Source organism: Macrotis lagotis, chromosome X, assembly GCF_037893015.1.
Source record: "Macrotis lagotis isolate mMagLag1 chromosome X, bilby.v1.9.chrom.fasta, whole genome shotgun sequence".
In the NCBI taxonomy this organism is placed as follows: Eukaryota; Metazoa; Chordata; class Mammalia; order Peramelemorphia; family Peramelidae; genus Macrotis; species Macrotis lagotis.
The window spans coordinates 440,706,491-440,850,669 of record NC_133666.1 but is presented as its reverse complement, the minus strand read 5'-3'; the positions used below and the strand labels follow the sequence as shown (position 1 = coordinate 440,850,669).

The window sequence follows — 144,179 nt, the reverse complement described above, 5'->3', positions numbered from 1 at the left end:
AGGGAGAGAGAGAGAGAGAGGTAGTAAAATGTGGAACCCAGAAGTTTACAGAAAATAAATTTTGAAAACTATCTTCACACATTATTGGGAAAAAACTAAAATAAAAAAAGGCAAAAAAATATATATATTCTCCATCCAACAGCTCTCTTCTAACACCCTGGCCTCCCAGTTCTCCAATCTCTTTACCTCCTATGACCTCTTTTTCCTACGATAATGGAAACTTGCCTAGGCATAACTGGATCTCCCAAATGGAGGTTCCCTTAATCACCTATCATATTTAATTGAAATAAGATGCTTTGTTTAATGCTGGTCAGGCTGAGAGAATAGCTCTCTTTCTGGCTCATGTGCTTCCCTGTACTTCTTTCCTACTGTATTCAATAGGAGAAGATCACAGTTCAGAGTGCACTGAGGAAACTGTGAACTGAAATAAGAGAGTAGAAGGATCCCCCCCTCTGCCCCACCACTCCTTTTTACCCCCAGTCTAAGATATAGGCTGGGCTATAAGTATTGTTCAGATTCAGATGCCAACAGTGATCCTCAGTGGATACAAAAGCTTGAGTTGTGATGACCTTGACAGGATTCCAGACAGTTTGGTGTAGCCAGCAGGGAAGTCTGGAGAAGCCGGGTACCTCCAATAGAAGCCCAAAGAGGGTTTTGAGCTTCAAAAAGGAATTTTGCTTTATAGGAATTGAGTTAATCTATGAACCTAATCCCCTTGCTCTCCCCAGGGAGTGAAATGGTGCAGAGGAGGAAGAGGAGCAAGATTATGCCTCACATTTCTCTGAGAAGTAAATTTTTATATTTGTTAAGTAATTATTTCTGTGTAAAGGATAATTGATAGTGGCTAATGCAACTGAGGTTTAGGAAACCATCTCTACAATTGAGGGAACACCATCATGGGAGATGGAACCAATGGGAGAGAAGCTAAATATTACTTACCTGGTCAATGCAGTCACTAGTACAATTACATTATACAAAGGAATAGTCATATCTATCCCACCAGCTGAATTTTAACCAGTGCCAAAATTCCCTGTTGCATCTCTTCAGTAAGGCAATGGGCAAGTCTCTGAAATCTTAAAGCAAAGGCTAGATGAGGATTGTGAGGCATATTGTAGAGAAGAATCCTTTTCAGGTATGGGTTGGATTTAGATGTCCCCTGTCCTTCCTGATTCTACTGTATTTGGAGGATCTAGTCCCTAGAGCAACTAAGTGGCATAGTAGATAGAACCCAGGCTCAGAGGTGGGATTCAGCTGGTTTTCACCAATTCAGCAGAACCAATACCTAATTTTATGATGAGTTTAGCAAACCAGTTGCTAAATGGCATTTGTAATCAGGGTTCTTTCTAAGGAGGGTGCCTGGGCAGTCACTCAATATGGAAATCACAAATTATATTCCTTATTCTTCTTTAACATTCATCTGAGCAACAGCACTTTCTAAGCACCTATAGTAATGTTCATTCTGTTCATAGGTGAAAAAAATTGATGGAACTATGCTTGTAATATTTATTTATTCATTTTTAAAACTCATTATACCTTTGATGAAATTATTCATTTTAATTTTCTTCTTTTTATTACTTCAGTAAACCAATATATAATGTAAAGACAAAAAGTGCCCAACAAGCAAGGAGAGAAAAACTGTCATTTATTTCTGCCTTGTGTTATGCCCAAAATTCCCCCGAGATATTATGAGTGCACTGGTGTCCCCTGAATGGTGAAACCAATAGGAAGCTGGAACACAATGAACCATTAGAAATATAGTTTTCAAGGGTTAACTTATCATCCATTTTGGAAGCAATAGAAACAGAAGGAAAAAAGAGTAAGAATAAGTAGAATAGTTTTGTTTCTGCATATGTTCCAACATTAGCTATTGCGGTCACGTGGCTGCATTTGCTCCATAAAGATACTTTTGCTTACTGTGAGTAAGCAAATCTAGTTTTGTGTACCTCTTTTATAATTCTTATTTGAGTATTAAATGCATGAAATATTAAACTATCTTTTGGTATATGTTTTTGCATACTTAAAACAATTATTAGGGCAAAGAAGTGATTGTTAATGTATTTGAATCCCACCATCTTCCAATTCAGCCTTAGACACATACTGGTTGTATGATCCTGGACAAATCATATAAATCTGCTTGCCTCAGTTTCCTCATCTGTAAAATGAGCTGGAGAAGGAAATGGTAAACCAATCCAGTATCTTTGCCAAGAAAATTCAAAAGGAGGTCACCAAGAGTGGGACAGGACTGAACAGCAGGTTCAGACTTAACCTGCATGCCGTGTTACATAGAGCATGCACAGCTATACCCTGCCAGATTTCAATAGACTTGGTGAACCTTCTTCTAGGCAGGAGTAACTGAGGGGTTGGTTCTCTGCAATGATGAAGAGCCAGAAGGACTGGTGACTCATCAGCTGCCAAACTGGAAATATGTATGTATACAAGACTTCTCACTTGACTCTTTTTTTTCTTTCTGGCCGGTGAGACAAAACTGGGGAGCAACAAGAAGCTATATTTCCCAATCCAGTCCCAGGTAGCCATGAGAGTCTCAGTTTCTTTTGAGTTTGCTTTTCCCTATCCTTAAAGCAAATGGTGCCTGGACCCTCCACTCTTTGGAATGCTCATTTCTTGGGCAATCCAGGTCAGTAGTAGTCACTCAGCCTGATGGTGGCAGGAAACAGAAGAGCTGACTGCAGATTAATAAGAATTATTAATAAGATTGAAACTCAACAGAACTGGAAACTCATTCATCCTCAAAGTTCTCCCTAGATCCTTGAAGGAAGAAGTAGTCAACTGTCCTCTGGAGACCCAACTAACTACCATTATGAGTGGGAGTTGGAAGAATGAGCCCTCAGGGAGTGATTCTGATTCTATATGATTCATTCCTGTGAGAAATTAAAAGTAGGCGGATCAGACAGATGAGTCCAGACAGGTGTAAAATATTAATTATATTCACCTATTAACATAGGTGAAAATAGGTTTTGCCTGGCACAGAAAACTAGAATGGGGGGGGGGGGTGCAAGAGGAAGTAGGATTTTAGTATTAGTTCTTAGATGAATCAATCATTCAAGTTAGTTTTTTTCTGATTTTCCTAGTTGCTAATGTAATTACTTTATACTTATTCAGATATGTGTGATATTCAATTAAAAGAAAATCTTTGTTCAGGTCTTGCTCTCAACATTGAAGCAAAGTCAGAGAAAGTTAAAAGGAGTTTATTAAGCATCCTTAGTGGACAGTGCTGTAGTCAGGAAAACTCATTTTTCTGAGCTCAAACCTCAGACACTGGCTGTGTGAACCTGGGCAAGTCATTTAATCCTGTTTGCTTCAGCCCCTTCTCACCTATAAAATGAGTTGGAGAAGGATAGGGCAAATCATTACAGCATCTTTGCAAAGAAAACTCCATAGGGTCAAGAAGAGTCTGACATGAAGAAAAAGGATTGAACAACAGGGAGTTGAGAGGAGCTGGGCAACATTCCAAACCCTCACTCTTCTCTAATGGCCCAAACAGTAGGAAAACAAGATAACAGATAAAGGGATTGGGATGAAAGGGAATGTGACTAAGTGCCCAAGAATAGGTAAAACTAAGGACTAAGGGATGAACCTAAGCATGGGCTAGTTTTCCCTACATTTATCCCAAATGTAATTTATCCCTGGTCAACCCCAAAGATAGGCAAGACCAAAAACTTTGGAGTCACCTGGACTGACAGCACAGATTTTAACACCTTCAACAGAATGTAATCATTTTGATGGCATGGATTACTTTGTTGTTTGGGGAGGGTTTTAGATTGCTTTGTTTTTGTCTTTTTGTCATGACAATAATAAACCTTAATTTTTTTTGTATGTCTAAATTGAATTTTAAAACTTTTAAATGATGAAATCATTTAGAATCAAGAGGTATAAAACTACTTAGGAGAGGTGAAGTGCTATTTATAAAAGAAATTAACTTTTACCTTAAAAAGTCTTAATATGTAATCATGTTAAATACAAATGTATATGTGTAATTTTTACTAGACTGTTCACTATAGAGGGGAGGGGAGAGGGTGGGAAAGGAGAATGGTAGAAAAATTAATCCCTCAATCACTTCAGACTAAGTTTCATTTATAACAAATATAATTTATAACAAATTTATGACATTTATAACAAATATAATACTATTACACCATATTAAATGATGAAAGAACTGGTTTCAGAGACTGTTGGGTAATATGCAATGATGCAGAGTGAAGAACCAAAAGAATAATTAATATAAAGGTAACACTGTAAAGAAAAACATTTAAAAAGACCTAAGATCTCTGGTCAAAATTATTAACTAACCATATTTTCAGAAGAGTTTATTGTCCACCTCCTGACAGAAAAGTGATGGATACAGAAATGTTTTGGCAATTGGTCACTGTGTACATTCATTTTACTTGACTATATTTATTTGTTACAAGGATTGTTCCCCCCCCTTTCTTACTCTGTAATAATTGGGGGATTAATAATCAGGAGGAGATTAGCAATAGTAAATTCCCCAAAAGAGGGCTATTTTCCAAAATGGATAGAATGAGAACAGAAGGAAGTTCAGGAGGAAGCCCAGGAAAGCAGACCAGTTTTTAAAATAATGTGTATATGAAGCCTATATATTAGATTGCTTTCTATTGGGGGAGGAGAGAAAGAAGGGAGAGAGGGAGAAAAATGTAAAACTCAAAACCTTGCAAAAAAAAAAAGAGTTGAAAACTACTGTTGCATGTAGTTGGAAAGATAAATAAATAAAATATTCAAAATTTAAAATGTAAAAAAACTAAATAATGTATAGCATTTATAACTATACTTTTTTAAAAAAGAAAAATCAAATAGACCAGAACTAGGAGCTTGTTGGGGGGTTGGGGATTGCTTTGTTTTTGTCTTTTTGTCTAATGCTTTGACAATAATAAACCTTAATAATTGAATTTTAAAACCTTTAAATGATGAAATCATTTAGAATCGAGAGGCATAAAACTACAGTAACAGCAAAGTTTGTGATTCTCAACCATGGTAGAATTAGCTCTTCCCAGCAAAACTGTAATCAAAGACAATTCTGAAAGACTTGTGATGGAAAATACTATCCACGTCCAGAGAAAGAATTATGGAGTCTGAATGCAGATCAAAGAGTACTATTTTCATTTTTAATTTGTTTTTTGTTTTTTCTTTCTCATGATTTTCCCTTTTGTTCTAATTCATCTTTCATAATATGGAAATACGTTTAACATGATTGTACATGTATAATCTAAATCAGACTGCTGTCTTAGGGAATGAGAGGAGAGGGAAGGGAGGGAAGGAGAAAAATTTGGAACTCAAAACTTTACAAAAATGAATGTTAAACACTATGCTTTACATATAATTAGGAATATATAATTGAGATTAAAAAGAAAAAAGAAAAAGCAAAAAAGGAGATTTATAGTTTCACATAGAATCGACTTTATGAATTTTTCTATGAACATGGGAATATACTTTTTGATGTCTGAGTTCAGAATAAAAAAATTTAAAAGCAACTCAACATTGTTTTTGTACATTGTTTTATTTTACTTTTTTGTTTTTTTGTTTTTTGCAAGGCAATGGGGTTAAGTGACTTGCCCAAGGCCACACAGCTAAGTAATTATTAAGTGTCTGAGACCCAATTTGAACCCAGGTACTCCTGACTCCAGGGCAGGTGCTTTATCCACTGCACCACCTAGCAGCCCCTTGTTTAATTTTTAGTAAAACTTTTAAATGCCAGCCAGACCTGAAATGAATTCAATCTAATTTGACAAATATTTATTAATATTGCCTAATACATACAAGGTGCTTTGAGTCTTTCTGTGTTTGCTTTGGTTTTTTCAATTTCATTTTATTTCACCTCCAAATTCTTTCTCTCTGACCTCCCTTCCCTCACTGAGAAAGCTAGAAAACAAAATCTATTACATACATATATAATTAAAGCAGATTCCCATATACCTCTATCTACATCCTGAGGTCATTGCCTCTATCTGGAAATGGACAGCATGCTTTGTCATATATCCTCTGGAATTGTTCTGTGTATTGATCAGAGTTCTTAAATCTTTCAAAGTTGTTTGCCTTTCTGATATCATTATTATATAAATTGTTCACCTGTTTCTTCTCCCTTCCCTTTGCATCTTTTCATATAATTCTTCTCAGGTTTCTCTGAAACCATTCCCTTGGGCATTTCTTACACACAATAGCATTCCATCATATTTATATACAAAAACTTATTCAGCCATTCCACAACTGGGGGCCACTCCCTCAGGTTTCAAAAGTTAATAAGCTTTAAATTTATATTTCTGAATTGGAAATTCTGATTGGAAATTCTCCTACTTCATAAAACTTCCTTTTGATAAAATTAGGGAACAGAGAGGAGTGATTGAGGTCCATTCAGAGATACCAAAGCACCTCCTGGTAATTAAGACAATTAGCATTTGAAAAGGCACTTAGAGATGACTTCCCTCAGTAAAACAAAATAAAGAATTTGCCTCTAGTTCTACTCTTCCCCCACCCCAATCTTCCTCACTTTGTTTCTATCTCATCCTTTGTTTAGCTGACTGAATCAGAGATGACATTTCAGTGGTATTTAAATCAAGAGTAGAAGTCAATCATGGGTTGGGAGGACTAGTCCAGTTCTCAGACTGGACCCCCAACCCTCTCTGCCAGGCAGGCTATCTGAAGGTAGAGACAGCATAATATCAACAAATGTATTTGTAATCTAATTCAGTTTTGCTCTTCCTTAAGTTCAAAACCTCCTTACTTTTGGGAAAACAATAGTTTCCTTAGATTTCATGACATTTGAGTTTTAAAGGGAGCTAGTGATGTTAAGAGGCAATGATAAAGGAAAAGTGATGGAGGCAAAACTTTCCAGGTATGAGAGACATTCAGAACAAAAACAGAGTGACAATAGAAGGGAGGGCTTATATGGAAATAAGGAGATCCATACACACATACACATAGTAGGTGATAAGGAGAATTGTGAAATCAGGCCTAGAAAAGAGGGGTTAGAGTCTTTTGAAATAAGGAAAGAGATCTTTCACATTCCAGACTTAGTCAAGGTAACTTTAAAATTCCCTTAGGGATTTGGGTAGGTTTGTAGGATTGGGAGAAAGAGAAATAAGAAAATTATTGAGCTTGGGTTGCTGCTGTAAAAGTTATTCCTGGCCTTCTAGAGAATTTTGGTTTTGTTTTTATTTTTCCAGAGATTGATCTATTTCCAAATGAAAAATAAGGTTTCATCTTAGGAAGAGTAGGCATACTTCAATTGTTTGGGAACCTTGGGACAATGGATCTACCCTATAAGGTAACTGGTGAAATCTACCCATTAGAAAAATGTGAGTAGAAAAAGAAACTAAGTTTTGGGTCACCTGGCAAGAGCAAGAGATAACTAGAGGATAATCTGTGTACTCCACTGAAGGATAAACTTCTGGGTAGACATTCACAGTATGGATAGACAAAAATGGATTGCATAGTAGGTGAGGATCAGATGGATAAGAACATAGATCCATTGATTTGAGAGATTTTTCTTTACTGCTTTTGCTCAGAATCCTTATTAAAATACAAACGCCCTCAAGTCTGAGAAACATCTTAAACTAGCATTCTACTAACTATTGAGCTGACAATTTGCCCTTTCGAAAGGCAAATGCCCTTCAGACTTGTCCTAAAATAGGGGGAGAGAGACAAATTAATCTGAAATCAAGAGCCCAGGCACAAAAAAAGGAAGGTGGGCAAAACAATTTGACAAACTAATGCTAAGAGACTTCACTTGGAAAGCTAACCAGTGAACAATTTATAACATAACAATTTTAAGGATAATCAATTTTGAAAGACTTAAGAACTTTGACCCATACAATGACCAATCTCAATCTGAAGGATTTGGGATGAAACATGTTCTCCACCTCCAGATAAAGAAATGATGAACTCAAGGTGAAGATCAAATTATATTTTCTTTTTTCTTCCTTCCTTCGTACCTTCTTTCCTTCTCCTCTCTTTTCATCTTTCCTTTCTCTTTCCTTCCTTTCTCTTTTTTCTCATGATTAAGGAGGTAATTTGTTTGGCATATTGTGGGGGTCCAGCCTCCGAGGATGTCCTTGGAGCCTGACAGGAGGGATAGAGTCGTCGAAATGAGTTGAGTCAACAAGTGGGTATAGGCAGGAGCAGGTTGACTGTCAGCTGTTTAGATTTATTTTTATAGTCTCAGAATCATATGAAACAAGCAAACTAAAATCATTTCCTTGGTTACAAAAGTGTACAATTTTCATCATTAATCATATAGTTCATATGGTTACAAGTTTGATCATGTAGTGGTTACAAGTGTGATTATCAATCATGTAGTTAATTTTCTTGTCCCTGCTCAGACCGTGATGACCTCAACCTGCCTGTTGCCTAGTTTGTTGCTGCATAGTAAAGTTATTAATTAAACAGAACTTTCCTTATAATAATCTTTGATATAATTTGTTTAATGGAATGCTTTTATGTTTTTGTGCCACATATGTAATGTTTTTCCATATGCTCCCTTGACAACCTATAGTGAGGGTAGTTATGTTTGTCTACCCGTCTGTTGACTCCTTCAATAACCAATTTTCCTTTTAGCTCTTGCTGGTAGACACTACAGTTTCTATGATTTTTTATTCTTTCCCAAATAAACTAAGGCTGTTAGAGTTCACATATTGGTTACCTATACTAACTATTCTTTCACCATCTTTATCATATATTCCTGTGTATAAGGGCGGCAAAACTGTTAATTTCCCTGGAATTCTATCTGACCCATCTTGTATCTGGTTTCCCTGTATATATTCTAACATCTCCCTGGAACTCCCAGTGCTGTATCTTCCAGAGATTTCATAATGTTGAAGCCTTTTGTATGTCTCAGGGAGAGGCAGTCCTGTTAGACAGAGTTCACAATCTGTTTTATTCAAGGAATTTCTCTGAAATCTTTCCTTTATAGTCATTCCACTATTAGGATGATTAAGTTAAGGGGTGGCTAGGTTATGCCCCCCCCTTTTCCCCTCTCAAAGGATTTATAAAAAAAAATTTTCCTTCTCTTAGATTCTTTCTTGAGTTAAGGAGATTATAACTCAATAGTTTAAACACTATAATTTAATTCAATTATTTTTTAAAAAATAATTTATTGAGTTACTACATATAAGGCAATGGAGATACAAAGACAAAAATAAAACAGTCCTTGTCCTGAAGAAGCTTACCTTCTACCAGAAAGATATAACTATTCCCAGATCTGAGGCCCAACAAACAGGTTGTGTCTGAGCTTGGTGTTAAAATAATCTTTTGGCCTCTGGATGATATCATCCTCTTGGCAAAGCATATTGCTTGAACCAGCACCAGGTGTTCACGAGGGATTTAGCTCCCCCTATTTTCCAGAGTCATCTATCACACCTCCTGACACCTGTGCCTATTTAACTGCCAAGGATTCTGAAGCAGCTACTGCACTCCTGTTTCTGCCATGCTACAATTTAAAGACTGTTCCCATAGGACCCAAGAATGGCTGTATTGTCCCAAGAAGTGCAAACCACACAAAGTGTCTCAAGACCTAAGAATGATTGTGTTACAATCCAATCCCATATAAATATATACATGTATGTATGTATGTATAAAGCGGCCCCAGCATTAAGCTTTCCGTGAGGGTTGGGAAGTTGGGGGCGGGGAATGTTTCTTCCTACAAGCAGCATTTTCTTCACTTTGAAATTAATTAAATTTCTACTTGTGACCTGACTTTCCTGTCTCTAGCCTGCTTTGTGTGTCTCTGGTCTCCCACTGGTTAGAGGCTGATTCCAGTCCAGTTGACCCAATAAATACAGGAGTATAACCCAATCATATCAGCTTCTTATCAGGTCCCTTTAGGGGACCGATGAGGCTCTGGAACATCCCCAAGTTGGAAACCAGAAGTCTTCTCTTTAGCTTTCACCAACCCCATCCCTCAGGTAGGGATGAAACATTTGAGTAATTAATCTCCACAAATGGGTCCCATACAAATGAGCTTTGAGGCAGAGACAGGAGGACCTGAATTCAAATCCAGCCTCAGAAACTTCATACTAATTAGCTGTGTGGTCTTGGGCAAGTCACGCAACCCTGATCGCCTCCTATCCAGGGACAGGTCCAGTCATCCTGCTTCTTACCTTGCCCCGGTCTTCCTAGTTTCCAAGTTCAGCTCCATGTAGAATAATATTGATGATAATAGTCATGAGGAGGAGGAGGAAGATGAGAAAAGAAGGAAGAAGCGGAGGAGGAAAAGAAGAAGAAAGAAGGGGGAGGAGGAAGAGGTCTTGGGGTTCCTTCTAACAAGAAGGACTTGTCTTGGCTCGTTAGACTCTAGGTTTCTTCAGTACATAAGCCTTATTTAAACTGGCCCTTCTTCCTCATTACCTATCACAGCACTCCTCTAAGGGATCTGACTGAACAAAATTTGTTTGCCTCTTGGCCTCCCGCATATTCCTGGGAAATGCAAACGGCTTAAACTTTGCTTGACCTGGGTTCTGAAGCAGAAAGGCGCAGGTTGCGGGGCTCCCCTCGCGGCTCTGTCCGGCTGCGCGAGGGAGCCCTCCCAGGGGCGCTCGGGGTTTCGGGTTTCTCGCCTGCGGGGCCCCGAGGACGCGGCAGGCCTCGGCGCGCTCCCCCAGCCCGGGCAGCGGGGGAGCATCGCTCCTGCCTGGCGGAGGTACCGGCGAGCTCTCCCCTGGGAAGGCTGCAAGGGGCGGAGGCTGGCTCGGGGGAGCGGGGCCGCGGGGGCAGGAGGCGGTGATCCCAGCTGGGCCGGGACTTCCTTCCTGAGCTGCAGGACCACAAAACAATTGAACCGGAGGCACCGGCTCGGCTGCGGCTGTCCGGGCGAGGGAGGCGGAAGGCGATGGGTTCGGCGCTGAGCTGTGACAGCGGCCGAGCAGCCTCGGCCCCCAGGGCCGCCCCGTCGGCCCTGCCCCGCGGGAGCGAGGTGGAGCTGCCCGTCACCTCCTTTGACTGTTCCGTCTGCCTCGAAGTGCTGCATCACCCCATCCGGACCCGCTGCGGCCACGTGTGAGTGACCGGGGCGGGGGGGGGTGCTCCCGTTGGGGGTGCGGTTCGGGCCGGGGGGCGGCTGAGCTCCACCGGGGGCTGGAGGTGTGGCACTGGGCTGGGGGAACGCCTGGCCCGGAGGCGGCACAAGGATGGGGGGACCCGCGTGAGCCAGGTCTGAGCACCTGGGCTCCGTCGGCGGTCGGCGGCTAAGTGGCCGGCTTGGCCCCGCCGGACGGGGCTCCGGGGCTAGCTAGGATGCTCGCCCTGGCTAGGTAGCCCGGCTCCGGGCCGCCCCGGTTCTGGGCCCGCGTGGAGCGTCGCTGCCAAAGGCTCAGCCCAAGGAGACCTTGCGAATAGGAAGTGGAGGGCTGCGCCCGGAGCGGCTCACTGAGTCCGCAGAGCCGGGCGGGCGCCGAGCCTCCCCGGGCCCCCAGTCCCAGACGGGCCGGGCCGGGCCGGGCCGCCTTTAGTTGGGGCCGCGCGCGTGTCCCGAAACGCCCCCCGCGTTTCCTCCTCTGGCGAAAACAACGGAGCGGGCCTCCCTCCCCCGCCCCTCCCCCGCCGGGAAAGTGACCGGCCGCAGCCTCGGGGCTCCTGCCCGCTACTTTGTTACAAGTCCGCCCGAAGTGTGCCCGGGGCTTGACGCCTTAAACAAAACGCCTCCTGCCCTTTCTGAAGTGAAACCCACCGAACCGTCAAGATCTAACATTAAAGAGGGGAAAACGTATTCTATAGAACGTAGGGATTACGGAGTTTCTTTTTCAAACCGAGCTTTTATAGGTCTCCGTGCTAAGTGATTTCTGACTCCTTCACGGCTTAACTAAGTGAAGAGCATATAGTTTACTGAGAGCTTTACAGACCCCCCCCCCCATTAGCTTCATAACCACCGTGGGACCTACGGGCTATTATTATTTTTTATTTATTTAGGGTTTTTTTTTTTAGGATTTTTGCAAGGCAAATGGGGTTAAGTGGCTTGCCCAAGGCCACACAGCTAGGTAATCATTAACTGTCTGAGGTCGGATGGATTTGAACTCAGGTACTCCCGACTCCAGGGTGCTCTATCCACTACGCCGTCTAGCCGCCCCACGGACTATTATTATTATTATTATTATCATGCCCCATTTTTATCGATAAGGAAGCTGAGACCGATGAGGTTGTTTCTTGGCCCAGGGTCACAGCATTTGACTTCGGGTCTTCCTGACTCCAGGCTCAGAGCTCTAGCACCGCACCACCTAGCGGCCAATGTCAGAAATGCAGCTGCTTAGAATTTCTTCACTGTTCAGCGGTAAGTGGGTGGCTAGAGGATGCAGTGGACAAAGCACAAAGCCTGCAGTCAGGAAGACTCGCTCTTCCTGAATTCAAATCCGCCTTCAGATAGTTTCTAGTAACTCTGCAGAAGTCACTTATCCATGTTTCCACCTCAGTTTCCGCAAAATGGGCCAACAAGGAAATACTAATCCTCTCAACTATCTTAGCTAAAACAAACCAAAAAAAAAATGAACAAATGCTAGGAACAAGTGGCAAGCGCATTCAGTTTGGATGGAGTGTGCTTCACATCCTGCCCCTCTGCAACCTTGAACACATCACTTAATCTCTCGGATTCTTCATCTGTAAAAGGGGGGGGGGGGACTGGGCTATATGACCTAAATCTATGATGCCTACTAATGCTTAGATAAATAAAGCTCAGCAATTTTGCTTAGTATACTACTTGATTCCACTACTGAAAATCCATTATCACAATCAATTTGAAAGCATTAATTTAAGGACTTAACTTTGTTCTAAACACTTTGCTAAGCCCTGGGAATACAAAGAATAAAAATGTGCTTTCCATGTGTTTTAGCTAGAGGAGGATATACAGCCAACTGATTTTACCATTTAAAGGTCTTCAGATTGGAGGCTTTCAGTCAGGGGTACCATGCCTACCAAGTTTCTTCCCTTCAACAAGCAAGCCTTTGCTTAAAACTTAGTGAGGAAAAGCCCCAGTCCATTTTGGGATAATTCCAATAGTTAGGAAGTCTTAACATGTCAAGCCCCATTAGGAGTTTCTTTGTCATTCCTACCCATTGCTTCAATTATGATTGTATGATTTTTTTTTTTTAGGTTTTTGCAAGGCAATGGGGTTAAGTGGCTTGCCCAAGGCCACACAGCTAGGTAATTATTAAGTGTCTGAGATCAGATTTGAACCCAGGTATTTCTGACTCCAGGGCAGGTGCTTTATCCACTGCGCCACCTAGCCGCCCCGATTGTATGAGTTTTAAAAAACTGAATCTAATTCCTCTTTTTTTTGTAATGACTTTATAAGTAGACACAAAGCTAGTTGAAGTCTAGAGGGGGAAAGGGAGGAAAGTAGCTTACTATTTAAAGATCTACTACTATTACTACTATTATCTACCTACCTAAAGATCAAGGAAGCCTTCATGGACTAGCTGGCATTTCAATTGAACTTTAGACAGTGGATAGCAATTCAAAAGAGACTGGAAAACAGAGCCCAAAAAACATGTGTGAAGATGGAAAAAAATTGAAGATTGTTAGGGAAGACAAAGTGATCTAATTTGTACAATTGTTGAACTGGTAATATCTAAGAAAAGCTATGATAGCATGTAAAATTAAATTACTTTTAAAAGTAATACTCCATAGAGTACTTTATTTGTAAACACTGAAATTTTTGAGTTCTGTGCTTCCTTTTCCCTTCTCCCTCCCCCAACTTTTATAAATAGACTGAAAAGTTTTCCAGGGTATGTGACCTGTATGATGCAGTAAGAAGCTTTTACATCTTTGAATACTGTGTCCTGGACATGACTTCTTTTTTTTGCAAGGTAATGGAATTAAGTGACTTGCCAAAGGTCACACATAGCCAAGTAAGTATTTAGTGTCTGAGACTAGATTTGAACTCAGGTGTTCCTGACTCCAGTGCCAGTGCTCTCTCTTCTGTACTAGCTAGCTGCCCCTTGGGCATGTATTCTTAAGAAATACATACTAAAAATCAAAAGCTTTTTGCTTGACATGAAGTGGGATGGGGATGGGGATGGGGGTAGGGGAATGGTTAAAAGTTGTATAGTATAGTGAAAGTAGGTTTATAGTGAAATACCAGCTTTAACCATAATTGAGGTATGACTAAGTATTTCCTGATGCCAGTATTCTATTTGTGATAGGGAATTCTTTGATATGCAGAGTGTGAAATTAATTTAGAAATCTTAAGAGAATTACCTGGGGCTCTGAGACCCTCAAGTGATTTAACCAAGGTAATATCACAGGTATTCTCTAAGTTCTTTATAATTATAGCTAGCATTTATGTGATCCTTTATGATTTGCAAAGAATTTTACAGATACTTTACTTTATCCTCATGTTAAAGGTAGTTGCTTTTATTATTGCTATTTTCAAGATGAGAAAACTGAGGAAGCTGAGGTTGAGTGAATTACCCAGGGTCATGCAGCTTATCAATATAAATATAAATATAAACACTATACCATCTTGAAGCCACAGGTATTATTCATTTCATGTGTTCTTGGGCAAATTTATGTATAGTAAAGATAATTTTTAAAAAAGTCTAGGTTTGTTTTTTAATACTCTAAAATGTATTTGAGTGGATCCTGTCAAGATGGCAGAGTAGGTCAGAAAACTCCAGACTTCCTCCACAAATAAATCAAAATAAATCACCAAATAGAGTGGAAAAAAATAAACAAAAATTTTAGAGTTGGACCAGAACAGTGATTCTCCTGAGAATCAGAGAAGATTCAAGGATTCCCCAGGCTGAGCAAAGTATGAACAACTCCAGACTAGTTCCCTGAAATAGCAGGGCGGGGGGGTGGGGGGGTGGGGGGGTGGGGGGGGCAGTCAAGCTGGGGATTGTCTTGGCCTTGGGCACAGAATTTTCACCTCCTGAACTGTGTAGGATGGAGAAATGGAGTGTCTGAGGAGGGGGAGAGAGGGAACCGTGTAATATTTCCAGACTCAGTTCTGCTGCTAAGATTTGGTCCTGAGCAAGAAGGAATTAGCATCCACTCAGTTGGCTATGGAGACTTACAGGAGAGCTGGTTCTTGGTCTTGGTTCCTGGTCAGAGAGGAGAACAGAAGGTTATAGCCATTGGAGAGTTCTCAGGGAGTAAGACCATTTCCAGCACAAAGTGTGGAGAGGCCCTAGTTGAGGCTTAGAGAGGGAAAGGAGTGCAGTAGCTCAGTCCAGGGCATCCTCCCACAACATAGGACTAGAGGTGAAAATAACTATAAATTGTTAAAAAAAATTTTTTTAAATGGGCAGGAAAAGGAGAAAGAATCCAAACATAGACAATTACTATGGGAGTAGAGAAGACCTGGGTTCATCTTCAGAGGAAGACAAGGACCAAGCGAAATATAAAGCAAACCACAAAGACTAATTTCAATAAGGATAAATTGTTTACTATCTATATATGAGAATGTAAACCATATGTCTAAGATTATTATTAGTAATTGGGTAGTTTGAAGGAAAGATTGGGGTAAAACTAAGTAGGATGAGATTCTTATGGAAAAGATAAAAAAAGTAATCATCTTAGATAAATGAGATGAGAAAGAATTGATACAGAGGAATTAGTTGGGGAAGTAAAGCAAATAGTTGTTGATACCTACTGAAGGAACTCGTGTGTGTGTGTGTGTGTGTGTGTGTGTGTAGAAGAAAGAAGAAGAAATAGGGAGAGTACTAAGTTAGAGAGTGAGAGAATAGGATAAGAGGATATAAAAAAGGGTTTGGAGGAGAGGTATAGATGGATGTATAATGCAAGGATTCTTTGAAAGGTGGTAGGTTAAGGAATTGGAGAGCAAAGTCATGAGTAGAAATAAAGCAGAGGAGTGAGGAGGGGTTGTTTTCAGGAAATGTTATAAAAATGAGAGATGCAAACAAACTAATATAGACATCTATGAATATGTATATATGTATATGTTTGGGTATGTATATATATATATATATATATATGTGACTGTGTATGATGTGTGTATGGAAATATGTATGGGTGCTTGTGTATGTATATATAGCTATCCATGCTTAGTTGTAGCCATCCTGGGCGGAGGGGAGAGTAAACAGAGCACAGAAGAAAACTACAAGGAGACATAGGGTAGTGCAATATGTAGTATTGATTACATAAGTTTTCTTGAAATGGAAAGTTATTTCTTTTTTTTGCAAGGCAGTGGGGTTAAGTAACTTGCTGAAGGTCACATGGCTAGGTAATTATTAAGTGTCTGAGGTTAGATTTGAACTCGGGTCCTCCTGACTCCAGGACCAGTGCTCTGTCCACTGCACCACCTAGCTACCTGAAATTATTGCTTTTAAAAAAAAATACTCATATACAAATATGCCATCTAGGCTTGGAGGTCACCTTTTTGGACTGGACTGAATAACTTGAGGTAAATAGATGTCTATCATTATGCTGGTTTTTTGGATGATTGGATTGTCTAAAGTTTACCTTTAGTAATATTTCTCTTTTGTTGGTGGTTTCTCAGTTGAAAGAGACTTTTAAGGGGCAGCTAGGTGGTGTAATGGATAGAGCACCGACCCTGGAATGAGGAGGACCTAAGTTCACATCTGGCCTCAGACACTTAATAATTGCCTAGCTGTGTGACCTTGGGCAAGTCACTTAACCCTGTTGCCTTAAATAAATAAAAAAATTTTAAATATACAAAAAGAAGAGACTTTCAGATTGCTAGGTTCTTGGTGGTTCTTTTGCAAAATTTTAATCCTTTTGTTTAGTTTTTCTCCTTGTTCTGTTCTGTTTGGGAGAAAGCCAAACAATTGGGGAAAAGTCATGAAACTATTACCACCAGCACAATTTTCCTTCCCTCAACTTTCCCATTCTTTGTTTTGACAAATCTGTACTCATTGTTCTGGTTGTGAACAGAATTTCCATCCGTATCCCTCTCCTTTTGGCAAACGTATTTGGTTCCCTTCCATATTCAAAATTTTTTCACAAGAATGAACAACTGCTTGTACCACCTAAATTAGGTATAAATTTAGTTAAAATACTACCTAAATTTTTTGTTGATGTTTTTGGATTTTTTGTGATCTTTTGAATTTAAATTAAAACAGAAAGTGGAGAAGTGCAAATGAGACTTTTCCCTGTCTGTTGTAAATCTTTTCTTTTGTTATCCATTCAAATCTGGTCAAAATTGGCTATTCCTCACTTAGGGGTTCAGAGAGGAAATGAATGCTAAATTATTGATGGTGAATCACAAAGATGGCATTTCAATAAAGAGAAGATAAAGCCATGAGAACATTGAGATATATCTCTTTAGATGAGTTAAGAGCATAAGATCATTTCTTAAGGAAATGGATTAAGGGTGGAAATTAATACAGATATGAGAAAATACCTCTCCCCTTTTGTAGAGATTGGAGATCCAAGGATGTGGAGCATTGCTTATATTTGCAGATTTTTTTTTATGTTGATTAGTTTTGTTAAAAAATTTTTATTCTTCTTTTTAAAAAAAGCACTTATATAGAATGACTCTCCAGGAGCAAGGAAGGGGAAGGATTCTGTGAGAAATTTAGGTGATGTAAAACCAAAGGTATCAATGCCATTAAAGTTTAAAAATATAGAGGATAAAATTAAATATTGCCTTCTTAATTTTCTAAAGTGAGGTATTTACTCATTTAAAGAAAGTCTTCTTTTTCCTCATTCTCTGAAGCCTCTGACCCAATCTTCTCCATTCAGAAAGGATATTGGTATTCACTTATGTGATTCTGTTTACAGAAAGTTTTCTTCCAACATTTGAGATCCAGTAAGAAATGGAATAGTGACAATTAGTAGACAACTATTCTGAAATGATAACCTAACCCCCCCCAAACTGTATTTTAACATTGTGATTTTTCTTCTATAAAATTTCTATTAAAATTGCTTCAGCCTCTCTTGTTAGGAGAAATTTTTACAAAAACAACTCTTTTTTTCCCCCTGAGCTAGAAATGCTTAGATATTAAAATATTGCTTAATTATACAGATCTGTTTCCTAACAAACTTGTGCCTAAAATGCACAGCATGATATCAATGTTTTCTTCTTTGACTATTAGGATGTCCAGATCTCTGGAAGGTGAGAGACTTGGAGACATTTAAGTGATGTTAAAAAAAAATTAGCATAAGCCAAGTTCATCCTTCTAACCTGTTGAGATACTTTTGGATACAAATTTGTTATCCCATGTGTTAGCTACCCTATTCATTCTCATGTTATTTACACATTTTATGAGCACATTTGTTCTTTCATTCAAATCATTAAACATATTGAGCAACACAGGTCCAGGAAGAGATGATTCAGGTACCTACCTAAAGCTAGGACTCTGGCTTAATATTGATCTATTAATCATTATTCTTTGGGTCTTGTCATTCCCATTAATTAGCAAGCAATTATTGAAAGCCCATTGTGGGGGCAGCTAGGTGACACAGTGGGTAGAGCACCAGCCCTGGAGTCAGGAGGACCTAAGTTCAAATGTGGTCTCAGACACTTACTAATTACCTAGCTATGTGACTTTTTTTTTTTTTAGGTTTTTGCAAGGCAAATGGGGTTAAGTGGCTTGCCCAAGGCCACACAGCTAAGTAATTAGTAAGTGTCTGAGACTGGATTTGAACCCAGGTACTACTGACTCCAGGGCTGGTGCTCTATCCACTGCGCCACCTAGCTGCCCCCCTAACTGTGTGACTTTGGGCAAGTCACTTAACCCCATTTGTCTTGCAAAAACCTAAAAAAAGAAAAAAGCCTATTGTGTACCAGGCATTATGCTAAGCAGCCTAGACATAAATATAAAAATGAAACAGAGGATTACAGTCTAGTGAAGAGAGACAAGAATAGGTATTTACAAAATAGATACCAAGTAATTTTGGAGTAATCAGCAAAAACTTAATGTAAAGGGTAGCATTTGAGTTAAGCCTTGAAGTTGAAACCTTGAAGGATAAACTGAGCTAGAGTCTAAGAGGTTCTGCATCTTCAGTGAATGGGGAGCTTTATAGGTATGAAGGGATAGCCAGTTTTGAGGGTAAAGAGGTGCAATAAAGTATCTTGTATGATGAAGGATAAAAATGTCAGTTTGGCTGGAAGATTGTGTGTGAAGGGAAATTTTGGGGAACAGGGCTGGGAAAATAGGATGGGCCAGCGTCTATAAGGGTTTAAATATCAAGAGAATAAGTTGATAATTGACCTTAAAGGTAATAGAAAATCATTTTGTAGGGGCAGCTAAGTGGCGCAGTGGATAGAGCACCAGCCCTGGAGTCAGGAGTACCTGAGTTCAAATCCGGCCTCAGACATTTAATAATTACCTAGCTGTGTGGCCTTGGCCAAGCCACTTAACCCCATCGCCTTACAAAAAAAAAATCATTTTGTGGTTTTTCTGTGGAGGATGGATCTGAAACTTGACTCAGAGAGACCTATTAGGAGGCTATTGTAAGAGCACAGATGAGAAGCAACATCTGAACTAGGGCCATGGCTATGTGAGCAGAAAGAAGTGAAGAGATAGAGAGATGTTCTGGAAGTACATAAGACAAGATTTGGAAACCCAGTGGTTATAGGAGTTGGATGATATGTGGTATCAATCTTAATGTCTGGACTTGGTGAGTTGGAATAACAATCATCCCTTCTATTTCTAAGTACTTATGAACCAGCCCTTTAATAATATATTCTAGAATTTTGCCAGGAACTTTGTGTCAAGTTCTTTCGATCTCAGTTCAAAGAATCTACCCTGCTATTTTTGAAAATTCAGGCACCAAGGAAATAGAACTTTTAAAATATCCATGTTGTGACTAATATGGAAATATGTTAAACATGATTGTATATAAGATTGTTTGCTACCATGAGGAAGGGGAGAGAAAGGAGAGTATAAAATGACATAAAAATGTGGAGCTCAAAAGGATGAATGTAGAAAAACTACCTTTGCTTGTAATTAGAAAAATAAATAAATAAAATTTAAAAAAGCTATAAGTTGGATTTCCATTGTCAAATTAACATAGTATATACTTTTTTTTTTTATTTAGGTTTGTTTGGTTTTTTGCAAGGCAAATGGGGTTAAGTGACTTGCCCAAGGCCACACAGCTAGGCAATTACCAAGTGTCTGAGACCGGACCTGAACCCAGGTACTCCTGACTCCAGGGCCGATGATTCATCCACTGTGCCACCTAGCCGCCCCCATAATATATACTTTCTTTTTTTTTTAAAACTTATTTTTATTAAAGATGTTATTTGAGTTTTACAATTTTCCCCCATCTTACTTCCCTCCCCCCACCCCCCAAACAGAAAGCAATCTGTCAGTCTTTACTTTGTTTCCATGTTGTACCTTGATCCAAATTGGGTGTGATGAGAGAGAAATCATATCCTTGAAGAAGAGACAAGAAGTCTAGGAGATAACAAGATCAGACAATAAGATATCCGTTTTTTTCTAAATTAAAGGGAATAGTCCTTGAACTTTGTTCAAACTCCACAGCTCCTTATCTGGATACAGATGGCACTCTCCTTTGCAGACAGCCCCAAATTGTTCCTGATTGTTGCACTGATGGGATGAGCAAGTCCTTCAAGGTTGAACATCACTCCCATGTTGCTGTTAGGGTGTACAGTGTTTTTCTGGTTCTGCTCATTTCACTCAGCATCAGTTCATGCAAATCCCTCCAGGCTTTCCTGAAATCCCGTCCCTCCTGGTTTCTAATAGAACAATAGTGTTCCATGACATACATATACCACAGTTTACTAAGCCATTCCCCAATTGAAGGACATTTACTTGATTTCCAATTCTTTGCCACCACAAACAGGGCTGCTATAAATATTTTTGTACAAGTGATGTTTTTACCCTTTTTCATCATCTCTTCAGGATATAGACCCAGTAGTTTTATTGCTGGGTCAAAGGGTATGCACATTTTCGTTGCCCTTTGGGTGTAATTCCAAATTTCTCTCCAGAAGGGTTGGATGAGTTCACAGCTCCACCAATAGTGTAATAGTGTCCCAGATTTCCCACAACTCTTCCAACAATGATCATTATCCTTTCTGGTCATATTGGCCAATCTGAGAGCTGTGAGGTGGTACCTCAGAAAAGCTTTAATTTGCATTTCTCTAATAATTAATGATTTAGAGCATTTTTTCATATGGCTATGGATTGCTTTGATCTCCTCATCTATAAATTGCCTTTGCATATCCTTTGACCATTTGTCAATTGGGGAATGGCTTTTTGTTTTAAAAATATGATTCAGTTTTCTATATATTTTAGAAATGAGTCCTTTGTCAGAATCATTAGTTGTAAAGATTGTTTCCCAATTTACTACATTTCTTTTGATTTTGGTTACATTGGTTTTTATCTGTGCAAAAGCTTTTTAATTTAATGTAATCGAAATCATCTAATTGGTTTTTGGTGATGTTCTCCAATTCTTTCCTAATCATAAACTGCTCCTCTTTCCATAGATCTGACAGGTAAACTAGTCCTTGATCTTCTAATTTGCTTATAGTATTGTTTTTTATGTCTAAGTCCTGTAATCATTTGGATCTTATCTTGGTAAAGGGTGTTAGGTGTTGGTCTAATCTAAGTTTCTTCCATACTAACTTCCAATTATCCCAGAAGTTTTTATCAAAGAGGGAGTTTTTATCCCAATAGCTGGACTCTTTGGGTTTATCAAGCAGCAGATTACTATAATCATTTCCTGCTAATGCACCTAGTCTATTCCACTGGTCCACCACTCTGTTTCTTAGCCAGTACCAAAGAGTTTTGATAACTGATGCTTTATAATATAATTTTAGATCAGGTAGGGTTAAGCCACCTTCTTTTGCTCTGTACAGGATAGTTTAAGATACATCATGTTATGAATTCTAAATTATATATCTAGTATATTAAAAAAGAGAGTGGAGGGGGCTAGACTTTGAATAAGGAGAGACATAAATTCAGATCTGATTTCTTAGGATTACCATTTGTGATTATGAGCATATCACCTAACTTCTCTAAACATTCATCTCTTTGTCATAAAATGGGGGTGCTGATATTTTCACATGATTGCTAAAAAGAAATATATAGGGGCGGCTAGGTGGCGTAGTGGATAAAGCACCGGCCTTGGAGTCAGGAGTACCTGGGTTCAAATCCGGTCTCAGACACTTAATAATTACCTAGCTGTGTGGCTTTGGGCAAGCCACTTAACCCCATTCCCTTGCAAAAACTAAAAAAAAAAAAAAAACAAAAAAAAACCCAATATTGTTTTAAAAAAGTATTTCCATTAGATTATTTTATGATTCGGCATACAACTAATTACAAAAATTGTCTATGTTTCAGTCAAATCTGTCAGTAAGCATTCAATAAACACTTACTATGTGCCAAATACTGGAAATCCAAATAAAAGCAAAAAAGATGAGTTATGCCCTTTAGAGACCTATATTCCAATGGGGAAATTTTATTTATTTATTTATTATAGTGTTATTGGTATTAGGGGGTTACATTTTCTCAGAACTAAAATAAGAGCTCACCATGTGAGAAGAGGGAAAAGTTCCACTACAGTGAAATAGCTTTGGTATTGAAGCTCTCCGTTTGGCTGTATTTCTTTTTTTGATCCCAGTGGGCATCTACTTTTGTCTTTTCGTTCAAATTATACTTACAGTGGAGTCTAAGGTGATGTCATATGTCCTCCGTTAAACAGAGCTGTTGAGAATTTTTTCCCTTAGGAGTCTAAAATGTAACATGAAGCTTTTAATTTATGAGTCTAAGTTTTTGTACTTTGAAAACTTTGCCAGACCTTTTGACGAAATTGATATGTTTTGGTTTGTTTGGGAGTAGATTCTGCCGTTCCTGTATTTCTACAAGCCTAAGGAACAGTAAGTGGACGTGTCCTTATTGCCGGACATATCTTCCTTCAGAAGGAGTTCCAGCAACTGATATAATGAAGAAAATGAAAGCAATCTACCAAAACTGCACAGAGTGTAACACTCAGGTATGTATCACTGAGTAACACCTTAGGCCCTTGTATAACTCATTATGGTTCCCCAGATCTCACTAACCTCCTTGGTTCTGTTGAAGACATGACCATTCTTCCAGTTTTCCAAGCATATCTTACCTCTTCCTCCTAACCTAGGTCCAGTAATCTCCAGGTCTTCTTAATTCTACCTCTATAATCCACCTGTATCTCTGTCACATAGCCGCAATTTCAGTTCCCACCCTCATTGTCTCTTGCTTGGACTATTGCCATTGTCTAATGATGGCTCTACTTTTGATCTCTCCTATCCCTAATCCATCCTTTGTACAACTGGAAATCATAGTATCACTCCCCTCATCAAAAAACGTCAATAGCTTCTTTTTTGTCTTTAAGAAATAAGACACACTCCTCTGTGTGACAGTGTCACACTTTTCTAGCTTGATCTTATCTTTCCAGGCTGTTTGCCCATTACTCCCCTTCATTCACTCTAACCTTTTAGTCAAATCAACCCCAAAATGAATTCAGTCTCCCGCATTTACATCGACTGTTCCCAGGCTGGGAATGAATGTTTTACTTACTTCTGATGATTAGCCTTCCTTCAAAGTTTAACTCATGTCACCTTCTACCATAGACCTTTCCTGAGTCTCTCATTAGTTAGAGCTTTCCCCCATCTTTCCCCCAACACCATTTTTGCTAAAAACATAAACACATGCATAAGTATATGTATATGTGTTACACACACAGACACAGACACATATTTGCCTTTATCAATCTATGTGTTATTTATTCAAGTTGAATGTAAACTCATTGAGATTATGGACTATTTGACTTTGTGTCACAGTGCTAGACACATAATATTTGTTTGATGAGTATAAATTGAATTGAATCCTCAGTGCCATGTGAATTAAAAATGAAATCCCCTAGGTCAGATGAACTACCTTCTTAGGTACTGATGTGATTGCCAAGCTAATGCCAGGGATAAAAGATCTCAGAAAATGAGAAAAAATTGTAAGAAAGAGCAAATGCCCCCCCCCCAAAAAAAGATAGAGGAGTGTGCAGTCTATAAATCGGTAACTCTGACTGATAGTTTGGGGTACAATTAGAAAAAGAAACAATGACATAAAAAAACAAGCATGGCTTTGTCAAGAACAGATCATGCCAGACAAACCTTATTTCCGTTTTTGAAAGGCTTATTAATTTGGTAGATCAGGAGTATACTGTAGATACTGTTTATCTTGATTTTAGCAAAGCATTTGGTTAAGTATCCTTTTTTTTCTTATGGAAAAGATGGAATGATATGGGCTAGACCACAGATACCAAGCTTGTGGTCCTTCTGTACCCAGGACCAGATTAAAGTGCTACTGGGAAATTTTTAGTAAAATAAATAAAAATACAATATGTTAATTTGTGGTTTTCTAAATCAATATGCAACCCCTCAGATGGTTGTATCTGTTTGAGTTTGGCAACACCAGGCTAGATAATTGTGATATCAGATAGATTTGGTATTGATTGAATAGATAGATTCAAAAAGTAGATATTAATGAGGGTAAGTAGGTCTTCAAAGGAGAGCTTTACCCTTTAGTATTTAACATTTTTATCAATAGTTTGGATAAAGACTCAAATGGCATACTTAAAAAATTTACAGATGACATAAAGTTGGGAGGAATAGTTAACATACTAGAAAATAGCCAAGATTCAAAAAGATATTGTCAAGCTAGAGCACTGAGCTGAATCTATTAAGATGAAATTCAATAAGATGAATTGAAAACCTTATGCTTGGGTTCAAAACATAAACTTTACAAGTATAAAATAGAAGAAGCATAATTAGGCCACAGTTTGAAAACATCCAGGATTTTTTAATGGATTGTAAGTTGCTATGAGTCAGTAGTGTGATATCCTCACCAAAAAAAAAATTTAATGAGATCTTTTAGGCTACCTTTTGAAAGACATAGCCTCCAGAAATAAGAAGGTGCTGGTCCTGCTATTTCTGCCTTAGTAGACATATAGTGTCTGGTATTGTGCCCAGATTTGGACACCATATTTAGGAAGGCCACTGATAAGCTGGAGAACATCTGGAGACTAGATGCCAAAGACCCTTGAGTCCTTAGTTGAAGGAGTTAAAATTAATTGTATGTTTCCTCTAGAATCAAATACAAATCCTTCATTTTGACTTTTTTACACCCATTACAACCTAATCTCATCCTTATGTGTGTCTTCATTCTATAATACAGCCTAACTTGTTCGTCACAAAAAGCACATCTCCAGCTTCCATATCTTTGCCCTGGCTGTCCCCCATTTTTGAAATGCACTCCTTTGTAAGCCTGACTCCTTGGAATATATTATTTAGTTCATGCACCATGTTTTTCATGAAGCCTTTCCTGATTCCCCTTTCTTCCCAGGAGTGTGCTGAAGCCAACTTGAATGGACTTAAATTCAACCAATTATTAAATTATCAACATGAGCATTTGTACTTTTTAAATCAGAAAAATATTACAAATCAGTGGTTGATTTTGTTGATTGTCTAGACTTAAGTAAATGTTGGGGATGATGGTACTAATGCACAACAAATTTAGATATGTGTCATGAGCACATTTTCCCCAAAAGAATCAGTTGTTAAACATTTATTAAAATGCCCATGCTTTCCTCCTAAGAAATGGCTTTTTCTGTATTTTGTATATATTCTGCATCTATTTATTTAGGCCTAAATTTTCTCCCAGATTAGCCTGTAAATTCCTTAAGGTCTCGCTTTTGTCTTTATGACCCTAGCATGTAACACAGTGCCTAACATGTAATATGTGGTTAATAAATTCTTTAATTGATAAAATATTTGGTGTTTGTCTCTATTTTTATTTCTTGTCTTACCAGATAGAATGTAGGTTTTTTGAGGGCAGGGATGGTTTCATTTATTTTTCTTTGTATCCCCAGCACCTTAGCAGAGTGCCTTGTGTACAGTAGTTGCTTAATAAATGCTTGCTGATTGATAACATTTAGAGCTGTCCCAAATTGGAGTGCTTCTGGAGACAATGGGTTTGCCTTCATTGAATGTCTTTAAGCTATAGCTGAATAACTACTTTGGGGTATATTGTAATTGAAATTCCCTTTCATGAATAACATGGACTAGATAACCAATGTCTTTGAAATTCTGTGGTTCTGTGAGCTTACTTTTTCTTTCTCCTCTGTTTTCCAACTATTTAAAGGTTTCTGAAGAACAAACCTTTACTTGACTGTGTTGTCTCTGAATTTTTCTTCTTTTCATTCAAACTTAAGAAATTGTTATAGGCTTAAAATTTTAATATGAAGCAGTTAAGCCCATCCCTATACTATAAGATAGGACCAAATGAATTAAAAAATAAGCAAGCCAAAAAACCCAATAAAAGTTTGAGTTTTCAGATTTTCTCCCTCCATCTTTGCCCCTTCCCATTTTCTGAGAAAGCAAATTATTTGATAATGATTATATAGGTGAGGTCATGTAAAACATTTCCATATTAGTTATATTGCAAAAGAAAGTACAGTTAAAAAAAAAGGGAGAGTGGCACAGTGGATAGAGTCCTGGAATCAGGAGGACCTAAGTTCAAAGCCAGCCTCAGACACTTAATGATTACCTAGCTGTGTGATCTTAGGCAAGTCACTTAACCCCATTGCCTTGCAAAAAAAAAAGGAGAAAAATAAAAGTTTAAAAAGTATGCATCAGTCTGCACTCGAGTTCATTGCCTCTCTCTCTGGAGATGGATAGCATTTTTTCATCATGGGTGCTTTGAAATTGTCTTGGAGCATAGATTTAGAAGTTGAAGGAATGTTAGAAGCCATTTAGTTCACTCTCAAAGAGATTAAGTGATTTGCCTAAGCTGACATAGTAGGTATCAGAACTGGAATTTAAACCCCAAATTCTCTAATATTACATCCAACATGCTTTCTACTGAATACCAACTGAAATGTCCTTTTTCCTTTCTCCCCATCACCATCTCTTCCTATTCCTATTTTTCTATGTCTCTCTTTTTTTTTCTATTGTTCCTTGAAGCTATAATACCATCCATCACCCTTCCCTTGGCCTTTCTTCCTGATGTCTCTACCCATAACTGAATATATTTACCATTCCTGGCCATAACTATGCCTTCCCTTCCCTTCTCAGACTATTCAAACTCTAGCTATCCTTCAAAGCCTAACTCAAGTCACTCCTGCTCCAGGAAATCTTCCATGACTATTCCAGGCCTCTTTAGATTCTTGCACCTTTCTTTTCTTTGAATGGTGGTATACCACTTATAGTATGTATATCACATAATGTAGCTGTAAATTCATGACACCTATTGGAGACAATCATCTCAGACTGCTTTGTCAATCTTATGTCCCCAACTAGACCGTCAGCCCTTTAGGCATTATACTTATTAGCTAACACAGTACAGAGTACAGAATAGATGCTTAATAAATATTGATTATTCAGTGTGTGAGCCCTTATTTTAAGCTCAAGAGTGAGGGCTTTTTTATTTATTTCATTAAATATTTCCCAGTTGAATATAGGAAAATATTTTCACATTGATTTCAAAAAAATTTGAGTTTCAAATCTTCTCCCTCTCTGCCACTTTCCATTTTCTGAGAAAGCAAATTTTTTGATAATTATATAGGTGAAGTCAGGTAAAACATTTCCATATTAATCATGTTGTAAAAGAAACACAGTCAAAAAAGTTTATCTTGGTGATATAGAGTTTAAATTTAAAAGTGAGTTCTAATTTTATAACAAAAGAATTATAGAGTATTGAAGTATATGTTTGGGTGTTGAATGTTCTAAAATACATCTGTTTTAACACAGGCAGATTCTCCCCTACCTAACTCCCCAGTTTTTGTAACTGTCTCTAAGAAGGATATTAGGAAAGCATGAATCTATTTTATCTTTATTGTCTCTCTCTTTAGTTCAACCTTGTCAGGAAACTGCAACTTCCTTTGACATCATGGATTTGGGGTTTGAGGTTTAACTTCTGTAGCTTTGACAAAAGAAAAGCACAGAATCAGCCCATCCCTATACCACATCTTTCTGTACAAAGCTTCCTTTGACACAAGATGTTATCAGTATCTAATGAGACATTTATCCAAATTTGTGTTATGTAACAAGAAGTCCCTTAAAGTTAGGATTGCTAAATGGAGAGCCATAATAAAGAATATTCCTTATTGGTAGCTAGTGCAAATGTAATGCACTATTGAACATAATCTTAATGGAGTTATTAGGGTATGTGTTGTGAAATCATATAATGATATTGAGGATCTTATGAACCCATCATATTTTTGTCTTGCCCAGGAGTACATGTATAAGATTTCTATTCATTTATTATGACTCATTCCAAAATGTCCTTATTTTTAAAAATCCATTGTTGGATAATGAAATCATAAAAAGTATAAAATGACTACATAATTTATTAAATTTCAAGAGATGTGAATAGGTCAAAGTTATATATTGAGCATTATGTCATTCTAATTTTTAGGCAAAGTTTTCAAAATTTTGATAGTAGATTAAGTCAAATCACACTGTTTCTTTGAATGCATTCTTTTAAAGACCTGGTCTCAGAATAATTCAGAGAGTCCTGTTAATTCGTGGAGCTCAAAAAAGCCATGGGATAATTTAGTGCAGTCTCTCATTTTGCAAAGGAAACTGAGGTTCACTTAAGTTAATAACTCAGCTAAAGTTATATAGCCAGTTAGCAGCAGAACTGAGACTCAAACCCAGATTTCCTGATGCCAAAAGCATTGTGCTTTCCACTCTATTGTTTGGCTTCTTATGAGACAAAATGAACAAAGTCACAAACTGGACAGAAAAAAAGTAACTTGTAGGAAATTTCTTGCAACAATGGACTTATTTAAAATCTATTTCTTTTTTTTTATATATATGAAGGTATGTCTCAGTGAAATGAGAGCTCATATAAAGACTTGTCAGAAATATATAGAGAAATATGGACCTCTTCAAGAACTTGGAGAAGTAACAAGGTAAAATATTTCAATAGCATGAAGCTTTTTAATGAATGTTATAGCCATAAAGATTTTTTCTGTTTTTTACTGACCTTTATTTTGAGTTTTACAATTTTTCTCCTAATCTTCCTTTCCTCCCCCATCCCCCACAGAAGTTAGTCTTTACATTGTTTCCATGGTATACATTGATCTAAGTTGAATGTGATGAGAGAAAAATCATATGCCTACGGAAGAAAAATTAAGTATAAGAGATAGCAAAATTACATAATAAGATAGCAGGCTTTTTTTCCTAAATTGAAGGTAATAATCTTTGGTCTTTGTTTAAACTCCACAGTTCTTTCTCTGGATACAGATGATATTCTCCATTCTCAAAATTGCCCCTGATTGTTGCACTGATGGAATGAGCAAGTCCATCAAGTTTGATCATTATCCCCATGTTGCTGTTAGGGTGTATAATGTTTTTCTGGTTCTGCTCATCTCAGTCAGCATCAGTTCATGCAAATCCCTCCAGGCTTCCCTGAATTCCCATCCCTCCTGATTCCTAATAGAACAATAGTGTTCCATGACATACATACATATACCACAGTTTGCTAAGCCATTCCCCAACTGAAGGACATTTATTTAATTTCCAATTCTTTGCCACCACAAACAGAGCTGATATGAATATTTTTGTATAAGTGATGTTTTTACCCATTTTCATAATCTCTTCAAGGGTATAGACCCAGTAGTGACATTGCTGGATCAAAGGGTATGCACATTTTTATTGCCCTTTGGTCATAATTCCAAATTGCTCTCCAGAAAGATTGGATGAGTTCACAGCTCCACCAACAATGTATTATTCTCCCAGATTTCCCACATCCCTTCCAGCATTGATCATTATCCTTTCTGGTCATGTTGGCCAATCTGAGGTGGTACCTCAGAGATGCTTTAATTTTCATTTCTCTAATAAGTAGTGATTTAGAACAATTTTTCATATGACTGGATCGGTTTGATTTCCTCAGCTGAAAATTGCCCTTGCATATCCTTTGACCATTTGTCAATTGGGGAATGGCTTGGTTTTTTTTGAAAATTTCACTCAGTTCTCTGTATATTTTAGAAATGAGTCCTTTGTCAGAAATACTGGGCAAAAATTGTTTCCCAGTTTACTACATTTCTTTTCATCTTGGTTACAGTGATTTTGTCTGTGCAAAAGCTTTTTTTTAATTTAATGTAATCAAAATTATCTAGTTTGTTTTTAATGATGTTCTCTATCTCTTCCTTAATCATAAAACTGCTTCCCTTTCCTTAGATCTGACAGGGAAACTACTCCTTAATCTTCTAGTTTGCTTATAATATTGCTTTTTATGTATAGATCCTGTATCCATTTGGATCTTATCTTGGTATAGGGTGTGAGGTGTTGGTCTAATTGAAGTTTCTTCCATACTAACTTCCAATTTTCCCAACAGTTTTTGTTGCAGAGAGAGTTTTTATCCCAATAGTTGGACTCTTTGGGTTTATCAAACAGCAGATTACTATAATCATTTCCTGCTATTGCACCTAGTCTATTCCATTGGTCCACCACTCTATTTCAGACAGTTTTGATGACTGATGATTTACAATATAATTTTATATATTTTATATATATATTATATATAATATATATATTATAATGTAATTTTAGATCTGGTAAGGCTAAGCCACATTCTTTTGTATTTTTTTTCATTGAATCCCTGGAAATTCTTGACTTTTTATTTCTCCATATACTCATAAAGATTTTAATAATTTAATTTATTGAATTTCAAATCTTCACTTCTAAAATGTTATGTCAAGGGGCAGCTAAGTGGCACAGTGGATAGAGCACTGGCCCTGGAGTCAGGGGGACCTGAGTTCAAATTCAGCCTCAGACAATTATCTAGCTGTGTGATTTTGGACAAGTCACTTAACCCCATTGCCTTGCAAAAACTAAATAAAATGTTATGTCAATTTTTATTTTTAAGTAAGGCTCATTTTCCTCATCCATAAAATAAAGATAGTGATTCTGTAGTATCTTCTTTATTGGATAGCCAGGTGGCACAGTGGATAGTGTGCCAGGCTTAGGGTCAGGAAACATGAGTTCACATGTGCCCTTGGACACCTTACTAGCTATGTAAGCCAGAGCAAGTCTCAGAAAAAGAGAAGGAAATGGCAAACCACTCAAGTATCTGTCAAAAACAAAACAAAACAGACAAATCCAAAAAAGGGATAATGAGTCAGACATGACTCAAATCATCTGAACAACAACAAAATCTTCATGGGGTTGTTGAGAAGTTCAGTGAAATGATGCAGAACATTTTTACTAATGCAGGGCATTTTTACTAGCAAGTAATTATAACATTTGCTATTAGTAATCATTTGGCAAATTTGGTGGGGAAGAGAAAGGAATAGCAATTTATATAGCACTTACTATGTGAAGTACATTATAAATATTTCTTCCTTGGATCCTTACAAGACAAGTGTTGTTATTATCCCCATTTTACAATTGAGAAAACTGATGCAAACCAAAGTATCTAGAGTCACTCAGTAAATATGTAAGGTCATATCTGAACTTGAGTCTTCTTGACCCCTGGGTCTAGGGCTCTATTTTCTATGCTACCTAGCTGCTCGTGTCCAACATCTAACAGATTTTATAAACTCCCTTTTAGGAGTGCAGAAATTGGATCTATTTCCCCCCTTAGTTTACACAAGAGGAAGATGACAAGAACCAGAAATAGAATGCAGAACTGAACCTTCTGGCCAAACATGTGTTTTGACCCAGAGTTTCATCTTGCAAATCATGGTTTAAAAATTCTTCTCTTCTCCTAAAGTCCCCTTTTCCCCTAGTCACTTCTCTTACATTTTTGCTTCCTTTTCATAGAAAAGGCTGGGAAGTGGTTATTATCCTAGATGCCATATAGTAACTCTTAATATTAGGTGAGTATTCATTCCTATTGGAGCTTTTTCCCTTCAAGTAGGTTGGAATTTGAGATATAATTAGCATTAGTACAGTTTTCAAAGAAAATCCATCTCTTCACTCTGTTGATTAGAAGAGTGGTTTAGATCTGCCAGAATAAATGAAAAGACCCAGATTCTTTCACCATCAAGGAAGTGGCCCTGCATACTGTGCTCTGTTGAGAAGTCAATGCTTGTGGTCAGGAAGCAATGAAGTCAGAATATTAACTCAGCTACTTTTTTGATCACATTCACACCACCTAGAAAATTCAGCTGAATCCTGGTTTAAAAAAAACAAAACCTATGTTGGAGAATACTGAGAAATTTAAGAATGATTATTTGCAATACAATGGATATTTCCCTTTACAAAATGACTCCCCTCTTGGGTTTATTTAAGCAACAAAAGCCTTTACTCTATTCACAAAAATTTACTTCATCTTTTCAGCAATATAACACAATGTTGTAAAAGAATGAATTTTTTGTGGGGCAGAGCATTTTAGCTGCCAGTTTTAGCATTCAGAAACCGAACTAAATTAGATTTCTCTTCTTAATGAATTAATAATAAGCTAAATGAGCTTCTAGATCAAAAATACCTTTTGTCTGAATATTACCCTTGAAATTCTATTAAATCAATAGGGATAGATTGCTAAAAATGGACATGTTCTGAAAATAATGTACTTTTTTTTAAAATAGAGAATCCCTTTCTTGGGATTGGTGTCTAACTTTGTGCCTTGCTACCATCTTGATCCATATATATTATATATTTAAATAATGATGATATGATTTTAGTTTTTCCATGTGAAACAATAATTCAGAAATCAACAAGGGGGGAAATATTTGGATCAGGGAAAGATAATTCAGTTAAAAAGTATGGGTTGGGTGAGGTGCATTGATGAGTTTTAGAGAGATAATCCATACACAAAAAGTACTTATTTTCTTAGAAGATTAAAATATTTTTGACTGTATGTCATTATATTCTGTTCAATATGTCTATGGAAAATTTAGGAAAGAGATTGTATTATGTTCAATTGAATAAAACTGAAGTACATTAAAGTTTTAAGTAACTACTCAATGGTAACATCAAATCAATGATATGGTTAGGATAAGATCCCAAACTGACTGACTATGCCAGTATACTTTGCTGTTTCTAACATTCTAATCAGGTTCTAATCATCACTACATTATAGTTGTATTTATATTTTATTTCCAGATGTGTGTGTCCATTTTGTGAGAAAGAGTTGGATGAAGAGAACTTGCTGAACCACTGTCTAACTTATCACAGATCAGAAAGGAGACCAGTGGTATGGTTTTTGTTTGTTTGTCATGCAGATGAATAGCTGCTATGTTATTTTAATCAGATATCTTTCTGAAGCATTGAAAATGTAGGTAACTTGCCTGTGTGCACAGAGCCAGGATATATCAAAAGCAAAACTTGAACTAAGGTCTTTTTTAACTCTTAGAGGCCCTTTGTTGCATTAAGTCCTGCTGATTGTCAGTTTTAATTAGTTTGATTAAATGAGATTCTGTGTGGACAATTACTACCTTCAGTCTGTTCTAGGTGAGTCTGGATCTCCATTAGGAAGAGTTTCATTTTTATCCTGACTATAGTAAACAGGGGCAGCTAGGTGGCTCAGTGAATAGAGCACCAGTCCTGGAGTCAGGAGGACCTGAGTTCAAATGTGGATTCAGAGGTTTAATAATTACCTAGCTGTGTGACCTTGGACAAGTCACTTAACCCCATTGCCTTGCCTAAAAAAAATTATAGTAAACACAGTGCGAGTAAATTATTTCAGTTGATAATTGATATATAAATATAACACTGATTAATTATTTATTATTAATTTATGCAATTGAAGACACAGTTCCTTTCAAGGAACAAGTTTCTTTTTGGTTGGAGATGTGGCTGTACAAAAGGAATATGATTATGTTCATAGATGTCATAGAATTGCTGTTTTAGGACCTGTCAGGTCTGTCAGTTTCTTCTCTCTCAGTAAATGCTACTTCTAGCCTCAAGCATACCTTCTCTTGGTTATTTAAGTAATCTAGCCCTGGGAGCAGCTCCATGGGGCAATGGATACAGCACCAGCCCTAGAGTCAGGGGGGGCCTGAGTTCAAGTCTGGCTGGCCTCAGACACTTATTTCCTAAAGACTTTTTAGTCTTCTTATACATTATTTCCCCTCCATGCTCTCTGTATTCTAGCCATATTGACCTCCCTGATGTTCCTTATCTACTACTTTCCATCTTCATCTACTTGCCTTTGTATTGCCTATGTCTCATGCCCAGAATCTGCCTTTTACTCACTTCTGCTTCTTGAAATCCTCAATTTCCTTTAAAACTTGGCTCATGCATCATCTTCTCCATGAAACTTTGGAGAATCCCTCCAGCTTCTCCTGCCCTCTTGTCCCAAACTACCTTGTATTTACTTTGCACATATCCTATAATATAGACAACTAGGTAACTCAGTGGATAGAGTGCTGGGCCTGGGGACAAGAAGACTGACCCTTCTGAGTTCAAATCCCTCCTCAACACTTCCTTAGATGTGTGACCCTAAATAGGTCACTTTACCCTATTTGCCTGAGTTCTTCACCTATAAAATGAGTTGAAGAAAGAAATGAAAAATGGCCCCAGAATCTTTGCCAAGAAAACCCTAAATAGGTTCACTGAGAGTCAGATATGACTAAAATAATTCAACAACAACATTCTGTAATATATATATATATATTATAAGTGCATACATACATACATACATGTTGTCTCCTCCATTAGGATGAACACTCTTTGAGAAAAGGGATAATTTTATTTTGCTTCAAATTCCCAGCAAATTAGCACACTGGCTGATTGATAGTAAGCACATAACATATGCTTTTTAATGATTAGTCATTTTACAAAGAGAGGTTTTGCTTCTTCCTAGAAACAAACCAAGCAAGAGGCCCCCTTCAGAACCATTCTGGTTCCCTTCAAGTCGCTAAACATGACATATTAAAATAACTCATCATCATCTTTGCCTGACCCAGGATGAGCATTTGTTTGAATGAAGCAATTCTACTGAAAGGTCATCTCACCATGTCATCAATAGTCAATCAATTATATCAAAGATTTTAGTTTCATAAATGTATTCAACATATAAGGGCATTTCTAGTTGCACAATTTATCTCAAAACTATAATTTGGGGAATTTCTTAAATGATATACTAAGAGGGGCAGCTAAGTGGCCGGGGAGGCTAGGTGGCGCAGTGCATAGAGCACTGGCCCTGGAGTCAGGAGTACCTGAGTTCAAATCCAGCCTCAGACACTTAATAATTACCTAGCTGTGTGGCCTTGGACAAGCCACTTAACCTCATTTGCCTTGAAAAAACCTAAAAAAAAAAAAAGAATAAGAAAAGGAAAAAAATGATATACTAAGAGATCACCTTACATGATGTTCTTGAGAAAGCCCTTTAAGTAAGGCTTCTTCAGGTAATAAAATTTTACATAAATAATGGCCAAAGACTTAGTCCTAGTCAATGAAATGACATCATATCACACAGAAACTAAGGGAGCAACTTCTCATTTGACCCTCTGTCAAATGCAGCTTCTCATTTGACAAAAAGTTTCAAGAAGTTTGAGAAAATCCATACTTTTCAACATCCAGTGATCAATCTATCAATAAGAATTTATTACCTATGTTCCAGGCCCTGGGAATACAGAAACAGAAAAATAAAATAGTCCTTGTCTTCAAGAAACTTAATTTTTATTGAAATCTATCAATTTTTTTTAAAAATGATAAAAAAAACTATCAATTTTATTGAAAGAAAATAAAATTTACACATTCGATTTGGTTTAATTCATTAAACATTTATTAAGGCACTGTGCTAAGTACTGGGGATATATAAAGAGACAAAAGACAGCCCAGCTCCTTTCCTTAATTACAATCTAATGCAGAAACAACACGCAAACTAATATATTCAAGGCAAGCTATATTCAGGATGAATAGGAATAATTAACAGAGGTAAGGCACTAGAATTATGAGGAGTCAGAGAAAGCTTTCTGTAGGAAGTGAAATTTTTGATGGGTTTTAAAGGAAGAGAAAGCATTCCAGACAATACAGTTGGAGATATTACCCAGAGCCAAAAAATGGAGTTTTTTGGTTTGGAACAATTAGGAGGCCAGTATCATTGCAGTGAAGAGTACCTGTTGGGAAGGGGAGTTAGGTGTGAGAAGCCTAGAAAGGTAGAAGGGAGCTAGGTTATGAAGAGCTTTGAATGTCAAACAAAGCACTTTGTATTTGATTCTAGGAAACAATGGGGAGCCACTGTAGTTTATTGAATGATATGATTGTATATGTGTATGTGTATGTGTATATATATATATATATATATATATATATATGAATGATATGTATGTATGTATGTATGTGTATATGTATATATGTATATATATTACAAGCTGGCTCAAATAGCTGCCTGAAAGCTGAAAGGAAGGCAGATTGCCCAGTCTTTATCTTCCTCTGCTAACAACATCCTAAAGTTTACATCAGATCAAATAATGTTCAAGAAATCTAATGAAGGGGGGCTAGGTGGCACAGTGGATAGAGCACTGGTCCTGAGTTCAAAACTGGCCTCAGACACTTAATAATTACCTAGCTGTGTGACCTTGAGCATGTCACTTAACTCCATTGCCTTGTCAAAAAAAAAATAAAAATCAATCAGTCAATCTAATAAGAAATGATTTTTTCCACCCTAGAACTGAAGAAGAGGTCAGTTAGAATTTCTGAGGACAATAGGAAAAGGGGCCTTCCCAGCAAAGCCAGTGCAAGAAGCTTCTCAGCGCAACTGAATACAGACCAGGGGTACACGTAGCCTGCGAGGCTTTGGGTCTAGAGACAGCAAGAGAGGAATTCTTTCTTGAGGAAACACCAAGGTAATCAGAAGTCCTAGGGTATGGGATTTTGGAAACCCTAAAGAAGCATAGCTCAGTGTATAGCAACCAGCATGGTACAGAAATGCTTAGACCAGGACATCCTGGGCCCAAGAAGTCTCAAGTTTCTTAACACTGTTTTCTGAATTGCCAAAGAGGACTTTGAAAATCTAGCACCATAGAATCTAAAAGATTCAGGAAAACTGACTCTGGGAGGTAGATGTCAGAGTAGGAATGGGTGGTCTAAGATGAGTCCAAGTGGGGCTGGCCACTCAGCCCAGAAGGGAAAACGGGAATCAGAGCCTGACCCAGCACAAAAGCCTGGGTTAGGAACTAAAGCTATAAAGATGATGAGGTAAACCAAAGAGGAAACTGACCAGTATAAAAATTGTTATGGATCTAGAGATCTCTAGAGAAAAAAAAAACCCAAGAAATCCCATAACTGCAAGAAGATATTCAAAGGGGAAAAATGAATTTTACACAGACCTATGAATCCTTAGAAAGAATGAAGTAGTTCAAATCCGGTCTCAGACACTTAATTACCTAGCTGTGTGGCCTTGGGCAAGCCACTTAACCCCATTTGCCTTGCAAAAAAACCTTAAAAAAAATGAAGTAAGAAAAAACCTTTAATGAAATGAAAGCTCTGGAGAAAAGTATTGCAAGAATAAATAACTTTTTAAAAAGTGGTAAATTTTTAAATAAATTTTTAAATAAAAAAAATTCTTATTATATGAATCATACAAATGTAGATGATGGGATGAATTTGATCCACAAGATATGGACTCCCTGAAGAACAAAATAAATCAAGCACAAATCAATTACTCTATGAGACCACAAGAAATAGTAAAACAAAATCAAAACATTTTTAAAATAGAAGAAAATATAAGATGCACAATATCCAAAACAACTGAACTGGAAAGTAGGTCAAGGAGAAATAATTTAAGAATCATTCGATTTGTTTGTGGGAAGATGATATCATGTTAGGATGTAAAAGATCACCTGAAAACACCCCAATGGAGCTTAGAAAAAAATAAGAATAATCACTTTATTTATTTGTTTGTTTGTTTATTTATTTATTTAGATTTTTCAAGGCAATAGGGTTAAGTGGCTTGCCCAAGGCCACATGGCTAGGGGTCAGATCCAAGGCTGGTGCTCTATCCACTGCACCACCTAGCCACCCCAAATAATCACTTTAAACTCTTCTATTCAGCCCATAGATCCACAGAAGACCCTGAAGATTTCAACTAGACCTTAAAATTGAAAACTGAGGTAGGTAGGAATAAACCTGGAAAGGGGGAAACAGGGAGAGCTACTTAAGCTTAAAAAACTTGAACAACAATAAAGAAACAACCTCCCAAAACTAAATAGCAAAATGAAAAATAAAAAATTATAGGAGAGATGACAAAAATTGAAAGCAAAAAAACTTGATTGATAAGTAGAAGTAAACACTAGTTCTTTGAAAAAAAACTAATATATAGGATTCTGTTAGAAACCAGGAGAGATGGGAATTCAGAGAAGCCTGGAGGCATTTGCATGAACTGATGCTGAGCGAGATGAGCAAACCAAAAGAACCATTGTACACCCTAACAGCAACATGGGGTTGATGATCAATTTTAATGGACTTGCTCATTTCATAAGTGCAACAATCAGGGGCAATTTTGCAGTATCTGTGTTGGAGAATACCATCTGTATCAAGAGAAAGAATTGTGGAGTTTGAACAAAGACCAAAGACTATTACCTTTAATTCAAAAAAAAAAAATGTTACCATGTAATCTTGCTACCTCTTTTTTTTTTTTCTTAAGGATATGATTTCTCTCTCAAAACATTCAATTTAGATCAATGTATAGCATGGAAACAATATAAAGACTAACAAACTGCCTTTATGGGGTGGGGGAGGGAAGTGATATTTAGGGAAAAATTGTAAAATTCAAAAATAAATTTTAAAAAGGAAAAGAAAAACTAATACAGGTAAATATTTAGTTATTGAAATTTTTTTAAAGAGAGAGGAACTAAATTTTTCTATAAAAATGAAAAACAGAACTCACTATAAATAAAAATGAATAAAGGAAATATTTTTTAAAAAACTAATTCTACCCATTTATATATTAGCAAAATCAAATCAGTAACTGAGAGGAAATGGATGAATACTCACAAGTACCTAGAATATTCAGACGAAAAAAAAGAAACAAACCATTTCGATAACCCAACATCAGAAAAAGAAATAGAACAAAATGAAAATGAACTCCCAAGGTGGGGAGGAATGGGAATCCAGGATCAGATGGATTTCAAGTGAATTATACTATTCTGAGAACAATGAATTCTTCAATTTAAATTGTTTGCAGTGATTGGGGGGAAAGATATTCTTCCAGTCCCTTTCTAATATGCAAATATATTGATATTTAAACCTGGAAGAGACAAAACAGAGAAAGAAAATCAACAAATCAATATCATTCATGAAAATAGATACCAAAATTTTAAATATTAGCATATAGATTATATCAGGGATTGGAAAACTGGGGGGCCAGATCCAGCCTTCTGCCTGATTTTGTATAGCTAAGAATGGTTTTTATAATTAAAAAATTCTTATTATATGAATCATGCAAATATAGATGGTGGGATTAATTTGATCCACAAGCTATGGTTTGCCAGTCCCTGGGATTACAGCATATTAGAAATATGCCCTGACAGGATTGTGGAATCCTGGGCTTAATTCAATAAATGGAAAATAAAACCATATGATTGTATCTATAGATATTGAAAGACATTTGACAAATTCTTTTTTTTTTTTTGCAAACCAATGGAGTTAAGTGACTTACTGACTTGCCCAAGGTAACACAGCTAAAAGTTTTTTCTATTTTTTTTTATTTTTTGCAAGGGAATACGGTTAAATGACTTGCCCAAGGTCATTATTGAAAGTGTCTCAGGCCAGATTTTAACTCACTAAGACTTCCTGACTTCAGGCTGGTGGTACTTTTTCTAATGTATCACTTAACTGCCCCTAACTAATATAGTATATTATTGCTTATGAGAAGCATGTAAGAAAATGTTGGAATAAATTGATCATTTTTTAATATATTATAGTACATTCATTATAGTGTGTATGTGTGTGTGTGTGTGTGTGTGTGTGTGTGTGTGTGTGGAGAAAGATCTACAGATATATTTATATAATGTATTACTTAAGTACATTATACTATTTTATGACATAATACAATTACATTTATTAAGTGTCTACTCTGTGCTAGACCCTGTGGTAAGCACTGGTAATATAAATAAGAAAAAGTCTAGATATGATATTCCAAGAAACTGCAAATGAAAAAATGCCCAGATGTTTTAAAACCAAAGTACAAGCAAAGCTAGAAATAATTGACTGATGGAGTCTCTTAAAAGAACTCCAAAATTAAAAATTCCTGAAATACCAGCAAAATGTAGACAGGCTGCATGAGAGAATATCTAGAAAGAAGCAGTTCAATTAATGGAACTTTCTACAATAAGTGAGAAGAAAGGATGGAATATAATATTTCAAAAAAGCAAAAGATGTGGACTTATAACCACTAATATCTTTTTCTCCAAAACTGAATATAATACTATAGAGGAAAAAGAAAAATAGATTTTTACTGAAATAGAGGCCTTGCACTTATTTATGATGAAATATACAGAATGGAAAAGAAATTTAATGTAGTTTGTTTCATTTTTGCAAGGCAATGGTATACATGACTTGCCCAAGGTCACACAGCTAGGTAATTATTGTGTCTGTGGCTGGATTTGAACTCAGGGCCCCCTACTCCAGGACCATGCTCAATCTACTACACCACCTAACTGTCCTGAAAAAGAAATTTTAAATATCAACACAAGAGTCACCAGGAACCAGAAAATCAGATTTGTTTAATCAGTTAGGAGATTTATGATGATGTATATGCAGAAGAAACAAATGTCCCTTGAGAAATTTGATGTTTTCAAATAATAATTGAGAAAATTAAATCAGAAAAAACAGAGGCCCTGGGATAGATTGGTTCTGTTTTGAGGACTTGAAAAGGAGAAAGAGAAAGAATGCTAAAAGAATACATTACTTTAGAAAGGAAGAAGGGAGTGGAATTTTCTATTTCTTATGTGAGTGAGGAAGAATAGATAAATAGTAGGCATTATTTAAAACTCAATTTTATCTGAAATGGACAAAGGAGAATTTAACACATACAGAGGTGTAGAAATATTTTTAAATCAGTAGGAAAACAAAGGGGATAGGGGAAGGTTAAGAGGAAGGATAATACTGGGGATGGAATAGTCACAAGCAAAACGGAATTCTCTATTCTTAAGGGATTAAAAGGGAAAAAGAAAACAGGAAGGCAAAGAATTATAATTTAAGAGGGTGTTTCTTGGTGAAATGAGAGAACGAATTGTGGTATATGAAATATAATGGAGAATCCTGGTTAACTGACACAAAATAAAGTGAACAGAACTCAATCAAGATAATTTATACTAGCACAACATTGTAAACAAAAACAACTATGGGAGGGGCGACTAGGTGGTGCAGTGGATAGAGCACAGGCCCTGGAGTCAGCAAATCTGGCCTCAGACAATAATTACCTAGCTGTGTGGCCTTGGGCAAGCCACTTAACCCCATTGCATTGCAAAAAACCCTAAAAACAAACAACAACAACAAAAACAACTACTATGGAAGATTTAAGATCTCTGATCAAAACAGTAACCAACTATGTTTCTAGAGGACCTGTGCTGAAGTATGTTGCCTGCTTCCTGAAAAGGAAGTGATAAACACTGGGTTAGAAAGACATCTTTGGACATGGAAAAAAAAATATAAGGAATATAAGATGATTTTGGAGGGTAGAATGGTGTAAAGAAGAAGGACTGGATACAGAACCACTTGCAGCTAGATGAATCAGGAAAACCTTTCTGTGGGAGGTAATTCTTCTAAGAATTCTAAGAGGAGAAAGTGAAGATGGAATGGATTGAAGTCAAAGCATAGGGGCACAAAGAGGACTACTTAGTGATGAGTCTGGATAGTTGGTTGGAACTAGATTTGTATAGAGTGCTAAATGCCAAACAGAAAAATCATGGGATTGGAATGATGAGCTTGACTGTATAGTTGTTAGGAAGAGAGTATATTTAGCCTTCTTTCTCAAAGAAGTCCATGACATCAGGGAGGAGATGCCATGACAAGAACTTGAATTTGAGTGAGGGGATGCCATGCTAAGTCCCCAGACACACTTTCTCCTCCAGAGTCATCTGAGTCCAAATGGCCAGATATGAATCAGGACAACTGGAGATGACCCTGGATGTGAGGCAGTCAGGGTTAAGTGACTTGCCCAAGGTCACACAGCTAGTAAGAATCAAGGGTCTGAGGTGGGATTCAAACTCTCATCCTATTAATTCCAAACTTGGTGCCCTATCCATTGCATCAACTAGCTGCCCCTTGGTAGGGGGATGGGAAGTGAGATGGGTTTTTAGAGGGAAAGATTGATTTCTATTTCAGATATGTTGAAAACCTCTGAGACATCAATTTCAAAATGGCCAATGGCCAATATATTTTGGTGGATCTAAAACTTGGAGCAGATGTATTGATCTGGAGGATCTCTACTTAGAAATGTTAATTGAATACTTGGACTTATGAGATCCTCCCCAGAGAGGGAGAAAAAAAGGGTAGAGAGGTTAGAAAGAGAGTAGGACGATCTTGGGGTATGGGCAAAATTCCGTTGTACTCATCATAAATCACTTCAAATTTGGAGTTACATCAACATTCTGTTTGCAGCATCAAAGATAGAGCTTTGGGTTCTCCTGTGAAAGGCTATTTTGAGAAAGTTTACTGATCAGAATCTTTCAGAGCAAAGGTGATCTTTACTGGTCACATGACAGTAAAATTCATCTATTTTATGGTATGAAAAAAGTCAAAAGCCAGATAGATTCTCACACAACTCTAGCATTTTCAGTAGTATTCATAAATGGTTCCAAGTTAAAGATAAAATTCATCTCCCTATGTGGTCAATAATCTGAAACATAGGCTCCCCAAGATTTTTTTTTAAGGAGGACTGCTATTAAGGTGATTGAGTATATAATAAATTCTTTTTTTTTTTTTGAGATTTTTTTTCAAGGTAGTGGGGTTAAATGACTTGCCCAAGGCCACAAGGCTAGGTAATTATTAAGTGTCTGAGGTTGGCTTTGAACCCAGGTACTCCTGACTCCAAGGTCAGTGCTGTATCCACTGCACCACCTAGCCACCCCATAATACATTCTTTTTTTTTTTTTGTTTTTGGTTTTGGTTTTTTTAGGTTTTTGCAAGGCAAATGGGGTTAAGTGGCTTGCCCAAGGCCACACAGCTAGATAATTATTAAGTGTCTGAGACCAGATTCAAACCCAGGTACTCCTGACTCCAGGGCTGGTGCTTTATCCACTATGCCACCTAGCCGCCCTCATAATACATTCTTAATATTAAAACTAACTCATCCAATGTTTCTTCACGAATTTTGCATGTCATCCTTGTGCAGGGACCATGCTAATCTTCTGTATCGTTCCAATTTTAGTATATGTGCTGCTGAAGCCAGCACCCATCCAATGTTTCTTGATAGTGCTTTAAATTTAAATTAAGTTAATATGTTCAATATTGGGGTTTTTTTAAGGTTTTTGCAAGGCAAACAGGGTTAAGTGGCTTGCCCAAGGCCTCACAGCTAGGCAATTATTAAGTGTCTGAGACCGGATTTGAACCCAGGTACTCCTGACTCCAGGGCTGGTGCTTTATCCACTATGCCACCTAGCCACCCCTCAATATTGTTCTTAAAGATGTGATCCATTGTTAATATCACTAGTAAAAGTCATCTTGCTCCCTAAAATCCTTTAATGGAAGATTCCCTTTATTCATATATAGCTGATTCACATAGTGATTTTTGGATACACCATATGGATCAGTAGTTTTTTATATTAGTAAAGGTAGTAATAATGGGTTTTTTGGGTTCCTTCTGAATCATCCCTTCCTCAGGTAACTTGTGTATCACTCCCTCAGGGCCTTCCTTATTGGGTAGGAAAGATTACTTGCCCCATAGGAACTCGGTGGAGCCAAAAAGTCAAGAGCAAATGGAAACCTCAGAATAATAAATCTGAATTCACCAGAGCCTAAGTCAAGGTTCTTAAACCTTTTTTTTGTGCCAAGGACCCCTCTGTCAGGTTTGACGAAGCTTATGTATCCCTAAACCTATTACTATTTTTAAAGACACCAAATACATAAGATTACCAAAAAAAACCCAGTTATGTTGGAGTGTAACTTGTGTAGGAAAAGAAAACAAAAATAATTATTATTTTATACAAATGAGATGTGAGAGGAAGAATTGATACAGAAGTATTAGTTGGTGAGGAAGAGCTGATAGCTCTGGAAAACTGCCCTCATGGGGAATGGGTCAAAGAGGCAACAATGTGTGTGTGTGTGTGTGTGTGTGTGTGTGTGTGTGTGTGTGTGTGTGTGTGTTGTGTGTGTTGATTGGTTGGTCCTTGTCCTTCATTATCAAAGAAGACCAAAATGACATCACTATGTTTGAGACAAATGACAGGGTGTCAGACTGTGACTGATCAGACCAATACGAGCTTGGGATGCTCTCACACAAGTCAGGCACAAATAGTCCATGTGAACACCTGGGATGAATATTCTAAACTTAGGGAGGTCACGTTTCCTTTGAGCTGCTTCAAATCTGCCTTCCTCATAGAGCACAATGCCCTCACTGATGAGGACACACCGTGCTGGGGGTGGCAGTGTCTCCCATGCTGCACAATAAATTCTAAAGTTTTTTTTTGTAATGCAGTTGGATTAAGTGACTTGTCCAAGGTCACACAGCTAAGTAAGTATTATGTTTCTGAGGTTGGATTTGAACCTGGATCCTCCTAACTCCAGAGCCAGTATTCTATCCACTGTGCCACCTAGCTGCCCCCAATTCTGAAATTCTTCAGAGAGACTTCAGGGTAGTCTCAGTATCACTTCTTCTGACTCCCTTGTGAGTGCTTGCCCTGTGTGAGTTCTCCATGAAAGATTTTTTTGGCAAGCGTATGTCTGGCATTCTAACATGTCCAGTTGTGTGGGATAAAAATTCACTTTAAAAAAATTTAGCGACTCCTCTGAGCAAAAAAAAAAAATAGTTTATTTTGACTTTTCTCGAGAAAAAGGCACACTCCAAGTCTCACAAAGGTAGTGAAGAACTAGTAGCTTCCCCAAATTGACAGTGAAGCAAGATTACATGGCCTAATGCAATCCCCTCCTCTTCCCTATAGCATCCCTGTCTGGCAACTCATTGGTTAGTCTTCAGAGTTACGTTCTACTTGTGAGAATCTACCCCAACAATAAAGAAAAGAATGAAGGGGCAGCTAGGTGGCACAGTGGATAAAGCACCGGCCCTGGAGTCAGGAGTACCTGGGTTCAAATCCGGTCTCATACACTTAATAATTACCTAGCTGTGTGGCCTTGGGCAAGCCACTTAACCCCATTTGCCTTGCAAAAACCTAAGAAAAAAAAGAATGAAAGGTTTTCATAAAATATTACCTCACCATCCAGATGGTGAGAGTAATCTTCAGTTTTATTGAAGTAATGTAACTTGTCTTGGAATGCAAGGTCTAGGAACACTCTACTTATCATCAAACAAAAGGAGTCTTATGAGCTTCTTTGGAATGCAAGGTTTTTCTCATGGGGAAAAAGTCTACTATCCTTCTAGTAGTCAGTAAAAGCAGTCTCATCAAAAGTTATGAGAGTGAGGGGCTGCTAGGTGGTGTAGTGGATAAAACACTGGCCTTGCAGTCAGGAGTACCTGGGTTCAAATCTGGTCTCAGACACTTAATAATTACCTAGCTGTGTGGATTTGGGCAAGCCACTTAACCCCATTTGCCTTGCAAAAACCTAAAAACAAACAAAAAAAAAAGTCAGGAGAGTGAGCCACCTGTTTGGAATACAAAGGGGATTTCTTCTAGAAATAGTTTGAGAATAATAGTTTATTCTTTAATATTTCTTAACCCCGAGAGGACTTCACTAGGAATATTAACTCTGAAATGGTTTTATTGGGAATATTCCACTTCCAGTCCATTGTAGTTCTATTCTCTGTAGTAGTGTTGGAATACTCCGCAATTTAGTTCAAGAAAGGACCTCAGTGTCTGGTATCTTCTCCTGACAAGTGATCTTCAGAATCTTCCTAAGATAATTTAAATGGAAGTGATTCAGTTTCCTGATATGGCACTGGTAAACTGTCCAGGTTTCACAGTCATATAGCAACGAGATCAGCACAACAGCTTGTTTGTAGTCGGTCTAATACCTCTTCTCTCCTACACTTTCTTTTGGAGCCTCCCAAATACTGAGCTAGCTCTGGCAATGCAGATGTCAACTTCACTGTCAATGTGAACACAGTTTCATGTTTCTCTAGTCCAGCATAAATGACTATCTGATTTCTAAATATTGCTTTCTATGTTTATTTACAGTTCTGTCCACTTTGTCATTTTATACCTAATGAAGATTCAAGCCATTCCAATGACAGTTTGATTAGGCACCTGCAAATCAGACACACAATGTTTTATGATGAATTCATTGTAAGTAAACAACCTCATCTTTTTTTCTTAAATTGTTATGGTAATTAAGTCTTTTTCTTTTCAAGTCAGACAAAATTCTGAAATGAAAATGGTCTGATGTCTTAGAAGTTAGTATTTATGAGGACTTAAATTACTTCATCCATTTCAAATATCCCCAAATAGTTTTCCCTTCCCCCCCTTTTAAAAGGTGTGCAAATTAGGTTTACTTGTCTTCATCTGACAAGTCCTGTGAGTTAGGTACTCCAAGTACCTAAGCAACAAGATGGCACAGTGGATCAGGTCAGGTAAGTCTTCAACAAGTTTCGCTGAATTCTTCTTATTTTTAATTGTAAGATAATATTTCATTAAATTAATGGTTAGTTTGTTCAGCAAATTTCCAATCAGTGTGCACCAGCTTTATTTCCAGTCCTTTACTTATGAAAAATGCTGCTATAAATACTTTTGTATATCAAGACAATTTTTATGAGGTGCAATGACATAATTTATTACTGTTGATGAATATTTTGGCTCTAAGAAGATAGAAGATGCACATTCCATCAGCAAGCTAGAAAATTAAGCCTCTATGGTAGGAATACCCAGAAGTTGTACTGTTCTGGAAAACCCTGGAATAAATAAATGTCAAGATTAGGCATGAACAGGACTTTTATGGAGGTATAGAAATATAATGTTAAACAAATTTCATTTAAAATAATTAACTACTTTGGACAATGGTTCTTCCCAAAAGCAGGAAGAAAAAAATACCTTTCTAATCTAGATAAAATTAGAGATGAAAATAATTTACTATATAAGACAAAAATATTTTAAAAAGAAAAATATCTTTAGTGTTCTAACCCCTCAATTGGAAACAGGTGGGTAGTGTGGTGGCTAAATTGCTGGACCTAAAGTTAGGAAGACCTAAGTTCAAATGCTGCTTCAGACACAAAGCTATGTGACCCTGAGCAAATCACTTAACCCTATTTGCCTCAGCTTCCTCATCTGTAAAATGAGCTGGATAAGGAAATGGAAAACACTCTAGTTATCTTTGCCAAGAAAACTCCATGTAACTCCAAAGTAGGCTCGTCTTTTTTTTTAATGATAAAATAATTCTATTTCCTGCTCAAATTGAAGCTAGAGTAGTAGTTAGCAAGTCTAATGAGGTAGCTTTTTGTTGTTCTAATCACCTAATATAATATATAAGTATAACTCTATCTGCTATCACTAGTCACGAGTTTTGTCCTTTACCTTAATGACACTCAAAATTAGTTTTGTTTCATCTTTTATAGTTGCAAGCATCCAAAATACTAGGATTTGAGGTGATAGAACCAAAATTAGTTATAAGTACAATTAGGCAGGTAAATATATAGTTTTCTTCTCTTTTTTTTTGCAAGGTAATGGGGTTAAGTGACTTGCCCAAGGTCACACAGCTAGGTAATTATTAAGTGTCTGAGGCCACATTTGAACTCAGGTCCTCCTGACTCCGGGGCCAGTGCTCTATCCACTATGTCACCTAGCCACCCCCAATATAGAGTTTTCTTCATCATTAATGGAAAAAAGAAGTATAAAATAAGTTAAGTCTCTCTAATGCTAAGGCTTCGTAAATATTAACTGATTTGGTTCTCTACAGCAGTCCAGGAAGGTAGTCACTATTATAATCCTCCCTATTTTACAGTTGAGGTAACTGAATCAAAAAGAGGTTAAGTGATTTGTCCAATGTCACACAACTAGTAATTGTCTGAGATTTTAATTCAGGTTTTCCTGATTCTAAACCAAGATTCCTATCACTGTACCACATAGTGGTTTAAAGAGAACTAAAAGTAGATTTGCATATAATTTTTCAAAAGAAAATATCAAAGCAAAATCTATCCTTATATAATCTCTAAGTGAAAAATTTGATTATTGTTTCCTTAACATTTGTCATTTTATAATTTTATCTTTTTCTAGGCTTTCAACTATATTTATTACAATTACCCTTGTATTTTACAAAAGAGAATGGACAAATGGAAGTATAGTATAACCAAATCTTAGGAAAGGATTAAATGGAAAGTCCCAGGATTACTGAAAGAAGTGTGAAATATTAATTTGTCTCTATGGAATTACTGGGTAAAGCAAAGGATAATTTCATTTTGGAACAGACAACCTGGAGCTCACCCACATTCCAGTCTTGTAGCATTCTGTGCTCAGTTCCGTGCAAGTGAATGTTCAAGGTTCAGAATGGGTGTTTATGTGTGTACACAGGTGTGTCTATATGTGTACATTCATACATGCATATTTATTTACGCACACATATATTTCTTTTGTCTTTTAACTAGAGAAGTAGCAGTGGTATAGTGTCTTGAGGACCAGACTTGGGGTCAGGAAAGCTTGGGTTCAAAACTCTGCTCTGATAAATACCAGATGGTGATGAGTAAACTGTCTAAAACGATGAACTATAGAGAAGTAGTTGTTTTACAAGAGTGGGAGGAGTTAATAGACTAGTGAAGCCAGAGATTTGAGACCCAAAGCATTCTTTGGAGTTTTCTCTTGTGAATTCGATTAAGGTCTTTTGGCAGCTAATGTACCTTAGGCTTCAATTTAGAGATGACTGACTTAATAGGATTCACTTCCAGCTCTGACTCATAATGAGGCATATGCAGAATTTGGGAGATTATTTTCTCTTGAAAGTGTTGACATTAAGTCAACTCAGAATAGCATTCAGTAGTCCAACTAAGAGACAGCAAGTCATGCTCCAGTTTCTTTCTGATCCCATTGATTTGACTTAGAGCATGTTTGTATGTGGAATCTAGTAAGGCCTTTCAGGCTGCTAATTGACTTGATTGTCACTCTGAAATGACAGTACTCATAGAACAGATTGGATGAATTTAGAATTCAAAGAGAAAGCTATTTTTAAAAAAACTACCTATCATTTTGCTATCTAAAAGTATTTTTCCCTCTTTTTCAGGACTTTAATATATTAGAGGAAGCTTTGATCCGAAGAGTCCTAGACCGGTCACTTTTAGAATATATGAATCATTCAAGCAGCACCTAATTCTGCCAGTTGGAGGAAAGGTGTTCCATGGATTCCTTTGCACAGTACATTAATTTTCTGCTTTGACAAAGGGGAATCTTCAGCATTGAAAAAAAAAAAAGCACAGATGTAACAAACTTTTAATGTTTGTATGTGTCTGTTACTGTTTATCTGGAAATTTAAAAACCACTATCCCTTTGGTGATTTATATCCATATTCTCCTGTTGAGATTTTTCTGATACTTAGTAGTAATAATTATCTATATCAACCAGGAGGTTTAGGGTGAATAAATAGTAGAGGGCATGCTTGAGGGAGGAGTTCTTGTTGGGAAATCAGACAGATATCTAGCTTCCAAAATACTATTAAGAATACATAATTTTGATGGAAATGAGGAAAAGAATGTGGTAGTTGATAATATTCCTTTAAGTTGTATGCTGTTACTTAGTATTTTTAATTAATAATTTAATAGGAATGCATTCTTAATGCTTTCATTTAAAAAATATATCTACCACAAGCAGAATATTTTTTCAAATATTGGCAGTTAGTTTTAATTATTATTAAGAGATGTCTATAATGTAAGTAAGTTTCAAAGTATTATACCCTAACATTTTACATGTAAAAAATGTCCTGTTTGACCACAGAAATTTTTGATGCAACCCTAAACAGTTGATTTTCAACTAAAATGACATATTGAACTAGGAAGATAATCATTCAGTTCCTATGGGTAAGATTTTATTCAGCTGTTTTAGTTCAGTGATTGTAACTAGGAATGTACTTTTCTGTTTATTCATTCTTTGCAAGGGTTATTTATAGTGTGGAAACTTAAAGAAAGAAGAAAGGACTAAGATTTCTTTAGAGTTCTGGTTACTATTCTCCCTTCACCTTTAATACATATTTTAAAATATCGGAAGAGTATATTGGAACTGAGAAGAGAACAGAGAAATGAAATCTGTGAAAACTAAAATCTTCATTTTTAGAAACTAAATTTTTACTGAAGAGCTTAGTTGAGTTTTACAATCTCTGTCTTTCCTTTTAGGTAGAAGTCTTATTAAGATAGATTGTAGATGGAAAAGAAAGGATTCTGAATCATCCAACCTGGATAATTAAATTTAGATATAATTAGCATAGAAGACAACTTGAAGATGATCTAGTTAAACCCCCATTTTTTGTACAACAAGAAACAGACACAGAAAAGTGACATATGACCTGCCTATGGGTATGCAGCTCTGAACTCCTTACCTTTTTATTATACCACTCTAAGAAAGAAAAGACAGTATTATCTAGTATTTGTATTGAATATCTATGCAGCAAGTAGAGTGGTGTCATTAAAAAAGCATCTCCAGGAGTGTGTAAGAAGATAGGCTGGAGTACCAGTCCTGTGTGCCTTTGGACTAGATTACTCTCTAAACCAGGGCTGTCCAACCTTACTTTTAAAAGTTTTTATTGAAACAATAAACAATATTTTTTGATTTGCCATTTTAGTGAGAGTTCTGTGGTATCTCAGCTTCCTTTACTAAAGTATTTGGTAAACCCACAGGGGGCCACATCAAATCTCACTGCCAAGTGCATTTTGGACAGCCCTGTTCTAAGCTTATAGTTTCCACAGCTGTGAAATCAGGGTAAACAATACCTGCCCTGCCTACCTCATAAATTGTTGGGAGGATACATGTGAAGGCACTATAATCTATAAAGCACTATACTAGTGCAAACTGTCATTAATTCAGACTAGTGGTGAAATCATCTTCAGATGTAACAAAAAATAGTTAACCTTTTTTTTTCAAGGCAGCAGGTTAAGTGACTTGCCTAAGGTCACACAGCTAAATAGGTATTAAGTGTCTGAGGCTACATTTGAACTCAGGCCCTCCTGACTCCAGGGTCAGTGCTTTATCCACTGTACCACCTAACTTCCCCAAAAAAGCTAAAATTTTTAATAACATGAAAGTTTAAAAGAAAGATAAACATAATATAAACAAAATATTTGTTTAAATATATTGTTTTAAAACCTCCTATATCTAAATTCTGTCTCAGATCCCCTAACATAATGTTTTTGCCACTCTGATAACAGATTAGAAATTATTTATCAAAGAACTTTGTGTTAATGTGAATTCTGATTTAGCAGAATCCAAACTTCTAGAATTTTATACCATATTAAATACAAATAGGCAATTTGTTAAATCAGTATTAAAGTGACTTAAAAGATGAAGACAACAATAACAGCAAATGACATTTACCTCTAAAAAATGTTCACCTGTTAATTTAATACTCTTTCAGCTGCTCAATATATAACTCAGAAGAGAAAATTTTATGTTTTTTTCAAGATCAAATTAAACCACCCCTATGTAGAAGCTTGGATGGGATAAATGCTCTGAGATTATGTCAACCCAGATTATGGGTTGGAGATATAGATTGAGTATGAATGAATGATAGAGACAGTTTTAGAATTTTAGCTTCCCAGTCCTTGTCCAGGTCTATAAATCACATGTGACATCATGATGCTGTGACATCAGTGAAGCTTATCAACATAGATTCATGTGGTAAGTAAGCTTGTTGTTATTGAAGCTAATTAAATGTGGTTTGTATCCATAAAGATAGAGGTGCTAAAATGTCTTAAGAGACACTCTCTTGTTTCATTCCTCCCCCAAAAAATCTGTAATTGTTAGAATTTAAAAGTTAACAGTTATAAATTTCTTTTGTAAAGATGTCTTATTATGAGATACAAAGGATGGCAGGACCATTGCTTTTGTTTAAAATGTCTGTTCATAAATGCTGACCTTCAATAAACGGTATTCCTAAACATAAGCTGATTTTGTGTTCTCATTCAGAATCCTCTGCAACAGAAATCCTATAACCCAAGGTGAGCAAACATGATCAGAAACCTTACAAACTTAAGCTGACTGCACTTCTTTTTGATGGTGGGGAATTGGGTGATGCTGCCAGAGAAAGAGCCCCAGCATCAGAATTCTTGGAAGTGAAAAACTCAAGATTGGCCTGGAGGTGCAAGTTCTCATATATTTATTTACAGGCCTGCAAAGTTCATCCCTGGTCTGCAATGCACAAGCAGTTCACAGACTAAACTTCATCTGGAGAGTCTTCAAGTTCCCTGAGGACAGACTGAATAACAAAGGTTGAGGAAAGAATGAGGGAGAAAGGAAAGGGAAGTAGCCAAAGCAGATGGCTGGGTTTGACCCAAGCAAGGCTGGCCTGGAGAAGAATGGGGCTGTGCAGGGAAGTCAGGAAAAGGGGTTATCAGGAAGCCTAGAGGCAGGAAGCTGGAGGAGGGGTAGAGAATGGACTGAGGTTGCTCTTATCTTGGTGAATTTACATTTAATGATGGAGTGACTTTGAACAATTGGAAGAAACTTGAATTTGAGGGGCAGACTGAACAATCTGGGTCAGAGGAAGGTCTCAGAAAATACCAGATGCAAATAATATTTTCTTAATATTAAAAACTAGGCAGGTATTTCTCCCTCAACACTTTTAGCTGGCAAATCCCCATCAGAACCTCCCTCAACACTGTTTGATAAGCAGGATTGGGAACTAATGGTAACTGAGTCAACATAGCTTTCAATAAAGATAATTTTTTTTTTTTTTCGGTTTTTGCAAGGCAGTAGGGTTAAGTGGCTTGCCCCACAGCTAGGTAATTATTATTAAGTGTCTGAGGCAGATTTGAACTCAGGTACTCTTGGCTCCAGGGCTGGTGCTCTATCCACTGTGTGACCTAGCAGCCCCCAAAGATGATTTTTCTAAGATTATTTTTTAACAAGATTCTCTTTCTTAACTACTAATCATGGAACTAAGTTTATACTAGTTGTTTAATAAATGATGTTTGTCTTTCATTCTCAAAGAAGTCCATGACATCAGGGAGGTATGATAAGCACATGAATTAGAATTGAGTGAGAGGATGCTATGCTAAGTTACCTGTCTAACTTTGTCCTCCAGAGATATATGGGTCTGGTGGCCAGATATGAATCAGGTTGATTGGAGATGGTCCTGGATGTGAGGGAATCAGGGTTAAAGTGACTTGCCCAAGATCACACAGCTAGTTTGTGGCAAGTGTATGAGAGTGGATTCAAACTCCCAGCCTCCTGTCTCCAAGGCCAGTGCACTATCCACTTTTGCCACCTGACTGCCCCTGTTTAATATTTAATAAATATTGCATTGATGAACTTGAAATAAGGAAAACAGAGAGAATGCTCGATTGGCCTATCTCATAAAAGTGATATGTAGCAGAGCCAGATATTGAACCGAAGGCTTCTGATTCCAAAGCTAGTAGTTTCTCCATTCTTAGCAAGCAAACATTCATTTTCTTCCCTTCAAAACAAAATAACAATCTTTTGTCTGTTCCCAAATCTTGCAAAGCACTAAGGCTTAGAAGCAAAAGCAAAAAATGAAACCATTCTAATTACCAACACTGATTTGTAGTTCTACTGGGCCTGATGCCCAGAAAGGAAGAATTTAGCAATGGTCATTTTCATACTCTAAAAATGCTCATTTGGTTTCTTTCTCAGAGTCCTAGAAAAGTACCTTTCCTGAAATTTTTCTTTTTTAGAATCTTTCTTTCTAAAGCACATAATTATTATTTTCTAGCCAATATAGGAGTATCTTAAAGAGGGAATGCAAACTACTATCAGATAATATTGTATATGTGAGCTAGTGTAGAGTAACTAAATTGGTCTTGAAGATGAGAGATTTAGATATTATTTCCAACTGCATTTAAAGTTTACTGAGTGATTTTGATTAAGTCAAGGAATGTATCTATACTTCCAAGAAATGAGATGATGGTTGTAACTGAGCACATCCATGCTAAAAACACAGTGGGGACAGGCAAGACAATAAGCATTTATTAAGTCCTCATTTCAGATACAAAAAAAGACACACCCTGTCCTCAAGGAGTTTACATTCTATTCTAATAGGAAAAGACTACAAGAAAAAGGGAGTTGAAAAGAGGGTGGGAAATGAGCCAAGAAGCTTGGCTATTTTTCTGCTCCCTCTACAAAATAGAACCCCAGGAAGAACTTGAAAGGAGAAGGGAGTCAGCCTAAATATATTTGTTCTTCATTGTCAAAGAACACTACATCAGGAAGGGGAGCCATGACAAGCCCATGAATTGGATTTGTGTTAGGGCTTGCTGTGCTAAGTCACCAGCCTCACTTTCTCCTCCAGAGGCATCTGGATCCAGTGTCCAGACAGGAATCAAGATGATTGGAGATGGCCCTGGTTGTGAGGTAGCCAGGGTTAAGTAACTGCAGCCAGCCTAATAGAGGGATGGATACTTCAGAAAAAGGAGTGCATAGAGAGGAGTTCCAGGATGAGACAGCAGCTGAGGGATGGATTTGAAGTCCAGAAAAGTTTGGGGGGACGGATATTATTGTTCAGTTGTTTTTGATTCTTTGTAATCCCTGAAGTAGAGAAAATATTAAAAGAAATATGTTCTATAATTAATGTTTCCTCTGCACTGACCATATACCTTCCATTAACACTGATCCTCCCTCCCTTCTCCCCACCCCACTTATTATCCAAGTTATCTAAGGTGAAGACAACAAACTTTTAGTAAAATACCATACTCCTCCCTGGTCTGATCGGGACTGTAAATTCCTGCCTCTAGAAGCCCCATCTGCAAAATAAAAGATCCCTGCCCAAGCCTGAAAGGATTATCTGCCAGCTACTGTCCCTCATCCACAAGTCCTTAATTACCTCTTCTTTGCTCCTCCAGATACACCCTAGTCTATATATCCCCATGAATTCGATAAAGTTTGAGATTTCTTCAGTAGAATATTATAGATAGAAATAGTTAAGCTATGTGTTATGTCTCTTCTACCCCTCCTCCCCGACAAGCAATTTAATGTTACTTTGACTGAAATGTAAAGAGTAAACTGACGCTGCCTTATCTGGATTTAGGTCCAGATATTTCAATATTCCCTGTCCTGCAAGGGGAGAACCTGTCTCTATTTGAATTATATGCTTTTTCTTTAGAGTAATTTACAGGTCTGGATTGTGAAGAGCACATTCCTCACTAAAGAGGATGGGTCAGTGGGGGGGGGGGGCGGAGGTTGAATCTCTTTAGGAGGTCTGATTCTCCAGAATTGAATAAAACTTTTCTCTTCAAACCTTGAGAAATCTCCAAATTTTGTGGGTGGACTCATCCCACACACCTACTTACCTTCCTGCCCCCTTTAAAATCTCACCCTCTGGGGCGGCTAGGTTGCGCAATGCATAGAGCACCTTGCAGTCAGGAGTACCTGGGTTCAAATCCGACCTCAGACACTTAATAATTACCTAACTGTGTGGCCTTGGGCAAGCCACTTAACCCCATTGCCTTGAAAATAATCTTAAAAAAAAAAAGCTCACCCTCTCAGTTGAGTTGCCATCTCCCTTTACTTTCCTTCTTTACCACTTATCTTTTGCTGCTCCTGCTGTCTTTACTTTCTTTCTTGCTCATCCCTTAGGAGATCAGCCCACTGTCTTTATTTTCTCTCTCCTTTGCTTCTGCTAACCACAGTAATAAGCAATAAACCTTTTTTTAATGATATTCCTAAATTCTTCTGGGTCAGTAGTCAGTAAGTGAATGGATTCACCTTTACTGGAACCCCTGAAGTGTTAATGAGGTCACATGTTCAGTTACAATAATGAATCGAATGTTAATACAAATAGGGCAGACTGGATGTCATAATTGTTAGAGAGTAGTGTGATACAGGGAAAGTATACTCAAGGATTCTAGCTTCAAATCCTAGCTCTGCCTCTTAGCTCTTTGGCCAAAACCCCTAACATCTCCAAACCTCAGTTTCCTTATATATAAAATGAGAGCTTTTCATCCAACTCCAAAGCTATGATTTTGCTATAGATTCATTCTACAAAAATGGACTTCTGAAGCCTGTGTGCCCTTCTCTTGAAGCAGGGCCCAAGGAAATGATCATACTAGACTTGAAGGTCATACAATTTGGGACAGGAAAGACTAGTGCTTAGAATATAACCCAAGCAAAATGAGCACTGCCTTAGCCACCCCTTGGGGGGCTATGTGACACAAGTACTGGAGAATACCTGAAGCCAGGTGCTAAACCACACCCCAAGCACCACTCTTGTCCCATCCACATGGAAATGCACAGTCCTCTAGGGTGGAGATCTTTTTTGTTCTCTCTTTTCTCCTTTGCATTTCCCTAGCAGTATGGTCACTTTTTCTCTCTCTAAGCTAGAACCATGTGCTCTGGCCTATGTCACTGGAGCAATAAGACCCTAGCTCCATGTGGCCGCATTTATTTTTTTTTTAGAAAGATTTTATTTATTTTGAGTTTCACAATTTTTCCCCCCATTCTTGCTTCCCTCCCCCATGCCTCACAGAAGGTATTCTGTTAGTCTTTACATTGTTTCCCTGGTATACTTTGATCTCAGTTGAATGTGATGAGAGAGAAATCATATCCTTAAGGAAGAAAAATAAAGTATAAGGGATAGCAAAATTACATAATAAGATAATGGGTATTTTCCCCTAAATAGTCTTTGGTCTTTGCTTCTTCTCTCCTCTCCTGAGCTCCCTGCCATTTCCTTCTCTCTTCTTTCCTCCAAGTTCCTTCTGATGCTGTTTCCAGGCTTGTAACTAAATTTTTTCCTAGGTCTAGTTGTTTATATGAACTATTTACACTTTGAGATCTGTGACAAACTTTACAAGACTGTGAATAAAGATCTGAGTTTTTTTACAATTCTAGGGCCAGACAAGATCTTTCTTCACCATCGCTATGATGAGGCATATAGCACATGTGTAAATATTTTTCATATTATATGAATAGAGCAACAGGGTCATTTGACCCTGGTTACTGGGTCCTTATGAAGAGAATTGTTTAGAGAAATATGTTCTATAATTAATCAATTCCTCATTCATTGACACCTACCCAGCCCATTCCATTGTCCAAGCAAAGAGATGGGGTCAATAACCTGGAGAACTACTAAAAATTCTGGACCTCTCCCAGGCAAGGACTCTTAAATCCCTGGCCCCAGGTACAAAATAAACCCCCCTCAACAAAACAATTGATTCCCCAAGTCTAGGTTCTTCTTTCCTCTAACTTCCTTCTCTGCTTAGGAATCAGTGTTTCCTGTCTCTTATTCTCTCCCTTTAACTCATAGCAATACTTAAAATGTTTTGGGGTCAGAGTTGGGTCTTTTTACATGAATTCTTTCATATTCTGCCTGAACCTTTAGTCAGACATTTTCCCCGGTGTCACTTGTAAATTTTGCTTTGTGATATTCATTAATGGAACTATCTTGTATTAAGTTTCTAAAACTTGAAAAAAAACCACTTAACCACTTGTGACCTTATTCAAATCATTTAACCTCCCTGGGTTTCAGTCATCTAGAAGTAAGGGAGTGTGACAAAATGGCCTTGGAGTTCCTTTTTATCTATTAGAAATAAATATATTCTACAAAAACTAGGAGATTTTATTTGTGCACTGTATTTTATCATATGCATTGTTTGATGTGTTCCTCACAAAAGTTTAACATCCTCAATCATTTTAAAAATGCTTCAAACCTTTTTTATTTTTTTAGGTTTTTTGCAAGGCAAACGGGGTTAAGTGGCTTGCCCAAGGCCACACAGGTAAGTAATTAGTGTCTGAGACTGGAATTGAACCCAGGTACTCCTAACTCCAGGGCTGGTGCTTTATCCACTACGCCACCTAGCCCCCCCAACTTCAAACCTCTTGAGACAAGATAACAAGAACTGACCTTCCTGCTTTGGTAGAAAGGTAGGGAAACAATGAATGCTAGATGTTGAACAGACTTCTAACAGTCCCTGTGTGGGTTGGTGGTAGTCTGGGCCAAGCATTATTCAGTCCCTCAGGCTGTAACAATGAACACAATGAGACATTTGTGGACTATAATACATTTTAAAAAGAAAAATTCACTCAACCACAAAAAAGAATTATTATGGTTACAGCCTGGATTCTTGTGGATGAGACTCCCCTTTACCTCCACAGCAACAGCCTGGGGTCAGAAAGATTGCCTCACCTGAGATACCTACTCCTCATAGGCTGGGCTTTCTCAGGAGACATGGAACCCACCAATGGTTTTAAGTCTTTTCTATCAACTAAATCCTAAAAACAAACTCCTTACCTCTCACAGTGAAACCAGCCTTGCCTACATAAAATTCTTGTAGTTTCTTCCATAGTTGGTTTTTGTTTTTTGCAAGGCAATGGGATTAAGTGACTTGCCCAAGGTCACACAGCTAGGTAATGATTAAGCTTCTGAGGTTAGATTTGAATTTAGGCCCTCCTGACTCCAGGGCCAGGGTGCTCTATCCACTGCACCACCTAGGTACCCCTATAGTTGGTTTTGACATTTTTTTCTCTTTTTCTACAAAGGTGGAATGATGAGGAGGAATATATTAGGAAAATACTCTACATAAAAATATATTAGGAAATACTCTACATAAAAACAAAACTCTTCGATATCATTTAAAAAAATCAAACCAGTATGGTTTTATATATATTACTTCATTCACATATAGGACAAAACTGAGAGATCAATTATGCAAATATTATCTCAAATTTGTAGATAAAAAATATTGACCATTGGAAAGGTCAAATGATTTGCCTAAGGTCATAGAGGTAGTTTAGTGGTTTATTTGAGATTCAAGACCAGATTTTCACACTTAAGGTCCAGAGCCTTTTTATCTGTACTACCATTGCCCCATAACATTCAAGTCATACAAGATATATGGTATTATCTAAAAAATTTACAAGACCAGCTTAGGTAATATAGGTAGACAAAGTCTTATTAATGAAAAGAGAACCAAATGAAGAAATTTAAATATAAAATTTAAAACTGTTTTTGAAAAACTGTTTTTTGGATGGTCTAGTTTGAATTCAAATGCAAAGAATTCATGAAAATACTAACTCTGACCCTAATGTATTAGGGACAAAAAGATTTATTTAAATATTGCTGTGGATAAGAAGAGTGAAAGCAGTTGGAAGTCATTAATCCACTAAAGAGATTAGCTGTAGCAGTTTTGTTAGCAGTATCAGCTGCCATGAGCGGATAAGTAGTAAGGAAAGGTGTAGGAGCCTGAGAGTTTAATTGGGGGATCACAGCCAAAAGCAGGCAACTCTACTGAATAGAGGGTGAGTAAAAGTAGGGATGTGTAGATAGGTAGGCTGATAACTCAGAGAGCAAAGGTGGAGGCAATGAGATATATGTTGATGAAAAGGCTTTAGCTCAAACCCTTAATCTTTTCAAACTAGGGTAGGGATCCATTGCTTTCTTGATAGGGGCTGGTTTTGTGCCTGGGTCAGGGCTTTACCAAGATTCCTTGCCAATAGTATGGGAGAAGGGTCACATATTGCCTTGAGCAATGCTAAATGTAAGCTATGAGGTCAGTGTAGAGGGAACAGAGTGAGTAGAATATTCCTTCTTAAGAATTAATATTCCTGGTGAAGTCCTCTCAGGGTTAAAATTCATTAAAACAAAGACAGACCATTGCTCATAGACTATTCTTAGAAGAAAGAGGGAGAGAGGTCTTGCATTCCCAGTCAGACACCCTCCCAATTCTGTTAGGGAAGGAAATAGTGGAATACTTCCAGAAAAGAGACCTTGCATTTTTAGTTAAGCCACCTATTTGATGATAGACTGAGAGAACAGTAGACTGCCTTCTCTTATTTGATCATAAGTACTAAGAAGACCTTTCATACTCAGACATTAATTCATTTAGATAGACAACAAAAGGTCATTAGAAATCTTCTGATACCCTCACCATCTGGATGATGGTGAGGTAATATTCTATGAAAACATTTTATTCTTCTCTTTGTTACTGGGTAGATTTTTTGAGTTAAGATTGTAACTCTGAAAACCTTAACCAATCAGGCTGGAAGAGAGGGGGTCTAGGGGAATTGCACTAGGCCATATAATCTTGCTAGACTGTCACCTCAGTGCAGCTCCTTGATCTTCACTACCTTTGTGAAACTTAAGAGTATGCCCTTTTCTCTAGAAAAGCCAAAATAAACTTTTTTTTTTCTCAGAGGAGTCTCTACATTTTTTAAGTGGATTTTTATCCCATACAAGAGTAATTATAAAACATATTCTCTATCCACTACTTCTTCTACTTCATTATCTCATTGCAGGAACGCTGGGCTTTAGAAAAATCATCCAACCAAACAAGGAAAAAAAGTCAACAATAGAGCTTGAAACACATCCCCCATCCTGTGACCATCATTCTCACTTACCAGTCTCTTAAAAGAACAAAATTAATGTTTGTGGAGCTCCTGTTGAGTTTTAAGTGCACAATGTTGCCTTTAACTACATTTGCAGTAAAGTAACAACTATCTAGTGTTTACAAAGTTTATAAGCATTCATCTGAGACTGGTGGGTGTGAATTGATTTTAATCTGCATAATTCAGGGAATAGTCACATTGATGAGATACAAGAGCTTCTGAGTTTAGGAGTATTTTTTTTTTGTCTTAAGTATAATACTTGTGATTCTAAGCTATGGAACAGGTACATTTATATGGTTATTTGTCTGACTACTTAGATATACAGTTTTTTGGATCTGGTGCAGGCACAGTATGCTTTTGTAAAGGTCTCTCCATGAGGATATGCTGGGAACTGTCCTTCTGGGACATTAATGATGACAAACATATAAGGAAAATAAATCTTGGAAAGACTTGTTTTATCTGATAAATATGTTGTGAATGGGAAGTTCTTTGATTGACCTCAGAGGCATTTCAAGTCTTGTTTGGTTTTGCCATTTTTCTTGATTCAGCAATCCTTGTAGCTTTTTTGTTCATGGTCACATTTCTTTTGCTCACAGTTATCTGGGGAGAGACCATATAGTTATGAGGGTAGAGGACTTGCCATCTTCACCCTGTTAAGGACTGACAGATAGACTTTTATCCTTCACTTCTGTGTTTGTTCTTTTCCCTTTAGGTGAAGGAAATGGAGCCTTCATTGAAGACAGGGGGAAATGGGCTTCATGAAAGGGGGCTTAAAGATCAGGTTCATTTGGGGGGTTAAAAAACTCACCATTCTGACTCAGGGAGGTAAAAAAGACTAAATTTTAATTCACAGATTACCACAAATGTCCACAGATTATTACAGAGAATTCATGGGTTACAATATAAAGTTCACAGGTTAATTCTTTGGAGAAGCAGCAAACTTGTGAGTTTCTTAAAGGTCAAGTTGATTAGCCGAGGTTGAGGTTAAAATGCTAAAGTACTTAAGAAGGAAAAAAATTGAAAGAAAAGAAGCATAGATCGATATAGATCCAGCAGCATGAGCCAGACCACCTGGGTCCAGCTTAGAGAGAGAGAGCAGCAGTCTGACTAGGAGTGGAGGAGGAAGAGAAGGAGACTTCTACTCCTAACAGATTTTTGTTTAAATGCATTCTCATGGAAGATGGGACAAGAAGTGGTTTAACACCTGGCTTCAGGTATTCTCCAGTGTGAATGCCACAGGGGTAGTCTCCAGGGAATGGCCAAAATATCACTCTTTGTTGTATGAGTGGTGTTCTACACACTTCACCTTCTCCTGCCCCAAAGGACATGATGAATAGTTCAACATATCTTGGGAAGTGGAGATTGCATACAGAATGAAGAATGCCTTCCACAGTATAGAAAAGTTTCAAAAAGATTACAACATTTTCTCTGTGCCCATAATTCCACTGCTTTATTATGAGTTGTAAAAGGTCAGGAGAGGCTGCCACCAGAATCTGGGAATCCTACCCATTTGCAGCATTAATGCCCTGCTATGACCTTTGGAATTAATGCCAATAGAAATTAGAGGACTCATAAGGCAGTCAGGTCCCAGTGAGTCAAGAATTTGTTGGGATCAATGTTATATAGAAACATATATAGAAATATATAAAATATATTTCTATATAGAAACATAGAGCTTAGATTATATCCCTAGGTGTTTAGGGGAAGGCAAATGTTTACATATTTATTTTTACTATATTTTCAAATTAAATACCCATTTGTAAAAGCTAATAAATGATAAATGGTCAAAAGAAACTGAGGCACTAGTCAACAGTCAGTGGAGCCAAATATATTTGGTCTGGGCACCAACAAATTGCAGTAGAGAAGAAATACACCCAAGCTTCTTAAGATCCCCTAACAAAGGGTGATTTTTATGAGACCACCTTTAGTAAACAAAGCCAAACTACCACAGAGCTCTTATTAAAATGGCAAATCAAAATATATTGTCTATTGTTTCAATAAAAACTTTTAAGACTAAAGTTGGGCATTCCTGCCCTAAAACACTGAGGGGGGGGGGGAATGTGTGTTTTCCCAGTTCATTTGACACTTTATAAAACTTAGCTAAAGAACTTAAATTAAGAGAATTATAGCCTTATTAAAAAGGTAATCAAACTTTTAGACATAGACTTGCGGTTATGAAAAATAATTTGGAAAGGCCTAGTTATGGCTTTTGAGAAAATAATGGAAAATCCATTAATTATTCATAGATTAATTTGTATTCCAAAATTAAAAACAGTTCATTAGTCGTCTGAAAATTTCTATAGAGAAGACAGGCAGTCAGTCATATGTGGGATATTCTTTTTTCTTTTTAGACAAATAAGTTGTATTTATTAAGAATAGTGCCAAGAAACAATAATATTCCTTTTTTTCTTTTAGATAATAAACAACTAACATCTGTAGATATTTCACGTACTTTGAAATAGACAAGGCAAAATTTTAACTATCTGCTACATACATACATACATACTTCAGTCCAAGTGGCATGAAGTGAAATTTCTGACACTCTATGAAAAGAAGCTATAAACCCCATGCAAGTAGCAGGAAGTATTTGTGGTCTTTTATTTAAGATATTAAATAAACTGAAAACATTTCACTGAAAGCAGTTTTACTCTTTTGCTAAATTCTCCTTTACAAAATGACATGCAAATACCCTGATTAAAGGTGTCTTTCTGATTAACAGTGATAGCTGGAGTATGCTTAACATTTAAAATTTTAATAAGAATCTTTATGAAGCAGCTACTTTTCTACTTGAAACAACAAATCAGACGAAGACAATGCAAAAGACTCAAGGAATGGAAAAATAAATTTTAATGCTCCAAGGTTCTAGGTTGATATAGTTTCTCTCTGCATTAGAAGAGGCTTATTTTTATGCAGCTATTTTCATGAAATAGCCACTGGACTAAGAGTCTCTAAATCAGAGCAAATCCATAATTTAAGAAATATCATCCCTCTGTTCTCAGGAACTTTTTAGAAGCCAAGCATTTACATCATTCAGTAAACCTATAAATCCATGGTTTTTTCCTCATATAACTTAATAGAAAACAAATCAAAAAAGGAACAGCAAGAAAGTTGGTGGCTTAGTAAAGCTGAAATCTCTGCATCATTTCCATAATGTTAGATTTTTTTTGTCTCACCCCCTTGCATTTATTTTATTTTGCTTTGAAAAACTACTTTGAAAAAATAGATGACATTTAACAGACCTCCTTAAATAACTTACATAGTTAAAAAGAGACTTTTCCCTAAAAATTAGCAGGTTCTATGAACAAAGACTTTGTTATTTCAACCAAATATTTAAATATTATACCTGGAATTTAGATTCTTATTTTTAAAAAAGTCACCCCAGGAATTCACATGCATTTTTATTTAGAACTTAGAATGTAAAATGTTTCAAAACTAAAACTTAAAAAACAAGATATCCTTGGTGAAATAGGAGTTTTCCAAAATGGTTTGAATATGGTTTGGAACTCTTGCATGTAATACAGGAGAATTTACTAAAAATACATAAGGTAGTAATATTCCAATGAATTGGATGGAATTCAATGAATTAATCTTAGTGACATTCTTTTTTTTTCCTGGGTGAGGGCTTAAAAAATTCTAATATAGAAGCTTGTAGTGGGGTCTTACACTGGAGATTTCCTTCCAACATATCCTGAGAGGCATATATCATTTTTTTTATCTACTAAGAAAATAGATATTGAAACCTGCTATGTCCATTCACAATAGGAAGTATTGTATATATACAGTAATACTATAGAAATAGCATTCAGCTGTAGAAAAATTTTAATTATTTTGATTAGCTCATTCATGTTAACAAGATAAAATTGCTTCTCACCCAAGTAACTTTGTTATGTATATTGGTAGGATGTTGCTCAAAAATAAGTCTCACATCTTCTCTTTGAAAGTTAGGTATGAGGGGCGGCTAGGTGGCGTAGTGGATAAAGCACCAGCCTTGGAGTCAGGAGTACCTGGGTTCAAATCTGGTCTCAGGCACTTAATAATTACCTAGCTGTGTGGCCTTGGGCAAGCCACTTAACCTCATTTGCCTTACCAAAAAAAAAAAACTAAAAAAAAAAAAGAAAGTTAGGTATGGGGGGGGCAGCTAGGTGGTGCAGTGGATAGAGCACTGACCCTGGAGTCAGGAGTACCTGAGTTCAAATCTGACCTCAGACACTTAATTCCCTAGCCTTGTGGCCTTGGGCAAGCCACTTAACCCCACTGCCTTGCAAAAACTAAAAAAAAAAAAAAGTTAGGTACTAAGTTCCTCTCTCCCACCATGAGAGAGGTGTGCCATTTTGTTAAGATATCTTAATAAAAAACCATTTTAACCATTCTGGAAAAAAAAGAAAGGTACTACTTGCAGGTCTTCTCCAAAGACGTTTTACTGGAAAGGGGGGTCAGGGATGGAAGATGTATACTTCAAAAAGTCTGACAGGTTGGAGATTGCTGAATCTCTAGCAGTGGCTGAGACAAAGGAGAGGGTGTATTTTGTTGGGCTTTGTTTTTTTTTTGGGGGGGGGTTGTAAGGCAATGATATTAAGTAATTTATCCAAGGTTACACAACTAGGTAATTATTTTTGTCTGAGGCAAATTTGAACTCAGATCCTCCTGACTCCAGGGCCAGTGCTCTATTTACTGTGCCAACTAGCTGCCCTTAGGATATGCTTTTAGAGAAAAGTTGACAAAAACAATTATTTCCTACCAGCTGCCTAACTCATGAAAGGCTTCCATTAAATATTATTTCTTTGAGGTATGGCATTATTATTCTAATGGATCCCATAATCAACATATGTCTTGGAAGAAGAAATTAGTATTACTCTCCAATTACTGCCATACTAATTCTAGTTCTATACTGCTTGTTCAAGACCTAGATGATTGTATTGTGGTTCAGTCCTTTGTGGTTTTCATGCATATAAGTCCTTCCCCTACCCATTAAGTCAAGCCCTCCTCCTTCTCAGGAAAGTGAAATTTTATCTGCAAGAATTTTTCTCCCTTACTTTGAAATTTGAAATTTCTGCTTGATTCCTATTTCTCCTATCTCTAACCTGCTTTGTATGCCTCCAGTCACCCAGGGGACTGGCTCCAGTTAAGATGACAGAGGGAACTGGCTAAAGAAATGTCATAGGAGTTACTGCTTGAGAGGGCAGATATTAGGTACCTGGGGCAGAGGTCCAGCGGAAAAAAACAAGGCTTATTGAAGTACTGACTGAAAATATTACATAAAGGCCCTAAGGACAAACTATGCCCATTTCATAACTCTGGCTCAGAATGGAACTGTGCTAAGCTCTTGAGATACAAAGAAAGACCCATCCTTTAACCCTTCCAAAAAAAAAAAGGAAAAAAATAAAGTCTTTCCTCTCTAAAATCTCATAGTCTAATGGGGACACAAAATACAATTATGTATAAGCAAGATGTTTATGGGAAGTAGAGGGAAGAAGGCTCAAGTATTGAGGCAGATTTAGAAAGGCTTCTTATGGATGGTGGGGCTTTAGTTGGGACTTTTTTGGTTTTTGCAAGATAATGGGGTTAAGTGACTTGCCCAAGGTCACACAGCTAGATTATTAAGTGTCTGAGGTCAGATTTGAACTCAGGTCCTCCTGACTCCAGGGCAGCCAAGAGGTGGGGCTGAGCAGGAAATTCCAGGCATGAGGGTCAGCTAGTAAAGCTACAAGGAGTCTGGATATGGAGTATCTTATGAAAAAACAGCAAGCAGAACAAAACCACTGAATTCATACAATATTTGATGGGGGTGTAAGGTGTAAGAAGGTGGCAGCTAGGTGGCACAGTGGAAAGAGAGCTGGACCTGGAGTCACAAAGGCTCATCTTCCTGAGTTCAAATCTGACCTCAGACACTTATTAACTGTGTGACCCTGGGCAAGTCACTTCACCCTCTTTACTTCAGTTTCTTCATCTGTATAATAAGCCAGAGAAGGAAATAGCAAACAACTCCAGTATCTTGACAAGAAAACCCAAAATAGGGTCACAATGAGTATGAAATAACTCAAAAAAAAATCAACATGATATAACAAGGTTGGAAAAGTTTCAGGAAGTCAGACTATGAAGTCTTTTGAATACTAAACAAAGGATTTTATATTTGATCCTGGAGATGACTGGGAGTCATTGGAGTTTATTGAATAGAGAGGTGATAATGGTCAGACCTCATAGTATTTATAATATTTTATAGTAGAAAAATATTTATAATATTTTATAGTAGTATACTATAGTAGTATAGTAGTAGGAAGATGACTTTGACAGCTATGTGGAATATAGACTGGAATGGGGAAAAACTTGAGTCAGGGATATCAAACAACTTTCCAATATATTATTCTAGACATGAATTGATAAAGGCCTATAGTAGCATGCTGGCAATGTTAAAGGAGGAAGGGACTGTGTATATAAGAAATGTTATATGGGGCGGCTAGGTGGTACAGTGGATAAAGCACCAGCCCTGGAGTCAGGAGTACCTGGGTTCAAATCCTGTCTTAGACACTTAATAATTACCTAGCTGTGTAGCCTTGGGCAAGCCACTTAACCCCATTTGCCTTGCAAAAAAAAAAAAAACCTAAAAAAAAAAACGAAGTGCTATGAAGGTAGAATCTATAGGATTTGGAAATAAATTGAATGGGATTGTGTGAGAGACAGTGAAGAGCTGAAGATGATATCTAGTTGTGAGCTTGAGTGACTTGGAAGATGGTGGTACCCCTAACAGTAATAGGAATGAATTCAATTTTTTATATGTTCATTTCAAGCTGTCCAAAGGACATGTTACTAGATGTCCAATAAGCAGTTGGAATGAGATTGGAACTAAGTATAGAGGTTATAATTCATACATAGAACTAATAATACTCATCATAGAGATGATTATTGGATCAATAAGAGCAGGTAAAATTTCACCAAGTGAAATAATAGAGAAGGAAAAAAGAAGAGAGCAAGGACAGAGCCAAACCCCAAATTAGTAGGCATCACCTGAATGAAGATCTAGTAAAGGAGACTGGGAATGGTTAGACAGGTAGTTAGAATGTGTGTGTGTGTGTGTGTGTGTGTGTGTGTGTGTGTGTGTATATACACATGCATATATATATGTATATATAATATTTGTGTTTAAATATTACTAAATTATTTAAATTTAAACTAATTTAATTTAAATTAATTTATATTAAATTATGCTTAAATATTAAGTAATATTTAAACATAATATAGATAGGCACACATCACATTATGTGTGTATATATATATATGAATTTATATTAGTGTTAGTGTACTTAATTATAAGTGTGTACATATACCATATATGCCATAGATTATGTGCCATTACCATAAATCAGCATATGTATATGTGTGTGTGTGTGTGTGTGTGTGTGTATACTTCATTTTATCCTTCAGAAAACTTATTATACTATTAATCTACAAAGAGTTGTTTAAACCTATAATGTTATCTTTACCGCAATAACTCTCCAGAAATGCCAGAGATGGTACATGGAATTTTGAGCTCCTCTGCTTATCAATGAAAGGTTAAATGGTAAAAAAGGAAGATGGTGCTGTAAATGGAAGTGAATTCAAAGATGTTTATTGAAGGAAGGAACTGACTAGTGGGATCTGAGCAGTCTCCTGCAGTGAGTAGTGGGGAGAACAAGTCTTTTTATAGGGTATTGGCTATAGGCGAGGCAAGGTGGTGTGGTTTCTCTAAGACTAGGAACCGTTAGAATCTTCATAAAGAATGTGTTTTGTTCAGGGGTCACCAAGATGAGATTGGGCCTTGTTCGGAGTTTCTATTGGGGTTAGAATTTGTATCTTTAGGAAGGGATAATAAATGGGACTCTACTATGCAAGAATGAAACTCAGACCTGAATCCAACAATTCAGTCCACCCCCCAAAAAATATTCCACTCAGGTCTACCTTCTGGATTTTGTTTGTGTTTTTGCTGAACCTAAATTTTATTGAATAATTAGATTTACTGATTTCCATCTCAATCTACCTAACTTTTAAGTTACCCATATGTAACTATGTTCATGTGGTGTTTGTGTGTGTGTGTATGTGTGTGTGTGTGTGTGTGTGTGTGTTTGACAATATGGTGCCAAAAAGTTTCTCTGAGACCACAGAAGCTGAGTAAGCCTCTTTGACTTTAGCATTGAGCAGGATCAGGATATGATCAACATAGAATTACGTAAAACATAGAAAGATTCTGATAAGTCCCTTTACTAGGTTCAGGTTGGACACAGCCCTGGTCTGGACTCCAAGTGCTCAGAAAATTAAAGTGTTATGTTTAGCCCTGGGGAAAGAACAGACTGGAGTTAGAATTAGCCTAGACTATCCTAATTATCCAAATGAGTAGTCCCTTTGACTTGATCATTCAAGGACTTCCTAAGTAGTTACTGATTTTTTTTTTTGGTTAAAAATTAGATTGTTTTGGTCCTTTGGTAGAGATTTGACCTTTGCTTTTACTTTTTCCTTCTCTTTCTGTCTTTCTCTTCAAATAAGTCTAGATACTTGATCTATCTCTAGTTGGTAGCTGCCCATCTATCCTGGTGAACATGGGCATTGAGTCTATATCATTCACTTAGGATAATCTTAGATTAGTGAGGAAACTTGTATTTGTCAGGTAGTGAAGTGGTCTTTGACTGGGGCTTCCATTTTAGAAATTTTCTTGTTATCAAAGCTCCTGGGGAGCTTTGAAGAGGAAGGCCTAATTATTCATAAAGACTGCTTGTAAGAAAGCACTGAAACAGGGGTGGCTAGGTGGTGCTGTGGAAAAAGCACCGACCCTGGAGTCAGGAGTACCTGGGTTCAAATCTAGTCTTAGACACTTAATTACCTAGCTGTGTGGCTTTGGGCAAGCCACTTAACCCCATTTGCCTTGCAAAAAACCTAAAAAAAAAGCACCGAGAAGGGTGTGGAAGAGTAATGAAGCCTCCTATAAAACAGCTTTCTGAGCTATCTGTAATATTAAGTTAGGACATCCAATCACTTTTTGTGTAGATTTTCAATGGGAGATAAGTAAGAAAACTTGGAGGTTCTTTCTTTTTCTCTCTGCTTTCACAACCCTAGCCAAATTTGACATTGTAGAGACAAAGACCTATAAGAAAGGGGAGGCATTTTTTTTTCAGATTTGAGGAAACTTATGTCATACACTAATCAGAAACTAAAATTTATAACTGAAATGTAATATTTCCATAGAATGGTTTTTGTAACTCTTAAAATATCTTAGTGGATTTTTTGGAGTTTTACAACTAGGATTAAGATTAAGGGTAAACAACTCAGATTCCTTCCCCTTCCCAGGTGCTGGATGTATTGTAGTAGATGATTTTACTTAACTAGAGAACAATCAGAACTGGAGATAGTTTGAAATGATTCAGCAGAATTTAATTGTTTGGGCAAACTAATTGCTAAATCAACTAAGTTGAAAGTCTTTACAACTCAAGAAACAAAAATTTAACATTTAATTGGAATTGCATAAGAAAAAAATGCAAGTAGAGATAAAAAGAGAATGGGTGGAACTTTAAAAGAATGGTAAAATTCTTTGAACTTAATTTTTGGTGTTCAAAACCCTTTATTATCTGCTCTCTTCCAAATTTCCCATCTACTTACACCTTAATCCTTCACAAATATAGTAACACTGGCTTCCTTGCTATTCTCCCAGAAGATATCTTTTCTAGCTCCCTTAATTCTAGTGCCTTTCTTTGCTGATTCTCTCCAGTTTATCCTATATAGTTGGTTCTGCTATCATGCTTGTTTTAAAAATGTGAATTTGTTCCAATATGATTAATACATAAAGAAATAACAAGGTTATGTTTTACTATTTATTCTTTTACATTTGTTAAATCTTTGATATAAAAAAATTCAATATACCAAACATGTCCAAATACTATGATTCAAAAATGTCAAAACAGTATAGGCAAAAGGAAATCTTTAAATATGGACAAGTTTGAAATTATAAAACATTTTAAAGAAATGAGAGAACATGTGATATCTTCTAAGCAACTAGCATAAAAGAATCCATATCAAAAATATCACCTGGAAAATAAAAGAAACATTTATGGCAAAATTTTAATTGAATTTTTAAAATTTACATTTCCAGTGAACTTGACTTTCTTCTCTGACTCATTTTTAAAATACTTTGAAATCTGACTCCAATCCACTATTTTTAGACTTATTACACATTAATCTTCTTGATATGCTTGAGGTTCCAGTCAACCTCCTCCTTGTTATTTATTGAAAGAGGTATTCCCATCTCAGGCCTCCATGCCTTTGTACAGACTGCACCTCCCTCTTCACCTTGGCCTCCCTTAATCCCTGGCTTCCTTCAAAGGTCAACCCAAATGTTCCTCCTTGGAAGTAAGTTATCTTGATCCTTGACATTGCTGATGTTCTCTTCCAAGGAACTACTTGGTATGCATTTTGTATTTCTTTGGTATATATTCCCTTGTCCTTCCTCCCTTAGAGGATGTGAAGTCTTAAGGCAGGGGTTGTTTTTATTTTTGTTTTGTTTTTCAATCTCTAACAGCACACAATGCCTATAGTCACTTAATAAATGATTGTTGAACTATGGTATATGTATGTCATGGAACACTATTGTTCTATTAGAAACCAAGAGGGATGGGAATTCAGGGAAGCCTGGAGGGATTTGCATGAACTGATGCTGAGTGAGACAAGCAGAACCAGAAAAACACTGGACACCCTAACAGCAACATGGGGGCAATGATCAAATTTGATGGACTTGCTCATTCCATCAGGGCAACAATCAGGGACAGTCTGGGGCTGTCTACAGTGGAGAATACCATCTGTATCCAGAGAAAGAACTGTGGAATTTGAACAAAGACCAAGGATTATTACCTTTAATTTAGGAAAAAAAAAAACCCTGCTATCTTATTGTTTGATCTTGCTATCTCTTATACTTTATGTTTCTTCCTTAAGGAGATGATTTCTCTCTCATCACATTCAATTTGGATCAATGTATACCATGGAAACAATGTAAAGACTGGCAAATTGCCTTCTGTGGGGGCTGGGGGGAAGGAAGTAAGATTAGGGGAAAAATTGTAAAACTCAAAATAAATAAAATCTTAAAAAAAAAAGATTGCTAAATTAAGTTATCACAAAATGCCCTTTTCTTTGTTGACAAAGAAGAAACCATTTTGCTGTCTTCTCAAATGCCTTTCCTTCATGGAGACAAAGGGAAAAATTAGCTGGTTTCTCCTCACCTGTTTTTGGGTTGAATATCCTTAGTCTTAGTCAAGAGCTCCCCTGTATGTATATATTTAATGCCTACAGGGAAAGTTCTGCTTTGGCACTGGGAGGCCTACAATATGCTTGGAAGAATCCCATGGAGCATATTCTCTTGGCTCAACTCCCACTACAGTCGTTCCTACCTTTGGGACTCTGGGCCAGAGGTTTTACATAACTACTGGGATGCCAACCCTAGATCACATTTATAATCATCATTTGCATAACTATGGTTTCCATAGAGCCTTCAGATTTCAAGAATACCTGAAGCAAAAACTGATATCCAGAACAATTATCCTGGCAGTCCCCCAATATCACTGTCAGGACTAATGAACAGAAAGCTGTAGATATTTATGTTGAATTATCTGTTCCTCACACTTGAATAATAAGGTCAAATGGTCTTTGAATTCTCCTATTCATAGATTAAATCATTCTTTTGAGGGATACACTGCCAAGCTTTGTTAGATATCTAGAAATTCTATTTACACCATTGTACTAAGTATTTCCCCCATTTTCTACAACCTCCCATTGCCTACAGAAGAAAACTGGGAGTGGGGTAGAATTTTTTTAACATTAACATAGGACCAAGTTAATAGTTCTATGACATTTTATCACAGTGTATAACTTATGTATATGGGTGTATGTAGGTGATAATGATCTGGAATATTATGGATTCCATAAACTTAATTGGTGAATGCAACTTCCCCACATACAGAGATGTGGAGCCTTCTTCTAGGTAAATCGTGATGATGTATAAGGGAAGAGTCTTGGAGAGATTGTGTTTCATGCTTGTACATTCTTTAATTCCTTCCAATTGGCTAACCAAATGTTAGGAGGAGATCCCCCCCCCCCATTGGTTTTCTACTTAGAACTGTTGCCATTTTCAAAAAAGAGCCCAAGTCAGCTTTAGCTAATGACTTCATTCAAGGGGGTCTGTTCATGGGAATCTGATGAGATCATCTGCTAAGGGTAAAACCTTTTTCCCTGCTCTGAAGGTATTTGACCCCCAAGAAACAATCCAGATTCTTGTGCTTTTCTTTTGTTGGTTCTTTTCTCTTTTAGGTACAGGGAGTGGAACCTTGATTGGGAGACTTGAGTCACGTAGTCTGAGAGTTAATCCAAGCTGAGTTTTACAGAGAGTCCAGTATAAATGTCCTGAAAAGGAAGAGCAGCCAAGGTGAGGATCATTCTAGACTCATCCAAGCAAAAAATAAAATGAGAATTCATTTAGCAGTAGTGCTGCCTTTGAATATGAACTTTATGGGACTAAACTATCTATGTAGAAATTAAGACAAATTTTGACCCTGCTGTCCCAGAGATTGAGGTAATATAGGGAAGAGTAAGAGTATGCTCTGGATGTATTTGGAGAGAGGCGACAGAGATGTATATATTCTTACTATATCTTTTATTTTTTTTATTTTTTTGGTAAATTTTTGTTTTGTACAAATGTTTTTTTATACATTACTAAAATATACTTGTTTCAGAATAAACATAGCACCTCTTCCCCCAAAAAAATATAGACCCTCATGAGCAATAAAGTAAAGAAAAAAATTAAAATTAAAATTAAAAAATAGTAATAATAGGAGTAGCTAGGTGGCACAGTGGACAGAGCACCAACCCTGGGGCCAAGAGACCCTGAGCCCACATACTAAGGCTCAGCAACCACCCAGCCCTGTGATCCCGGACAGGTCATCCAATCCCAGTCCCTTGCAAGAAGTAAAAAAGAAAATGTGTTATATCTGACCACTCTCCCCCATGGTCCACCCTCTCTTCCATCACTGACATCCCCTGACTTCCCCCTGTCCCCCTTCACTCCTTCTTACTCTACATGTCTATACCCCATTAAGTATATATGCTGTTTCTTCTCCAAGCCATCTCTGATGAGAGCGAAGGTTCCCTCATTGCCCCTCACCTTCCCCGCTCCATATCATTGCAATAGCTCATTGTAATAAAAAAAAATCTTATTATTTGAAATATCTTAGCCTATTCCACCTCTCCTTTCTCTTATTCCCATTACATTTCCTTATTTCCCTTTTAGCCATTGACTCCATTTTTACAATATATTATATCTTTAAATTCAGCTCTCTCCTATGCTTCATCTTATTCCTTTTTTTCCTATGCTTCATCTATAAAAGCTCCTTCTACCTGCTCTATTAAATAAGAAGTTTCTTATGAGTGTTATCAGTATCATTTTTCTATGCAGGAATACATGTAGTTCATCATCATTAAGTCCCTTATATTTTACCCTTCTCTTCCACTCTCTATGCTTCACCTGAGTCTTGTATTTGAACATCAAACTTTCTGTTCAGCTCTGGCCATTTTAACAGGAACATCTGAATTTCCCCTGGTTCATTGAAAGTCCATCTTTTTCCCCTGGAAGAGAACGTTCAGTTTTGCTGGGTAGTTGATAATATTCCTGGGGGTTGCTTTTGGATCTCTTTCTGGGGGAGATTGGTGGATTCTCTCAATTTTTATTTTGCCCTCTTCTTCTAGGATATCTGGGTAATTTTCCTGTAGAAATTCTTTAAAAATGATTTTCCTGATCATGACTTTCAGGTATCCCAATAATTTTTAAATTATCTTTCCTGAATCTGTTTTCCAGATCAGTTGTTTTTTCAATGAAATGTTTCACATTTTTTTCTAATTTTTCATTCTTTTGGTGTTGAACTTCTTGTAAAGTCAGCAGCTTCCTTTAGTTCCATTCTACTTCTGAAGGATTTGTTTTCCTCAGAGAGCTTTCTTATCTCTTTTTCCATCTGGCCAATTCTGCTTTTTAAAGCATTCTTCTCCTCAATAACTTTTTGAACTGTTTTATCCATTTGACTTAAGCTGGTTTTTAACATGTTATTTTCTTCAGCATTCTTTTGGGTCTCCTTGACCAAGTTGCTGACATTTCTTTCATGTTTTTCCTGCATCTCTCTCATTTCTTTTCCCAATTTTTCTTTTATCTCCCTCACTTGATTTTCAAAATCTTTTTTGGGCTCTGTCATAGCCTGAGCCCAATTTCCATTTTTCCTGAAGTCTTTAGATGTAGGAGCTTGTATTTCCTCATCTTCAGATTGCGTATTTTAATCATAGACAATGAATTTCTCAGTGGTGTTCCTCTTTTTTCTCTGTTTACTCATTTCCCCAGCCTGTGCCTAGTTTTGGGGTGCTTCTTGAGCTTTTGAGTATTATTGGGACACTCCCCCCACAAGGGTCTCAGTGTGTGAGGCTCTGTCTTCCTTCCTGGTCTGTGAATGACCACAAGAGCACCCCTCTGCCACAGGGCTGAGATGAGGGGCCCTGCTGTTCTGGGCGGGACTAGACTGCCATCAGCATCTGAATGTAGTCAGAGCCCCAGAGTCCTGTTGCAGGCATAGAGGACCAATCTAGGAAGTCTCTTTCCACTCCCTTTCCTTTGGTAAACTGAGCACTTAAGGCTCAGTTGCCTGGGGGCTCCTGCTTACTGGCTCTGACTGCTTCTAGTTCCTGGATCTGGGCTGCCATGACCACCACTGCCTGCTGAGTGCCCTGAGGGCTGGGTTTCATATGCTCTTTCTGGTAGAGGGCCCCCCTCCCCATCTTCCAAGTTGTGCTCAGTGCTCCCTATGTGTAGGTCAGGAAACTGCCCCAGCTGCCATGAGCTGTGGCTCCTAGGCGCCCTGGGGCTGCCTCCAGGAGGCTGAAGTTCCTTCACTCTGGCAGTCGACCCTCTAACCCCTTGGAGCAGAGCCTTTCTTTTATTTTCCAGGTTATCTTGGGCTGGAGAATTGCCTCACTGGATTCCTCTGTGGGTTCTGTCTCTCGAAAATTTAGAGTCCTTATTTTATGAGTTTTGAAATATTATTGAAAGAGAGCACCTAAGAGAGGCTCTTCTCCTGTTGCCATCTTCTTACTATGTCTTTTAAATGAAAAATTCCTTTGTAAAAATCAATTGATGTCAAGTGGTTAAATAGAATTGCAGTGCTAACCATTGGTCTCTAATAAAGGAGGAAACAAGGCCAATGGGAGCTTGATCTTATGGCAGCAGAGAAAGAGATTCCCTAACCCCGAGGCTTCTTTTAGGAAATCTGAAAGGAACTTACTTGATTCTGGGTTAAAGAGCTAGAGCAAATCTATATCTATATCTATAATTTATATACATATATATATATATATATAAATATATAATTATATACATTTGTTAACTAAAAAAAATCAATCTTGTCCAGGAATTTTTTTAAATTTTTATTAAAGATATTATTTGAGTTTTACAATTTCTCCCCCCATCTTACTTCCCTCCCCCTACTCCCCCCACTGAAAGCAATCTGTCAGTCTTTACTTTATTTCCATGTTGTACCATTGATCCAAATTGAGTGTGATGAGAGAGAAATCATATCCTTAAGGAAGAGACAAAAAGTCTAAGAGAAAACAAGATCAGACAATAAGATTTTTTTTCCCCTAAATTAAAGGGAACAGTCCTTGAACTTTGTTCAAACTCCATGGCTCTTAATCTGTATGCAGATGGCACTCTCCTTTGCAGACAGCCCAAAATTGTCCCTCAAGGTTGAACATCACCCTCATATTGCTGCCAGGGTATACAGTGTTTCTCTGGTTCTGCTCATCTTACTCAGCTTCAGTATAACACAGTTTGCTAAGTCATTCCTCAATTGAAGGACATTTACTTGATTTCCAATTCTTTGCCACCACAAACGGGTGCCATCTAACTTTTGATGTATTATTTTGGGAGAAGGACCCCTCCAAGGCTTGACTTCTTTCCCACCAATAGAAGTTCCAAAATGAAGATACATAATAAATAGCAGAGAATCTCACTTATCCAAATTATAACAAAATAGAAATTAAGAGAATATATATATATACATAAGAGAATATATATCAGACAACTTAGAAAAACAGAGCTCTCCCATTGAGATCAAGATAACTCAGTCCAAAGAAAAAGTACTTGATCTCACCCAAGGAGAATTTCCCCCAAATCTTTCCAGCGGCAAGTTGGATACAGACAAAATGGGGACTACCAGTTCCTCTTACCTCTTCTCAGTCTTCTCCTTAAACAACCCCAAATGGGGTTGGCCTTTTCCATTTTCTCTTGAAGCTGGAAGCCAAGTTGAGGCTGTGTTTGAAGAACTCTCACTTAGAGAGTCCCAAAGAGGTATAGCAGGGAAACTCTGGACCCAGAACTGTTGTTCTCCATTGCCCTTTGGGACAGGAGAAGGCCTAGCTCATAGTGAGTGGAATGCCACTCTGCACAATGAGTGCAGTCTTAGCCACTTCTTTGGGACTGCCCCTATAGTGTGCTCATTGGAGAATATCTGCAATCAGGTAATAAACCACTCCTCAAGCACCAACCTTGTCCCACCCACTGGAAAGACTTTTGAGTGGCTGCTGGCCCAGGGAAATTTCTCTCTTTTTCTTCTGGTTCCCTGACCTGGTCTCTTCCCTCTTCTCATAATCTAATCATGCTGCTGAAACAATATGGCCCCAGTTCCATGCTGCTGAATGTACATAGATCTAAGCTACTTTTCTTTTCCCTTTTCCCTTGACTACTCCTTTCCCAGCTTATAACTACCAACATGGCCCCAGCTCCATGGGGTTGGATGTGTATTGATCTGAATTTCTTTTCTTTCCTTTTTAAGCATTTTAGCCTTTTTAACTCAACTTTTGCTAATCAGACTGACCTTTAAGAAACTCACTCTCTTGCTGCTTCTCCAAAGAATTTAACATGTGAACTTTTTGTAGTCATCTCTGAACTTTATGTAGTAACTTACACATTTTCAAGCAACCTGTGATTTAATGTCTATGCCCTTTTTTTAATTCTCCAGAGTCAGAGATTGACAGTTCTTCACAAAAACAAACCCCCAAAGAGTAGTCTTTAAGCTCCCCTCTCCTCCAGTCCCATTTCCTCCCAGCTTCAGGGGGACTCCCTCTTGAAGAATCCTCAAAGTGGGGGATAGATGAGATGCAAAGATCTTGCCACTCTTAAGAACTCTTCCCCATCATTTATATCATTCATATCCATCAAAAAGGAGAGAGCTCCATAAGAATGAGCCTTGGAACAGGATTTTATTTTATTTATATGAATATATTTGCAGTTGAAACTGTCACCAGCTAACCCGTTTAAGTTAAGAATGAAATCTCAATTTTCTGGATGCAGATTTCTAAAGTATAAACTTTAATTAGTTGCTGTGATTTAATTGCTATTCTTACTTCTAATAATATGGTTGTATTGTCATGTAAGTTTTGAAAAAAAATGAAAAAAGCTGACATTTTGTCTTTAAAAATGATTTAGTGAAGTCTTTTGTCTGTGGGATCAAAAGTCTTAAATATAAAATACAAGAATGAGAAGCTTTAGATTAATATTGAGAAAGTGAAAAATACCATATCTTAGTATAAATTCTTCTTTCACTTTTAGATGTATGGAATGTAACATTTGCATTAGAGTTAGATGTTTTTGAAATCTGGCTTCATCATTTATTAGTTTATCATGTTATTAATATCAGGTAATTTATTTATCTTCTCTGAACTCCTTTCTCCTTATCTGTTAAATGAGTCTCATAATAACTTGCATGACTTTCCTTGTGTATTCTTGAGAGGATAATAGCATTTGGAGGTAAATTAAATAAGATCCTGAAAAAAAATACAGGATCCAATCTTTTAAGCCTTTGTTATCAAAATCAGGACAGCTAAGTGATAAGTAAAGTTGAGTGCAGAATAAGCCCTTTCAAATTGAGGTACTTGAGAGTCTTTTGGAAAACAAGGAGATCAAATTAGTCAATACTTAAATAACTAATTCAGAGGGTGAAATCCTGTTATAATCTGCACACCAAATAGAGATGATCATAATTAATTGTAGGTTGGTTAGTTGGTTCTTCTTCTTTCTTGGAGAGCTTCAAAATGATATCACTCTGTTGGAGTCAAGGTACAGTGTGTCCAACTGTGGTTGATTAGACCAATATGAGTTCAGAAGACTCCACCAGAGGTCAGGCACAAAATAATTCATATGAATATTTGGAGAGATGTCTCTAAATTTGTACATCTCACATTTTTTTAAAGTTTTTTTGTTTTTTGCAAGGCAATGGGGTTAAGTGGCTTGCCCAAGGCCACACAACTAGGTAATTATTAAGTGTCTGAGGTCAGATTTGAACTCAGGTACTCCTGACTCCAGGGCTGGTGCTCTATCCACTGTGCTACCTAGCCACCCCACATCTCACATTTCTTTTGAGCTACTACAATTCTGCTTTGCTCAAAGAGCACAGTTCCTTCTTTGATATGTGTTATCTATAAATTAAAGAAATCTGCTGGAGTGAGAGAAAACTGAACACTTTATTCATGAATCCTGCAGGATATAGGTACCTCACCTAGAGTGAGACACAAGGCGGGGGTAATTTCATCAGGTATTATATAGTCTTTACAAACTCTTTCCCCTCCCACCAGGATTTTCATAGGCTCTCAGAATTTGAGTTACAGTCTAAGAGGTCTACCTATCTCATGACATGCCCCTAATATGATCCTCCCCCCCATCATAAGAAGCATGATATGCTGATGTGTGTGGGATAATATTCAATTACCTAATTGGGCACATTCAGTTGCATTAAGTCAAGACCTCTAGGTCACTCTTGACCAGTTAAGGACTAGATTCTTCTAATCTTGGGTTTTTCATTTTTGGAATGGGATTAGGAGAACTCTCCCAGTTTTGTGATTGGCTGGGGCCATTTCCCCTTTGTAATGAATTTCAAAGGGACCCCTCCCTTCACCCTGTGAAGACCAACAACACTCTACATTCCTCACAATATGGAAATGACATGCTGGGCAATCTTTTTCCAGTGTGTCTCATGTGGAAAAAATTGATCCCAAAGTTCTTCAGTGAAAGTCTGACAATGTTCAAGGTAAAATGGTTATGGGTGCTATCTTTTGGTTCAAGCATAAATTAAAATGAGACAATATATTGATATTATTTTTTTTTTTTAGATTTTTCATAGCAATGGGGTTAAGCGGCTTGCCCAAGGCCACATGGCTAGGTAATTATTAAGTGTCTGAGGTCGGATTTGAACCCAGGTACTCCTGACTGCAAGGCTGGTGCTCTATTCACTGCGCCACCTCCAAGACAATATATTGAGAAAGTCATCCTAAGACCAGCAAAAGCTAGACAACTGGTGATGGCTTGGGATGCAGTGCATGACCTTGCTATTGTCAATATCTAAAAAAAATTCTAAGTGCTCCACAGTGCCTATTTCAGTAACTTTCATGGCCATTGGAACAAATTGCTCTCATTCACCCATTCTACCATGGAAAGTCTTTGAGTGGATGCTCCCATAACTCACTGAAAATTACCCTCTACCTGGTTTAGCCTGACTGCTGAAATGTTTACTGAGGTATGACTGCTGATAGCTCACATAAGACAAGCACTAAAAGTCAGAAGGGGGGATATGAGGTCCTTCTGGGGAGAGTTAATATTGATTCTACAGGACCACACAGCATGGTGTGCTTGCATCAAAGAAGATGCTGTGTTCTAGGTGTAAAGCAGAATAACAGTGGCTCAAAAGAAATGTAAGCTGTGCAAATTTAAATTTACATCTTCTTCACTCAAAGTGTTCATATAAACTATTTGTGCCTGACCTGTGGTCTCATATTGGTCTGATCAGTCACAAGGTGCAAGATATAGTCACTATATCTACACCCTAATTTAGTGATATCATTTTGGTCCTCTGAGAACTAAGGACAACAACCAATCAATCACCCATGTGCCAGGCACTGTGCTGCTCAATGTTGGAGTTACAAATAGAAGAAAAGAAGAAATAATCATTTTTCCCAAGATGGTGACCTTTGAGTCAAGAGGATCTGAGTTCTATTATTGTATAGACTTGTGTAGATTCTGTCAGAGATTTTTTTCCTACTGCAATCTAAACACCTCTGTGACCCTAGGCAAGTCATTTAATTCCTTCAGTTTCCTCATGTGTAAAATGGGAATGAAAAAAATCAACCTGGTAGGGTTGTTTGAGAGTGAATTGATTTAATACATGTAAAACACTTTGCAAACCTTATACTTGAGAGGAAGAAAAGCTGAGAGACAATTTCTGGGTAATTAATAATTAATTTATTAATTAGACTATTATTAATTAGACTAGCAAGTAATAAATTGATTGTCAATGGCTCTCTCTGTAACCAAAGACAAAGACCATGGAGTTCATTGAATGCTTAAGGTGCCCTAAAAGGCAGAGATTGACCCTATTATGAATAATCAGTGAGGGGGTGAACATAAAAATGAGGAGGTGGGTCAAGTCTTCAGTTCTTTCTGCTAAGGACTTGACCCTAAGACTTAGCAGCACTCAGGCAAAAGAATCTATCTCTACCTCAGGCAATCTAGACAAAGGATTATTTGTAGGAGATGGAGGAGTGGATAGAGCACTTGCCCCTTAAGTGAGGATGATCGGAATCCAAATCTAGCCTCAGACACTTACTAGGTATGTGACCTTCAATAAGTCACTTAACCCTGATTGCCTCAAATCCAGGGTCACCTCCAGTTGTCCGGATTCACATTTGGGCCACTGGATGCAGATGGCTCTGGAAGAGAAAGTGAGACTGGTGACTTAGCCTAGTATCCTCCTCACTCAAATCCAATTCCTTGCCTGGTGTAGCATCATCTTTTTCTTTTTTAGGTTTTTTTTTTTTTGCAAGGCAATGGGGTTAAGTGGCTTGCCCAAGGCCACACAGCTAATTAATTATTAAGTGTCTGAGGTCACATTTGAACTCAGGTCCTCTTGACTCCAGGGTCGGTGCTCTATCCACTACTCCACCTAGCTGCTGCTGGCGTCATCTTGATGTCATGGTCTTCTTGGAGAAGAACAAACATCATCATCAGAAGAGCCCAGAAAAGTGAGTTTGAAGATGTGAATGAAGATGAAAAAAGAATGAGTAATCTGCTGGAAAAAGACTAGATTGAATGGGATCAAATATGCATGGTGAGGAGTTTGCTTTGGCAAAGAGAAGGACTTTCCCTTTCTGTGAGACAGGGATGAAGAAGGAGAAAATGAGGGAAGATACATGACCAATGTGAGATGAAGGGAAAAAAAGAGACTTTCTGGAAATGGTGAATTTTCCTTTTATTGGGTGAAGAATAAAGCAAGGGCTTTAGCTGAAAGGTAAGAGGGAGAGAGTATTGGGTGAGACCGAAGAAGAGAGAAGAATGTTTGAAACAGCCTCTGATAAGGGAGGTGAAAAAAATTACTTTGCTGTAGTGAGGGTCCAGTTAAGATCATGTAACATAAATTTATAGTGGATTCAATCACCACAGTTTTATTTTTTCCATTCTCATTGAGCAGCATGGGTATATAATACAAAGATGAATTCCTGAATTCCTCGTGGAAGAAAGGGTAATTTCTTGAGAAATGAGAGCTAAATGATCGCCAGGATCTGAATTGGGTGATAAATTTGAATAGTGTTGACCTCAAAGAGGATAGTTATTGAAAGGGAGATTCTGGAAGTGGCAATGGAGAAAGGTCCAGTTCCTCTACCATGACCAGTGAGGGGTGAGGGGAATGAGGGAATGTACTTGTACTAGAAAGGACAGCCCAGGAGGTGTCAGAAAGAGAACTGAGTCTCAGGGAACATATCAGGATGAAGTTGATAGCAAGCTCATCAATTATGAAGCAGACATTCCAGCAAACTCATTGGAACAAGAGGGCAGGGGTCAGGTTGAGGGAGGACTTGATAAAATCTGAATGAATTCTGTACATTGGCAACTGGGTGTTCAAAATCACAGGGTTGGGAAGAGTGTGAGGGCAGGGGAACATGCTAACCACTGAGGACAAGCAAAAGTATTTATGGCAGAAGAGATGTCAATTTAGTCCATTACCCTGTTTAAGGTGTCATCTGAGCTCTGGCAGGAGCAGATGAAATTATGACCTGAAGGACAGTGTTTGGGACAGAGTAAATGCTTAATAAATGCTTTTTTATTATTTTATTGAAAAGTGATTTCCTTCTTACCAAATTCACTGGCCCTGTTTTTTCTTGAGTCTGTTCTTTGTAAACAAAAAAAATTCAATTTTTATATTTTTATTTTTGCAAGGCAATGGGGTTTTGACTTGCCTATGGTCATATATCTAGGTAGTTAAGTGTCTAAAGTCTGATTTGAACTTGGGCCCCTCTCTCCAGGGCTGGTACTCTAAGGGAAGAGCTGCTATGATTATTTTGGACCATGTAGGATTTTTCCCATTTTTAATTTCTTCTGGATATAGGCCTAGTATTGGAATTGCTGGGTCAAAGGGTATATCATCAATTTAACTGCTCTTTTGGGCATGGTTGAATATTGCTCTCCAGAAAGGTTGGCTGAGCTCACAACTCCACCAGCACAATGCATTAATGTCCCAGTTCTCTCGCAACCTTTCCAACATTGACTGTTTTGACACCGCTATTTTAAGGACATCTAATTTCCCTATTTTTTCTCTTTTAGTTATTTCCTATTTACCCTGTGTGTAGCTTGCTTTGTATGTATGTTTGAAGTTGTCTCCCTCCTTAGCCTATAAGCTTCTTTATGGCAGGGATCATCTGTTGCCTCTTTTGTTTCTCCTTCTTAGAACAGTGCCGGGTCTATTGATTGAGTCTAAACCTTTCTTACTTGCACAAAACAACAGGTTCAAATCAGCTTTCTGATTGTATCCTTCTCTCTGCCCCCCCCCCCCCCCGCCCCGTTTCTTTTCATGTCCTAACAGAGGCACAGAAAAATCCAGTGGTTTTTCTTAGTCACACTGTGGGACAGAGTCGAATCTGGATGAGAATTCCAAGAGCTGCTTCGGCATCAGCGGTCAAGTTCTTTCGTTGCGGCTAGGTGGTGCACAAGTTCAGCTCGGGCGAAGGGCTTTGGAGTGTTTGGGTCTAGCCCTCCTCCTGGCTCCGCCACTTCTGGGCACCTAGGAGAAAGGGGCTGAGGCGCTCATCCTTAAAATGTGGGGGGGCCGGGCAGGGGTCTGCAGCTTCCCCCCTTCTGATTTAAAGTCTTCGTGCTCTTTGTGTGGCCTTCTTGGGAGGTGGAGGAGGAGCCGGCCGGCGTGCTTGGCTGCTGCTCGCTATGTCATAACCTGCTCCAAAGCCCAACAAGGTGGTTGCTATGGAAGCCCCGGCGGTTGTCTCCCACTCTCGCTCGCCCCCACCCCCACCCCACCCCTCCCCGCCTTCTTCCTCGTGCCCTTCGGAGAGCCCGCCCGAAGGCAAGCAGCAGGCGAGGGGCAGCGCCCCCGGGCAGCTGCAGGTGGGGGGCGGGGGACCGCGCGCATCATGAGCTCGGGGCCGTCCCTCCTGCAGGGTCGCTGAGCCGGGCTCCGCAGCCCCCCGGCTCGGCCGCGCTCCTCGCCTCCGCCGTCGCGGCACCGGAAGGAGCGGGAGCCGGGCCCGGGCCGCGTCTCCGCCGAGGAGCCGCGGGAAGGAAGCGCCTGCCGCGGCGCCCCCCCCCCGCTCCGGCCCGGCTAAGTCAGTGTCTGCGGCGGGGCGGGCGCGGCCGCGGGCCCCCGGGGGCCGGGGGCGGGCTCGGCGGGGAGGGAGAGCCGGAGCCGGAGCCGGGGCCGGAGCAGCGGGCCCGCCGCCCCGGGGGCTGGAGACGAGGGGGCGGGGGCCGGCGGCGCGGGGGGGGAGGGGCCGCGCCCCGCCCAGAGCGCCGCCCTTCCCCCCGCGCCTTCGCTCCTCGGGCCGGGCCCAGGCGGGCTGAAGCGCGCGGACCCAGCGGACCCCGCGGCCCAGGTAAAGCCCGGCCGCCCCTGCGGCTCCCCCCGGCCGGCCCCGCCCCCGCGCCCCGCCCCCGCCGGCGAGGGGCCGGGGGGGGGGGGGTCCTCATCCTCCTCCGCTCCAGCCGCGGACATGGGGGGAGCGGCGGGGATCGCTGCGCCCGCGCCCTCCCCCCGGCTCCTTCCTCCCGGGCCGCCTCCTCTTCCTCCGCCCCTCCCCCGCCCCCGCCCCCTCCCTGGCGCGAGCCTCTTCCTGACGCCGCCGCCGCCGCCGTTTCCCCGTCCCCTCCCCCTCCCCCGGTGCACGCAGGGAGCCAGGCTCGGGGCCGCCGCCGCCGCCATCGCCGCCTCCCGCCCGCCCCGCGCCATGGCCGAGACGCTGTCCACCGCCACGGCCTACACCGAGGACGACTTCTACTGCCCGGTCTGTCAGGAGGTGTTCAAGACCCCCGTGCGGACCGCGGCCTGCCAGCACGTGTGAGTAACTGCGCCCCGCGCCCGCAGCACGCCCCGCCCCGCCCCCCGCGCCCCCGGCCCGGGTGTCCCCCCCGCGGGCCGTGTCCCCCTCGGGGCCCGGGGCCCCCCCTCGGGGCCGTGTCCCCCCCGCGGGCCGTGTCCCCCTCGGGGCCCGGGTGTCCCCCTTGCGGCCCGGGGTGTCCCCTCCCGCGGGCCGTGTCCCCCTCGCGGCCCGCGTGTCCCCCTCGGGTCCCGGGGCGTCCCCCTCGCGGCCCGGGGTGTCCCCTCCCGCGGGCCCCCTCGCGGCCCGGGTGTCCCCCTCGCGGGCCGGGGTGTCTCCCCCCCGGGGGCCGGGTGCCCCCTCGCGGCCCGGGTGCCCCCTCGCGGGCCGGGGTGTCTCCCCCCGGGGGCCGGGTGCCCCCTAGCGGGCCGGAAGGCGGCGCCCGAGGCCCGGCCCGCTTGGATCGGGATCCCACCCCCGCGGCCCGGGCCCGACGCAGGCCCGACACAGGCCCGCGGCCCGGCCCGGCCCCGGCGGCGCATGCTGCGCCCAAAGCCCCCCGGGCCTGGATGCGGATGGGTTATTGGGGCAGCGCCGCGGCCCTGAGCCGGAGGGGGCGGGTCCCCGGGCACCCAGATGTTCCTGGGCCCTCTGGACGCATTATTTGGCTTCACCGGTTTTTCTTTAGCGGTTGCGGAGCAGGCTCTCGTTAAGTGCCCGACTTCGAGGTGTCTGTGGTGGAAGGATTTCACGGACTGAGTTGGCGGCCGGGGTGATTTTTTTCATTCTCGTCATCAAGAAAAGTGAATCCTGGGGTTGTGGCAGCATTTTTTCCCCTCGGAACCATCCCCTTGGGTTTCCATTTTGTTTTGTTTGTCAAGTGGGGGTGAGGAAAAAGAGCTGTTTCTGCTTGGGTTTGGGGAAATGGATGGTCGGAGACTGAAGTCCAGCGAGAAGCATCGCTTTTTGCGTTGGTGCCGGCGTGCCGCTGCGAGACTGCGCCCGCCCTCTGGGGGCTTTTATTCTACTTAATTTATTTACCCCAAAGCTATGAGGGAGGAATTAATCTTGATGCTGAGTGAAAAATTGAAAGAGATTAAATTTGAGATTTAGAGTTGGAAGGGATCTTGGAAAATAACTAATGTCTTCTCCATTTATAATGATAAACTAAGACCCAGGAAGGTTGTGACTTGTGATCACACAGATAAGGAACAGAGCATATATTCAAATCCAAGTTGATTCCAGATCCACAGTTCAAATCATAATCTTAAGCTTCCTGGGCCTCAGGTTTTCCTCATGTAGAAAATAAAAAGGTTATTCAAAAAAATTTGCAGGTTTCTTTTGCTATATTTCTATTTCACTTTCTACTCAATTTTGGTCATTAAGTCAGACAGTAAGTCCTCTGCCTTTTTTTTTTTAAGGTTTTTGCGGTCCATTCCAGTTCTACACTTATGAACCTATTTATATCCTTCATTTTTTTCTTTTGAGTAGAAACTCATTGGTCGTGAGGGATTACAATTAGCAATTCTTGTGAAATTCTAAAAAAGTTGTAAGAATGGAAATAGATTGTAAAGAAATTATTTCTACAGTTATTGCTTTGACATTACTAGACTCTTTCACTTTTCATAGTTTACTTCTGAGCACTGTATCCCTCTTTTACTAAGCTACTTTTTAACTTTTCTCTTGACCTGTGCTATAATTTTCTTGAAGGACATAAGATACAGTTATAGGATATAAAATCTAAATGTTTGTTTCCATGTTCTATTTAATTCAAAGTTTTACATTTTTTTCTATTTAATTTAATTCTATGTTCTATTTAATTCAAAGTTTTTAGATTTTTTTAACTCAGAACTTAAATACAACAAATGAACATTGTTATACATAGAACAGAAAGTATTGTACATAAAAATACAAATGTCTTATTATGTATGACTTTCTTTTTCTTTTAAATTTGTAATAAATTCAGCATGTAATTCTCAAAGCCGTCCCACCTGTTCATGATTCCTTTAGTTATCTTTTTTTTTTTGTGGCATAGACCTCTATTTCTAGCCTCATTTCTTCTCTCTTAGATTTAAAAAAACCTACTAGTGTATGTTTTGTTGTGCATTTTGAAACCTTTACTACCCCTTTGGGTAGCAAACTTCTTCATCACTCATAGAAAATTATAGCATTGTGTTTGATTGTTGTTCAAGTCTTTCAAAATTATTTCTTTAAATGTTATTGTTTAAATTCATCTGATTCTTCTCATTTTACTTAGCCTCAGTTCATGCAAATCTTCCTAAATGTGCCTGACATCATTTTTTCCCTCTTTATATAGAGCAATAATATTCCATTACATTCATGTACCAAAATTTGTTCACCCATTCCCCAGTTGATGGGTTCCCCTTTAGTTTTCAGTTACTTGCCACCATAAAAAAAAGCTTTTATAAATATTTTTGTATGGATGGATTCTTTTTTATCTTTCTTGGAAATTTTTCTTTGGTGTATGGGTCTAGTTTTAACCCTTGGGTCAAAGAAATAAGTGTACAATTTAGTGACTATGGGCAGAGTTCCAAATTGCTTTTCAGAATGAATTGGTTGGAACGATTCATAGTTCTACAACCTATTAATTGTGCCTATTTTCCCCTCAGTCTCTGACAATTTTTTTTTTTTGCCATCTTTACCAGTCTGATGGGTATGAGGAAAAAACCTCAGTTTTGATTTGCATCTTTATTTTTGATTTAGAGCTTTTTTTTCTTGTGGTTGCTGATAGCTTGGATTTCTTCCTTTCAAAAACCACTTTATTTGCTTTGGACTGATTGGGGAATGATTCTTGTTCTTGCAAGTTTGAATCAATTTCTTAGATAAGTCATTGAAACTTACTATAAATATTTTTCCCATTACCTGCATATTTTCTAATTTAAGTTGCATTGATTTTGTTTGTGTGAAATATTTAATTTTAATGTAATCCAAATTGTTCATTTTTTCTTTTATCATCATCTTTATCTGGTATTTTATCGAGAATCTTATTCTTTATTCATAGTCAATTGGCAAACATTTATTAATTGCTTACTATAAGCCCAGATACTGGGCTAAGTCCTATGGATACAAAGACAGTCCTTGCCATGAAGCTCATAGTTTAATGGGGGGAGTTGGGAAAGATATTTGAATTCTTCTTCAATTTATTTGAGATGTGTCAGATATCAATTTGGAGTTTATTTTGGTGCTGTTAGTGTGAGATTTTCTATCAGGGATTTCTAACCTGGTGTCATTTTTTTTTATTATTTTGATAACTATTTTATTATAATTAGTTTACTTTGTAATCAAATGCATTTTATTTTGTATATTTAAAAATATTCTGAGAAGCACTTTGCAAGTATTACCAGATTGATAGAGGTGACACAAAGTATCTTGGTTTATTATCAAGTTTTCTGCCAAATTGCAGTTTTTGTCAAACTCCAAGTCCTTATCCCAGTGTTAGGGGCTTTATCATACTTTTTTTTTTTTTTTTTTTTTGGTTTTTGCTAGGCAATGGGGTCAAGTGATTTGCCCAAGTGTCTTGAGATCTAATTTGAACTCAGGTCTTCCTGGCTCCAGGGTCTGTTCTCCATTTGTTTTGTATGTTATGTACAACAATAATATTTGTATCTCTTCATTAAACTGATATGAATGATTTGTTGCTTGTAGCAATTTGAGTATTGGGTATTGCTAGACCCCCACTTTTTTCCTTGAGATAGTTGACCTTTTTTCTTCTCCTAGTGAAGTTATTTTTTTTGTAGTGCTGTAAGAAAACAATCCTTTATTATTTTGATATGTCACTGTATGAGCATGAAGTAAAAATTGTCGTTTTTTAAATTATTGGCTCAGTTTAAAAATAAATAGAATTGCTCCAGAGTTTTGGATCTTAAACTTAAAATCATAAAAGCATTTCCATATCTACAGCAGAACATATATAAACTTTGAATTTTTCATATTTTAAGAAAAGTTTATAATAACCTTTAACATTACTTTCAAAATTATCTTGCTTTGTCTGCTTTCTTCTGAAGTATTCAGGGCATTTAAAAAATATTTCAGTGTTCATTTCCCCCTTCATTTTTACTAACTTGGAAATGTCTGGATCAAAAATTGTGGAAAAAATGGAAATAATCCTTGTAACAAATAAGCATAGTCAGTAAAACATTTGAAAATACATGCTTTTTTATATACTCTGAAATGTCCATTATCTCTACCAAGCGGTGTATGTAATATTTTTCATCAATGGTCCTCTGAAAATATATTTGGTCTTTGCATTTTTTAGACTTTTAAGTCTTTAAGTATTGATTTTTAATATGGTGTACTCTATATAAATTTTGTTCTGGTTCTGCTTGCTTCACTCCTCATCAGTTCATACTAAAAAAAAAGAATTTCTGAAATTGTTTCTATTACATTCCTATATTACAATTTGTTCAGCCATTCCCCATTTGATGGGTACCCCCTTAGAATCTTCTTCTCCTTTCTTCTCTCCTCCTCCACCCCCCCCCCCCCCAATCCATTTTCTGGATCAAGAAATTGGTTTTGGTTTCAGTTATTCCTTCAGCATTGTTGACTCTCTTGAACCCCCCCCCCCCCCATCATCACTGGTTCCTTGTTGATTCTGATTGGATCTTCATGGAAAATTGTCTGCTTTTGGTTCCCTTTTGTCTAAAGAGTGAGGTCCTTCTTATGTTCCTTCCTCCATGCTTTTGTGTACTTCTCTTTTCATGCATCTCATTAAGAAATAGTCTACACTTTTTCTTTTATGCGTTAGTGTATTCTCTTACTCTCCTTTCTCTTTTTCCTTTTCAAATTCAGGAGCAAAAGCAGTCCAACCTAGCTTATTCTTAATATTCTTTGAAGACATTAATGTTCTGAAGTGATACTTGTTTCTTCTCTCCTTATTAGAATGTTAGCACTACATCATTGTACATATGCTTTAAATTTGCAGGTTTCTTTTGCTGTATTTCTTTTCACTTTCTACTCAATTTTGGTCATTAAATCAGACAATAAGTCCTCTATACCTTTTAAAGAGTCCATTTATCCTTCTTTATAGTAGGATTGTACTTTCACTTCTGCTAGAGTGCCTTTGTTCCTAAAAATCATCCTGTAATAGAACCCACCAGAGGTGTTAGGGACAACAACATTCAAATCTTCATCAGTGACACCCCCCCCCCCCAGAAAAAGACAGTAATTAATCTAATAAAAGACAGTAGCAGTTTAACAGTTATTAAACAGTTCAGAAATATATAACACTGAAATAGTGGTGAAGTCTGTGACTTGGGATTCTGCTCTGCCTGTGAATGTGCTTCCTACCTTTTGGACTAGACTGCCGAAGTTGAAATCTATGGGGAAAGGGGGGCAGCCTCAGTGATTCTCAGATTCTCCACTTTAAAAAAACCTGAAGTTGTCTTGTGAAAAGTGGATCTTGGAAAGGATACAACTTGTGAGTTACTGTGAAGTAGTGAAAGGAGGGTTATCTGTAATTTGACAACATAATTTTAGATATGCATAGGTATGGCTCATTGTCCTTTTGTCTCTTCTGTGTTCATTTTGTATTTGAATGTGGTGCACTTGGGTTCTATTCTAGCTGTTTTCACTTGGAATTACTCCCCAATATTTGGAGAAAAGAGTCCCATTTTCAAGATGAATATTATAGCTGAAGTTACTGTAGTTCATTTTTCAAGGTAAGTAATTTTTTGCTTGTGTTTGTATCTTGGTTTTTAGAATTTTCCATTCTAAGACTTGATAGTTTGCAGTAGAAGGTATCTGGTTTTGTTTGATCCTGGCTATGGTTCCTTAGCCATTAGTTATCTACTCTTATCTAGTTCTTTGCAGATTTTTACTTTATTAATTTATTTTGCAAGGCAAATAAGGTTACCTGGGTCACCCAAGGCCACACAGCTTAGGTACTCCTGATTCCAGGGCCACTGCTCTATACACTGTGCCACCTAGCTGCCCTAGTCTTTTACTTTGAAGGAGAATGTATACATTTTATTTTTTTCAAGATGTAATTGGTGGATGCCTTATAGCTTTATTTTACATGCTGTTCAATAGATCTGGGCACTTTATTTATTATATCTTAAAATGTATCTAGTTGTTTTTTTAAATTTTGGTTTTCAGGGAGGGTCCAACATTTCCTAAATTAGATAGCTCTCCTTGACCCCTTACAGTTTTCTATTTTTTCAGTATTTTGGTTTTGTTAAGAATTCTCTTATAAGAATGTGAATTGTTTTCTTTGTTATATTCTAGCCTTGAGGGAGATCTTACAAAGTTGGCCATTTTCTCTCTAAGCTACTTAATCTCCCAATTCTCTCCTTCAGCTTTTATTTTATCTTTTATCTTTTGTTTCACTTCTTGTTATTGGACTCTAGGGATGTCTAGATTTTCGATAAACTAGATCCCTAAATACCTGCTGGTTGATGCCTTTTTTGGTGGTGCTCAAATTTACTTGATATTGTTCTATTTCCCTTGAGTTCTTTGTTGGCCTCAATCTCCTAGAGTTAGACCAGGCTACGTAGTATTGGTCTGGCATTGTCAAGGCGACTGCAGGTGGTACTCAAAATGTAATAAATCCACGAGTTTTTTTTAGTGGTGATTAAATGTTTGACCACATAAAGCTCAAGAATGATGTTATAAATATCCAAATTGCCTCTGGCAGAAAAAGATTCCCCACTCATGGATTAGACCATCCTGTTTACTTCAGTTTCAGGTGCTGGAATACCATGCCACACTCAATTGTAACTGCCATTCCCTCTTAGGAGTTATCACCCTGTTCTTTCTCTCATCTTGCTGTGGTTGGCCTGTCTTCCAGGTTTTACTTGTCTTTGACACCTATCCCTACCTAGGCTTGGAGACTGACCTTGCCTCCATTGTCTTTTCTTTGCTGGTAGGGTCCCTTTTCCTACTGTCCCTGGCTCTTGACTTTTTTTTTTTTTTTACATTTCTGAGGTTGAACTCAGTTCCTCTTCGGATATGTTGATCATTGGGAACCTGCTTTTTATTCAGGCAGCCATCTTAGCCACATTTCTTTGTTTCTTATGTAAGACTTTTTGAAAAGGCAGATCTGATGTTTATTCAGGAGTGTAATAGGTTATGAAAGGACTTAGATATTCCTTTCACAGATGCTGATCACCTTCGAATTGGAATGTGGTGCATTTGATAAAAGGCATGGATTTGACTGAGAGGACATCAGTTATATTAATTTGTTTGAGAGGACATCAGTTATATATGCTCCTTAGGGTCATAGGCTCAAAACTGGAATTTAAGAAATTGGTAATTCCAGCTCCCTGAAATTGACAGATAAGAAGATTGAACCTTACATTTTATTTGCTCTAGGGATCTCACAGATTAAGTAATTGATAAGAGTTAAAATTTGAATTTAAGTCCTTTGTTTCCCAATCAGTGCTTCTTCTGAATAATGTAATCTTGGTCAAGTTCTTGGTCAAGTTTTAGGGCTACCTCATTTTAAAGACCAGAGATGTAGCCTAGGTAACCTAAAATCTCTTCCAGTTACAATGGTGGTATCCTAAATCACTTCATCTCTATGGACACTGGTTTTCTTGCCTTTAGAATGAAATCCCTTCAATCTATAGATCCTGTGTAAGGTTCTTCATATTGAAAAATAGGATTTGAAGATCCTTTAACTTGTTTAGATGACTATATTTCTCCCTATCTCTCTAATTGGAAAGCATGAGGTTTGTAGTTGTCTTTATTTTCACTCTCACACACATCCCCTTTTTATTTTTTGTGGAAGTCAATAACTCAGCAGTGATGGAAGAGTATGATATAGTTCTAAAGTCAAGGAAAAAATTTTTTTGAAAGGAGAAGTGGGTGAGGGCAAACATTGTCAGAGGTCAAATAATGGAGAAATTTAGTTACTGCCCATAGCAAATGAGAAATATCTTATTTAGTTTAATTATCTCAGTACCAAGAAATTTAACTTCTATTTATGGTATTTTGGGATGTTTATAGTTCTAACTAGCATAGTGTCTTCACATAATGATGGATCAGTAAATATTTCATTGATTTTTGACTTGGTGTATGTCTTTTTAGAAGGTTAAGGTATTTATTAGTAGCAGTCAAATTAAGGTAGGATGCTGTACCAACTAATAATGCTGGAGACTTGTTTCTCTATAAAGATTTATTTTGTCCTAATACAAGTGGTTTCTTCGACTTAATTATTTAACAACCAGCAGAGTACCAGTATGGGTATCATCTGTGACTCCAGTGACCTGAAGGGAAACTTGTGGACAGTTGTCAGTAAGACTCTCAATGATAAATGGGAGAAGGGGGGATGAATTTATGCAGGTTATTATATTCAAGCATTTATGTATAGAAGGGAGTAGGAAGGAAAAATGTATAGGTAAATTTTTCATTTCCTCATCCTAGTTTAGAATTAATTATTTTTTAATTATTTAAGCTACTTATGTGTTAGGCCTTGCTGGGCCCAGGGAGATAGATACAAGTATGAAGAATGAAGCAATCCCTACTGAAAATAAGCTTGCATTTTAATGTGCAGTGTTACTACAACTATCTAGTTATTTGTGTTGGTGCCTTATCTTTATTATTATTATTATTATTATTTTAGATTTTTGTAAGGCAGTGGGGTTAAGTGGCTTGCCCAAGGCCACACAGCTAGGTAATTGTTAAGTGTCTGAGGCTGGATTTGAACTCAGGTACTCCTGACTCCAGGGCTGGTGCTCTATACACTGAGCCACCTAGCCACCCCTATCTTTATTAGATTATAAATTCTTTGAGTATGATCTCTGTCTTGGTAGGTATTAAGTCAGTAAGTGCTTGAATTGAAGCTAAAGAAAGCTGAAACAAAATATGAAATTGGAATTATATAGACTTTAAAATTTAATGTAAAACTTTATTTAGTTGGTTTATTAAAATGATTATACTTATTTTGGGACAGTTAACAGTAGGAGTAATCTAGGATTAAAAAGTGTCTTGAAGGTATGGTAGAACTAGATATTTTTGCTTATCCATGCCATGCATTTTTTTTTAGGTTTTTGCAAAGCACAGTGGGGTTAAGTGGCTTGCCCAAGGCCACACAACTAGGTAATTATTAATTGTTGAGGCTGGATTTGAACTTGGGTCCTCCTGACTCCAGGGCCAGTGCTCTATTCACTGCTCCACCTAACCGCCCTCCCTGCATTTTGAAGCTTAACATAACATTTGGGCTAGTCTGTAGGGAGTTACTGGGGATGCAATATTTTCTTTGATAACTCAGAATTTCAGGGCAACTAGGTGGTACAGTGGGTAAAGTGCCAGTTAGGGAATCAGGAAGAGGAATCTGAGTTCAAATGTGACCTTAGACATTTTTCTAGCTTTGTGAACTGGAGAAGGAATGACAAACTACTTCAATATCTTTTTTTTTTTTTTTTTTTTTTTTTAGGTTTTTGCAAGGCAAATGGGGGTTAAGTGGCTTGCCCAAGGCCACACAGCTAGGTAATTATTAAGTGTCTGAGACCGGATTTGAACCCAGGTACTCCTGACTCCAAGGCCGGTGCTTTATCCACTATGCCACCTAGCCGCCCCACCCACCACTCCAATATCTTTGCCAGAAAAACCCCATATATAACCAAGAGTCAGACACCACAGAAACGACTGAATAACAATTCTGAATTCATATCAGAGATAGCTTGGACCTTAAAAATATACTTTCATTTACCAGTTTAACCAGATTAGTCCCAGGTCATTTAAACCTGCCAGGCAACTTGAGCAGCTTAGAGAAGTTCTCTGACTCTTACTCGCAATATCCCACATCAGTCATTGTGCTACCAGTATAGTAGCTCCTAGTCTACTGAACAGACCTTTCTCAATTGACAGATTTCTTTCCCAGGCTACGTTTTCTTTCCGGATGTGGTAGGATTTTTGAGAAAGTAGGTGGAATATAATTCCTAAAGTGAGATAAAAGCTATATATGGAGAACAGAAACACTTAAAAGTTGCTAGGTAATTTGAAGTCTACTCTGGGCAGTTGGGTGTCACCCTGTAACTTCATTGTCTTGTCTCAATATTTGCAATGTCTTAGCTTGAATATAGAAGTGGCTACATCCTCTGTCATGAAGACTTGAAAATATTTATATCAGTAGCTTAGGAGAATTTTACCTAATTTTAACCACACAAATTTAAATTCCTTTTTGTTGTCATTGATAATATCACCCAATTAGAAAAATTGGCATCCAAGCAAAGGCCTTGGACTGTAGAATAATATTTCTGGAGCTCAGAAAATTCTTAACAAAGAACAATGGAAAAATGGTCCAACATCCAGCAGATGTTTTCAAGGCATGAACTTATATATTCCTGGGTGTTTTTTGTTTTGTTTTTAATCAGTGTCCTTTCTTAAATATGCCCCCCCAACTGGAAAATAATATAATATAAATATAGTCTGACTAGGGCAAAGTATTATGTGATTATCACTTCCCTACCCTAGATTCTGTTCTCTCAATATAATGTAAGATTGTATTAAATTGCTTGACTACCATATTAGACTGTTAGTTGCCATTAGATTGCAATCTACAACACTTTTTTTATCTACTCTCTATACAGTCCTTTCTTTTGAAGTTGATTTTAAAAAAACCCAAATATAAAATTTAAATTTAGTAGACATAAATGTAATTAAATATATTCAGTCTAATGATCATGATGATGATAATGATGAAGATAATAACTGTTACTTACCGTAGTGCTTATGGTTTGCAAATCACTTTACAAATATCTCATTTGATCTTCAAAATAACCCTGGGAGAATATTCCCATTTTAGAGATGAGGAAACTGAGGAAAACAAGTTAATTGATTTACTGAGGGACTGACTCACTCTCTCTCCTCTTCTCTTCTCTTCTCTTCTCTTCTCTTCTCTTCTCTTCTCTTCTCTTCTCTTCTCTTCTCTTCTCTTCTCTTCTCTTCTCTTCTCTTCTCTTCTCTTCTCTATAGAATTTGAATTGGGTTCTTCCTGACCTCAGATGTAGTATAGTTCTATCCTCTGTTCTACCTAGCTGTCTCAACAATTAACTCATCAACATCTTTTTGAATTATAAGTTTGTCATCCTATGTGTTAACTGTTCCTCCAAGCTTTCATCTATACATTTCATTAACCATTCTATCTCTTTTAAGTTGTCAGGGAGTTTTTAATGGCTATTCTTTTGCCCAACTAGTTCCAAATGTCTTTTTTCCTCTTCAAGTTTTCTAGTACTATAATCATTTGTATGTTTTATCCCTGTTATTAAACCATTAAATTTCGTAAGTTGAGAAATTATTTTATGTCTGTATACTTTTGCACAGTAGATTCTTTATAATGTCTATTGAATTGATACAGACCAATAGGAACACTTTGTTTTTTTGGAGGCACCAAAGATAAGACCAATTTAGTGCCAGGTAACATTCCCTCAGAGAAATGAAGCAACATGATTGTAGCTTTTTTGAGTTCTGTATGTCTCCAGCATGGACACATACTTTTTTTTTTTTTTTTTTTTAGGTTTTTGCAAGGCAAATGGGGTTAAGTGGCTTGCCCAAGGCCACACAGCTAGGTAGTTATTAAGTGTCTGAGATCGGATTCGAACCCAGGTACTCCTGACTGGCTGGTGCTTTATCCACTAGGCAACCTAGCCGCCCCTACTTTTTTTTTTTAAGAAAGGTTTTATTTATTTTCAGTTTTACAATTTTTTTCCCTATTTTTGCTTCCCTCCCCCCACCACATTGTTTCCATGGTATACATTGATCTCAGTTGAATGTGATGACAGAGAAATCATATCCTTAAGGAAGAAAAATAAAAGTATAAGAGATAGCAAAATTACATAATAATGTTTTTTTTCCCCCTAATTTGAAGATAATAGTTTTTGGTCTTTGTTCAAAGTACATAATTCTTTCTCTGGATACAGATGGCACTCTCCATTGCAGATAGCCCCAAATTGTTCCTGATTGTTGCACTGATGGAATGAGTGAGTCCATCAAAGTTGATCATCACTCCCATGTTGCTGTTAGGGTCTACATTGTTTTTCTGGTTCTGCTCCTCTCGCTCAACATCAGTTCATGCAAATCCCTCCAGGCTTCCCTGAAATCCTGTCCTTCCTGGTTTGTAATAGTTGGTTGAACAAATATTAATTGAATATCAACTTTGAGGGAGGTGGCTCCAGGGTTTCTGCCTGGCTTTATTCTATTCAGTAGTATTAAAAATTTCATTCCCTTGGATTGAAGACATGGCATGATTGGGAAACTTGTGGATGGTATGATGTTTGGATGACAATTGGATTGAAAAAGAGACAGACTGTGACGGTGGCTCAGACATGTGCTTTGTACAGAAGTGAGAAGATATGATTTATATTGGGAAAGAGTGTCGTAATAAAAAAAAAGGTTAGATTTACTGCTTTATTTGGTAGAAGTTTTAGAAAGGCATATTTGTGTTTAGTTAAGAGGTATGAATTGCCTAACAAAGCTGTAAGAATCAGAGTATGAATTTCCCTCATCACTGGAGGTCTGCAAGTATAGATTTTATATGTAGTGTAATGCATGATGAATGGTTATGGAGTGATTGATAAAGAGAAGGTAAGGTTCGTGAATAAATTTAAGATCTTATTTAGAACTAACTGTTCAACACATCTATGAGTCAAGTAGGAATGAGCTGACTCTATTTTCTAGTTTTAAAATTCTAAGGATTCCTTAACATTGAGGAATATTGGTTTTAATATGCTCAGCAACTGAGAAGGAAATGGGAAGTAAAGGATGACTGTTTAGATATAGCTATTGATACAGTTGCTGTTTTCTTGAATCCTGTGTCTTTCTGCAGAATCAATAACTGCGAAACTTTAAGGTAGATTAATAAGAGATTTGTAGCATCTAATCAGTGTGATGTTAACCATTTCTGTTCCGAATATACCCTTAATGTTTTCACTCTAAATACCTTTGGCTTTAAGGATAAGGTGAAAATGCACACTGGTCATTTGTTCTAATGGGGAAAAAAGGCCATTTCATTCGGAGTTAATGGGCATTTATTGTGTAGTATGTGGTAGGCATTGTGCTAAGTACTGGGGATGGAAGGAAAGGTAAAAAAAAAGTTAAGTTTAGAGTCATGAAAGCCATTGTATCTAAAACAAACTATTTTTCAGGATAAATTTGAGATAATCAAAAGAGGGGAAGGCACTAGATTAAGGGGAATAGGTAAAATTTCTTTTTTATTTTTAAGTTTTTTTTGGCAAGGCAATGGGGTTAAGTGACTTGCCCAAGGCCACACAGTTAGGTAATTATTAAGTGTCTGAGGCTGGATTTGAACTTAGGTACTCCTAACTCCAGGGCTGGTGCTCTATCCACTGAGTCACCTAGCCACCCCCAGTAAAGGTTTCTTGTAGAAGATGGTATTTTAGCTGAGGTTTGAAAGAAACCAGAAAAATTTGGAGATGAAAAAAGGAAGAGAGTTCCAGGCATGAGGACAAGTGAAAATGTTACTAGTTATGGAGGGACTTTAAAAGTTAATCACCCTTCATTATCTTGGATTGTACAATTTCACTTTAGAATCAATCAATAATAATGTTTTTCCTTTTATTTTCTTTTAAAAATTTTTTTAAAAATTTATTTAAAGCAATGAGATTAAGTGATTTGCCCAAGGTCACATAGCTAGGCAGTTATTAACTATTTGAGGCTTGAGTTGAACTCAGATCCTCCTGACTTCTGGGTCAGTGCTTTATCCACTCTGCCACCCAGCTGCCCCTTTGTCCTTCATTTTTGTAGAAGTCCACAACATCAGGGAGGTAATAGTATGATAAGCACATGAATTGATTAAGGGGGTGCTATACTGTCATCAGCCTCACTTTCTCCTCCAGAGCCATCTGGGTCCATTGAACAGATATTAATCAGATCAGCTTGAGATGGCCTTGGATGAAAGGCCATCATAGTATAAAGCATAAGTATTTAACTATATTCTAGGTTCCTGGAGATAAAAATAGTGTCCACGGTGGGGAAATGAACTTTTTTTGGAGGGGGGAACCACATACACATGTAAATATATATGAAATAAATAACAAGGTATTTTTGGGAAGAGGAGAGATTGATTTTCCCTTAGAGTTTGGAAGGGAGATTTAGAGGTCCATATATCAAAAAAATTAATCAGGAGGGCAAATTTGACTATAGCAGAAGAGGACGTGGTGAATATAACCATCCTGGAAAAACAGGTTGCATTCAGGTTGTGAAGGGCTTGCTTGATGCTTAAAGGACAGAGTTGTGGTTAGTGCTTTTGTTTGTTTTGTTGCTTTATAAAAGTATAATTTTATTCCAAATAGCTTAGGGAAAAAAATAAAACTTTGTGGGTCCCTACTCTTCAGAGGTTCTAAAGTGATTTGTCCTTTGGCAAAAGAAGGAATAATTCTTTACTTGGGAAGATAATTTATAAAAACATTTAAAGGGAACCAAGAAAGTAAGAAAAGTGAGCTTGTTTACCTATATGAAGACTGAGTTGGTAAATTAGTCTCAGTATTTTCTTAGTGATCATATTCTCAACTTGAACTCAATATTTCTTGTTTGGAAGTTTCCACTGGCTATCTTTCTTAATTTTGTCTAATATTCAACTGTCATATTGACTTCCAAACAAGTAACCGATGCTTTGGTTATTGTGACTACTACAACCATTATGCTACCACTACTTTTTTCCCTATTTATTCATTCATTCATTCATTCATCCATTCATTCATTCATTCATCCATTCATTCTTAGTTTGTACAAATTTTTTTTATATATTACTAAAATATTCTTGTTTAAGAGTAAACATAATACCCCCTCCCCACAAGAAAATACAGATTCGCATAAGCGATAAAGTAAAGGGGAGAGAAAAAAATTAAAATTAAAAAAAAATAATAATTGGGTTATGGCCAGGTGGTGCAGTGGATGGAGCACCGGCCCTGGAGCCGGGAGCACCCAAGCCCAAATCCGGCCCCAGACACCCAACAATCACTCAGCTGTGTGACCCTATGCAAGCCACCCCAACCCCATTGCCCTATAAAAACAAACAAAAAAAGATCCAAAATAAAATAAAATAGTAATAATAATAATAATAATAATAATACTAGTAGGGGTGGCTGGGTGCCAGACAGATCACTGGCCCTTTGAGCCAGGAGCACCCGGGTCCAAATCTGGCCTCAGACACCCAACAATCATCCAGCTGTGTGGCCCCAGGCAGGCCACCCAGTCCCATTTGCCCTGCAACACCCCCCAGAAAATAATAATAATAAAAAATGTGCTTCAGTCTGTGTTCCAACACCACCAGCTCTGTCGCGGGTGATCACATTCTTTAGGATAAGTCCATCACAAAAGTTACTTCCACATTTTTCCACAGTTGCCATTGCTGATCACAACTCCCTCCATTCATACTTCTCTACTACCATGAACTATATTTTCTCTCTCCTTTCACTTTGTCTCTGCTGTAGGGTAGCTAAGTGGCGCAGCAGACAGATCCCTGGTCTTGGGGCCAAGAGGCCCTGAGCCCCCCTACCACCCCTTAGGCCCAGCATCCACCTGGCCCTATGGGCCTGGACAGACCTTCCAATCCCAGCCCCTTGCACAAAGTAAAGTATCTGACCACTCTCCATGGTCCATCCTCTCCTCCATCACTCACATACTCCCCCCCCCATTCCCCTTCTCTCTTCTCTCCTTACTATAGATGTCTATACCCCATTGAGAGTGTGTGTGTGTGTGTGTGTGTGTGTGTGTGTGTGTGTGTGTGTGTATGTGTATGTGCTGTTTCCTCTTCTAGCCACCTCTGATGAAGGCAAAGATTCCCTCCTTCCCCCTTGCCTTCCCCCTTCCATATCATTGTAATAGCTCATTGTAATAAAGAAAAATCTTATTATATGAAATATCTTAGCCTATTCCTCCTCTCCTTTTTCTCCCATTACATTTCCCTTTTATCTATTGACTGCATTTTTATACCACAATATATCTTCAAATTCAGTTTTCTCCTGTGCTTCATCTATAAAAGCACCTTCTACCTCCTCTATTAACTGAGAAGGTTCATATGAGTATTATCAGTGTCATTTTTCTATGCAGGAATACATGCAGTTCATCATCGTTAAGTCCCTCATATTTTCCCCTTCTCCAATCTCCATACTTCACCTGAATCCTGTATCTGAAGATGAAACCTTCTTTTCAGCTCTGGCCATTCCAGCAGGAACATTTGAAATTTCCCTGGTTCATTGAAAGTCCATCTTTTTCCCTGGAAGAGGACATTCAGCCTTGCTGGGTAGTTGATTCTTGGCTGCATTCTAAGCTCTTTTGCCTTCCAGTATATTACATTCCATGCCCTACGAGCTTCCAATGTAGTTGCTGCTAAGTCCTGTGTGATCCTGACTGCAGCTCCATGATATTTGAACTGTGTCCTTCTGGCTTGGGAGTTCTGGAACTTGGCTATAATATTCCTGGGGGTTGTTTTTTATGGATCTTTTTCTTGGTGAGATTGGTGGATTCTCTCCATTTCTATTTTGCCCTCTGCTTCTAGGATATCAGGGCAATGTTCCTGTAGTAATTCTTTGAAAATGATGTCAAGGCTCTTTTCCTGATCATGACTTTCAGGTATTCCAATAATTTTTAAATGTTCTCTCCTAAATCTGTTTTCCATATCAGTTGTTTTTTTCAATGAGATGTTTCACATTTTCTTCTAATTTTTCATTTTTTTGGTTTGGAAGTAATGAATCCTGGTTTCTTGTAAATTCATCAGTCTCCCTGAATTCTATTTGTCTGAAGGATTTGTTCTCCTCAGAGAGTTTTCTTATCTCTTTTTTCCATCTGGCCAGTTTTGGTTTTTAAAGCATTCTTCTCTGCCATAACTTTTTGAACTGTTTTATCCATTTGACCTAAGCTGGTTTTTAGCATGCTATTTTCTTCAGCATTTTTTTGGGTTTTCTTGACTAGGCTGCTGACTTCATTTTCATGTTTTTCCTGCATCTCTATCTCCTTTCTTTTCCCAGTTTTTCTTCCAACTACCTCATTTGATTTTCAAAGTCTTTTTTGAGCTCTATCATAGCCTGAGCCCAATTTCTGTTTTTTCTTGGAGTCTTTAGATGCAGGAGCTTGTGCTTCCTTATCTTCAGACTGAGTATTTTGATCCTTGGACTCATATGCAAAATATTTTTCAATGGTGTTCCTCTCATTTCTCTGCTTGCTCATTTTCCCAGCCTGATCCTGTTTTTGGGGTGGTTCCTGAGCTTTTGGGACACTCCCACAAGGGTCTCAGTGTGCGGGGGCTCTGTCTTCCCCTCCTGGTCTGTGAATGACCATAAGCGCCCCCTCTGCCACGGGGCTGAGATGGGGGGGCCCTGCTGTTCTATGGTGGGGCCTAGACTGCAATCAGGAACTGAATGTGGTCAGAGCCCCAGAGTCCTGTTCCAGGGGCAGAGGACAGAGCTTGGCAGTCTCTCTCTCTCTCTCCCTCCCTCTCTCTCCCCACTCCCTACGTTCAATGGGCTCATACCCTGGCTCCCCCTGCTTCTGTTCCTGGATGTGGGCTGCAAAAAGACCAAGCTGCTTGCTGTGTGCCCTGAGGACTGGGCTTTATGTGTTTGCTCTGGCAGAGGTTCTCATCTGTTCCCCCAATTTGTGCCTGATACTCCCTGGGGCATAGCTGCTGTGAGCTGCTGCTCCCAGGGCCCCGGGGCTGCCTCCAGGAGGCTGAAGTTCTTCTGCCTCTGGAAAATTTAGTTAAGAGTCCTTAGTTTACAAGTTTTATGAGAGAGTTTCTAAGAGAAGTCCCTTTGTTGCCATCTTGGCTCCGTGCCCCCCCCCCCCCCCCAGCTCATGTTCTAATGGGGAAGACAACCCATGAAAAGTTACAGCTGAAAGTCATGGAAAGGTCCTTATAGTGAAGCTGCAAAGCAGATGGTAATGTTTCTTTTTGAATGCCATTTTCACTAATAAAACTTGTATAAATTTCTGATGTTGAACCATTTGAAGTACCAAAGAATTCAGTGATAATAACTTTCTTTTTTGTAATCCTCAAAAGATGGGCTGGAGCATTCCAAAGACACTTAGTACTATGCTAGCCATCCCCAGAGTTTGTTTCACAGAATTAGATTGCTGAGGGGAGACGGGGGGAACGAAGCTATTGGTGGTGTTGGTGGTTTGACTTGTTGGGCACATGCTGCTTCCTGTTTCCTCTGCAGCATGCCTGGCTGTTTAGTGAGACTTCTGTCTGCCCTCTTGGTTGCAGGTTTTTGGTAGAAATGACTGAACCCCTTTAATAGGAGCTTCTCCCCAGATAAAAATTAGTAGAGAGAGCTATGGAACTCTGGAACTTGGAGAGAGATGAGGGCTAGAAGTTATCTACATAGAGATGTCAGGTAAATCCATGGGAACTGATGGGATGATCAGGAAAGATGATTGTGATCTTCTTTTCATTCCTAGGGAATCTCATCTTTTTTATTCCACAGTATAGTTTTTGTCCTCAGCCATGCAGATCTATTTTTCTTTCTTTTTTTTTTCTTTTTGCAAGGCAATGGAGTTAAGTGGCTTGCCCAAGGCCACACAGCTAGGTAATTAATAAGTGTCTGAGACCAGATTTGAACTCAGGTACTCCTGACTCCAGGGCCCATGTTCTATCCACTTCACCATCTACTTAGGAATTAAAAACTAGAAAGAAAAAGCAAAAAAGTAAAAATATTATACTTCAATCTGCATTCAGATCCTGTAGTTCTTTCTTTGGATGAGGATAGTATTTTCCATATGAGTCTTTTGTAATTGTTTTGGATCATTGTATTGCTGAGAAGAGATAAGTCTTGATAAGAGATAAGTGTTGATAGTCACACAGTGTTGCTGTTACAATGATAATACAATGTTTTCCTGATTCCACTCATGTTACTGTGTCAGTTTATGTCTTCAGGTTTTTCTGAAATTCTCCTACTTTGATTTTTTTCTAGCACAATACTATCCCATTATATTCATATATCACAGCTTACTCAGCTATTCTCCATTTGATGAGAATCCCCTCAATTTTCAGTTCTTTGCCACCACAGAAAAACTTGTAAATATTTTGGTATGTGTGGGTCCTTTCCCCTCTTTGGGATATAGACTTAGTCATAGTATTGCTGGATCAAAAAGAAAGTAGTTTTATTGCCCTTTGGACATTATCCCATATTACTTTGCAGAATGGTTGGGTCATTTTACAACTTCATCAATGCCTTACTGTCCCAATTTTCCCATATCTAAAATTGGTCCATTTTCCTTATGTCATTTTAGCCAATCTGATAGATGTGAGGGGTGTTTTAGGATTTTCATATGGATTTCCTTTTAATCATTAATAATTTTTCATATGACTATAGATAGTTTAAATTTCTTCAGTTGAAAAAAATTATATTTAAAAACTTTGACCATTTATCCATTGAGGAGTGGCGTATTATAAATTTGATTCAGTTCTCCATATTTGAGATATGACAGACATGCCTATCTTTGCTTTTTGCTGCATACAGTTAATCCAGATAATTTAGAATGCCCTCTACCTGAACTAGTCCAGACAAATTATATTAAAAACTTTTCTTACTTTTCATAAAGAAATATAGTGAAAAGAGTTCTTGCTTGGGAGTTAGTTGTAAATAGTTTCTTGTTCATGGACCAGTTGTTTATTTTTTCCAGTGTAAAATGAAGGAATTAACTGTGGCCTTGGAAGGAAACTTTCATTTTGAATTGTTTTCTGGTACAATGCTCATGAAAATAGAAATACCTCAAGTGTGTATAATTTTTTTATATCTCTACAAAGATTTAAATTTTTTCTTCTGAGATTTATATATTTTTTTTTGGTAACTACATGATACTTTTTTTTTTTTTTAAGGTTTTTGCAAGGCAAATGGGGTTAAGTGGCTTGCCCAAGGCCACACAGCTAGGTAATTAAGTGTCTGAGGTCGGATTGGGCTCCAGGGCTGGTTCTTTATCCACTGTGCCATCTAACTGCCCTGATCCTTTTCTTTAAAATGTAAAATTTTTAAGCTTTTTAAAAAGTTGATACTATTTGTTTTTATATCTGAATAGATAATAAACATTTGTTTTTATTTCTGAATAGATCTTTCCCCTTCCCCTCCCCAGCCATAAGGTTATATAACATATTTTAAAGAGAAAAGGTAAAATTCATTAACTATTTCTTAATATATGAAATAAATTATCTTCACAGCTCACAGTTTTCTTAAAACTATCCTGGTCTAGGGGTGGCTAGGTGGCGCAGTGGATAGAGCACCGGCCCTGGAGATAGGAGAATCTGAGTTCAAATCCGGCCTCAGACACTTAATAATTACCTAGCTGTGTGGCCTTGGGTAAGCCACTTAACCCCGTTTGCCTTGTAAAAAAACCTAAGAAAACAAACAAACCCCAAAACAAAAACTATCCTGGTCTAGTGGAAGCATCTTTATTATTATTTTTATTTTTTTCCAAAACATTTTCCAAATGAGGAAGCAGGTTCAGAGAGGTTGTGTCATTCTACCTGAACTAGTCTTTTGCTTTTTGGCTAATAAATGGCAGAGGCATGATAGATTTTCTGTTTTTTTTGTTTTTATTGCTCTCTAGGTTTTTGCAAGGCAAACGGGGTTAAGTGGCTTGCCCAAGGCCACACAGCTAGATAATTATTAAGTGTCTGAGACTTTGATTTGAGCCCAGGAACAACTGACTCCAGGGCTGGTGCTTTATCCACCCTCCCACCCAGCTACTCCCTTTTATTTCTCTCTTAGCTGTTAATTATACCATTTTAGTTTGAATATGGTCTCTTTTGTCTCCTTTTCTTTTCTTTTCTTTTTTTAAAATGTTTTTGCAGGGCAATGGGGTTAAGTGGCTTGCCCAAGGCCACACAGCTAGGTAATTATTAAGTGTCTTAGGTTGCATTTGAACTCAGGTCTTCCTGACTCCAGGGCTGCTGCTCTATGCACTGGGCCACCTAGCCACCCCCTTTCCTTTTCTTTTTATAAAATTTGAGTGTGACTTCTGAGTTTTCAATATTATTGTTGTTCTCATATTTCTTTCCACTAGAAATGAAAATTACTATATTTAATCAAATAGTATTTAATAAAGAAAAAGATATATAAAACTTTCATTCATTTGAAAGTTTTATTCTTTTTCATAATTTATCTGTGAAATATTTACATAAATATGTGTTTATTCTTAAAGATATTCAATAGGGATTCAATCTATATTTGGTACCTCTTTTGGTATTTTGATATTTTGCAGAAGTTCTTACCAGGGCCATATTAAGCTTAAATTAAAGAATATTTCTTTAGCCAGAAATAATTTATTTCTTTAATTAAATTTTTTTTGACTTCAAAAACTTAAGTTATGAGATTAATTGATATTCTTGTTTCAGTAATCATTTTCTACTGATTTAAACAACAGAAAGCGAGGGTAATTATTCCATAGGCTAAGTTTCCTTGGATTTAATTATTCCTATGGCTCCAATTCTAGTTAAGCTCCAGTGGTCATCTGTCTTTCTAGTTCAAACTCATTGGTACTACAAAATTGAATTCGTTATTTTATCCCTCCCTGACAACCTTTCCTGTTTCAATCAAGACCAGTGTCATCCTTCTAGTCACTTTTCCAAAACCACACCTGCAATCAATTGCTAAATCTTGTCTCTATGGTCTATTGATGGTGTTTCTCTCTGCCTTTCTCCCAGAACCAGCAGTGTAATTCTCATCACATCTCTTCCTGGATTGTTAAAATAGCCTTTATATTTGGCCCCATCTCAAGTCTCTATTCTTTCTAATCATCCTCCACAGCTGCCAAAGTGATTTTCCTAAAGTGCATGTTTCTATGTCACTTCTTAGTGGCTTCTCCTTAGCTTCACAAATAGCATGCTGAAGTTTAGTTTTTAGACTCTTATTCAAGCTGTGAATTCATCTATCTGTCTAATTTTATTATATTACTTTTCTCCTAGACATTGGGATCCTGCTAAACTGGCTTTCTTGCTGGTCATCAAACACAGTACTCCCATCTTTTCTCTGTCCATTTGTAAAGCCTGCTTTCTCCATGTCTAAAATGCACCCCACTTCACCTCAATATCTGAAAATCCCTTTCTTTCTTTAAACTGCTCAAGTGAGAGCTCCTACATGAAACCTTTCTTTCTTGCACATGCTGTGCTCCCCCCTCCCCCACAGTTTTTTTCCTTTGTATTTAGTGTTTTTATACCTCCTGATCTACATAGTATCTATAGAATGCAAGTTCCTTGAGGGGGAGAAACTTTCATTTTTGTCCTTGTGCTCCCCAGTCAAAGGCTATGAATTTTAGGTGCTTAATAAAGTTATTCATTGATGTTTTGAAGATTGTTTTAGTACAACTAGTTCCATATAGCAGAGAATATATACACATGGAAATAGTTGAAACTAAGTCACCACTGTCCCTTATATTTTTTTACATGCCCAGACTTCAGTGCTTTTCCAAATAAAACTTAAGCATATTGGCAGTGAGCTATGTGACAATTTTAAAATAGAAATTAGGTGGTGGGAAGAGGAAGGCACTTTGATTATCAGTTGCTTCTGGCTTATCCTACCACTCTATAGCTGATCTTTTTAATTTTACTTTTTTTTTCTTTAAGAGAAGAAAGAAGATGGTAAATTGTAGGGATATAGATATGCTAAGGTCTATTTAAGTACAGAACAAAGGAATTAATATGTTTTGGTAGGAGCAGAAGGAAGTCATTGAAATTTTTAGTGAGTGCTACATGGTCATAATTTCCCTTGAGGAAAATCCCTAAGATGAATTGGAGTGGGAGTGATGCTTGAATTGTCAGAATAGAGAGGTGTATATAACATGGAAAATGTGAAATGGAAGGGGTTTGCTAGTGTTGAGCTAATTGACATAAAAAAGAAAGGAATTAATCATAAAGAAAGTTGTGAATTTTACAACCTGGGAGACCTGAAGGGTAGTGGTACTGCCTTCTACAGAATAAGGAAGTTGGGGGGGATTATAGGGGTGTAGGGGAAATTTCTGAGCTCTGTTTTGGATATGGTACATTTGAGATATCTCCTGGACATTTTTGAAATGTATGCTAAGTTAGTGGTAATGCAGACTTAGTGTTCAAAAGAGAAACTAAGACTGGATGTATAGATCTTTGAATTCTCTCCATATAGTTGGAAAGTAATTTTTTTATAATTTTTTTTATTTTTTGTGACATAACTAATATGGAAATATGTTTTGCATGATTTCACATGTATATTTTTTCTTTTTTATTCTCATTTTGAACAAATAATGTTTTTTTACATTAATAAAATATTCTTGTTTAAGAGTAAATGAAATACCCCCTCCCTCCATAAATATAGACTTGTTTGAGTGATAAAGTAAAGGGGGGAAAGTAATTTTAGACATATTTCAAAGGTGACTTCTTAACTAGGTCATCTGCATAGTCCTGTTGTTCATGAAATGTTTTTTTAGTTATAATTGAAAACTTAATTAACCAAGAGTGCTCAAAGAATGAATTTTCCTGATTAATTTCAAATAAACAGACTTGTATTCCAACCTTTGTTAAAAGCATTTTGTAAAAACACAATAATATGTACACTAAACACAATTGAATCTTCTATAAGAGGAAATTGTAGTGCCTTAAGGGGGGGGGTTATTGTTAAAGTTCAAGAGTGTGGTAATATAGGTGTGAGATATCAGAATAAATGTGTTATGACTCCTCAGACACATGTAAAAGTTTTTTTTTTTAAAAGGCCACAATCACTCTAAATCCCTGGGATAGTTTATTTTATTTAACTTGCCTAGTTGTTGCTTCCTTCTTCTCAAATGGAGAAATAGACAGTAAATTTGGGTTTGAATCCTGTCTTGGACACAAATTAGATGTATAACTATCGACAAATCACCTAACCCCCTCTAGGCCTCAGTTTATTCATTTGTGGAAATGATAATTATGCCTATAGTACCTATCCCTCATAATATTGACATGATCTTGAAATGAGGTAATATGTAAGTAAAGTGCTTTGCAGTTCTTAAGTGACAAATTTCAGTTAATGATGAAGGGATGAATCTAGTACTGGTTAACAGTATGAATCTGTCGAACATAAATAGATAACTAATTCAAGATTTTTTTAAAAAAGTGACTTAGAATAAAATAATAAGGCTAAAATTATGTGGTATAAATATTTATAACTATTCATACATTTAACATATATGATGACAAATATTTTATCCATTCACTAAATGATTACTTAACTGTTGGTTTAGTTTTTGTAGAAAATGTTTCCTGACTGCTATGAGAGAAAGTGGAATACACTGTCCCCTCTGTCGTGGAAATGTAACTAGAAGAGAGCGAGCATGTCCTGAACGAGCCTTAGACATTGAAAATGTCATGAGGAAATTTTCTGGTAGCTGCAGATGCTGTGCAAAACAGGTAAAATATACGATATTTGATATTTGAAAGTCAAATTTTCCACACTAAATGAGAAAGTTTTTAGTTGTATTTATCCCATTTTCTGAGGTGTAATTTGATACTTTTTGAGAGTTATTTGATTGTTTTTAATTATGATAATACAACTTTATAGAGCATAACGTTGCAAACTTAAGAATTGGAAGGACCCTCAGAAGCTGTCTAGTATACCCTCCCTCTCATTGTAGACATTATTTTATGCCTATAAGTTCCATAGAGTCCATTTCATGCATTTACCCAAGTCAAGATATGCCATTCTATCTTTGTGAGAGGGATACATAACTTATGGGGCTGTAGAGTGAAGCTAAGTGTGTTTGATAGATACTGGCTCTACTACTCATTTCTGAAATGAAAACTGTATACTGTTAACCTGACAATTTTAATTTTTCTATTTCTTTGCTGATAGTTGAAGACTAGGAAAAAACTTGATAGTGTAAAGTAGTTATGTAAATAATCAACTAATAATTCTTAAAGCTACTATTTGTAGTTAAGATATAATAGTGGGAATAAAGCAGAATATTTGAAATTTATTAAAACTTTTCAGTAATTGTAGTGACAGGGTTTAACATATTTGCAATATTTATATACTTGATAAGTAAATGTGCTATTTTATTCATAGTTTGGTTCAGTATTTGGGAAGAAGAAACCATTTTTAACTGTTAAAAATTCAATAGGGAGGGGCGGCTAGGTGGCGCAGTGGATAAAGCACCGGCCTTGGACCCAGGAATACCTGGGTTCAAATCCGGTCTCAGACGCTTAATAATTATCTAGCTGTGTGTCCTTGGGCAAGCCACTTAACTCCATTTGCCTTGCAAAAACCTAAAAAAAAATCAATAGGGGAAGAATTCTTTTATTTTGATTAGAATATTTACATGATCTTCACCTTTGACTTTTTTCTGTTGTATCCAGGATTGTCTTTTAAACTTGAGAGATTTTGGTTTCAAATGCAAATTTTTTGAATTTCATTTACAGATCAAATTTTATCGCATGAGACATCATTATAAATCTTGTAAGAAGTATCAGGATGAATATGGTGTATCCTCCATCATTCCAAACTTTCAGATCTCTCAAGATTCAGTAGGGAATAGGTAAATATTTTTTTGTTTATTCAAAATTAGTTGATGTATTGTAATTTGTTGATTATTTAGATGAAAAGAAAAATAAAGTGAAACTCATTTTTAAAGCGATGGTATGGAAATTGTTTTAAATAAACTGCTTATAAATTGGCTAGGCAGAAGCCTCAGCATTATAGCATGCATTTAGAGCACATTGATTAAAAAAAAAAGTATAAACTTGTGAATTTTGCTAGTGCTTTTGCTCAGGAAGTAATTAAATTAGATTTATTTCTCCTAGTGTTACAACTGAGTAGCTGTGTGACCCATGGTAAAATAAAAGTGCTTTTCCTATTTGTCAAGTTGGAATCAAATAATCACCTTTCCTTTTAGTTCCTTATCTTAAAGGAATACAACTATTGGGTTGCATGTCGATTAAACTTTGCATATAATCCAAATAATTTATTGATGATGGAAATATTCTTCCAGTGTTAGAAAATTTCATGGTAGAATTTCATTTGTTAGTGAAAATTCTTAATTCTTATTTACTCTATTATGTCCCAGATATTATTCCTATAATTTGGGATAAGTGTTTTGAATATATAGGCCAGGGTTTCAGACACAGTGCCAATTTTGAGTAGGTATAAATTGGAAAATTTCTCAAAAAAAATTAGTGAATTGGAAATGTCATCTTTTAAATAGTCTTCATTCCCTCATTTGATGCATTAGGAAGCTAAAGCTCAGAGAGTATGACTGACTTTTTAGTAGGAATTTATGATCATGGAACTAGAAAAAAGCTTAGAGCTATTTCATTAACCTCCTTCAACTTATATATGAAGAAATTTATGGCTCAGAAAGGTTAAGTAACATTCCTAAGATCACTTAGAGATTAGAGATGTTAGTGCTTAGAACTTGGGTTCAGTCATTCTCTGAGTTCAGCATTATATGTTCTGTAACTGTTTTTTTTCATGCTCTCCTACTCTGCCTTCAAATTATGTGGGTTTCTGTTCTCAAACTCCTTAATATAACTAGTGATGAATTTCTTATTAATGCTTCCAGTGGTTTTAGAAAGACTCAGATATGAAATTTAGATTTTCAGATTTAGTGTGGAAAATTATGCTGGACCAGAAGGGGAGAAACTGGTCAGAGACAGCAGGCAGATAGTAAGATCACTTGGGTTGGACAACTGGATAGAAGGTGAAATTGAAAACTGGTCTGATGTCTTAACAAGTAAGTGTAGTAATCTGAGTGGGCTGCTCAGTCAGCAGTGAATTGTATTGGACCCTGAGGATGGGTTGGGTGAGGGAACTCCCAAAGATGAATGGATTAATTTCACTAGGGATTGGGGTGGGGTTATGTTCTCAAGAAGAGAGATCTAAATCTGAGGTCTGATGTGGAGATATATGCTGGATGTCCCAGGTGGGAAGGAATACTTCAGAAGTGGCAGGTAAATAATGAGATGGCCTGGGAAGATGACTGGTTGGGATGTGAAGTTCAGTAAATATTTCTGAACCATCTCATGATACCTTTATAAAAATTAATCATTTCGTAGGGCAAAATAAACAAATATCAAAAGTAAAAAATAATAAAATAGCCATGAGAGTAAAAAAACCAGTATTTTATAAAGGCCACATGAGCAAAAGAATAGAGAATAAGTAATAACTGAATAATGAGTGACTGGCAGAAGAAATTATTGAAATGAAAAAATAACATCATTGCCATGAGGGCAGCATATCAAAACTTAGAAAATGCAGCTGATGGCAGTCTGAAAACTTAACAGAATAGAAAAAATCTAAATGAAATGAACATGGACTAAGAAAGACTAGAAAATAATTAGCCATCCCTAAAACAAGTACAAAAAAGACATTAGTAAGTAAAAAAAAAAACTTGGAAAAAATGTAGAATTGATTAAAAACTGATTCTTTGAAAAGGTTGGCAAAACAGATAAATTATTATTTAACCTGATCAAATAAAAGAGAGGAAAATCAAAATAAAATGATATAAATCATCAAAATTTGTAGCAGAGAAGGAATAAACTAATCAAACTCATCTTTGACAAAACTGGAAGTTCCAAGGAAGTTGATGAATATTTTACAAAAATTATATAAAAGTATAGTCATGGAAGCAGAGCAATAATTAGAAAGTCCTAGGAAACCAGATTTGAGAAAAACAAAATCAAAGAGGACATAAAGGGATTCAGACAAACCCCTGGGTCATCAAATATTTAAAGAGTAATTGATACTCACAAAAATATCCCTAGACAATAGACATCTTTCTTGTACTAAATGAATCTTTTATAAAAGCGATAAGATCCTGATTAGCAAATAAAGGAGAAAGTATATAACTCTATTAGAATTCCATGTTGATTTAGAGATATAAATAAAATTTTCTCAAAGAGATCACAACAACATATCCAGAAAATGATTTCCTATGAACAAGTTTTAAGGTAAATTCAACTTTAGGGAAAATTGGCATAATTAATTTAATTTTATATATGTGTGTGTGTGTGTGTGTGTGTGTGTGTGTGTGTGTGTGTGTATAATGTCAAGATTATTTCACTAGGTGTGGAAAGAACATCTGCAGAACATATCACTCATATTGAAAATTCTAAAGTTTAGGTATTGGAAGAGACCTGCTGTAAAGCATATGCTCAAAATGAAGACTTAGCTTTGTTTGCATCCAAAAAACACTAGAAGTTTTTCCAGTATAATTAGGAGCAAGTTGTTTTTTGCATAGTTTGAGAAATAATAGCTTTAGCTTTCTTAGTATGGTTACTAACATTGTAATATATAATCTAAATCTTGTTGACTTTCATTGGTCTTTTTTTTTTTTGACATAACAGTCATCAAGAACTTGGTGGTTTCTGACTTTTCATTTCCTCATTCCATAATTACCTCAGAAGAAACATCCCATTCTTTATAAGGCACACGTTTAAAATATTTTCATATTCATAGTTCAGTTATTCCTAGTCTTTGGGCATGTAGTTCATTTTCATCCTTTTGAAATACAAATAGTACTGCTGTGAATATTTTTGTGCTTGATTTCATTTAAAAACTCCTTGGGATAAAAACCTAGTAGTAGTGGGACAAGTTAGTCATTTTTATGCATAATTTTAGATTTGCTTTTTTAAAAAAAAACCCAACACCTTGTCCTAATTTTAAAGTAATTGTTGTTTGATACTTTACACCCTTATATTAGTCAATTCAACACTCATCCCTGCCCCTTTTACTCCCTTTTTCTTTGTGACAGAAAAATAACCATACATTTATAAGGAATAATCTCACATAATAGACAATATTTTGCTGTCTGGTTTTTTTCATTAAGTTGTTAAGGATTCAGCTTTCTTTTTTGTGATCTTTTAGTTTACATTGTATATTTTTGTATATATCTTTTTTTTGGTTCTCAATTAGTTCGACATTATTTCATGTTTTCCTATGTTTCTCTGGATTTCTCTTAACCATTTCTTGCTTTATAATCATATTCACACACACACAAATTTTTTTTTTAAAACACTTCATTTATTATGGAACATTATTTTTACTTCATTATTATCACAAAGAATGGGCAACTGGGTGGCACAGTGGATAGAGTGCCAGGCCAGGAATCAGAGACTCATGCTTACTAGCTTTGTGACCCAGGGCAGATCACTTAACCCTGTTTGCCTGAATTGACTCATCTGAAAATGAACTTGAGAAGGAAAATGGCATATCACTCCAGTATCTTGACCAAGAAAACTACAAATGGGATCACGAAGTCAGATATGACTGAAAAAATGACTGAACAACTATAAAGAATGTTCCTATTTTTGCTTCCATGGGAGATAAGTAAGATCATTAAATAGATAAAAAGGTATGGATTATTTAGTTTCTCTTTTTGCATATTTGTAAATTGAAATTTAGAGTAGTTGAGCTGAGCCTCTTCAAAATAGTGCTTCAGTGTTGGTTGAAATTTAGAGTATTTGAGCCTCTTCAAAATAGTGCTTCAGTGTTGGTTGGCTTCCAGCAGCTTCTCCAACATCAGCTGTTCAGTTTTTTTTGTAATCTTTACAAAGTTGTATTTTATGATGTGTAAAAACTCAAGGTTCTTTAAATTTCCATTTTCTTGTAATGATTTTGAACTTGCTTTTTCATTTATATAATTTGCAGTTTTTTCCCTTGATCTTTTGGTAGGTTTGTTTTTTTAATTTTGTTTTAAATTTTGGACAATTTACTTTTAAAATGTACAATTCTTGAATATTAGTGGAAACATTTGATCTTTTCATTTTAGTGTTTGTCAGCTTTTTTTGTATGTTTAAATTATTGTGTTCCTTTTTTTTTTAAATTTAGACTGTGGAAGAAAGTTGAATTTTATGTGTTATGGGAAGGGATTAGGCCAAAATTTATAGTGTTTGTAAAGAAGGAAGTTATTAAGAAAATTAATTTTGTAAGCAGGAATTCAAGATACTACCTCACAGTTCTGTTGTAGTGTAAACTTTATTAAATATCACCTGTGATGGTATTTGCTATAAATTTTTTTAAATATTCTTGGAGAAGTAACTTGCCACATGCCTATGTCTTAAAGTTAGAATTTGAATCCTGATCTTGTGGATTCATATCTTCTCTTACCTTGTATCAGGGTAGAAATTTACCTAAAGAAAACAGGGAGACACTTTTTTCAGTAATCTCAATGCCTTAGTAGAGTCAGATTATTTGCATTTAATATGTTTGTTCAGAATTTTTCTTAATTATAATTACAACTCACATTTATATAGTGCTTTTAGGTTTCCAAAGCACTTAACTCACAACAACCTTGTCAGGTAGGTAGACAACCCATATCTAAATGGAAGGATTACTGGCCTTAGAGTCAGCACACCTGAGTTGTAGCCTGGGTTCTGCCATTAACTTGATGTGTAACTTTGGGTAAGTCAGTTAACTTTTATTTTTTTAAAATATTTTTATTGCCTCCCTTCACCAACTAGACTAAATAACTTGATTTTAGAAAGGGGGGAGAATTCATATTGAAAAATTTACATTACTGTTTCCCTTGGAGACATTGACTGTGCCCACTTTAAATGATCTTGTGTAAAGTCTAAAAGAAAAAAAGCTAAAGAAGTTTCTTGAAAAACCAGTAACTTTTATAATTATTGGGAATATTCAGACTTAGAATCTTCTCTTTAGTATACTTAACTCTAGTTATACAGAAAAAGAACTTGTTTATAGCTATCTAAGGAAATCAACCTTTTCTGCACTTCCTTTTTATATTATTCCATCATGTAGGTTTAAAAGAAATCAGGGAGAGGAAGAAGTATGAATTTTAGCTCAAATAAAACTGTAACATTCTATAAGAGAAAAAAATTAGATTTCAATAAAGCATTTAAATAATTATAGTTTGAGTGGGGATCACAAGAGAAATTTTAACATGTGGTCACTACTTTCTTGAGGATTTAGTCTTATTAGGGACATAAGTTAGCCGTGTAAAATAATTTGAGAAATACATCATGGCATAGCAGGTTGTTTTCCCTTTTTATCCCCAGTAGCCAGCACAGTATATTGAATTTAATATATTTATTGATCAATTAAATATTACCATGAGCTCAACATATAATGGCCACTTTGCATTTTAAGTTTGAAAGTGGAAAGATTCAATCCAACCTTATTTGTCTACAAGTTGTAGAAATTCCATGAGATCTAGACTTTGTCCTCCTTGAATTTATAATCTAGTAAGAGGATATTACACCTGCAAATAATTATAACATAAAATAGTACTCTTAGATACTTTATAGTTTTTAAAATGCTTTCCTCATAGCAACCTTACTTTTTACGTGGTATGAATCTTATTATCCACTTTTTGCAGATGGGGAAATTCAGGTTGTGAGGTTAAATGACTTGCTCATGACTGTGAATGTATGTTTTCTGACTTTGGTTTGTGCCCTTTATATGCTATATTTATGAATAAAATAAGTTTAAACTTCTTATCATTTGAAGTTTCTCCATTAACTTAGCCCTATTTTCCTAATCTTCTCTCCTATAACTTCCTGCCATATTCTCTCTGTGTTCAAGTCAGTCTTCTCTTCTGTTCTACAAACATTCCATATCTCATTTCCTAGCTTTTCCTCTCCCATTTCTTTCCTCTCTTCCTTCCCCAATATAATTACCTCTTTGCTATCCTATCTATTCAGATTTTAACAGTTCAATTCCACAAGTTCTATTTCCTGATTTTTTTTTCCCAGTTATTATGTACTTCTGTACTGAGGAGTTTCGATGGGAGGCTTCATGTGGTCTGAGGAAGGCAATCTCATGCTGAGAAGTCCATGTGACTATCTTAAACAAATCACTGTTATGTCAGTCTGATTATGCAAAACTTCATGGAAGAGGTGGAACTTGAAATGGGGCTTGAAGGATAGGAAATGAACATGTATTGTTTGAGGGACAGGAGGAGACTGACTTGATCAGAGTAGAGACTTTGTTGGGGGAGTTGTTGGAGGTTTTGGAAAGGGAGGCTATATCATAGAGAGAGAAAGCCTTTGAATAATAAAAACCAAAAGTTTACTTTTTTATACATATTGTAGTGAAGAGAGCACGTTAGTTTAAGTCAGAATATAAATGTTAAAATTTTGGACCCTAGAACTTTTACTAGATATGTGACCTTGGACAAGTCATGTAATCTCAGGCTTTATTTTCCTCCTTAAAATGTGGATTATAATACTTGCAGTACTTGATTCACAAGATTGTTATAAAGAGATCATTTGGAAAACAGTACTGTACTATTAACATGTAAACTGCCAGTTTGGGTTTTTGAGTAGAAGAAACTGACCTGATGATAGTTTGTGTTTTTAGGAAGATTATTCTGGTATTTGAAGGAAGGCTAAGTCAAGCTGTTTTGGTCCAAGTAAGAGCTAATGAAGACTTGGATAAACTTATAGAAATGAGAATGGAGAGGAATGAGGACTTAGAAACAAATTTTGAATGAAATAAGAAAAAGTATACATTGCCATAAAAGTACTTTAAATCTTAGGTTCAAATTGCTAATGTTGCTGTTCCCAGAGTTTTATTTTTCCTCAACTTTCAGAAGAAAAAAAGGTCTTTTATTTGTTTTGAAAAGTGGAAAAATGGGCATCTGATTTTAAAACATGAAACAGGTATCTGATTTCCTAGTGAAAAAAAACTTTGAAGACTTGCTTTGAAGGAATATTTTTGTATTTTTTTTAAACTATAACCATAAATAAGTCATTACTTGACTGCACTGATTTTTTTTTTTTAAGCAAGTGATTAAAGACCATTTGAGGTCTTCTTGTCTTAGGTTGATGAATGTGCTTTCAAGTGCTATAAAAATGCTTTGAAAAAATTATACATATTGTTTCTTCATAAATATCTGAAGTCGTCCAAAGTTTCCACTCTTATTCTGGCTCTTCCATTCAGTAAATCCAAATAATGAGGTTTTCTTGTACTTTAATCTTTGGGTTGTAATCTGACCACTTATGACAATTAATTTTATGCTTAATTTTCTCCCATGCCTTTTTTAAGTAATAGGAGTGAGATATCTACATCTGATAACACAGAGACCTATCAAGGAGATGCAAGGTAATCTTTTGAAAAACTGATATTTTTAAAGAAGTGCTATCTGTTGTTTTATTAAATAATCACAGTATTTTTGATTGGATTAAAAATTCTTGATCGAAAATTTAGCTTTTAAGGTTTTTTTGATAGTTATAAATCAGTAACATAGGAATACTTAATTGTGAGTGAGAGAGGTGACAGTATAAGATTGCAGGAGAATTGACTTTTCATAGTGTGGTTGATGATAGGTACAAATGTGATAATATTTTAAAATAGGTTTTTTTTCTTGACTTGGATAATTTAGTATCTATCTATATTAACTAATTGAAAAAGCACAGAAACATCTCATGGAGTTGGCAAGTATTGAACTTTATCTTGGGGAAATTAATATCCCTAGAAACTTTTATGAAGTTTATGAATATAATGAGGAAAAACTTTTATCAGAACATATTAAATTTAAACTTCAGAGAAGTAATGTAACTATGATAAATTGGCTAACTCTATAGCTGAAGCAGTATTATAATATAAAATGGAAGTATTCAATAATTTCTTGATATTTTGATTGAATCTATTTAACTCTAATACTATTGTCTTTTAAAAGAAAAATAGTGTATTTTTAGTTTTTTTACATTGACATCATTTCCAGTTATATTCCTCCTTACCCCCTTGTCTAATCAAATGAACCATTCCTTCATTTCTTGGCATAAAACGGAAAGGTAAATTAAGTTCAATAAACCCAACCCAATATCAATTCATTGTGACGGTGAATGCAGTATTTCACACCAATTGTCAATATTTCACACTAATATCTACAAAAAATGAAGAGAAGTACATTTTCTTAACTCTTCTCTCTAGGAGTAAGTTATCTTTACATGTTCAGTTCAACATTATTGTTTTTCAGTTCTACTGGGCATCCTACATTTAAGTGTCCCTTGTGTCAAGAAGCAAACTTTACAAGACAACGTTTATTGGATCATTGTAATAATAGTCACCTCTTTCAGATAGTTCCTGTGGTAAGTATATTAGTCTTGATTCATTTTTTTTTTTCCGGTTTTCTCAAGGCAATGGGGTTAAGTGGCTTGGTTTATGAAAAGAATAATAAAGTGCCACTTATTCCACTTTTGTACATCATTGTAGATTCTTGTTTTTTTATTCACATAGACATTTTTTTCTGCCTTAATTAAAATTTTGGGTTCAGTGCCATGAAGTTATTTTTCAAAACACAGCTTTGAAATTCAAAACTTATGTTTTATAATCCTAAAATAATATTACTAGGTTGTTATAATAATTAAAAATCAGGTGAAGCACTATTCCTGCTTCAGAGGTTGTAAAGGTATACAAGCCTCATTCATTCTTGTGATAAAATTGGAACTATTTTGAGAATATTAGTAGGTTGGTATTATCAAGAAAAAGGGAGAAATATATTATCTTTGGTAGGTTAATTCATTTCTCACCTAACTAGGCCTCTCTACTTTTTTTTTTTTTTTTTTTTAGATTTTTGCAAGGCAGTGGGGTTAAGTGGCTTGCCCAAGGCCACACGGCTAGGTGATTATTAAGTGTCTGAATCCGGATTTGAACTCAGGTACTCCTGACTCCAAGGCCAGTGCTCTATCCACTGCGCCACCTAGCTGCCCCAAGGCCTCTCTACTTCTAACTAATCCATTCTACCCACAAGTACTAATTTCATTTCCTAATTCACTGATCTCTCAGTTGTTCAGGAACCTCTTTGGTTTCCAGTTGTTTTCAGGACAAAATTAATTTTAAATTCTTTATGATCAGTGGCAGCTAGGTGAAACAATGGATAGAGCATGAACCCTGGGGTCAGGAGAACCTGAGTTCAAATTCAGCCTCAGACACTTGATAATTCCCTAGCAAATTTGGGCAAGTCATTTTACCCCATTACCTTGCAAAAACAAAAAATTCTTTTCCATAAAAATTTTATATTCCTCAAATGTATTTATTCATTATATTTATAGCTATTTTGTGATCATTTTTACTATACTCTTTAGTTGCTTGAAAGTTTTATTTTGTAATATATTTCCTCGGACAGCTGAATTGCAAATAGTAGTAAGTATATCTTGAACAAATATTGAGGCAGTGGTAGAGTGGCAGAGCATATTTTTGAGGTTTGATGGATTTTTTTTGCTCCTCAATTTTCTCTCCTTTTTAATTTTTTCAAATTGCAAAATATTTTGTAATAAAAATGTTTTCTCAAGCAAAATAAATTCCCATATTGACCATGTCCAAAACTATATCTCATTCTATACTCTGAGTTGATCATCCTTTGGTCAGGATTCCTCTGGAATCATTGTTGATCACTGGAAATAAGGCTTCTTAAGACTCAGAAAGCATTCTTTTTGTTATTATTTATGGTGCAGCAATGTTTTATTTTATGTTCAGGTATGATATTGACTCAGCTGTTAGCCAAGTTTTTTCCTTTTGGATGTGTGGGGGGGTTATCAGTAAAGAGTGCTGCTATATTGTACTTAGAATCTTTAATTTTTATTACCTCTTTGTGTTATCTGAGTTTAGTAATGGTAACAGAAGAGCAGATGGTATGCAGAATATAGTAACTTTGAGTATAGTCCCTAGCTTTGTTTTAAATATCAACTAAAATTCTACTTTTCTACAGGAAAGCTTTCCCAAATCTCTTTTCCTTTTTTCTCCAGTTGATATTTTTATTTTTCAAATTATATGTTATGAAAGTTTTTCAGCATCCACCCATATTCATAGGCATATTTATAAGTTACATAATTTCCTTCCACACTGTCTTCCCACCCCCTCCCCTCATTGGTGAACATTCAGGTGAATGTTGTACATTTACATTTATGTTTAATCTTCAGATTAGTCATTTTCTGTATGAGGAATTAGAACTAAGGGAAAAGAAAAAAAAATAAGAGAAATTTTTTAAAAAAGTGAAGATTTTATAGGTTTATTTGTTTACTTTTGCTTTTCTTCTTCTTTAGCATTGTCCATAACAGGTCTCTCAGGGTTGTCCTAGCTCTCTGAACTGTTGAGAGAAGTTAGTTGCATCTATCAAGGTTGATCAAATCACAACGTTGTTGTTAATGTATACAAGGTTCTCTTGGTTCTACTCCCTTTTGCTCAGCATCAGTCCCTTCTCTCTTCATGCTTCTCTAGAGTCAGATCATTCATGGTTGAGCAATAGTGCTCCATTACACATTTCTACACCACAATTTGTTCAGTCATTTTCCAATTGATGGACATCCCCTCAATTTCCAATTCTTTGCCACTGCATAAAAGCCTGCTATGAATATTTTGGAACTTGTGGGACTTTTCCCATTTTCAAAAGGTATGATCAGTTTATTGATCTTTGGACATAGTTCATATTGTTCTCCAGAATGGTTGGATTAGGGGTGGCTAGGTGGCACAGTGTGTTGACCCTGGAGTCATGAGTACTTGAGTTCAAATCTGGTCTCAGACACTTAATAACAACCCCATTTAGCTTGCAAAAAACCAGAATAGTTGGATTAGTTTACAACTCTAGTACATTAATGTTCCAGTCCTCCTACACTGATAGCTTTCCTTTTTGTCATCTTAGCAAATCTGCTACTGTGAGATGGTACCTCATGGTTGTTTTAATTTGTATTTCTTTAGTCAGTTAAGAGTTGGAGAATATTTCATATGATTATAATTTCTTCATTTGAAAAAACTACTTGTTCATATCCTTTGCTCCTTAACCTTTCTAATTACAGTGCTATTTACTCTTTTAATTATTTCCTATTTATTCTGCATATAGCTTGTTTTATATATATATATATGTATATATATATATATATATATAAATGTATTAAATGTTTTAAATGTTTTTGTATTTTGTTCCCTCCCCCCATTGGATTGTAAACTCAGTGAAGGCAGGACCTGTGTCTTTTTGCCTTTCTTTTGTATCTTTATTGCTTAGTACAGTGTCTGACACATTTAATAAATGTTTATTGATTGGTTAAAATTGTTTTCCAGAATGTTTAAACTAATTTTTAACTTCATCAGTATTTCATTAGTGTGCTACTTCCAGCATTTATTTTGTTATTTTTTGCCAGTGTTGGGTATGAGATAGAATGGAACATTTTTTTGACTTGGAGCACTTGAATTTCATCATTTGAGTATAGCTTGTTCATACCCCCCCCCCCCCCCCCCATTTATTTATTTGCTCAAAGTCACACAACTAGGCAATTATTAAGTGTCTGAGACCGAATTTGAATTCAGGTCCTCCTGACTTCAGGGCCAGTACTCTATCCACTGCGCCACCTACCTCTTCATATTCTTTTTTTTATGTTGTTGTTCATAACCTTTTGACTGTTTCTCTGAATATTTTGAATCCATTTTCTAGACATTTTGGATATCAAGTCTTTATTGAAAGAATCTGCTGCAAAGATATTTCCCTGTATATTTACTCTCTTAGTACTTTCCCCCTCACTTAGAGGTAAGTACCCTAGCTACCTCTTTACCCAGGTCTGGATCCCAAAGAGATAAAAAAGGAGCTATGTGTACAGAAATATTTCTTTTTGTTGTGGGGAAGATGTTCTCAGAAAAACCTGGAAAGACTGGAAGAAAGACTGCAAAGTAAAGTGAGCAGAATCAGGAAAATATTGTACACAGTATGATGATCACTAAATTTCAGTGGCATTGTGATCCAAGAAAAGAAATGGAGTCTTAACACAGATTGAAGCATACTTTTTAATTTTATTTTTCTTGGGGTTTTTTTTGTCTACTCTTATATAGAAATGTATGACTGCATCTGTATAATTTATATTAAGTTGCTTACTTTCTCAAGGAGGGTGGAGGAGGAGGGAATTCAATTTGAAATTCAGAATTAAATCTTAAATTTTTTTTTGTAATTGACAAAAATTTTTAAAAAAGGGGTGGAAAAAGAAGGAATTTAATCAATATTATACCTGAAACAGTTCTTTTTCTATGATTGTCTTCTTCCCTTTATAACCCTATTTTTATTTCCTTTTAATTTCCTCTTCAATGTCTGTCCTGAAGCTGAAGTTTATTTAACATTAAATTATTATTTCCTAGTATTATTATCCTCCTCTTGTTGAGTTTGAGGCATTTCTTCATCAAATTCTGTGTGTGTTTATTTGTATTCAACTTACCAAAATCAGATGAGTGAGGTTGCCCCTTTCCTTTCTTCTGTATTTGCACATTCTTTTTTCCCACTTCAGTTTTGAGAAATACTAAATTCCACCCATTTATTCCTCCTTTTTATTGTAATGTATCACTTTAATCTTTCCCCTTTTTCTTAAAACTAATAGTATAGGGGAGGCTAGGTGGTGCAGTGGATAGAGCACTGGCCTTGGAGTCAGGAGTACCTGAGTTCAAATCCAGTCTCAGACACTTAATAATTACCTAGCTGTGTGGCCTTGGGCAAGCCACTTAACCCCATTGCCTTGAAAAAAAAATCTAAAAAATAAAATAAAATAAAGTTCTTGAAAAAAAAACTAATAGTATAGAAACCAGTCCATCCATAGATCTTCCATCTTATTTAACTCTCAGTACCCTTTGAAGATAATATTCTGAAGATTCATTTTTATTCTCCCTTTATTAAAATCATTCTCTATCTCCTTGCAGTTGTTGAATACAGTTACCTTTCTAGATTCAAAATTTCTTTGAATTCTCATCTTACAAAATTAGGAAAACTTGAAAATTGTGTTTCCTTTTCCCATTCCCCCATCCCCTTCCTTAAGAATTATACTTATCTTTGTGGGGCTCAGTTTTTGGTGATTGAAATTAAGTAAACCTGTATTTCACCTCCTGAATAGATTGTATTCCAAGAAGGTAGAAGCTGCAAGTTTTTGGGGATAGTCTAACTGTAGTTCTAAAGTACTTTTTGTTTCTGGAGGGTTGCAGTTTTCTTTGACATGGAAATGCTCTGGATTCTGGCTAAAACATTCCTGGAACTTGCCATTTGCTTGACAGCTAGGTTGCATAATGGATAGAATACTGGATCTGAAATCAGAAAGACCAAAATTGTCCCCAGAAACTAATTATTATAACTCTGGTCAAGTTACTTTGGTCTGCTTCAGTTTTCTCAGTTAAAAATTAGGGATAATAATAAACCTGTTCCTTATAAAAATATTATAAAGATTACAGGAATTAGTATATTTAAATTTTTTTGCAACTATTATAAATAATATTTATTCTGTCAAAGTCACTGTCTTTCAAGGACTACATATTGGACACTGCACTAAGTGTTGGTCTCCCAAGTTTATAACCTTGATATTATCTTGACCTCCTCAGCCTCTCTCACTTCACAAACCCAATTACTTGCCAAGTCTTGACCTATATTTTTCTGTCTTTTGTTTTTTTTTTTAGACACAACATGCAAAGATAGTTTTAAACGATCATGCTTTTGTTTGCGGGTTTTTGAGTTTCACATTTTTCTTTCTCCTTTCCTCCCCTCCCCTGACAGAAAGCAGTCTAAAATAGGTTATACATGTATAATTTTATTAAATGTAAATCCATATTAAACATGTGGTGGAAGAAGATTGAAATCGAAACAGAAATTTTAGAGAAAAAGCAATTTACAAAAATAGGGGATGGGGCGGCTAGGTGGCATAGTAGATAAAGCACCGGCCCTGGAGTTGAGTACCTGGGTTCAAATCTGGTCTCAGACACTTAATAATTGCCTAGCTGTATGGCCTTGGGCAAGCCACTTAACCCTGTTTGCCTTGCAAAAACCTAAAAAAAACCCCCCCCCACACAAAAAACCCCCAAAGGGGATAGTAAGCTTTAGTTTGCATCTAAACTCCATAGTTCTGTGGATGTGGATGGTGTTTTCCATCACAAGTCTTTTAGTATTCTCTTTGATTATTGTGCTGGTGAAAGGACCAAGTCCATCATAATTGATCATCACTCAGTAATTCTCCTGTGTTGTTTTTTTTGTGATCTGTAAATTTGATAATTTAATTTTATTTTTTATTCTCATTTTGTACAAATGTTTTTTTTACATTAATAAAATATTTTTGTTTAAGAGTAAATGAAATACCCCCTCCCCCTCATGAATATAGACTTACTTGAGCAATAAAGTAAAGGGGAGAGAAAAAAAATTAAAATAAAAAAAGTAATAATTGTAGGTATGGCCAGGTGGAGCAATGGATGAAGCACCAGCCCTGGAGCCATGAGCACCCAAGCCTTCTTCCAGCCCTGTAGACCCAACAATCACCCAACCATGTGACATGCAAGCCACCCGATCCCCACTGCCCTGCAAAAACCAAAAAGAAGAAAAAAAAAAGACCCAAAATAAAATAAAATAGTAATAGTGGTAGGGGTGGCTGGGTAGTGGAGATAGCATTGGTCCTTGAGCCAGGAGCACCCAGGTACAAATCCAGCCTCAGACACTCAAAGATCATCCTGCTTATGTGGCTCCAGGCAGGCCATCCAGCCCCATTTGCCCTGCACCCTCCCCCAAATAACAATAATAAAAAAATGTGCTTCAGTCTTTGTTCCAACACCTGTCATGGGTGGATCACATTCTTTATGATAAGTCCATCACAAAAGTTACTTCCATATTTTTCCAACGTTGCCATTGCTGATTGCAACTCCCTTCTTTCGTATTTTCCACTAACCATGTACTCTATTTTCTCTCTCCTTTCACTCTGACTCTACTGTAGGGTCGCTGAGTGGCACAGCAGACAGATTTCTGCTCCTGGGGCCAAGAAGCCCTGGGTCCCCACATGACCCTTTAGGTCCATAATCCACCTGGCCCCATGGTCCTGGACAGGCCTTCTAATCCCAGCCCCTTGCAAGAAGTAAAAAAAGAAAATGTGTTATATCTGACAACTCTCCCCCCATGGTCCATCCTCTCCTCCTTTATTCACATCCCCACCCCTTCCCCCTGCTCCCCCTCCTTCTTACTCCAGATGCCCATAGCCCATTGAGTATATATATGCTGTTTCCTCTCCTAGCCACCTCTGATAAGAGCAAAGGTTCCCTCATTTCCCCTTGCCTTCCCCCCCTTCCATATCATTGCAATAGCTCATTGTAATAAAAAAACTTATTATATGAAATATTTTGGCCTATTCCCCCTCTCCTTTTTCTTTCTCCCATTACATTTCCCTTTCTTTCTATTGATTCCATTTTTACACCATATTTTATCTTTGAATTCAGCTTTCTCCTGTGCTTCAACTATAAAAGCTCCCTCTACCTGCTCTATTAATTGAGAAGGTTCATATGAGTATTATCAATGTCATTTTTCTATGCAGGAATACATGCAGTTCATCATCGTTAAATCCCTCATATTTTCCCCTTCTCCACTCTCTATGCTTCATCTGAGTCCTGTATCTGAAGATCAAACCTTCTGTTCATCTCTGGCCATTCCAAAAGGAACATTTGAAATTCACCTGATTCATTGAAAGTCCATCTTTTTCCCTGGAAGAGGACATACAGCCTTGCTGGGTAGTTCACTCTTGCCTTAAGCTCTTTTGCCTTCTGGTATATTATATTCCATGCCCTATGAGCTTCCAATGTAGCTGCTGCTAAGTCCTGTGTGATCCTGACTGCAGCTCCACGATATTTGAACTTTGTCCTTCTGGCTGCTTGTAATATTTTTCTCTTTGACTTGGGAGTTCTGGAACTTGGCTATAATATTCCTGGGGGTTGGTTTTTTGGGATCTCTTTCTTGGGGGGATCAGTGGATTCTCTCCATTTCTATTTTGCCCTCTGCTTCTAGAATATCAGGGCAATTTTCCTGTATAATTCTTTGAAAATGATGTCAAGGCTCTTTTCCTGATCCTGACTTTCAGGTATTCCAATAATTTTTAAATTATCTTTCCTAAGTCTGTTTTCCATAGCAGTTGTTTTTTCAATGAGATATTTCACATTTTCTTCTAATTTTTCATTGTTTTGGTTTTGGAGTATTGATTCCTGATTTCTGGTAAATTCATCAATCTCCCTGAATTCTATTCTTTGTCTGAAGGATTTGTTCTCCTGGCCCATTTTGCTTTTTAAAGCATTCTTCTCAATAACTTTTTGAACTGTTTTATCCATTTGACCTAAGCTGGTTTTTAGCAATGCTATTTTCTTCAGCATTTTTTTGGATTTTCTTGACTTAGGCTGCTGACTTCATTTTCATGTTTTTCCTGCATCTCTCTCCTTTCTTTTCCCAGTTTTTCTTCCAACTCCCTCATTTGATTTTCAAAGTCTTTTTTGAGCTCTGTCATAGCTTGAGCCCAATTTCTGTTTTTCTTGGAGTCTTTAGATGCAGGAGCTTGTGCTTCCTCATCTTCAGACTGAGTATTTTGATCCTTCTTGGGCTCATATGCAAAATATTTCTCAATGGTGTTCCTCTCATTTCTCTGCTAGTTCATTTTCCCAGCCTGGGCCTGGTTTTGGGGTGCTTGCTGAGCTTTTGGGACACTCCCACAAGGGTCTCAGTGTGTGAGGCTCTATCCTCCCTCCTGGTCTGTGAATGACCATAAGTGTTCCCCTCTGCCACAGGGCTGAGGTGGGGGGGGGCTGTTGTTCTATGGGGGGCCTAGACTGGGATCAGGATCTGAATGTGGTCAGAGCCCCAGAGTCCTGTTCCAGGGGCAGAGGACAGAGCTCTGCAGTCTCTCTTTACTCCCCTCCTTCAGTTCAATGGGCTCATGCCCTGGAGGCTCCTGCTTACCGGCTCCCCCTGCTTCAGGGCTGCTGAAAGACCAGGCTACTTGCTGTGTGCCCTGAGGGCTGGGCTCCACTTGCTTGCTCTGGCAGAGTTTACCACCCCCCCACCCCTGCCTATTCCCCCACTTTGTGCCCGGTGCTCCTCGGGGTGCAGCTCAGGAGACTCCCCCCGGTGCTGTGAGCTGAGGCCCCCAGCGCCCTGGGGCTGCCTCCGGGAGGCTGAAGTTCTTTAGCTCTGGTGGGCCACCCCTCCAGCGGGCCGCCCCTCCGACCCCTGGGAGCAGAGCCTTTCTGCTCTTTTCCAGGTTACCTTGAGTAGGAGAACTGCCTCTCTGGGTTCCTTTGTGGGTTCTGTCTCTCAAAAGTTTAGTTAGAGTCCTTAGTTTTAAGTTTTATCAGAGAGTGCCCTTCTTGTCACCATCTTGGCTCCGCCCCCCTGTCCTGTGTTTCTTAATGATATATATAGAATTGTGGTTTATACTGTGTTTGATTTATTGGTTATTGCCTACTAACTGGACTTGATCTCCTACAGGTTAATTCTTTTGGAGGGATATTGTAAAAGAAGCAGGTATTAGGCTAGATGATGCCTGCTAATGCCTTTTCCAACAAAGATTCCATGATTGCACTAAAACATAAAATAGTTGGTTGGGAAATGAGCCAGTGGAAATGGGCATATTAAAATCTATTTTAATATTGTTAGTCAGGTGTTAGGCAAATAGGTAGTACAATATCTTTGTGAAATTGAGAGTTTGAGTTTTCGTTTTCATAATTGGTTTTAATTCTATTATATATTTCTCTTTCAGACGTGTCCTATTTGTGTGTCTCTTCCATGGGGAGATCCTAGCCAGATTACTAGAAATTTTGTTAGTCATCTAAATCAGAGACATCAGTTTGATTATGGCGAATTTGTGGTAAGTATTTAGTTTCTTAGAAAAAAGAATTCATTGTTACGAAAAAGCAACTGAATCTATTATTTTAAACTTCTAAATTATGAGTTTTGAGTATGCTCTTGTGACACAGTGATGCTATGGAGACTTTATTTTGACTTTTTAAAAAATAAACCTTTTCTAGAAGTGGCACAGGTCTAGCTTTCTTCTGTTCTTGCAGTAGTTGATTATATTGTATTAAATACAAAAATCATCTATAACTTGATGGAAAATTGTGCGTTTTTTTTTTGGGTAGAGCAATGGGGTTAAGTGATTTGTCCAAGGTCACATAGGTAGGCATTACATGTTTGAGGTTGGATTTGAACCCAGTTTCTCCTGACTCCAGTGCCAGTGCCCTGTCCACTGCGCCACCTAGCTGCTTCACATTGTGCTTTTTTAAAAATAATTTTTATTAAAGATATCATTTGAGTTTTACAATTTCTCCCCCCATCTTACTTCCCTCTCCCAACCCCCCCCTACATAAAGCAATCTGTCAGTCTTTACTTTGTTTCCATGTTGTACCTTGATCCAAATTGAGTGTGATGAGAGAGAAATCATATCCTTAAAGAAGATAAGTCTAAGAGGTAACAAGATCAGAAAAAAAAATATCCGTTCTTTTCTAAATTAAAGGGAATAGTCCTTGAACTTTGTTCAAACTCCACACCTCCTTATCTGGATACAGGTGGCTCTCTCCTTTGCAGACAGCCCCAAATTGTTCCTGATTGTTGCACTGATGGAATGAGCGAGTCCTTCAAGGTTGAACATCACTCCCATGCTGCTGTTAGGGTGTACAGTGTTTTTCTGGTTCTGCTCATCTCACTCAGCATCAGTTCATGCAAATTCCTCCAGGCTTCCCTGAAATCCCATCCCTCCTGGTTTCTAATAGAACAATAGTGTTCCATGATACACATATACCACAGTTTGCTAAGCCATTCCCCAATTGAAGGACGTTTACTTGATTTCCAATTCTTTGCCACCACAAACAGGGCTGCTATAAATATTTTTGTACAAGTGATGTTTTTACCCTTTTTCATCATCTCTTCAGGATATAGACCCAGTAGTGGTATTGCTGGGTCAAAGGGTATGCACATTTTTGTTGCCCTTTGGGCATAGTTCCAAATACCTCTCCAGAAGGGTTGAATGAGTTCACAGCTCTGCCAACAGTGTGGTAGTGTCCCAGATTTCCCACAACCCTTCCAACAATGATCATTATCCTTCCTCGTCATATTGGCCAATCTGAGAGGTGTGAGGTGGTACCTCAGAGAAGCTTTAATTTGCATTTGTTTTATAATTAATGATTTAGAGTATTTTTTCATATGGCTATAGATTGCTTTGATGTCATCTGTAAATTGCCTTTGCATATCCTTTGACCATTTGTCAATTGGGGAATGCCTTTTTGTTTTAAAAATAAGACTCAGTTCACTGTATATTTTAGGAATGAGTGAGTCCTTTGTCAGAATCATTAGTTGTAAAGATTGTTTCCCAATTTACTACATTTCTTTTGATCTTGGTTACAGTGGTTTTATTTGTGCAAAAGCTTTTTAATTTAATGTAATTGAAGTCATCTAATTGGTTTTTGGTGATGTTCTCCAACTCTTCCTTAGTCATAAACTGCTTCCCTTTCCACAGATCTGACAGGTAAACTAGTCCTTGATCTTTTAATTTGCTTATAGTATTGTTTTTTATGTCTAAGTCCTATAGCCATTTGGATCTTATATTGGTAAAGGGTGTTAGGTGTTGGTCTCATCTAAGTTTCTTCCATACTAACTTCCAGTTATCCCAGCAGTTTTTTATCAAAGAGGGAGTTTTTATCCCAATGGCTGGACTCTTTGGGTGTATCAAACAGCAGATTACTAGAATCATCTCCTGCTAATGCACCTAGTCTATTCCACTGGTCCACCACTCTATTTCTTAGCCAATACTAAACAGTTTTGATGACTGATGCTTTATAATATAATTTTAGATCAGGTAGGGCTAAGCCACCTTTTTTTTGTACTTTTTTTTCATTAAGCTCCTGGCAATTCTTGACTTTTTATTTCTCCATATGAATTTACTTACATTTTTTTATAATTCGTTAAAGTAATCTTTTGGCATTTTGATTGGTAGGGCACTAAACATATAGTTTAGTTTTGGTAGAATTGTCATTTTTATTATATTAGCTTTACCTATCCATGAGCAGTTGATGTTTGTCCAGTTATTTAAATTTGATTTAATTTGTTTGAGAAGTGTTTTATAATTGTTTTCAAAAAGATTCTGAGTCTGTCTTAGCAAATAGACTCCCAGGTATTTTATATATTATCTGAGGTTACTTTGAATGGGATTTCTCTTTCTAGCTCTTCCTGCTGTAACTTGCTAGACCTATATATAGACAAGTTGAGGATTTATGAGGGTTTATTTTATAACCTGCAACTTTGCTAAAATTGCTAATTGTTTCCAGTAGTTTTTTGGATGATTTCTTGGGATTCTCTAGGTAGACCATCATGTCATCTCCAAAGAATGAGAGTGTTGTCTCTTCCTTCCCAATTCTAATTCCTTCAATTTCTTTTTCTTCTCTAATTGCTGATGCTAACATTTCCAGTACAATATTGAATAGTAGTGGTGATAATGGGCACCCTTGTTTCACCCCTGATCTTACTGGGAATGCCTCTAGCCTCTCCCCATTGAATATAATGCTTTGTAATAGATACTGCTTAGTAATAGATACTGCTAATTATTCTAAGGAGAACAGTCCATTTATTCCTACACTCTCTAGTGTTTTAATAGGAATGGATGCGGTATCTTGTCAAAAGCTTTTTCAGCATCTATTGATAAGAGCATATGATTTCTGATAGGTTTGTTGTTGATATAATTGAGTATATTAACAGTTTTCCTAATATTGAACCAACCCTGCATTCCTGGAATAAATCCTACTTGATCATAATGTATTATCCTAGTGATAACTTGTAAGCATTTTGCTAAGATTTTATTTATGATTTTTGCATCTGTATTCATCAGGAAAATAGGTCTATCATTTTCTTTCTCTGTTTTAACTCTTCCTGGTTTAGGTAACAGTACCATATTGGTTTCATAGAAAGAGTTAGGCAGAGTTCCATCTTTCCCTATTTTTCCAAAGAGTTTATATAGGATTGGACCCGATTGTTCCTTAAATGTTTGGTAGTATTCACTTGTGAATCCATCAGGCCCTGGAGATTATTTTTTTTAAGAGAGTTCAATAATGGCTTGTTGAATTTCTTTTTCTGAGATAGGGTTGTTTAGGTATCTAATCTCTTCTTCATTTAACCTGGGCTACTTATATTTTTTGTAAATATTCATCCATTTCACTTAGATTATCAAATTTATTAGCATAGAGTTAGGCAAAATAATTTCGAATTATTACTTTAATTTCCGTTGGTGGTGAGTTCACCTTTTTTCATTTATGATACTAGCAATTTGGTTTTCTTTCTTTTTTTTTTTAATCAAATTGACCAGAGGTTTATCAATTTTATTGGTTTTTTCATAATATCAACTTTTGGTTTTATTTATTCAATAGTTTTTTTGCTTTCGATTTTATTAATTTCTCCTTTAATTTTTAGAATTTCTAATTTGGTATTTAATGGGGGATTTTTGATTTGTTCTTTCTCTAATTTTTTAGTTGCATGTTTAGTTCATTGATTTCCTCTTTCTCCAATTTATTCATGTAAGCATTTAGAACTGTAATATATCCCCTGAGAGTTGCTTTGAATGAATCCCATAGGTTTTGGTATGTTGTTTCACTATTATCATTATCTAGGATAAAATGGTTAATTCTTTCTATAATTTGCTTTTTGGTCCACTCATTTTTTAAAATGAGGTTATTCAGTTTCCAATTTGTTCTGGGTCTATATCTCCTTGGCGCCCAGTATTGCATATGACTTTTAATAGCATTGTGATCTCAGAAAGATGTATTCACTATTTCTGACTTTCTGCAGTTGATCATTAGGTTTTTGTGTCCTAATACATGGTCAATTTTTGTATAAGTTCCATGTATTGCAGAGAAAAAGGTATATTCCTTTCTATCCCCGTTCAGTTTCCTCCATAAGTCTACCATATCTAATTTTTCTAACAATCTATTTACCTCCTGAACTTCTTTCTTGTTTATGATTCCATTTATGTAGATCTGAGAGTGGGAGGTTGAGGTCTCTCTCCCACTAGTAGAGTTTTGCTGTCGATGTCTTCCTGTCGTTCTTTCAGCTTCTCCTCAAAGCATTGGGTGCTGTCCCACTGGGTCCATATATATTCAATATTGAAATGACTTTATTGTCTGTGGTACCTTTTAGGAGGCTATAGTTTCCTTCCTTATCTCTTTTAACACTATTTTTGCTGCTGCTTTGTCTGAGATAAGGATTGCTACCCCTGCTTTTTTTACTTCGGCTGAAGCAAAATATATTTTGCTCCAACCTTTTACTTTTACTCTATATGTATCTCTTGTAAGCAGCGTATTGTAGGATTCTGTTTTTTTAATCCACACTGCTATTTGCTTATGTTTTAAGGGAGAGTTCATCCCATTCACATTCAAGGTTATTACTAATTCTTTATTGCCCTCCATGCTATCTTCCATCTGTTTGTATTTTTCCCCTTCCCCCCCCTTATCCATATTCCCCAGTATTTTGTTACTGAATACCACCCCCTTCAGTGTGTTTGCCCTCCTATATCACCCCTCCCCTTTTTTCCCCTTTTCGTTTGTCCCTTTTCCTCTTCCCTTCCTTTTGTTATTTCCCCTTTTTTCCCCCCCACTCCCCTTCCCTTTCTCTGTCCCCCACTCCCCTTTTCCCCTTTTAATTCTTGAAAGGTTAGATGTTTTATAAGTTAACCGAGTATGTGTAGGTTGACTTTAAGCCAAGTCTGATGAGAAGAACATTCAGGTGTTTCTCATCTGCTCCCTTCTTCCCCTTTATTACCATAGGTTTTTTGTAGCTCTTAGTGTAATGAGATTTACCCCATCAGCCCCCTCCCTCCTCCAGTCTCTTTGCTGTCCTCCTTTTTAAGGAGGTAGTGTTTTTTTAGATCATTCTAAGTCATAGAAAATTCTGTGTTTGTCCCTTCTAGTTCAGTATATTCTATCCAATAGAGTCAAAATTCCTGAGAGTTATTAAGAGTCTTTCTCCCAAGTGGGGTTAAAGCCAGTTACATCCCATTAGATAGCAGTCTCATGGATAGGTCATGAATGTCCATCATTTCCGGCTGGGTATAATGCTCTCTGTTAGAGTTACAATTCTCAAGATTTATGAAAATCTTTGTTCCCCCCATGCTGGGATATAGCCAGTTTCAATTTACTGGATTGCATTTTTTTCACTTTTACTGCCCCCCCCCCTTTTTTTTACCTTTTCATGTGTCTCTTGAACCTCCTGTTTGATGTTCAAATTTTCTGTTTAGCTATGGTCTTTTCATCAGAAATTTTTGAAATTCTTCCATTTCATTAAATGTCCATCTTTTTCCCTGGAAGAGAAGGCTCCGCTTTGCTGGAAAGTAGATTCTTGGCTGCATTCCAAGCTCCCTTGCTCTTCGAAATATCTCGTTCCAGGCCCTTGGATCCCTTAATGTTGATTCAGCCAGGTTCTACATGATCCTTACTGTGGCTCCTTTATATTTAAATTGTTTCTTTCTGGGTGCTTGCAGGATTTTCTTTTTTAATCTGATAGTTCTGGAGTTTGGCCACAACATTCCTTGGTGTTTTCATTTTAGGATCTTTTTCTGGTGGGGATCGATGTACTCTTTCAATAACTACTTTGCCCTCTGATTCCATGATATCAGGGCAGTTTTCCATCACTAGATCCTGTAATGTTAAGTCCAGGGTTTTTTCCTCTTCAATGTTTACAGGAAATCCTATAATTTTCAGGTTGCCCCTCCTTGATCTATTCTCGAGGTCAGTGGTTTTGTTGATGAGGTATTTTACGTTTTCTTCTATTTCTATATTTTTGATTTTGTTTAACTGACTCTTGCTGTCTCACGGAGTCATTAGTTTCTGTAGACTCCATTCTGTTTTGGAGGGAGGAGTTTTCTTCATTAACCTTTTGTAACTCCTTTTCCAATTCGTCAATTCTACTTTTGAAAGAGCTTTCCATTTGACCAGTTGAGTTTTTGAGAGAATTAATGTCTTTTTGCATTTGCCCATTTGAACATCTGAGAGAATTTTTCTCATTTTGTATTTGTCCAATTGAGGATCTGAGAGATTTATTCTCATTTTGAATTGGTCCAATAGATGCTGTGAGAGATTTATTCTCATTTTTTAATTGTCCAAATGATGATCTGAGACATTTATTCTCCTTTTGTATTTGTCCAGTTGTACTTTCTAAGGTTTTGTTTTCTTGTTGTAAGGTATTAATCGTCTCTCCCAAATTTTTAATCTCCTTCCTTTATTTCTTCAAGGAAGTCTTTCTGTGCTGGAGACCAGATTGTATTCTCCTCAGATGTTCCAGGTCTCTCTGAGGTAGGGTCTTTCCTTTCCAGGAATTTTTCTATGGATCCACCTTTCTGCTGACCCTTCTTCATTTTGCTTAGACCTGAGTTGGGGAGGGGCTGGTTCACCGGGGCTTGGGATCCCTAAAGGCTTTTCTGAGTGCAGTTCCTCTGGCTGGCCAGTAGGAGGTGCTGGTTACTTCCTCTGGAGTTGAGGCCTTCTCCCTTTGCTTGAAGGGGGAGGGGTTGGAGTTATTGAATTCTTTTGCCTTCAATCAGTGGTGGGCTTTACCCTGGCCTGAGGTCAACCCCTCAGCTGGGCTGGTTCTTCTGCTCACACACCTGGATTCGGCCAAAGCTGCTGCTGGAGACAAATCCTGAGGTAGATGTTCTTTCTCCTGGCTTTTCTTTCTGGGTCTGATTTCTTTTAAGAGGTTTGTGTCATGTGATAGATGGGGAAGAGATAAGGAGACTTTAGAACTGTGCCTGTCTTCTCTCCGCCATTTTGGCCGGAACTATATTGTGCTTTTTTAATAAAATCTCTGCAGATACTGCTTTTTCAAGTCTAGCAGTCTCACATGTACTTACTAAAGTGGCAGCTTATCTTTATACCTAAGACAAATGTGTCTTAAAGGAAACCTGGCTTTAATTTTGATGAAGACAGATGTCCAGGTATTAGAGATTAGCAGATGGCTCATGTAAAATTTCACTCCTCTTGTCATAGAGTTAATGATAATAATTTTCCAAATTTAAATTTGATGACATAATTAAAATATAGCAAATGAATAATTTTTTAAATTTTTTATTTAATATTTATTCTCATTTTGTACAAATTTTTTTTTACATTAATAAAATATTCTTGTTTAAGAGTAAACAAAATACCCCCTTTCCTCCAAATATAGACTTGCTTGAGCAATAAAGTAAAGGGGAGAGAAAAAAAATTAAAATTAAAAAAATAGTAATAATTGTAGGTATGGCCAGGTGGAGCAATGGATGCAACACCAGCCCTGGAGCCATGAGCACCTGAGCCCACATCTGCCCCGTACATCCAACAATCACCCAGTTGTGTGACATGCAAGCCACCTGAACCCCACTGCCCTGCAAAAACCAAAAAAAAGAAAAAAAAGACCCAAAATAAAATAAAATAGTAATAATAGTAGGGGTGCCTGGGTGGCAGACAGAGCATTGGCTCTTGAGCCAGGAGCACCTGGGTCCAAATCGACCTCAGACACCCAGCGATCCCCCTGCTATGCAGCCCCCGGCAGGCCACCCAGCCCCATTTGCCCTTCACCCCCCCCATAATAATAATAATAATAAATGTGCTTCAGTCTTTGTTCCAACACCAGCAACTCTGTCATGGGTGGATCACATTCTTTATGATAAGTCCATGGCAAAAGTTACTTGCATATTTTTCCAACGTTGCCATTGCTGATCGCAACTCCCTCTTTTCGTATTTCTCCACTACCATGTACTCTATTTTCTCTCTCCTTTCACTTTGACTCTGCTGTAGGGTATCTGAGTGGCGCAGCAGACAGATCCCTGGTCTTGGGGCCAAGAAGCCCTGAGCCCCCATACCACCCCTTAGGTCCAGCATCCACCTGGCCTTATGTCTCGGACAGGCCTTCCAATCCCAGCCCTTTGCAAGAAGTAAAAAAGAAAATGTGTTATATTTGACCACTCTCCCCCCATGGTCCATCCTCTCCTCCATCACTCACATCCCCCCCTTCCCCCTGCCCCCCCGCCTGATTACTTCAGATGCCTATACCCCATTGAGTATATATGCTGTTTCCTCTCCTAACCACCTCTGATGAGAGCAAAGGTTCCCTCATTCCCCCTTGCCTTCCCCCCTTCCATATCATTGTAACAGCTCATTGTAAGAAAGAAAAATCTTATTATGTGAAATATCTTAGCCTATTCCCCCCTCTCCTTTTTCTTCCATTACATTTCCCTTTTTTCTATTGACCCCATTTTTACACCATATTTTATTTTCAAATTCAGATTTCTCCTGTGCTTCAACTATAAAAGCTTCCCTCTACCTGCTCTATTAACTGAGAAGGTTCATATAAGTATTATCATTGTCATTTTTCTATGCAAGAATACATGCAGTTCATCCTCATTAAGTCCCTCATATTTCCCCCCCTCTCCTCCAATCTCCATGCTTCACCCGAGTCCTGTATCTGAAGATCAAACCTTCTGTTCAGCTCTGTTCCTGTTCCAACAGGAACATTTGAAATTTCCCTGGTTCATTGAAAGTCCATCTTTTTCCCTGGAAGAGGACATTCAGCCTTGCTAGGTAGTTGATTCTTGGTTGCATTCTAAGCTCTTTTGCCTTCTGGTATATTCCAAGCCCTACGAGCTTTTAATGTAGTTGCTGCTAAGTCCTGTGAGATCCTGACTGCAGCTCCATGTTATTTGAAGTGTGTTCTTCTGGCTGCTTGTAATATTTTCTCTTTGACCTGGGACTTCTAGAATTTGGCTATAATATTCCTAGGTGTTGGTTTTTTGGGATCTCTTTCTTGGGGGGATCGGTGGATTCTCTCCATTTCTGTTTTGCCCTCTGTTTCTAGAATATCAGGGCAATTTTCCTGTAGTAATGCTTTGAAAATGATGTCAAGGCTCTTTTCCTGATCATGACTTTCAGATATTCCAATAATTTTTAACTTATTTTTCCTAAGTCTTTTTTTCCATAGCAGTTGTTTTTTCAATGAGATGTTTCACATTTTCTTCTAATTTTTCATTTTTTTAGTTTTAAAGTATTGATTCCTGATTTCTGGTAAATTCATCAATCTCCCTGAGTTATATTCTTTGTCTGAAGGATTTGTTCTCCTCAGAGAGTTTTCTTATCTCTTTTTTCCATCTGGCCAATTTTGCTTTTTAAAGCATTCTTCTCCTCAAAACTTTTTGAACTGTTTTATCCTTTTGACCTAAGCTGGTTTTTAGCATGCTATTTTCTTCAGCATTTTTTGGATTTCCTTGACTAGGCTGCTGACTTCATTTTCATGTTTTTCCTGCATCTCCTTTATTTTCCCAGTTTTTCTTCCAACTCCCTCATTTGATTTTTAAAGTCTTTTTTGAGCTCTGTCACAGCCTGAGCCCAATTTCTGTTTTTCTTGGAGTCTTTAGATGCAGGAGCTTGTGCTTCCTCATCTTCAGACTGAGTATTTTGATGCTTCTTGGACTCATGCAAAATATTTTTCAATGGTGTTCCTCTCATTTCTCTGCTTGCTCATTTTCCCAGCCTGGGCCTGGTTTTGGGGTGCTTTCTGCGCTTTTGGGATACTCCCACAAGGGACTCAGTGTGTGAGGCTCTGTCTTCCCTCCTGGTCTGTGAATGACCATTAGCGCCCCCCTCTGCCACGGGGTTGAGGGGGGGGGCCATTGCTGTTCTATAGTGGGGCCTAGACTGTGATCAGGATCTGAATGTGGTCAGAGCCCCAGAGTCCTGTTCCAGGGGCAGAGGACAGAGCTCTGCAGTCTCTCTCTCTTCACTCCCCTCCCTCAGCTCAATGGGCTCATGCCCTGGGGGCTCCTGCTTCCCAGCTCCCCATGCTTCTGTTTCCTGGATGTGTAATGCAGTGGCCATGCTGTTCTCAGTGTCCCCTGAGGGCTGGGCTTCATGTGCTCTCTCTGGCATGGGTCCCCGTTCTTACCCCCCCTTCCCCCAATTTGTGCCTGGTGCTCCCCAGGGTGTAGCTCAGGAAACTCCCCCCACTGCTGCTTCTGGGAGGCTGAAGTTCTTTCACCCTGGCTGGCCGCCCCTCCAACCCTGGGGAACAGAGCCTTTCTGCTCTTTTCCAGGTTACCTTGAGTAGAACTACCTCCCTGGGACCCTCTGTGGGTTCTGTATCTTGTAAATTTATTTAGAGTCCTTAGTTTATGAGTTTTATGAGAGAGTGCCTAAGACGCGATCCAATCTTGTTACCATCTTGGCTTTTCCCCTGCAAATGAATATTTTTGCAAAAATTTTGGTGACATTCTGCTAAATAGAAAACATTTTTCATTTGTATTTAAAATGGCTAGAGCCTTAACACTTCTAATTTTAAAAGATTAGTAGTTAATTATTAATTCCTTATTTCTTTGTGATATGAACATATTTCTTTTGATGTATAGGATGGCTCTTTAATATTAAAAACTTACCCACCTTTTAAAAACCTAATAATCCTTCTATATGAAGACATACATTAACATTTTTTTCTTTTTTAGGTTTTTTTGCAAGGCAGATGTGGTTAAGTGGCTTGCCCAAGGCTACACAGCTAAGTAATTATTAAGTGTCTGAGACCAGATTTGAACCCAGGTTCTCTTGACTTCAGGGCCGGTGATTTATCCACTACGCCACCTAGCTGCCCCCAAAATGACTTTTCTTTTTAGGTTTTTTTTTTTTTTGCAAGGCAGAGGGGGTTAAGTGGCTTGCCCAAGGCCACACAGCTACGTAATTATTAAGTGTTTGAGTCTGGATTTGACCCCAGGTACTCCTGACTTCAGGGCCGATGCTTTATCCACTGCACCACCTAGCTGCCTCTAGATTACAGATATTTTTGAAGTATCTTAAGACACTTGAAATATGAAGGTAAAATTAAATCTCTGGTCCTTAAGGAATTTAATATTCTACTGTTAAAGGTTAGAAAATATTACCCAATTAAATACATGTTTTTTTGAGATGACCATCAGAATTGGGCTTGGGGAAATTTGGGGAGGGCTTCATAGGGAATGTGACTGCTGATTGATCTTGGAAGAAATATATGTAATACATTAGTAGTAGGAGTCACTGACTTTAGTAAAAATATAAGAAGATGGCAAAAGAAATATTTAGGGAACAACTAGTAATGTGTAAGTGTATGCGGTCTGGAAGTGCAATAATATGATATATGATTGATTGTTAAGTGTGAACTAGATTGTGGATAGTCTTATTTCTGGAGGAATTTCTCTTTTACCCTAGAGATAATTAGAAAACCACAAAATTGTTTGTTTTTTAATATTATTTTCCCCTCAATTATATGTAAAGACAATTTTTATTCATTCTTTAAAGTTTTGCATTCCAAATTCTCTTCCTTCCCCTTTTTCCTACTTCCTGAGATGGCAAGCCATTTCCATTATTAGTAAGTTTTAAACAAAATACAGACCAAAAATCCAAACACAATCTACAAAAAACAAAGTAAAAGATAGGCTTTGATCTATGTTCAGATTCTATTATTTCTTTCTCTGAAGGTGGATAATGTTTTTTCATCATGAATTCTTTGATTGTTTTATATCATTGTATTGTTGAGAAATAGCTAAGTCATTCACAGTTGATCATAATACAGTATTACTATTACTGAATACAGTGTTCTGGCTCTGTTCACTTCATTTTAAATCAGTTTCTTTAAATCTTTGCACTAAAATCATCTTGCTCATCTCTTCTTATCGCACAATAATATTCCATCATAATCACAAAAGCACAGCTTGTTCAGCCATTCACCATTTGAAGGACACCTCAGTTTCCTATTCTTTGCCACCACAAAAAGAACTGCTGTACTGTTATTAATATTTTAGTAAAAATGTGACCTTTTGCAAGGCCCCCCACCCCTTGTGATCTCTTTGGAATATAGACCACGATAGTAGTATTCCAGGATCAAAGGGCATGCAGAATTTTTAGTCTTTTGTGTATTGTTCCAAATTGCTCTCCAGAATGGTTGAATCAGTTCACAACTCATAGTTTATTAATGTTCCAGTTTTCTCACATCCCCTCCCAACATTTTATTTTTTACCTTTTTTGTCATTTTAGCCAATTTTATAGGTGTGTGAGATGGTACTTCAAAGTTGTTTTAATTTGCATTTCTCTAATCTGATTGTTTTTGGAACATTTTCTATGACTATAGATTTAATTTCTTCATCTGAAAACTGCCCATATATCTTTGACCATTGATCACAATTTGGCTTAATTCTCTATATTTGAGAAATGAGATCCTTAATTGAGAACCTTTATGAAAAAAAATTTACAGTGCTTTCTGCTTTCTACTGTTGTTTGCCTTGATTGTTTTTGCAATTTTTTTTGAGCTATGGAATATTTTGGCAATTATATAGAGGACAGATTGAAGGACGGAGAGACTGGGAGCAGAAAGACCAGACAAAAGTAACTGGTACATTAGTCCAGGTCAAAAGATAAAGCTTGTTCATTCATTAAAATAGTATTTGTATATATAAAATGAATATGAGAGATATTTAGCAGGAGAGTGGTAGGATTTGGCAACTGATTGGATTTGTGGATGAGAGAGAAAGGAAAGAGTTACGAATAGGTATGATTGCAAAGAATATGATGTCTGAAGACCTAGTTTTGGTGACTGTTTATGTAATCTGGGACAAATTAGTTTTCCTTTCTAGGTCTTAGTTTCCTGATTTCAGATCATTTCCTTTTCTTTGTATTTCTGCTGAACTTGGTGTCTTTGAGGTTAGTTGTGCCTTTAACAGAAATATGTTTGAAGAGAGTGAGTTTGAAATTGACATGGTTAATTCTCAGGTAGAGATCCTGGCAGGCAGTTGACAGTATGTGACCTGAGTTCTTTTTGCAAGATGTTTGGATTGATCTACTTGAGAGTCATTTGGGTAAAAATAATTAAATTCATGCAATGTGATAAAATTTATTGAGGATAGAGAGTGAAGGGATAATGGAGCCCAACCATGCTTAGCATGGATACTTAATACTCAATGCATGGAAAATGAATGGATGATGAAATACCAAATAAAATTTTTGGAAAAGAATTGCTAGAGTGGAGGAAAATTGGCTTTAGTATTTAGTGTTGTGGAAGTGAGTGTAGGTTGATGTAGCTAGGAGGGATGAGAAAGCTCAGTAGTAGCTGAAACTGCAGAGTGATCAAGGAGAATGAGCTGAGGGAAGAGGACATTAATATTTTTAGCAGTTTATATTATTGATAACCTTGGAAAGAGAATAGTTTTAGGAGAGTGCTAGAGGGGGGTTGGAAGTGGGGTTGATAACATATGCATTGGTTGCAGTGAAGGGGTGTGGGAACATTTAGAGAAAGGTATTGAAAGGATCAAAGAACCATACGTTTGGAAAGGGCCTCAGAAGTCATCTTGTCCATCCCCCTTCTAGAGATTAGGAAACCAAGGTCTTGGAAGGTTTACTCTAGATTTTTGAGTATAAGCATTGTGATTTGAACTCAAATCCTTTGAATTGATGCTCTTTCCTCATACTATGGGAGTTTGAAAAGATGGTAGGATCAGGTGATTTTTTTTTTTAAGATGGTGTAACTAATAGGTTTCAAATTGTATCTGGCTAACTAGTAAATCTTTAGAATAAGGACATTGATATTTAAAAGTGAATAATTCATAGGATCATAAAATTGTAGCTATAAGGAGTCTTAGAAATTATTTATTCAGCCCTCTCAGTTTTGTGCATGAAGAAGCTGATACCCAAAAGATGAAGGGAATTAACCAAAGCTCCATGCTTAGAAAATAGTTAGAATGGTACCCTGGACTTACAGTTCCCAAAATAGCTTGTTTCCACTTCACCATGATCTTTTCAGAATAAACAAACAAAGAACCCAATCAAAATGCCATTACTCTTAGATAGTTGTATAGGTATTTCTTTCTATCAGCTGTGGCCTTTTTTTTAGCTTCTGCATTTTCTGTGATCTAAAAACTTAAAGAGCAAATATATACAGTTAGTCAACTTTTAAAGTTCATTATTTGTTATTGAACAATTTAATTTTGTCCATTTGATAAAAGCAGTGTTTAGTGAAATTTAAAGGTATTTGTGCAAATCTTCTCAAGCTGCTATGTTTGTGAAGATACTTAAATTAGTTTCCTTTAAAAATAAGCAGTTCTGTTAAAAATCTTTACCCATAATTGTTTCTAAATAATGAGCTTTGCAAGAAATTTTTATTTTGCGTGTTTTTTGTTGTTGTTGTAGTTGCTGTCTTTTTTGTCTCTGTATCCCTCTAGGGCTTAGCAGAAAACATAATATTACATAATAATTATGTACCTTAGCCAGGTACATAATAGGCATTTAATACATCTTAATTGACTACTAACTTACTATAATTCAAAATGTTATCTTTCCAAATAATAGAAACAGTAAAATATAACTCTGAAAGGTGAAACATTTAAAGCTACATACATAATAGCACTTATTAAATGTTTAATTGATTATTAACTTTTTATCATATGTTAAAAGTTATCTTTCCTAATACTAGAAGTAGTAAAATATTACCTGAACGCTGAAACAATTAAAGCTACATGTGGGAAAAAATAGCGGAAACAATAGTGAATTTTTAAAATCACCAGTCTTTTTACTGTTAATTATGAGAGTTAAAGAAAATTTAAACTTTCCCAGCTGCAAAAATAAGCATTAGTGTTTCTTTTTTTATTAAAAATTTTTATTTTTTCAAATTGAATGTAAAAACAATTTTTCATTTTTATTTTTTAACATTTTGAATTCCATTTTCTGATTCCTAACCATCCTCCCCTGAAACAGCTGGCAATTAAATGGAGCTTAAACTTACACAACATTTCCCATACTAACCATGTTGCAATAGAAAATACAAATCATAAAACTCCAAGAAAAATAAAACTACAATCCTGACCTTTGATATGCATTTATCCTCAAGTAAATTTTTTTTATATGTTAGTACCTAATTGAAGTTGAATAATTTTTTTTACTGTGGAAATGATTTTTCAAAGTTAAAATATTTTAAAAGATGTAAATTTCAATCTTGCCAGAAAATTAATCAAGTATTTCTCTGGAGGCAAAAAATGTGTTGGCTAAAATTTATTGATAAGTTAGGATGGAAAATAGACTGGAATAATGCACCTCATAATGAATGTGAACTTTCTAATTTTATTTGTGTAAGAAAATTTGCCATCTTCCATACTAATATATTTATGTATCTGGCTTTGGCCAGCATTTAAAAATCCTTATGTAATATGAATTGAAATAATAAAATATGCCTAAATGATACTTTATACAATTTTTTTCCTTTAGAATCTTCAGTTAGATGAGGAAACACAATATCAAACTGCTGTTGAAGAATCTTACCAAGTAAATTTCTGAAGGTTGTAGTCATCTGCATCTTCTATCTGCAAGTGCCATCTTTGAGGGAAAAACTACGTGAATTCATGTTTCAGTAACCTGATGTGTATATTAATAAAAAGGAATTCAGTCTATTCTCCTGTTGTTATTGTAAAACAAGGAATGATTTTTTTTCAAAACTGTCTTTTCATCCTTGATAAAAATGCAGGCTATAGTATTAAAAAGTATAGAAAGGAACTTCCCTTTGGTGATGGTGAAAAATGGAATCTGCTGATGTAAATGTTGTACCTTATTCTTTTCTATTGTTAAGCTTTCTTGAATTTCTCCTTTTTCAATTTTTAATTTGATGCAATTTTTTCCCACTTTATTCATTGTGCAGTAAATAATAGTAGCAAATTTTTAAAAATTGATTAAACCCTTATAAATCTG

General features: G+C 37.2%; 2 protein-coding genes and 1 pseudogene across 4 annotated transcripts; 2 read left to right on the top strand and 1 right to left on the bottom strand.

Annotated features, from left to right (window-relative positions):
- Positions 1-10,833: 10,833 nt before the first annotated feature.
- On the top strand, positions 10,834-52,594 carry RNF125 (ring finger protein 125). Its single transcript, XM_074208022.1, has 6 exons — positions 10,834-11,019; positions 22,743-22,896; positions 28,757-28,848; positions 32,987-33,077; positions 46,123-46,230; positions 49,148-52,594. The coding sequence occupies exons 1-6, from the start codon at positions 10,853-10,855 to the stop codon at positions 49,232-49,234; spliced, it is 699 nt and encodes a 232-aa protein (XP_074064123.1). The 5' UTR covers positions 10,834-10,852; the 3' UTR covers positions 49,235-52,594.
- LOC141503674 (U6 spliceosomal RNA) lies at positions 43,113-43,226 on the bottom strand (annotated as a pseudogene).
- A 31,207-nt stretch (positions 52,595-83,801) lies between the features above and the next one.
- On the top strand, positions 83,802-143,884 carry RNF138 (ring finger protein 138). Of its 3 annotated transcripts, none has more exons than XM_074203899.1 (8): positions 83,802-84,096; positions 84,658-84,824; positions 108,970-109,135; positions 110,144-110,259; positions 117,726-117,782; positions 118,660-118,771; positions 128,189-128,296; positions 143,703-143,884. In XM_074203899.1, the coding sequence occupies exons 2-8, from the start codon at positions 84,715-84,717 to the stop codon at positions 143,769-143,771; spliced, it is 738 nt and encodes a 245-aa protein (XP_074060000.1). In that variant the 5' UTR covers positions 83,802-84,096; positions 84,658-84,714; the 3' UTR covers positions 143,772-143,884. The 3 variants fall into 3 exon arrangements, with proteins under 3 accessions (XP_074060000.1, XP_074060002.1, XP_074060001.1); XM_074203901.1 differs by lacking the exon at positions 83,802-84,096 and adding an exon at positions 84,257-84,363; XM_074203900.1 differs by lacking the exons at positions 83,802-84,096; positions 117,726-117,782 and adding an exon at positions 84,282-84,363.
- Positions 143,885-144,179: the final 295 nt, after the last annotated feature.

Bases quoted from the DNA above. Each gene is read 5' to 3' on its own strand.
- RNF125 (XM_074208022.1), top strand. From the start codon at position 10,853: ATGGGTTCGGCGCTGAGCTGTGACAGCGGCCGAGCAGCCTCGGCCCCC. The intron at 22,897-28,756 runs GTATGTATCACT...ATATATATGAAG, and splicing joins GCACAGAGTGTAACACTCAG to GTATGTCTCAGTGAAATGAG. The intron at 46,231-49,147 runs GTAAGTAAACAA...CCTCTTTTTCAG, and splicing joins TGTTTTATGATGAATTCATT to GACTTTAATATATTAGAGGA.
- RNF138 (XM_074203899.1), top strand. From the start codon at position 84,715: ATGGCCGAGACGCTGTCCACCGCCACGGCCTACACCGAGGACGACTTC. The intron at 84,825-108,969 runs GTGAGTAACTGC...CTGTTGGTTTAG, and splicing joins ACCGCGGCCTGCCAGCACGT to TTTTTGTAGAAAATGTTTCC. The intron at 118,772-128,188 runs GTAAGTATATTA...TTTCTCTTTCAG, and splicing joins TCTTTCAGATAGTTCCTGTG to ACGTGTCCTATTTGTGTGTC.